Below are 123,147 nucleotides of genomic sequence, written 5' to 3'. Positions count from 1 at the left end.
CCAAGGAGAATTGCTTCTGCCTCAACTTCAAGAGGTCCATTCGAATTAATAGTTCTTGTGTCCGCGGCCTGATATACTCCCATATAAATTCTTTGGACTGCAGCAATTGATCCCGATCCATTTTTATATGACCCATCTACATTTATTTTCATTGTCTCACCATTCGGAGGTTTCCAGGAGATTTGTAGATTAATGTCTGCACCGTCTCGGATAATTTCTTGTTTCTCAAAAGCGTCATACAGTGATTTCGCTTCAAGAATAATCTGATCAATACTCGGAGCCTTGTTTTCGAAAACCTTCTTATTCATTGCTTTCCAGATAAACCACATAATATATATTCCTAGCTTCGTACCCTCAACATCAATGTGATTCTGTACCCAGTCTGCTAAAATTTTCTTGATCGAAGTGTCATTATCAAAACGCATACCAAGAGGGGATTTGAACCATACCTGTTTCGTAAATTGACACTTTATAAATAGGTGTTCTGTGTCTTCTTCCTCTTCTTCACATAATGGGCATAGCTTTGAAACACCTTGAGTAAATCGCAGTGCCTTAACCTTCGTGGGGAGTGCATTTTGAAGCAATCGCCAAATAAAGTAGTGAACCCTTGGCAGTAGATGCAATTTCTTCCAAAATCTGCTCAACTTCACAGATTCAAGATCCTCATTAATAGCCGATTCTGACGGACGAGTGTTTTTCAAAGACCGGTATAGTGATTTCGATGTAAATTTCCCTTTCTCTGAATGGATCAATATAATTTCATCCTGCATGTGAGGTCTTCCTAATCCTAATTGGATTTTAAGTATCTCTCTTGCCGAAATATCATCAAATAAGGATCGGATTAAGTTCTCTCTCCACCGATGTTCATCATCTATCAATTCACACACCATTCTAACATTTGTTGTGTTGCATGGAAACTCAGATTTACTAGGTTTAAAACCTCGTAATGTTGCTACCCATGGGTCCTCCCATATATTTATAGATCTGCCATCACCAACTGTATAACACAACCCACTTGCCACTAAATCTCTTACTTCTAACATGCTCTTCCAGGTAGATGTTACTGAAGTTTTATTGATATGAGTCCAAAAGCTGTTTTGTTTTAGATATTTTGCCTTAAGAAGCCTTACCCAAAGTGCAGTAGGTTCATTATGAAACCTCTAGACCAGTTTTCCCACAAGAGCTTTATTTACTAATTCCATATCACGGATTCCTAATCCACCTTGCTTAATGCTTTTCTGCAACTTTTTCCAACTCAAATAATATTGTTTTCTTGTACTAGTATCATGTCCCCACCAAAAGTTTCTCTGATATTTCTCTACATCAGATAATACTTTTTTTGGAGCTATATTAGTAGATAAGAAATAAATGGGAAGTGATGCCAATTAATTTTTCAACAATATGGTGCGCCCGGCATATGATAGTGTACTCCTCTTCCACCCCGCTAATTTATTTGATATTTTCTGAGTAAGAAAATCATATGACGAACATCTATATTTGGATTTCAATAGAAAATTTCCTAGATATTTGTCTTCAATATCCATTTCCTTAACACCCAGTTCTTCCATTATATTCACTTTTCTAATCAATGGGCAGCTTTTGCTGAACAGTATAGAAGATTTATTAAAATTTATTAACTTACCTGAAAAGTTTGCATAATCTTCTAATAGCACTTTGAGTTGTTCTATGTTTCTTTCTGAAGCATTCCCAAAGAAGAAAAGATCATATGCGAACATTAAGTGGCTTACACTTGGTGCAGATCTGTTTACCGCCAATCCACTATACAACCCTGCATTTTCGGCTTGAACTACCAATCTTGTTAGGCATTCCGAACATAATATGAATAAATACGGACTAAGCGGACATCCTTGCCGAAGTCCCCTTTCACTGTTAAAATTCCCCTTAGGGACTCCATTTCGTAAAATTGAGTACGACGTAGTTGTAATGCAGTTCATAATTAAAGAATGAGTATTTCCTGCAAACCCGAATCTACGCAACACCTCACTTAGAAAATTCCAATTAACTCTATCATAAGCTTTAGACATATCCACTTTCAAAGCAAATGCACTAAACTTAATAGAAGTATGTTTAAGAAAGTGAATCATCTCTTGGGCTACTATTATGTTATCTGTGATTTGCCTACCTGGCACAAAGGCATTCTGGACCCGTGAAACCAAATTCTCTAGAAGTGGATTGAGTCTCTTAGTAATGATTTTTGCTATGATTCTGTATAGTACGTTACACAGAGCTATTGGTCGGAAATGCACTGGATTTTGTGGTGCTGAAATCTTTGGAATAAGAGCTATATGAGTATGATTCAATTTAGTGGGTAATACGCCAGTTTGAAAGATTTTACCGATCTGCTCCGTGACTTCATCTCCAATAAATTCCCAACATCTTTTATAGAACATTGCCGAAAATCCATCTGGTCCAGGAGCTTTACATGATTTCATCCCCTTCAAAATACTCTAAATCTCCTCTTTTGATGGTGTTACACTTAATAACCGATTTTGTTCTTCTGAAAGTGGAGATGCCGTTAACTCTAAGCTTTGAGGAATTTCCACAATTTGCTCCTCTCGCGAAGCCCTGAAAAAATGGTCAATAAAGCGGTTAGTAATTTCACCTGGGTCAGCCGTCCAGGTATGATCCTCCTTTCTTATAGCAAGAATGGTATTCTTTTTCCTCTTGTTTAATACCGAGAGATGGAAGAATTTTGTGTTTCTGTCATTGTCCTGAATCCAGTGTTTCTTAGCTCTCTGACTCCAGAATAATTCTTCCATTCTGCGAAGTTCAGTCAGATTGGATCTGATTTGGTGTTCTTGATTCATTGAGTCAGCAGATGGGTTGATTTTGACAAATCAATAATTTTTCTTCCAATTCTTGTATGCGAAGAAATAAATTGCCAATAGAATTTTTGCTCCAGTTCTTCAAACTTTTGGCTACTTGAGGTAGTTTTTCAAAAAAACTCTCCTAGCTCTAGCCGATTCCCAACTATTCTTCATAGTGTCATTGAATTCTGCATGTGTAGTCCAGTGGGCTTCATATCTAAATGGAATTTTACCTCGAAATTTCTTTTTAGTTAGACTCAATATAATTGGGGCATGATCGCTATTAATTCGAGGTAAGTGTTTTACTTGAGCTTCAAGAAAACTGATCCGCCAATCTGTGCTTACTAGGGCTCTATCAAGTCGTTCTCTGATGTGGCTAGTTTCTTCTCTTCCATTAGCCCAAGTATATGCTGGCCAGAGTACCCGATATCTATAAGGTTGCAATCTGATATCATATCTCGAAACGATCTTGCTGCTTTCTGATTAAAACCTTGTCCTCCTAATTTTTCTGAATTTGATTTTATCGCATTAAAATCTCCTATTGCACACCATGGTTCCGTTATTTGATAACTAAAGCTTCTCATATAATCCCAAAATTTATCTCTATCATGTGTAATAGGTGGACCATAAACTCCAAGTAGACTCCACATTTGGGGGTTTCCCAATTCTTCTATTCTTGCATGAATATGATTTTGACTTGATGTCACTATCTCTAGTTTTATCATGTCATCCCATAGTAGCCATAATCCTCCACTCAGACCTGTAGAAGGAACAACAAAATAATTTTTATAAATTAATTTCTTTATCCAGATTTCTGAAGAAGTCTGATAATTTTGTTTCAGACAAAAATACAACAGAAGGTTTAATTGCCCGGAGGAATGAATTCACGGACAGAATTGTCGGAGCATTCCCCACTCCCCGACAATTCCAACTTTGTATGATCATTTATCTAGCGGCCTTCCTGGGCTGGCCGCCAAAACCCCTGTTACTTCTGAATTGTTTTTTGTTGTTTTACTCTTCTTCTGTTCTCTTTCTTGATTGATTGCATCTTCTTGAGAACTTGGATTTCTGTATCTCTTATTTGAATCATTATTAATTTTCAATTGATCGTGATTTTCTAGCCTGGCTTGTACTGTTGATCTAGCAATTTTCTTCCACGAGCCAATTTTTTTCTCATGTATGATCCGTCCAGTTTGTTCTTGATCAATTGGGTTACTGCTCTCACATAATCCATTCCTATCTTCCAACGGCATCAAAACCTTCAACCTATGTTGATGTTGGGTCTTCTTCTTCTCGTGATCATGCGGAATCACCACATCACGAGAGACTTCCTTGATCATCAACTCCCCACCAGTTTTCAACTCAGTTTGCAGTTGGGACTTCTGCCCATTCGGTCTAACCCGTAGGTCCATTTTCGGTTCGGATAACCCGTTTACCAAATTCTTTGTTGAAACCCGAGAAATATTAAGGTTTGTATCAATTTGAGTCCCTAAATTTTCTTCCTCCAGTTCGATAAAGTCTGCCGCACTTTCATGAAGATTAATTTTATTTATGGGAATGTCGTTAATTTTGCTAATCTCCAAAGATTTTGAATCCTTATCAATCTGTTTCTTCTCGGTTTTGGCAGGAATAGAAGATTCGATTTCCATCGAATGTTTCCTCTCATCTATTCTCGGAAACTTTCCTGAATTCAGATTTTGACTCGATTCACCCACGTCATCATCGACGCTCTTCCCTGACGAATGCCCTTTCGTCTCTTCTCCGGTTGGTATTTTTTTTTTTTGAATTGTTCAGCGTGTGCCTCGAACCCTTGACCTCTAAGGTGGAAGATTATACCTCTTACCACTCCAACCAAGGGTTGTTGGCAAAAGGGTTTTAAGTAAAACTCCGGTTGGTATGTTCCTGTTCTTAAAATTTATTTTTGGTCTGAATTCAGCTCTTATAGAGTCATCTAATCTGGGGTTCAAGAGATTTTTTGCTTTTTCTTGAAGTTTAATTGCCCAATTGTCAGAAATGGCTTCTCTTAATTTTGCCCTAGTGTCACAGCTCTTCAACAAATGCCCAATTTTACCACAAAAATAGCAGAAATTATTGAGCTTTTCATATTTAAGTTGGATTGTGGCTTCTCTATCATCAGTGAGTTTGACTTGGATGTCTGATTTCAACTCTTTTGTAATGTCAATTGTGACTTTGATTCTTGCATACTTACCCCATTTCTCAATATCCTATTCGTTTACTGCTTTGATTTCACTGATAGTTGCCCCGATTTTTGCAATTGCAGATTTTGTTAAGTACTCTATTGGGAGTCCATGAATTTGGATATTAAAATCTACTTTGTTAAATCTGTAGTCAGTCGGTAGTTTATTCTTTTCACTTCTTTCAACAATTACCAAATCGTAGTCAATATACCAAGGTGTTCCTGCTAAAACTGTTTCCAAGTCTGAAGTATTTTTCAAAATGAATTAAATACGAACTTGCATGAAAAACTTTGATTTCTATTTTGCCTATGATCTTCCATATTGCCCGTAGCATCTTTGTGAGTACGTTTGTACTAACCATTCTACCAGAGATAAACTTAAGAGCTAAGGTTTTCCTCCATTCATCTCTGCTTTTAGTATCTTTTTCTTCAAACTTAATTTCTTTTACTTGGTGATTCCCCATGAGGGAACCCATTAGAGTAACCATTAATTCATATTCCTTCTCATCTTCTTCTTGTTGTTTTTGTTGTAGGTGTCGATCTTCCATGGCTAAGACCAAGGTTTCCGGCGAGAAACCAATATTTCTCAGAGAGATCGCCTCTAAGTGGCGAGAAAGAAAGAGGTCACATGTAGTATTGGTAGCTGCCGTCTAGTTGTATTTTTGTGAGCCCATTGCACCATGAGCTCAGGGTTTGGTGTCGAGTCAACGGGCTTCTACTCACCCTAAGATCTGTCCATTCCCATTAGAATCTCAAACGTTGGTTAGGTTTTATAGAATCATACACATTACTATAAGAGAACATCAATAATGTTAGAATATATGAGTGTTAATATTTAGTACCACATTGCCCAATAGATAAAACTTCTCTCTTATGTAACTCCTTATCAAGACTTATGTAATAGCTTAAGAAATCAATACAAATCAATACAATTTCTCTTTTCTTACATGGTATAAGAGCTTCTAGGTTTCTTTCTTGGGTTAGTCGTTATAGTCTTCCGCTAGCCGGCGGCGGTAGTCCCATTAATGGCTACCGTCCGCCGGACTTTTATCGGTTTTTAGTTCAAGTTTAGTGTTTTTTTTTCTTTTCTTTCCAATAAGAGTAGTTCTCTTCTATTGTTAGATCTAATCATTCTTCAATACTTTTCTCAATAGTATTTGAAGATGATGAAGATTAACAAGAAGATGAAAGATCCAAACAAGAGTGATTTGTTGAAGAAATCACATGATATACTCTTCAATGATCTCAAACATTTCAAATGTATAGTTCTCCACAACATCAAATCTATGTGTATCCATGGTCCATGAAGCTATATTTTGAGAGAAATTGGAAAGCTATTAGTGAGGGGGAAAAGAATTCATGGATTTCTTTCTTAGAATAGTTATATACTCCATGTTTATCTTGAAGCTATACTTATAGTTGTCCAAAATCTTGATTTACAATATGATGCACATGAAGTGTTTGATAGAATGTATCAAAGGAATCATTCTTATTCTCAAAGATGGTTTTCTTTTTTATGTTTTGAAAACATGTTTGTGGGTTCTTTTTGGTAAAAGAGTACATTCTCTTAGTTGATTTGCTCATACTTCTTGTATACAAGATCAAAGAGTACATTCTCAAGCTATTGTTCCTTAGCTTTCATAAGATCAAATGAAAAGGTGCTAAAAGAAGATTATAGAGAAGAATTGAAGTGGGCAAACTCAAGAATGGTGATTGCTAGTGTTTGAAAGAGGATAAAATCACAAGATTAAAGGATTGTTTTTATATGGTGTAATATCCATGTGTGGAGCTATTACAACCACCATGGACCACTTTCTCTTTAAATAAGAGATAATACCTGGCAATGGTGCCTTTAGCTACCTCACATGACTCCTCCATGTTCAAATCAAGTCCAACATCTACAACTTGTCTAGCAAACTCATGAATTTTTCACTAGCAAAAGTCATTAGTTTGAGGGGGAATGTTAGAATATATGAGTGTTAATATTTAGTACCACATTGCTCAATAGATAAAACTTCTCTCTTATGTAACTCCTTATCAAGACTTATGTAATAGCTTAAGAAATCAATACAAATCAATACAATTTCTCTTTTCTTACAAATAACTCTGTACATATAAAAGTACTAAGCTGGATTTGAAGTTTATTAGGGGTTAATTTTTTGCGGTAGGAACTTATGACCACTAGACTGTTTTGGTCTTAAAAATATCTTGTTTGTTGTTGAAGCAGGCAATCGAGCCATAAAAGACGGTACCTTTATGTTTTGAGAGTGACACGTTTGGCTTTTCAGAGTCTAAGGCTTTAAGCTGAAAAACTTGCCTATGGAAATTTCGAAAGAAAACATGAGAGCTAGAACCTTGAAATTTTGGGAGAATTTATGACTAATGCCGTAAGAAAAACTTCCAAAGAGTTGTGGTTTTGCATTCCTTTTTCAAGTCTCCTCCTATCTACAAACTTCAACACCAAACATCCTTCTTATTAGCAGGGACGGATCCACGATTTTCATTTAGGGGGTGCGAATTTATATCTTAAATAATTTATTTTTTTGGAAACAAAGTAATCAACAAAATATTTATATTCATGAATCATATTAATACATCAAAGATTACAAACACAATTGACCTTTACGAGAGTTTATATTTTAAAATGTTCGCATAATCGGCCCATTGTTAATTTCACTAAGACATTTTTTTCTCAATAAAGACTACTAAGCTATCATTCAGTCGCAGATCACTCATCTTGTTTCTTAAGCGTGTTTTAACTAGTTTCATAACTGAAAAAACTTTTTCAACGGAGACTGTTGCAATAAGTTAGTCCTGCAGTGATATGCAAAAACAGAAACACTCAAAACCAATAATGACCACTCATGATCGCGTACATATTGGATTTATGTACGAGACCATGAGTGGCAAATAAATTGAATATTATAGAATTTATAGCATATAAATTGAAGTTTATAGATAAATGAAGTTTTTTTTTTGTTGAACGATAGATAAATGAAGTTTATAGGATTTAGGATAAATGAATTGAATTTTATAGGATTTGTAGTAGATAAATTGAAGTTTATAGAGAGTTATGGTAGATGAATTGAAGTTAATAGGATTTAGGGTAGATAAATTATTCTTTATAAGATTTGTGGTAGATGAATTGAAGTTTATAGAAATTTATGTTGGATGAATTGAATTTTATATGATTTTGTGTAATTGAGTTAAATTTTATAGGAATTTGGGATAGTTGAATCGTATAATTTCAATATAGAAAAGTTGAAATACTGACACTCGAATTTCAATATAAAAAAGTTACAACACTTCAAATTAGTTAACGTGGGATCCCAACTTTAAATGCTTGTACTGAAGCTCAAACCCATGTTCTCAAGTTCGATACAACATGTTGTCCGCTATTGAACCACTGAGCTGCTGCCTTCTTATGTTTCCATTATACATCAGAAGATATATACGCCCTATATATAAATAACAAACTAATTACTACTATTATTTTTCTTTTTCGGGATGATCCAGGGGGTGCGGCCGCACCCCCTCGCACCCCCATGGATCCGTCCCTGCTTATTAGCATTAGCTCACATTGCTTGAGCATTAAAACAGCAAAGTAGATAAATCTTCGACCATCTCGTATTTGCAAGTCAGTTTTCACGGAAAGTTGGGCCCAATGAGCTCTAACATAGTGTTAGACATAGTATTTTAGAGATGGATCGGAACTTGGTAACCTCAATCCTATGTTAAGGAGGAGTCGGGTGACTCTAGCCCTGGCATTGAGGTAAGTATTAGCATTACCTCGCATCTCCTAGGTACTAGAATTTGTAAAATAGATTAGTCTTGAACTATCCTTTTCTTGCAAGCCAGAGTTAGGCCCAATGGGAACTTCTAATCATACTAAATGAAGGTGCCTATAAAGTTCCCCTGCTAAACTTTTCAAGAACTGTCCCCTAATTAATTGAAGTTTAAGATACCAGTTCTGACAAGCATCAGTTACACAACTTTGACCTAGGTGAGAGTTAAATACCATAATTGATGAATTTGAGAACAAATTGCTTTTTAACACAATTCTGGTCAACTTTATAAACCTCACCTATTGTTTTTGAAATCTGAAAAAAAAAAAAAAAAAAAATTCAAATTTCTAGTCAAAATTGGTTATCCTATTCCTACACGAGTTTAAACAATTTGAACTTCGACTCAAACTATGATGTTTGACTTTGATTTTCTAACTGTGTAGATATTCTCTACGTGATTCAAATAAATGTCAGAGCATTTTACATTTATTATATGAATAACTTATTGAAACCATATTGAACTTGAATGTAATGTTTAATCCGACTAATCTAATTGAAACTTTCTTATTTGGATTTAATGGAAACAAACTTATTTCTCAAACAAGCTAAATAATCTTGCGATGTATTACTTCCTTGAGCAAAGAACTTTACTCTTCCAAACAAAAATCATCTCTAATACCTAGGCGGCTAGGCCCAACAAAAATTATGTTCGACAACTAAAAGTACTGAACAATAATTTTAAAGCAATGTTGACAAACTAAAATAATAATGCAGCCTATTATAAATATGTATATCTAATATGGAAATGAGCTGATTTTACATGAAGAAGGAAAAAAAATACTATACTATATTAAAAGAATGGGTCCCAAAAATAGAAAATAAAGCCCTTACAATCTAGAAAATAAACAAAGTTTTGGCCACCGCCAACGAGACCATGAAAAATACAAAATTGACTATTCCTTTTCATTCTTCTTTCCGAGATTGTGTTTCTTGATAATTGGACATTAACTTCTTCTTTTAATCAGGTTGATGGTATCTATTGTTCTAATTAAACAAAGTTCGATAAAATTTGATAATGTCTATTCTTGATAATCCGAAAAAATGGGTTAAACCCCATTTCTTAGAGAAAGAACCCTCCACCCACCAAAACTACAAATAAATAAATATGTTAAAAATTAAAATAAATTTATGTTTTTAGAATAATTGCATCTCCAAATTGTTCAAAATAGCTACAACTTGAACAATAGAAGGCCTATTTTTCCTAATATTTGTAACACAAGTAGAGGCAAGTTTAGCTAATCTAATAAGAGGGTTTATATCTAAAGGAACTTGAATTCTAGGATCTAAAATCTCAACAATCTTCATTTCTTTGATCAAAGGCAAAGCCCAATCAAGAAGTCCCCCATCTTCTACACTTCTCCCACTTAAAATCTCTAACAAAACCACCCCAAATCCATAAACATCATTTTCTTTAGAAACACCCTTTTTCTCAATCAAACACTCCTTATCTACATACCCTATAATTCCTCTCATATCTTGTGGTGCCAAAAAAGTAAGTCCATAATCACAAACCCTAGCACAAAAATTCATATCTATCAATATATTAGAAGGTTTAATACACCCATGAATTATAGAAGGTGCCATATTTTCATGCAAATATTCAATACCTCTTGCAGCTCCTGCCATAATCTTCAACCTTCTTGTCCAATCCAAAAAAGTTTCAGAATTAGACTCTTGATGATATAAATAAAAATCCAAACTTTTCATGGGCATGAAGTCCATGACTATAATTCTTTCTCCTGGTGCCTCAGAAAAACCTATAATGGGTACAATATTTGGGTGATGAGCTAACGAAAGAGACTTAATTTTCGACGAAAACCCAAACCCAACATTACTTAATACAAGACGGGGATCGATTCGTTTCACTGCAACTAAGTGATTTGTACTTGAAGATGATGAAGAAGTGGCAGTATAGACAGTTCCAAGACGACCCGTACCGACAATTCTTCGAAAATTGAATCCATCTGTGGCTATATCAATATGAGCTAAGGGATATGATTGGGCATATGGTTTAACAAAAGGAAGATTGTCTTCAACTTGGACTGATTTTTTTCTGCAAGTTATTAAGATGATGAGAAGGATGCAGAGAATGAGAAGAAGGGTAGACAGAAGAGAGATGATGATGGTGAAGGAGACGACTGACATGTTTAATGTACGGAAGAATTCTTCACCACAGACAGAGAAATGAGGAAGAGAGAGAGAGAGAGAATGGAGTAATGAAGATCATGACGTAGAGGGGAGGTTTTAAAGTTGAAAAAAAGGGAAAGAGTTGAATTGGTTGAGTTTGATGAAAAGTTGGGTGAAAAAGGAAAGAAAAACGAGATAAGAGAAAAAAGGGTTATTTCCCAAATGGCCCCTATTCTATGACCAACTTCCCGCGTAGCCCCCTACTTTATCAAAAATACTCAAATGACCTCCTTTTTCCGTTACCGTCAAATACCCGTTAATTCTCTCTCCTCCGTCTCATCACCTTTCTCGCCACCTCATCATCTTCTCCGATAAGGTCGCTCGCCGATTTAGAGTTTGGGTTTCCCAAACCCTAGTGGAGAGAGAGAAAAAAATTAAGTATGAAAGTCGTCAGTCGCCAGAATTTTGAGCGATCGACGTCCTTATCGGAGAAGATGATGAGGTGGCGACAGAGATGACATGTCAGAGAGAGGTGATGAGATGGAGGAGAGAGAGTTAACGGACATTTGACATTAAAGGAAAAAGAGACCATCTACATATTTTCGATAAAGTAGGAGGCTATACGGGAAGCTGGTCATAAAATAGGGGGCCGTTTGGGAAATAGCCCAAAAAGAGATTTTTTTTTTTTTTGTTGAAATCCTATCAAAGAGATGGGTATCTATGATTAATTATTGTATACGTTTTTTCAACATTAAGATGGTCAATTTGTTGAGCAAAAAGTTACCATTAGATTTCATTATGGCCTTATGGGGTTTTCTTCATTTAACAACTTATTAGATTATCCAATGGGTAGATCATCCAATGGGTAGGTCTATAGTGGCACCGTCTTTTTTTAATCGAAGGGCCCCATTTGAGTTATTAATTCTAGTCAATGACGTTTGATAAGTCCGCTCTCTAAGTGCCCCACTCTCCGACTGGGCCAGTTCAGGAGTATTTCGAATTTTTTCAGATCTAGAAAATGTCGTTACTATACAAATCTATCTAAAACTATTCGAAGTAATCACAAGAGAGATGATAAACATCTTTTATGATTTGAGCATTTAGAAAATCTTTGGAACACCGGAGTTAAAGGGAAAGATCATCAAATAAATTAAGATCGGGTTTTTAGAATCGCAATGTAAAAAAAATGAGGCCTTTTGAGGTCTTCTCCGAGCTCTTTCTTAAAGATCAAATTACAAATAAAACACGTAAAAATCTAAAGGTTTTGATGAAGATTTAGGAAGAAAATCCAAAATGAAAGAGAAGGAGTTCTGTGGGTGTTTTCAAACAAAAACGTGTGAAAAGGTGGGGCGCCTAAAGAATAGAGGGTGTAGTTAGACCCTCAATGGTTGTATTCTCTGTCCGTATCTCTCTAAACTAGTATGAATAATGGGTCGGGCTTAGAGTCATGGGGGCAACCTAGAGGAACTTCTAAGCCACCACATTATTCTTCTAGAAAACCTACTAAAAGCATTCTTTCCCAAGCCACTAGTATCTTTAACCCAACAAGCATACTAGCTAGTTGAGGACTTCCCTTATCATATAAGAAGGAAAGGTTAAAGGAAGATTTACAAAAAAGAAGAGAAAATCATGGACAATGGGGGTATGCTTCTGCAAATGTACTTACAAATAAAGAGTGAACAGTCAACCTACACGAGAGCTTATTAAGTCAACATTGACCAAGCCAACCCACTCTCGGTTGGAATGCTAAGAGGTTCAATCTTCCATCCTAGAGGTCAAGCTTTCGAGGCATTGTCCTTCCACCCATTGATTCGTAAAACGCAATCTGAAATCTTTTGGGAATCCCTTAGATTTTTAGCACTTGGATATGATCCGAATAAAGGGTATATAGATTATATTTGCACCTAGAAATTTCTTCTCAAGTCATGAAACATTTATAGATTAAATCAAAGATACAAGAAATTTAGATAGAACCAAGTTCATACAACTCTGATGGGGTATGGATCATAAAGAACAAAAATCCAAAAGTAGACAAAATAACAGATGAACACTTATTATGCCAGTTGTGAGAGAAGAAAAATATATATTTGAATTTCCAACAACTTGTAATTTTTTAGATTCATGATTGGTTTACTATGTAACTTACTAGTTCAAAGCTCAAACTAGTTTTTCTTGTTAAGACTCTGAAAAAATAATACAAAAAGAAGAGCAAATAAGCAGAGAAGCTTCTCTCTCTCCTCTCCTCTCCTCTCATCTTCCCTTCTTTTTCTCTCTCTCCTAGATATATCATACTATTTACAGTCCTTAGACTGAGGTTCCTTGATCACATATGTCTTCATAGTAATAAGGAGATAACTTCCCATCCTTATTTTTCTTGGGTCTGTTCTCAATGCTTAGTTCTTGAAGCATTGTCACTACCCGTCTCATCGAAGGTCGATTAATGGGTAGGGGACTAGTACAGAGTAATCCAATCTTCAGAACTTCACATATATCTTCCTTGAAACAAGAATCAAGTTTGGGGTCGATTATATAATCAACTTCTTTTGATTCTAATGTAGTGTAGACCCATTTCACCAAATCCTTCTCTCCGAATTCGGGATCAAGTGGAAGTCTTCCAGTTACTAGTTCAAGAATTACAACTCCGAAGCTGTATATATCACTCTTCTCGTTGACTCTAAGAGTGTAAGCATATTCTGCATAATCAAAATGAAGCAAATCGAACCAAATTCAGAGTCACCGCCAAAAATATAAATCAAACAACCATCATATCATGTTTGCTAATGAAAAGCAAGATTGTAAGTAAGATATAGGAATGATACTAACTTTTTTAGCCACGCCAAAACCGATCGTCCTCTCCAAGACCCCACATTTTTAGCCAGAATACTAACTTTTAAGTTTGTGGTCATCCAACTTAAAACTAACTGACAGTAAGTAGCGAAACCCTACGTAGTATTATATGCTTGGTCTTCAGAGTACTTCTTATCCATGTGGGACTATTCCTACTAACAGTTACTATGGTATCTAATACAACTCTTAGGCCTTAAAGCTAGTGCTGCAAATAGAGTATTCATGGATAAGCCCTTAGGTCCTTGATATGCTAGATGAATGTGATCCACAAAAAAAAATTGTGATATATACTTGATATCTATCTAACAATTCAAGTTTGTGATTTTCGAGGATAATGGTTATTCAGTAAAAAAACACTATCTAATTGACAATTATATTATGGATACTAAAACTCGAAGATAAGTACTATATTGGAAGTATATCATGTAATATTTTGGGACTAACCTGGAGCAATATAACCACATGAACCAGCAATTACAGACATTGATTTTGGTCCCTCGTTCATGACATCGACAGCCTTAGCAACACCGAAATCAGCAACCCGTGCCCCAAATTCTCCATCCAACAAGATATTATTCGACTTAACATCACGATGAACAATAGGCGGAACACAATCATGATGTAAATACGATAATCCTTCAGCAGAATCCATTGCTATTTTATACCTCATTGGCCAGTCCAATAATCCTCCTTTAGTACTATGTAATAAATCACCCAAACTTCCATTCGGCATATACTCGTAAATAAGTAATTTACAATCTCTTGTTGAGCAACAACACCATAATCTAACAATGTTTTTATGCCTGATTTTACCTAATGTCTCAACTTCAGCTTCAAATCCATCATCTTGAATCTCACCCTTCTCAGTATCACCATTTTCATTAACTCTCTTTGTTAATCCCCAAAGTTTTTTAACTGCCACTATCTCACCATTACTAAGAACTGCCTTGTAAACTTTCCCGGAACCCCCAGTTCCAATCACATTATCTTCATCAAGACAATCTAAAATCTCATATTCACTAAAACCCAATTTGTGAAATGAAGTTAAAATCCATTTAGATTTGTCTATACTCTTCTTTACTTTCTTAAAATTTCGATATTTCAAGTAAAACAGAACAAGTCCAGTGACTAATACTAGAGCTGAAAATAGAAATATCGATCGATGTAACCATATAGAACCTCGAATTTTAGTATTAGTATGACTAGAACAAAGATCACTTAAATCTCCACATAAACCAGGATTTCCCAAGAAACTATCTTTGTAACTTTCTTTTGCATATAAAGGTGGAAGCTCACCAGATAGACGATTATTCGATAAATTAAACTCATTAAGCTTCAAATTTTGCAATTCAAGTGGGATTTTTCCGGTAAGAAGATTACCTGATAAATCAAGATAGTTAAGCACTTCTAAGCTTCCAATTTCAGCTGGAATTTCACCTGAAATCTTGTTGTCAGCTAGGTTGAGTTCATTAAGCTTCTTCCAAGATTTGATTCCAATAGGAAGCTCCCCAGAGATTTGATTACTATGAAGATCAAGTTTCCCAAGTTGGGTAAGATCTACCATTGTTGAAGGAATTGAACCTGTTAGAGCATTCCCACTACCAGAAAATTCATCAAGATTTTTCAACAACCCAACCTCATTTGGTATACCTCCACTAAACCCATTATTTGAAATGAGCAAAGAAGAAAGATTTGAAGCTTTCGAAATGGATTTGGAAATCCCACCAGAAAATGAATTCTCCATAAGTTCTAATAAAGATAAATGAGGAAGTCCCCAGAAATCATCAGGAACTTCACCAGAAAACTGATTATTCCTTAATCTAACTCTTCTTAAACTAGTACATTTAGCTAGATTTTCAGGGATTTCCCCAGAAAAGGAATTGTAAATCAAAAGAATCTCTTCTAATACTCCTTTCTCACACAAACTTGCCGGAATTTCCCCTGAAAATTTGTTCTCAGAAAGATCAATCACCTGTAAAGGTGAGTTTTTTCCTAAATCACTTGGAAGTTCCCCACTGAGTCGATTACTAAACAATTTCAACTCATAAAGATTTGGGGATTTAGAAATACTCTTGGGTAAACTACCCATGAATTGATTTTCATACAGATTGAGTGATTCTAATGGTAACTCACATAAATCGTCTGGAATCGGTCCTCCCAATTGATTCATCGCCGCGTCGAATCGTCTTAATGAAGTGAGTTTTGAAAACCCAGTTGGGATTTCCCCTGTTAACGAGTTATTATAAAGCTCAATCTGAACGATGCTTGAAAGTTCAGTAATTGATTGTGGAATCGGGCCATTGAGATTATTAATAGCTAAATCCAAATCTGTGAGATTTTTAAGCTTACCCAGAGTGATCGGAATCTGACCCACAAGATTACAATCAGTCAACCAGAGTATTTCCAGACTCGTTAACTTACTGAGTTCCGGTGGGATATGACTCGGTGAGAACGGATTGTATGAGAGATTGAGCTGTTTGAGAGTTGAAATGTTACCCAGAAACGGAGGTAAAGAGATACCATCAAGGAGGTTTTCGACGAGTGAAAGTACTTCAAGGCGGCGGAACCGGCCAAAACTGGTGGGGATATCACCGGAGAAATTATTTCCGGCAAGATCGAGATGGATGAGGTTTGGGATATCAGGGAGAGTGGTCGGAATGGAACCTACAAATAGATTCTCGGAAAGAATCAGATGGTTGAGATTTTGACAAGTGGAGATATCAACGGGTAGAGATGAGTTGAAACCGTTGTTAGAGAGAGAGAGGTAAGAGAGATTTCGAAGACGGCAGAGATGGGTAGGGAAAGGACCGCCGAGATTGGCGTTGGAAAGGTCAACTGAGTTCACAGACTGAGTTACTGAGTCACAACCGATTCCATTCCATGAACATGGAGTGTCGTCTCTGTCATTCCAGTTGGAGAGAAATGAATCGGGATCGTCGAGTCCGAGTTTAACTCGTTGGAGATAGAGACCTTCTTGGTTTAAAGATAGAATAGAAAGAGCCTGTGAGAGAAAAAGGATGAGTAGGAGAAGCATGTTGGGCTAGAGAGAGAAAGAGGATAGAGAGAGAGAGGAGAGTTTTAGCTCTTCTTCTTCTTATTCTCTTGTGAACTAATCTACTACTAGTAATATGTTGTAGTCATGAAATTTCTTTCATGGAGAGAGGAAGGTGAGAGATTCAAAAATTGAGTTTTTGTATGTGTGGGTAGAGAGAGAAAAGAGAGAGAAGAAGGGTGAGCTCTCTTCATTATTGGGCTCAACATACTTAGAGAGCATGTGTGGAAAAGAAATGATTTTTTTAACCCAACAAACAAAAATGTATGAAAGTCTAATGTGAGTTTTTTTTTTGTTTTGGATTGCATAAATTTTATTTTTCATCCAAATGCGAAGGCACAGTTTGTCTTGCCACTATTATCACTCCCTCCTCTAGAGATCCGACATTAGTTGAGAGAGGAAGATCAACCAACAATGCATTCTCCTCTAATATTATACACAATCAAGACAGTTGCAACTACCAGAAATCCCTGGAGGTCCCAGGTTCGAATCTGAGAGAAGGTGGAATCTTTGGTTATTTGAATTGGGGTTATTAGGGTGTAAATAATGTTGTTGGGCTTTAGGCCATGTCTTGTTGGGCAATAGGCCCGGTTCTGTTAGTGTTTGAGTGGGCGGTTATCGAGCTTATCACATCTATGATGTATCAAGTGCCAAATGTAACGACATACGTAGTCGACTTCCCAAAAAAAAAAAGACAGTTGCAACTATACTAGTAACATCTTGTCAAATTTATTTTGACAAAAAAGGGTGGGATGAAAGTTGTAGGATGCTACGCTTTACCAATATTCTCATATTTGGTGAAATATCTAGCGATAAACTCTTATCTTCCTTTCATTATGGTATTTCCGAACAAGTTCCTGGATGGCAAGCCTAAAGGTTATCTTATTGATAATAGTAAGAATATCGATATTGATAATAGTGACCTTGATACAGAACTGCTAACTGTGACGAATGACCTAACTATGTATATGACGCCGAAAGTAGACCGATTTGATATCACCCTTCAATTGCTTATAATTTGTCCGTAAGCCATTGTGTTTGTTGTATAACTTTTTTTTTAGCAAAAATTGTATAACTTCGGTAGCAAGTATTTTTGTTGGAATATACCTGAACATTTTCCTTTCCCCATATACCCTAGGGCAGTGGGCTTGAAAATTTTTTTGTCCTCCAAGCATATACAAAGTTGAGTGGATTTATTTTGGAGAGATTAGTTAAAAACAACTTTAACATTTTCTATAAAATTAAGTTATCCTAACTGTTTTAGTGGCTAGGTTTAGGTTAAAGTTGTTTTTCTTTCTTGCTTTTGAGAAAGAAACTTTCATTTCATTAATTAGAATCCAAACATCTTACATGACTTTGATACATCATGAGAATACAAAATCAAATTACATCATGACGATTGAGAGAACACTTAGCTGTCATAAATACAGATACTTGATCTTTAAAGGTCATGACAAAACTCTAGAAGGTATATCGGACCTTTAAAGGCCATTAAATCACATTTTTTTTGCATATGAGTAATGAAGATTATCCTTATGAATCGAACCCAGTAACCTCTTGAATTTCAGAGTAATATACATCTAACACAACAATTAGTGGAGAGATTTGAGATTTGAAGAGTGTGTGGAATAAAGTTGTTGATTGAATACAATTGTTATAAAGATCACCAAAACCATTCCAAATCACTCTCATCATACTTTTCTAACATTAATGTCTGTTAAAAATTGGTTCTTGAGGACGACAACGGTAATCAACACGATCATGTGTGACAACTTAAATGCCAACTAATGGACAAGACTGGTTGACAAACTGCCCATCTAACCTACTAATGTAGAGAGATAGTAGCTTAACTAGACCATCTACTAAGGGGATCTTGGATTGTCGATTGAGGGTTTCATTGCCCCGGGCTATGAAGGCGAACAATAATGAAAGTACAGTCAAATTGGAGGGCGTGATAGAACTCATGGGTAACAAAATAATCAAAACAAAAGAAAACTCAATGATCAATATTTTGCATTATGGCTATTTATGGGCCTTGTCTTTGAGTTTTCATATGATTATGAACCAAAATTGTTTTGTTGGTTAGTAACCCTATACTTTAAGACATGTAATTTCATTGTGTTTTTTTTTTATTTAGGATTTTTTTTATTAGGGAAAAATAGTTTACAAAGTCGCAAGTTTTAATTCATTGTCGTAAAAAAGAGAAAGGAACTGAATCAAAACCATCTCTTTTTGTTTTTCAATGTCCCGATACTAAAAGAACTCGTAACGAAGTTCTTAAAGTTTAATGAGAAATCATTTCCATAAAACTCATTGAGGCAATTTTTTTTATAAAGACTAGTATAGAGTTTAAAGAAGACCAATTACATCACCATTAAAAATGGTATCCGGCTCTCCCCAAGAGAAAGCAACTCATTTTACCACGGAGGCAAACTAGACTTTTCAAATCGAAAGATAGTTAGAAGTCCCAATTTATTTTCGTTTAAAGTTTTTATTTTTACGATTTATCGTTAATCAACTAGGATATAAAATGATAAAAACACAGTTTTTGTAAAGGAGGACTTTTCCCCTTAATATTATTGTAGATCAAATACTTAAAAGTTATCGAAAAATCAAGTAAATTTTGAAAGGTGAGCACTTTTTAGCATAAAAAAATCTCCAGACATAAACACTTAGTGAGTCAATATTGACTTATGGGACATATTTATTTTTAAGTCCAAAAATTTATTTTGTTAAAATTTGCCCCCTAATCTTCAACTCCAATGTTTTCCTTTCTCCTTCCGTCTTTCTCTCTTTCCTGCTACTCTCACTGGCTCTCACTCTCTGATTTAGCTCTCTCTCACAATCTCTCAAGCTCTCTCTCCGATCTCTTTCTTTTCTCGCCTTTCCTTACTGTATCTTTCTTATTGTCTTTTCCATCTCTCACCCCCTATTTCTCTCTCACATATACAATTCCAACAAATGGAAGTGTTTCCTTCACCGGAACAAGACCTCGAGGATAATTTCGCGATTGATCTGTCACGAAATATTTTGTGGCCGCCCACCATGGTTAGTGCTCGTGGTCAGTCGGACATGAACCATTTCATGGTCGGCTGACCATGAAATATGAAACCCTCGAGGAGGGTTTTGGTCCCTCCTCGAGGTCTAGGGTTCCTGGAGGGAGGCAGCTAGAGAGATCTGGAGAGAAAGAGAGATCTACAAGAGAAATAGATCTAGAAAAATAGATCCAACTAAAGAGAGAGAGAAATAGATCTAGCGAACGAGAGACAGAATTAGAGCTAGCGAGAGAGAGAGAGAGAGAGAGAGAGAGAGAGAGAGAAAGAGAAATAGATCTGGAGAAAGAGAGAGAGAAATCGTGAGAATTAAACAACAAAAGAGAGATACAGAGAGTGTGTGAAGTGGTCGGTAGTCGAAAAAGATGGTGATGTTGGTCGAAAATAGTGGTGGTGATCGGAAGTTGCGGAGATGGAGAGAGAAAATATAAAGATTAGAGGACAATTTTTAATCAGGTAAATTTTTGGGGCTAAAAGATAAATGTGTCCCCTAAGTAAATATTGATTAAGTGTGCCCCAATTTTTTTTCTGTATATCCCAAAACCGCGAGCCTTTTGAAAAACTAAAAGATCTAAGGGTAATAAAACATGACCAACATATAGAATATAGAGTAGAGGTAGTAAAACCATAAAAGAATGAAAAAAATAAAGAAGAGTATTCAGTATGTATTAACAATTTAAAACACCAGCGCCGACAATGTATGGCACGACAAATAGGGTCGACCACAAGCCGAACATCGTGTGGCCGACTCCATTGGACAAGCCCAATCAAGAGAGAAATGGCCCGTCCAATGGGAACCGACTACATAGACGTCCAGTCTGTGGTTGGCTCCATTTCCGAAGCGATTTAGAATTATGCATATTCCTCCTATATTGAATGGGGAAATTTAGCCAAAACTCTTTAAATAAATTGGATTCCGGTTAAAAAGGACCAGTCAACTTTTTTTAGCCTGCAGCTCCCTGAATATTTTTTTTAATTTGCGACAGCTTTGCAGCGTCTTGCGACAACTTAATTTGCAGCGCCTTGCGACAACTTTACGACTGTTTTGCAATAGCTTTGGAGCGCCTTGCAACAACTTTGCAATGCCTTGCAACACCTTTGTAAAAAATACTATTAGGTTTTTAACCAAACAAAACACAAATACTTAGGTGTTTAACAAAAAAAATACAAAATTTGGACTTTTAATAAAAAAATTAATTGTCTCTTTAACTAAAAAAGTTTAAAATTAAGTTTTCGACCAATTTCATGTTTTATATGTCTGGAGTGCTACATACAATAAAAAGAATTGACTTAATTTTTTTGTGCCCATCTTGTTTTTTTTTTTTTGATGAAAGGGGGCAAATGCCTCAATTTATTAGCTACTCGAGCTTAAATTATTGATGGCTACATCCATTGCCAACTGACTTACAACACAACTAGGAGTTTGTAGGATCTCCATAGTTTGATTTAAGTTTAAATTGAAAGCATGTTGTGCTAATTGACGTGCTACATGATTTGCCTTTCGAGGACCAAAAGAAAAGGAACAATTTTGGAGTGAAAGAGACGACATATCAATCCACAATCAATTATTTCCAAAATTATGAAAAAGCAATACCATGGATTAATTGTCAAACACAATATAATGTTATAATTAATCTCCTAACCCCTCTTTCACGTTCTTAGGATTAAGAGGACACACAAATGATTGAACTTGCTTTTAATCAAATGTATTCATTCACACTTCCTTATTTTCATTAAAGGTGTCGAATTTGAGTAGTGTTTTGTATAGAATGTAAACGACTGTTAATATACGACGATCCCTGCAGAGATAACCAAATGAGTTCAATTGTCATTGATTTACTCAATGCCTAACAAAATATTTGTGATCGAACATAAATCAGATTAATAACTTGTTATAAATTTCAAATATGTTTGTGTACAATCAAAGATATTTACTTCTAAAGTTAATTCCTTTTTTTTTTCCAAATGGTTAAATAGGTATGGTAAGAGAGAATGTGACATTTCACAATTCATTTGATTGCAAAAAAGACAGATTTCTATCACAACCTAAATATTTTAGGACACCTATTGAGGTACACCTGATTGGAATATGGTGGGTCTCACCTTATTACCATGAAAGATAGATGGTCCTTTTGCTAGTTTTTGGATGGATGGCCACACCCTTGTTTATATCTTGGTGGGACTATTTAAGATACATTTTGTACTCTTTTTTTTCACTACATTTTATACTCTTGGAGTCTTGGTGTTGACATTGTGAGAATAGTCTCACATTGATAAAAAGAATCTCTATCATAATTTAAGTATGAACTATAAGGTTTATACATTTACATATTTTCACATCATTTGAGTTGAATGTTCATAAACTCAACATAGTAATAGAGCTATGCATACACGTCATAAACTTATCAATCGTACATATACTTTACGCTATCCAACTAAAAGAACAAATGTTAGACTCAAAAGGACACCACCTGTATCACGTTACAAAGTATGTTAGGATAATTTGACTTGAACAAATAGTACTCTTTTAACCAAGAATATGATGTATGTAGTATTTTCATTCATAACCGTATAATATTAAGGTAGGTATTTACAAGCTTAACATCAGGCCCGTGTGGTGGGGGGTGCGGGCAGGGCGCCCGCACTGGGCCCCCCACCCCTAAGGGCCTACTTCCAATAAATGTCTAAGTTACACGATATATTTTTGGGCATGGGAAAATAAACTTAAATTTGCAATTAGCTCCGCTGGTAAGGTGTTTAAATTTTGGTCAAGTGGCGCAGGTTCGAAACCCATGGCGGGCTCCTCCTCTTATTTTTGGATCAAGGCCATGAGTCATGACTTCTCTGGTTTTGAGATCTTCATGTACAATTGTTAATTACATTTTCTTTTTCTTTTTTTTTTGAAACCATTGAAACCTTTTTCATTCATGAGTGATTAAATCACTAGTTATATGGATATAATTGTTTATTTCTCTCGGTTCAGCAGCATGAGAGTTACATAAGTAAATTCTCAGAATTTCGAATGTAAAGTGCCTCATGAAGTGAGAGAAATTGGACTAGACACTGACGAAAATAAGAAAGAAGAAAGATGAAAGGATCCTAAAGATCACGAATGAAAAACCCTAAAGGTCAACAAAATAACTGATAATACAAAATAAATAAAATACTAATTGACATCCCCGTCGCTTTTGTTGGAAAACCTTCATTGTCGCCGGAAAACCGTTGCCGGAAAACCACCATTTTCGCCGGAAAGCCGCCATTTTCGCCGGAAAGCTGCCATCACCTTTCTTGTTATGGAGTGGATCAGGGCAACTGGGCATATTTCTTTTGATATCTTCAATCCATTTTTACTTTCGTTGAAATCACAATGAGTTTTTAGGTTTCCGATATAAAAGAATCTCTTGAACATTTCTTCACTACTACGATGATTTGTGTTTGGAGCAGTTAATAGTATCCAAATTGCTTCTACTTGAAAAGCAGAACAAAACCAGATCCTATTATAAATCTCCATTTTCTGGAACCAAAAGAAATCTTGATAATGTTGTTCAAACCCATCCAAAATCCTCCACTGATGAAACTCAAAAAAACCAATTTCTTCAATCCAAACCCTACATACCCAAACTGTTCAAATAGAATAAAAATTACAAATCCCAATTTTAATTGATAACTCCTCAACTGTTGAATTTCTTCTTGATAAAGAGAAGTAGAAATGAGACAAGAAGATGATGAAGAAGAAGGGAATAGGGATGTGATCTCTCCATTGGTGATTGGGTGGTGAAAGAAAATAGAATTTCGGTGAAAGGGGACAAGAAGATGTGGAAGTGGAAGAGGAAGAAGATGAGAATAAAGGGTGATAATGAACCATTCTCAACATAGAAGTCCCTCGAAACTATTAATCGATAAAAACAAACTACAAGGGAAAGATAAACTGTTCCGGCGAAGGGATGACCCTTCGCCGGAGAAAAAAACTTAGATCTGAACCTGGAAAAGAAGGGAGAGAGAGAGAGAAATTTAAGAAAGAGAAATTTAAAATAATTCTAAAAACTTGTAAAATATATATGCCTGAATCACCATATGAAACATACCAAATATCGCTTTCGGAATCTAAATTATGCTCACTAAAAAATCTTCTATCATTTTGGGTTTGTCATGCCCACTAAATTCGTTCCGCACCTTATCATGTTAATTTGATAAGATGCAGAGTGAATATTCAATATGGTATTATATAGGTCCAGATTGCATGGATTTATTTGTATTTATAAACTTATAATTTAAAGATATAATAAATGAATTTTTTTTGCTCACAAGTGACTTGGATTCTTCGACTATGTTTTCTATCAAAATGAAATTTGAATGTTCTTCCGTATGATCATTACTATCTTCAAAATACATTTGGGTTCATCTATGGTTTTCAAATTTTCATCTAACAACTGATAAATTATCTTGCATTTTTTTTAACTTTTACTTTTAATTTTATTTTATCGTACGAAAGGTCTAGATTCAACTTCGCACGGGCCCCCCGAATTCTCAGGCACGGCCCTGCTTAACATCACTCTTGCTTTCTAAAGTTTCTTCAGTTTAGCTTAGATGGTGGATAGACAAGGTTTCAATATACAAAGGACATGACATAAGATCGACCGTCGTCCAATTCACTCCATAAATTTACTTCAATTACATACAGTGATAATAAAACTAGTGCGACAAAAGCAAGAACATTAACCACGGTTTTGGCATAATTATGACTTTTATAGCAAGGCAAAGAGCCCTAGTCAAATGCCATGAACCCTTATTCTTAACTTTTACTTTTTAGAATTATTAAGAACACAATATTTATAGGAACATTATACTACAAGGATTATAATGAACCAAACTTAATCAAGAATTAAATAAGACCAACTTATAAATACTATGAGGTCATTTTAGAATTAAAATTAGTAGCAGGTTACCTAATTTATCACTACCGATGGCTAACCAACAATTACGTATCGTTTTTGCTATTATATGTGATATGCCACAAAATAAAATGGATGAATAATCTTAACAACTAAAATGATAATGTTATTTTAAATTTTACCCACCTTTCATTCTCGTAATCTAAGATATTTGCACGACTCTATTTTAATGTTACGTAAGTTGATATTCAAGTAATTTACCTCATTATGTGAAATAATAGCATCAAAATAATAATAACTCATGAATTAATAAAATTTTACCAAAAAAAAATTAACACAATAGAAGAAACAAAAATAAAAACTTATTTACAAATAGAAGAATGTAATATTTATATTTACAAATAAAGACTAATTAAAGAAGATATTCTTTTCATATTTACTTCAATACATAAAGTAAGAATTACTAGATTGGTAGAAAAATAAATAAGAATTAGTCAATGTCATTATTATAAAGGTCACTAAATATGAGAAAACATGTCAATATCAATAAAGTATCCAACTTTACTTTCATCATAAAATAGAATAGACCAGGAACATTAGGGAGTAGTGTCAATTGATAATGACAATTTCTAACTTATTGTTGTTTGGAATTCAAAACATTGCATTGATGCCCATCCTAAGAGAGAGAGAAAGAGAGAGAGAAAGTTAGAGTGAGACAACAAGAGAACATCATCAATCCCCTCAAAAGAGACCTCTCTTGATTACAAGTTGCTAAAATATCTCATGAGGAACGATGGAAATAATTGAGTAAAAGGAAATGGAAGTTCCAAAAAATTAAAACAAGAAAGAAGAATTAGGGCAAAAAGACGCCGCTGCCGGGGATCGAACCCGGGTCACCCGCGTGACAGGCGGGAATACTTACCACTATACTACAACGACTTGGTTGTACACTGTACCAATTCTTTCGTAATTATTCTCTAAAGTCGCAAGTAATAGGGTCACTCGTTTAGGTCAACTTGTTCAGCAATTTTGGTATCCAGTCTTTATATAAGTTCAACTACTTTACTCTAATCTACCAGAATCCGTTAATTGCTTGTCCAATCGAGTAGTTTATGCTAATTTCTTGAAAAACATTGCCAAACAAATGTGGACTTTGTAAGTCGTTTCAACAACAAACTACCATATCCAAAATCTTAAAAATGTAAAAAATAGTAAATATTTGGTGGTGTAGTGGTGAATTTTTTCTAAACTATGTTTAGAGGTAATGAGCTTCCTCAACTACGCTAAAAAAACACTAACTTTTTGGTGTTTTCTAATTTCAACCAATTCTCAACGAACTAAAAAACACCAACCTTTTCCAATTTTTCGAACAGTGTCAGGCTAAAATCTGATACGTTGTGTTCATCCCCCAAATGACTGGTTATTTTTTTTTAAAATGTTTAGGTCTTTTTTATTCTTTTCGTATCATGCTAGGTCTCACTTTTTATAAATATTTTTCATCTTAGGTCCTTATATCGTTTAAATCAACATCGATCTTTTAGTTAATACATACATAAACTAATAAAATAATTTAATAAATTATGATAAAAATAAAAATTGAATATTACAATGCATTGGGGCTCATCGCCTATATTAAAAATGTATTAGTCTCAATTAATACATTGAGCTAGTGACGTGAATTTAATTTACTTCCTAATGAATTAAACACGGTAATATATAGTCTGATTTATTTTAGAAATTAAGAATTAAGAATGATAAAAGTGAGATGAATAGTGATTTGGTATATTTGTAAAACCAATTATTTTATAACACTAGAAAATTTGGTGAAGGTTCATATTTTTGTGAAACTTTTGGAGTTAATAATTGGGATGCTCCTATAATTGTCCATGGTAAATTAAATGCTTTCTGGCTCTCTAGAATAACCAAATGTTTTTTTTTTTGTTGAAATGAATAACCAAACACCTTTCAACAAAAAAAAAAAAAAAAAGAATAACCAAACACTAGAAATATCAAAAGATCCTCTCCTCCATACATTACTAATGACAGGTTGTCCGTACAATTAAGCAACAATCAATATTTGATTAAAAGACTTTAATTAAACAAAAACAAATTAAAGTGTTTTACTAACTTAGATATCAATTGTATTTTGTTGTATGTCCCAATTGTAAGAATGATAAGACCAGCTAAGCTCAATTATACAATTGTTAGATCCTCCCCCAGTCCTCTTTGCCCATCATCAAACAATCTTTATAATAGTTTATTGAAACTTTAGCTTGGTCTTAGAAAAACAGTCGATACGAAACTGTTCTATAGTAACCCATTTTTTATGACTTGGTAACGCTCGATACTCTAAAGAAACCGAGTACAAAATTTGGTATCAGTATTTCAAGCCAAAGAAATAATTTTAGTATGAGTAAGAATAAAAAAAAGTACCCTCGTCTTTTTATTTTTAGCCTGCTTTTTTTTTTGTTACACTTTCTGCAAGCCTCAGATTGGATAGTTCGGGGATATTGAGACTAGTCCGAGTCTTTGTTGTTTAAACCTAATGTAGATTGGGCTCAGTTCGAGGCAGACTGCGCAGTTCGTAGTGCAGACGAAAGAGCAATATTTCGGGGCACCGCCTATAAACCCTCCCTATATGGCTATATATAATATATAATATATATATATATATATTTCATTCATTCCCAAAAGTTGGCATATAATAGAAATAATAACTAAGAAGACGTAGCAACCTGTGGAAGTCCTTCATAAAAAAAAAAAAAGCAACCTGTGGAAGACCACCCAATAGGAAGCATGTTTATCAAGAATTAAAGTAAAGCTCATGAAGGGACAACCGGACAAATGATGAAGTTAAAGTTGCCCACCAAACTAAATCAGTATGAAAATCCTTTTAAAGATCTTCCCTTTGAATCACCACCATCCTCCTCCCCTTTCTCTTTCTCTCTCTAAACCCTCTATAGAGAGATTTGACATATTTTAATGTATCAAGGTTAGGGGTGGGAAAAAGATCCGGAAAACCGCTATCCGATCCGCTCGACCGAGATAAAAAGTGTCCATGGACACCCGATGGTCATAACGGTCAGTGTCCGACCGGCCCGAAAGAATTGGCGGACGGTCACGGTCAAAATTCTATGTCGAAGGACCGACCGCTAACCGACCGGTACGAGTGACCGAATAGGTTGACCGACTAAACTGTCCTCATTTTTAGAAGTTGACCGTTGAATTTTATAGACATATGAATGAATATATGATGATCGTTGGCTATAGTCATATAGTCCTCTAGAAGACCAAACATTAGTGCATGGCTTAATTATATCTTGTCAAATGATGATCAACTGTGTTTTTTCTTTTTTATATTTACTTTTGATTTCTTGGCTAAACATCTTCTTTTGTAAGTAATTTTGTTTGTGGTAATAAAAATAAAGTTCTGAATTAAGTAAATTTATTGGAAAGTTCGGACCGAGACCGTCCGGTGTCCTACTGGACCGGTAAAATAAGCGGTCTTGGACGGTCAATGGACAAAGAATTCTTGAGAGTGACCGTCCGAGTCCGCCCGAGTAAATTGGTGGTCACCAACAATTTATGTCCGAGTCGACCGGTTCGATGAAGTTAGAGTCCGGTACCGACCGGTCCGAACCGATTCCCACCCCTAATCAAGGTTGTCTAGTAAACAAAGGCAAAAGGACATAGATAATTTCATCATTCATTCCTATTTTATATGCAAAAATAAATTCAAAGTTGGCATATTATATATAGTGGAGTAATATATATTAGATATCTAGAAGAAACCATAAACTTGTATTTTGGGAACCTATCAATTCAACAAAAACTCAATCACTTGTCTCCATATTTAGGTGCCATTCCTCACACTTTAACTATGAAGGATTGATTTGATCAATTCTGCCTGCACAATTTACTAGAGGAGAATAAAATGCTTTATGTACAATCTTTTGCTTTATGTACAAAGTGGTTCACATTTTAGAATCTCATATAAGGCTTTCACTATTGCCACAACAAAGTGCTCAAATGTACACAATATCCTTCAAGGCTTTAAAGATAGATTTAGCAACGAAGCTTTGGTTTTTGTTTTTTTGTCCGGCCGTGTAATCTACAAAAGTTATCAGTTAAAAAAAGAAACAGAGTAACGTGTTTGTTTTTTCAGACGCGGCATGTACAATAGTTTTGCAATTTCAAAACCTCGTAGGTTGTAAAATGTCGAGTGAGTCTGCCTGGTTGGCTTCCCTAGCTCGTCATAAGAAAGTATCAAGTTGTAATTGGCCTTGAGCTTGGACAAAGAACTTATACCATTAGCATTTCAATCACTCCTAATTGGCTATAGGCACCTTTGAGTGATCATGACTTGGGCCATGACGCACTAGAAGGATGGGACCCAAACTATGTTCAAGTTAACAAATGGAGAACAAAGGAAATGTTATATACTCTCACCGTTTTTACCTTATACACTTACCGTTATCTACCCTCACACCTTATACCCGTTTTTACCCAACTACACCCACCTTATCACTTACACTTACATTTTGGTCAAAACCTTTGACCAACTTGTTATGCTTCCCTCTCTTCTTCTCCGTCCGAATTCGGGTGAGGATTCGTCGGTGAGTTCAGAGAGAAGTTAAAATAAGATCATAGGTACCTAAACTAAGAAACTCTCTTACATCAAGTTTGATTTTACGATTTTTTTTCTCCTCATCCAAGTAACTTCTTTAACTTCTCTCAATCTGAATAAGTTTTACAATGTTATTAATTTTACCATTTTAATGCTTATATCTTTTATGGGTATCTCCATTTTGTTCTAATCAGGTTCATAAAGGTTTGAATTTTCTCTTCAAGAATAACACCACTTTGTCATATTACACAACACATCGATCGACATTGTCAAACCGAGTAGTTCTATAACATGTCGGTGGCTTCGTGTCGACTTGTAGTGCAATGTTTCAGTCTAATACCTCCGATAGGTTACCTTCATTGTTTTTTGCTGTTCAAGAATAACACCACTTTCACTCAAGAAAAACTTAAAACGAAGATTCATGGGTGTTTACATACCTTTTTAGCGAGTGATTCTTCAGTCTTTATAGTTTTATTTGGATCAATTGTTTTCACCATTAAAACACCTTTAATAATTTGAATATGACCTTAAAGGAAGATAATTGTTTAATTTTTGGATGTTTCTACCGACAAAAAAACTTAAAGTGGTGGAATATAGATGTCGTTATGTGGTTAATGAAAGAATTAATGGAGGAATTCCTAAGTTTGGAAGTTAGTAAACATTTTAGGTTTTTTTACCGAGCTTGCCCAATATTGACTTGGTGAGTGTGAGAGAAATTTTGCCCGGTCAAATCAAATTAACCAAGTCAACCGTAATGTGAGTGCGGTGATGTGGTGTGAATTCACCACATTTATGTCACTTAATTTAAATGAGTTAGTCTATTTTGTACGTTTATTTTGATTAGTTGTAAACTTCTCTTGATTAGGTACCATATGAGGATCAAAGGAGGAAACAATAAAGGAGAGGATGTGATGGAGAGTTGGAAAACAATTTAGAGAGCCAAGACATTTTGATTGTTGGGTCACATGGAGAGAGGTCATGAGGTAAATGAGTTAAGATGGGCCATGTTAGATTACTTGGGCCAAAAAAGGAATGCAAAATCGTGAAGCCCAAGGGTAATTTTGTCATTGGGCTATTTTTTTTTTTTTGGAGAAAAGAGGGGAAAACCCTCATTTTTTTGGATCATCTTCTCAAGTGCTGGCTTCTAGTGAGAGAAAGGAGTGGAAGGAGGCTAGGGTTTTGGAAATCTTGGGTTTGGGAAGAAGAAAAAGCAAGGGAAGGAAGGAAGATCACTTATAGTTGCCCAGAATCAACTTGTTTTGGGTGGAGAAGCTCCATTTTCGTGTGGACAGCAGCTCCATTTCTTGGACAGCAGCTCCAGCAGGTTTTGGACAACAACTTCACTTTTGGACAGCAGCTTTTGAAGTCCCAATTGTTGGTTTTGCTTGGAGCTTCATTCCCTTGACTCTCATAAGGCTTTCCTTCACTCATTTCTCTTGTATTTCTTCTTTGTCATGATTATTTGACTATCTATCTTAGCCTTGTATGGTATTAAGGTTGTTAGGTACTATTGTGATTCATTTGAGAGATAGAAAGTGATTATAGAGAGAGACTTGTCATAACATTTATCATGAACTATTAGCTACTCATAGATTTATTCACTCCAAAAGCATATTAGTTTGTGTTAAGTTACTCATATCAATTTAATGAGATTTTCTAGTGTTTCAAAATTAAGAAATCATGCGTGTGGTTTACTCTTTAACTTGAATCTCAATATTTGCTTTAACATGAGTAGCTAATCAATTTGTTGAGGTCTAGGGATGAAATCTTGATGAATTTGTGATTGTGTTTGTGATAATTTAATGTGTTTGATAATAAATTGATGTTCTCTTATTTCGATTACTTGTTTCAATCGTTTTTCATGTGTCTTATCAAGTACTTCGCATAGTTAATCAATTAGGCAATGTGATCGATGATTCGGTTTTACCCGTTTAGGAAGTTTGTTTGACTAAGTATTATCTCCGGACATACGTAGTGCTTATGAACATCCACCTTAGGAATCGAGACTAGGTTTGTATCAATCCATTCGATTAGACCGTACATAGTTGTAGGTTCACCACATCGGATTCCCGGACCTCGACACTTCTCTCACTTGTTGTTCCCGACTCTTGTTCCTCCGAACTCTTCTCTCAAATCTCTCTCGCCCTCTTACATTGATATTTTCGTTTGTTTTACTTACTTTATTTTCTTATTGCTTATTCGATTATAAACCTCACATTATCTTCGTTTATTTCTGCTTTTGTCTAAGTAAGCCTTTGATATCTAAACTGACGAATAAGACCATTCGATATCCAAGCTACATTCCTATCCTTGGATCGAACCCGGCTTTGCCGGATTACTACTTGATACCTCCGCTTGGGTTATCAACCTTTTCGGGTGCATCATGCGGCAGGTAAAAACGGTGAATGTATATAAAAGTTTCCGGAGAATAATGACGGCAAAATCAAAGGAGTTTGGGGTGCCTATATTCTTAAACCCTCACCCTAAACCTTATAGGAATATCAGGGGTGCCCGAACCCCATAATCTGTGTCGTCCACCATTGGGGATCCATCTACCACCCACGTTCTCATATACCTTTGGGATATGGGTGTCAAAAGAAGAGACAATATCGATTACTGTTAAAATTTAGGGTGTTATGGTTATCCCAACTTTTTTCGTACAAATAGAGTTTATTTGTCCCTGATATTTGGCTCTTGCGACATTGTTCATAAGATGGGTTTTTTGTATATTTCTTTACCCTTTACTTTTCTTTTAGAAGAATCAACAATGACTTGACCAAACTTCCACAAGAAAATAGCTCAAAATGATATCTAACAAACACAAAAGTAATACTTCCCTCCCTCATCATCATCCAACTCAACTCTTCATTCATGTGTAAGCAACCCAACAATAAAAAACAATAAGTTAAGAACAAAGTGAAAGAAAAAAAACCTCATGGAGTATACCTTATATAAGGTCATAACTCTCAACTACTAAGGCTTCGAGGTTCATTTGAGAATTACCGAAAGAACAATCTCTTAGACACGACAAATGTTATATGACATATTCTATTAGGTCTAATTTGTAACAATTATAGAAGAAACCTGAATGTTTGTGATAAAAAGTAAATAGTATACATCGATTACTCAATGGGTTTATCGAATTCCATTGATTAATATGCAGAAAGAGGAAACCCGATTCCATGTCGTTCGGTAGGAAATACAACAAACATCATACTACAAATTACACCGATACCGACTGGTAACATTGTAAGAAGCTCCTTGATCTCTTCCGAAGGCGTTGGACAAAAGCAATTCACAACATTCTCATCAAACAGAGCAACTGCCCCAAATACCAAAATAGAAAGAAAAGCATGTACAAAATCAATGAACTTCATTCGATATAAAGCTGCGAACTCTGGCATAATACAACAAGAACCATCAATAACCCACAAACCTCGAAAAGTAGCAACCCCATAAAAGACCTTACCATTATCAACTCGAAAGCTATCGGTGAAGCACAAAACAAGACACGAAAGTCCACAGAGGATGAGAAGGCCGGAAGTCATAGCACGACTAACAATATCACACTTGCCTTGGTTAGTAAAGATTGGTGCTAGAAGTTGAAAAGCAAGAACCGATCCGGTAGGTAGAAGATTTGCTAAATTAGCAGTGCTCTTAAACGTTTGGTTTATCGCCTTTTGTATCGGAGTTTGCTCTTCCATAAAGAGTATATGTTTGTTATGGATTAAGAATGGTTGTCTTTGTTCATCGGAATGACTAATTAGTGCCTGATCAGATTCTGCATCAATCTCCATTAAACTTATGTTGTTTTCTGTTTATTATTTCATGTTTTTGGGTAATGGATTGATGTTTATATAAGTAGGAGAAGAAGAAGAGATGAGATTGAGTGGAAGTCAAGAGAGACTTTAAGAAGGCTAGTAGTAGTAGTAGTAATGGCTTGCAAGAAAGAAAAAGAGTAGAAATTGAAACTGAAAGTGATGAAATTGAGGAGAAAGTGATGTTTCACAAGAATTAAGGAGTTTTTATTTTGGTTTTATACTTCAAGTATTGTTGGGTTAGTTGTTACTAAAGGTAATAAAAAAAGGTGGCTTCTTTATATGATCCGTTATGAACCAAAACTTTTATGTCTTACTTTTCTACTTTTTGCAATTTTAAGGTTTAGAATCTATTAAAAGAGTTGGGTGTTCATGTAAAATATGTTGTGTGTTTGGAAAGTTGGATGTTTTTTTTTATTCACTTTTTTCTTCTTGCTTCTTGTCGTTGGTTCGCTGAGACGTAAATGAAGAGTTAAGTTGGATAAGGATGAGTAGGAGGAGTGTTCGTTTTGTGTTGGTTAGATGTCATTTTCGAATATTTTCTTGTGGAAATTTTGTTATCATTGTGGATTCTTCAATAAAGAAAAGTAAAGGGTAAAGTGAAGTATGAAGAAACATCTTATGAACAATTGTGGCGAGATCCAAATATCACTTGGGAATAAATTATTTTGTAATGAAAGAGATTGGGGCAATTGTAATTCCCAAACATGAACAATGATATTTTTTGCGCTTCTGACAACGGGAGATTTGCTGTTTGGACCCCTTTGTTATAATTGACTTGCTGTTTGGACTCCCTTTTTTCAGTGTTGCACTTTAGACTCCCTTTAAAAAAAAAAGTTAAATATAACAGATTTAAAATACTTTAGACTATTTCACCCTCCTTCTTCATGGTGTTATTACCCAACTCCATTATCAACTTCAACAAGTTTGAAAGGAATTCGAATTTATTATTACCCACCGCCTCCTCCTTCTGAATTACAATTAACCACCACCACCTCCAACTCCACCCGGAAAACCACCCCACCACCCAAAACCACGCCCACCTCCAATGATACGACAACAATGTTAGGCTTCACGGAACTGTTAAAATTTATTGGCCGCGGCTTTGGGGAATAAAAAAAATTCTCCGGGGCATAAAGACTTAGAGGGTGTTTGATTTTTTAGCACTTGTAAGTGCTACCACTTACTAAGTGATAATCACTCAGTAAGTGATATCACTTGTAAGTGCTGTGGCGTTTGTTTTCCATTAATTCTAAGTGCTTGATTTTTGTTTTTATATTAATTCTAAATGTCATAAAAATGAGAAATTGACTATTTTGACCTTAAAGTATTTACATATTAGTATTTCATACTAATTCATTGTGCTCCCGAGTTTAGGTACAAGAGAATTACGGTTTATGAATACTTTGTGTTGAAAATATTAACCTCAAATAATTAAAAAGTAGGGAGGAGAAAGAACTTACGTTGCATAATGGAGTTTGGGTGGTTTCATGACTAATGAAGGAAGAGACGTGAAAAAAATTTAAGAGAAGAGCTTAAGTGAAGGATGAGTGAGAAGGAAAAGTGTCATCGCTAAAGTCATAAAAAGATTTTTTTACTTATCAATTGTTTGAGATTTTCTTTTGGGTTATAATCATATTGGTAATTATTATATTCGGAGAAGGATAAAAATGTCTTTTTTAGCACTTAGAAAGTAAGTGCAAAAAAATAAGCTCCAAGTTGGAGCTTACTTTTTTGCACTTACTTTGACCCCACTTACAAGTGATATTCACTTATTAAGTGAAAAAACAAACGGCCTAAAATTGCCGGCCCACACTTATTAAGTGAAAATCACTTAATAAGTGCAAAAATCAAACACCCTCTTAGTCAACCTTGGTTGACTTAGAGGGCATATTGATTTTTTGCCCCAAATTTTTTACTAACTTGTAGATTACCCCCTAATCTTTATCTTCATATCACCTCCTTTCTCTCTCTCTTCCTCTTTTTTTCCTGATTTTTTCTGTCTTCTTCAACTCATATTAATGTGAATGGAAGATGAATGATTATCTTTATTTCCCAAAATTTTATCTGTCTTCTTCAAATCAGATTAGAGGGAATAAAGAAAAGCTACTACCTGCTGCAATGGAAGACAAAAGAGAAAGCTCCCTCATCCTCCATGAATGGGAGACCAAGGGGCTTTCCCCTTCGTCATGGCTGCAACAGGGCAATAGATTTGCTGCCTTGTTGCAATGGAAGACGAAGAGGAAAGCCCCTTCGTCCTCCATGAATGGAAGACGAAGGGGTTTTCCCCTTCGTTATGGGTGGGATAGGGCAGCAAATCTGTTGCCCTATTGCTTCATGACTAGGGTGAAACCCTTCATCTCCCATTAATAGAAGAGATGAAGGGTTTCCCATCATCTTCTTCAACTCAGATTATTCTGAGTTGAAGAAGATAGTCTTTAGAGAGAAAAAGACAGAGGAAGAGAGAAAGGAGGTGGGAGGAAGATGAAGATTAAGGGTCAATTTACAAGTTAGTAAATTTTTGGGCCAAAAAATTAATATGCCCTCTAAGTCAATCTAAGTTGACAAAGTCTTTATTCTCCGGAGAATTTTTTTTATTCCCCAAAGCCGCGGCCAATTTATTTAGGTTGGCTTTAGGTGGAATTAGTTAGGCACTTAACATAAGGTGAAGATAGGAACTTGTGTACTCCTCTCTGAAGTAACAGGTGAAAGGGATAGTGAGAAAAAATTTGAAGTTTTTTATTTGAGCCCGCCATTAACTTGATATAATTTGGGAGGATGTTTTGCCAAAGGTATGAGGTTGTTCTGAGAAAAAAAAAATTGTTGGATTTGGGACTTGTTGAGGGTGAGATATCTGAGGTATACAACAATCTTTCTCTTCCTCCCATCTCAAAAAACAATCTCAAGATTCAATCGAGAAATTGTAGTTTGGATAGAGAAAGAGAGATTATAAGCTAAAACCTACAAAAATTTAGAGAGAGGAAGAGAGATTATAAGCAATCAATCAACTTTTCAACATGGATTATCAACTTCTCAACATGGATTGAAGAACTTTTTTCTAAGAGATTCAAGCCATTGACGAAGATGAGAACAAAGCCCACGTGATAAATACAAAAAAAAGGTTAAGGAATTCAATTAATTTCCATTGATGCAAAACCCACCATTACGTTTTCCACCCTTAGAGTGAGAAAAAGCTGATTATGGTAGAGAGAAAGAGAGTGATGATCAAACTTTTTGTATGGAGCAACAAGCTTAAACATTGATTATGTAAGGGTAAATTAGAAATTTTTCTAAGTATAACTTTAGACATGAAATATTCTTGAAATATTCTGTCAAAAAGGAGTCCAAAGTGCAACTCTGGAAAAAGGGAGTCCAAACAGCAAGTCAATTATAGGAAAAGGGGGTCCAAACAGCAAATCTCTCTCTGACAACCATTCCCTTTGGATGAGAAAAAACGGATGGTACCGGACTACCGGTGGATCTCCGTTGGTGGATGAAACATAGTTTACATGTTTAGCCACTCCGATATTGCTACAGGCACTCCGCGCTTTTGATTTTGCAATTTTATGTTCCTCATTTGTTAATTTGGACCTAGTTTGGTCCTGTTCTTTGGGTGCGCCATGAACCCAAGTCGAAAGGGCTCATGGGTACCTATTGCCAAATTAGGATTTGGTATAGAATTCCCCCGAGTGTAATTCAATCTCCTCATGTTACAAGATCTTTGTCCAAGCCCACGCCCACGCCCACGCCCAAGCCCAAGCCCACACCCAATTACAACTTGGTACTTTCCTATGAGGAGCTAGAGAAGCTAATTAGGCAAGTTTGCTCAACATTTTGACATACTCATTTTATAACATAGAAGCGAGAAGATGGTATACACTCCCAGTGTATTAGAGCACCAATTGTTGAAGCTAAAAGAAAGGATGGTCGTAAAGGTAAACATTAACGACCCAATGGAGTTTCTTAAAGAAATTGAATGATGGAAGAGAGAAACAATAATGTTAAAACTAGAGTTGGTTGTACAAGGAAAGATAAGATAAGGAGAAAAATGACAAGGAGAAACATGAGGTGGTAGTTGAGAGAGAGGAGATTGGTGAAGAAGGTAGCAAAGCCAATATGAAAGAGAGAAAATGAGGAAGATGTTAAAGAGAAGGAGGTTCTTGAAGATGTTCAAGTTCAGGAAGAAAAAGATGAGGAAAAGGGTAACGAGAGTGAAAAGAGCCCCGTATAGTAAGTGAAGAAACTATAAAATTGTAATTTGTTCATCTTTCTCTATATATACTAGTGTATAGCACGTGCCTCTGGCAAAGAGAATATAAGTAAATATGAAGAAATTCTTATCAATTGAAATTCAAATCGGTTCAAATTTATAGATAAAAATTCTATAGTAGACTAACAGTTATGAAAATAAAAATTTTTAAGGAAAAAACATGAAATATGTAATGCTTTTATTTTATTTTTTGCAATAAGAAAGTTTTCTATCAACTACAAAGCTCTCTCATGAGAGTGTTCCTAATACTTGACGAAATTCATGCTTCCGGCCAGGTTCAAGTTACATTCTGGACGCAAGAAAATTAGTCTAATTGATGAGCCGCTTCATTACAAAAAATACAGATGTTCATAACTCCCCTCACACTTTTGTGTCACCCTCACTCGGCCCCATCTCAGTAGTCGACTTTATGCATGAGTGTGGTTGGTAGTTATGTCAAAGTGATAATGAGAGTTTTGTGAAAATGGTAATATATCATATTCCTAAATCATGAACAACTCTCCATTCAAATTGAAGACAAATATAATCTAATCCTATAAATTCTCCGCTCTTCTAATATCATTTTTACTCGTAACATTTATCCAACAATAGAAGAAAAAATACAAAATTATAAACAAATAAAAAGCATGATAACAAAATTAACAGTTCGAATGTTAATGTGAATTTTTGATTCTGAATTTACAAAACTTTTCGAAGTTTAAGGTGAGTTGTTTGTCTGTTCATAGCTCGGTGCTAATTCTTCATCAGTTTCATAATACTCCCATAATCTTCGTTTCTTATACAAATGATCAACGTGAACATGGTTTTTAATCTTGTTTTTCTTTGATAATCTCTCTTTCCAACTTGCGTTCTCCGAAACAGATGCAACTAACTGAAGTGCACTCTTTGCAGCAACAATTTCCTCCGCTGCCACAATTGCCTTTTCATCAACCCGAGCTCTTGATGAAGATGTGACTTTTGCTGCAGGTAAAGCGGTCGATCTCGAAGCATCCACAACCTCTTCGGACAAAAGTCAGAACCTTTGGTATTGAAATTTATGAGATATATAGACCTATCAACAACGGTACCAAAAAATTTCCTTCACTAACTAATGCAAGCTAGTCGGAGTAACAAAATATGCACAACACACATCTGTACCTGAGAGAGAGACGAGACTGATAAGTAGGCCGAGTAAAAATGTTAGTGATATATTGTGGTAGTTTTACAAATGAAGTTAGTCTAAGTACATGAAAAGAACAAACTCCAAGAAGCTGTAAATTCTCTCCTTTCATTCATCTACAATTTAGAGATGGGGATTTCTGTTTAACGGTGAGAGGTTGGAAAAAACATAACAGACTCCTTACAAACACAAAATGACAATGGTAAACCGCCAAAAGGAAACTACGAGATTCAAGATATTTTTCAGAAGGCAGAACCAACACATAAACTACTCCACGTATGTATGTTTATTTTTGGGCTTCCTTTCCCTTCAAATGGGAACTGATAAGATTTCAACCGAGAGCATCATATCTTGCACCAACTTGCCCTATAATGTTGCCATTTTTCGCTGGAAAAGATTAGAAATATAGATACCGAACAAGTCAAGTTCCAGACGTTCAACATGAATTCGTACTTGAATTTCTAGGTTAACAAACTTGATTTTTATACCTCCATACTTTAACCATGTTTCAGAAAAATAACATTGAAAATATCTAAACAACGATTAAATCCAGTCAATCAAACCAAACTTTAATATATCCTTCAAAACTGAACTTTCAATTGATCATAATTCGAACTCAACGACAAACAATTAACTCATGGGACCTGAATGTCACAGTTTCTCTGCAAACAAAGAGTTCTCAATCTTAATTTGATGAAGCATCTTCAAAATCTAATCAATTTTCTAGAGTAAACTTGATGAATTAACATTCAGAGAGTGACAAATTATAAAAGAAACACCAATCGAGAATGAAGAAAATGGGTACCTGCTTAAATCTTTAAAATTTAATGGAGAAATTGATTAAAAACTTGACCGATTAATCTTCAGATAGTAACAAAATGAGAATGAAGGGTTGGATACCTGCTTATCTGAAAAGAGATTATAGATGTAAGTGAGATGATTAGGGTTTGTAGTACGCGGGGAAGAGATGGGAATTCGTTTTAGCATTCACCTCTCTATAAAAAAAACAGTCAGAATTCATTCGATTTATTACTCCCTTCCGTTGATGATGGTGTATAGGCTTTTAATTTGATTCAATGTCTAGGAAAAGATTACAGACAATTCATTATCGCCTATAGATAATACAAAACCAACAATTAAGTTTCCGGAACTTAGATTAAAACTAGTTCACCATGAACACCGACTAAAAGCTCAAGAATCTCATGAAAAATCAACCTACTTTGTCAAGAAAATAAATCCAAAATAACAATACACCAACACAATATAACCAAAGAAGAATCGAATACCAAACATTAATATGAAACACCAAGAATAAACTGAAATTCAAATCAGATTAAGATTTTCGGATGAAGAAAAAAAAGATTTCAAAAAGAATCACATATCTTCTCTGAATTTGGATGATTGATTGAGGGGTTTTCAAGCTCTAACCATCAATTTAAGGTTTTGATTTTGATCTCTTTAAACACAACCCTAGAAATCTGTTTCTTTTAGCAGAAAAAACTGTCCACCTCTATCTGACAAAAATGAAGGAAAAGATGAAGCAAATGAGGGAGAAGTCACGGTTTCACGAAGGATGGGAAATGAGAAGATACGTCTAGTGGAAATGAGAAGATATATCCATTCGTTGTCTAGAGGCGCCCGAAGCCAACTTAATAGATTTGCTCAATCCAATGGTTGATGATAGTGCTGATGTAGGTCGGACGACTGGATTTATCCGGAGGTTTATCCCAATCAGCACCCATTCACCTCTTTTATTGTATAGATTCTAAATTGGTTTGTAATCTCAAATTGTTTTCTTAATGAGATACTTGAATAACGAGATGAATTGAGAAGACGAAGACCCAACTATTAAGAAGAATCTAAGATACTTGAAGAACTAGAAGATTGAATTAAATTCACGTATAAAAGATATCTCTCATAACCATCAAATATGATTTCTATTATGATAAGCAAACAAGTTACACAAGAGATTCGTGAGATTTCTTCTTCACATATCCCTAAGTTTTTAGTTTATCCACTAAAACACTAATCCCACCAACATACCGCTTCGCCGACTCTCTCTGTTTCTAATTCGTGAAATACACATGAATACCGCTAACTTTAATAACCGGCCTAACATAAGTCATGCTTCACATACCAACTCTGTCTTGGAGCCCTGCCCTGCATACTCCAGTGTTGCCTCGGTGATCAACCTTGTCAACGGGTCTAAAATTTCCTATCGAGGTCGTGCAAGCGGGTCGGGGGGTCGCAAACCGGGTTAGATATCAACCCATATTCAAGATAGTTTCAACAGTAACGAATCCAACTCACGATTGTGGTGACTATTAATGAACTCATTATTTGTTCTCCGTGGATGTAAGTGTCGATTATTTCAATTTATCCTAAATGCATGAAACTTAGTCTCTTGGATATTCAAATATCCTAGAATATCTTCAAATATCTTGAACTTTTCTAGATTGCCGGGTCTCTTATTCTCAGTTCGTCTACTATTATTCACGCATCTCATTATCGGGGGCAATGAGATACGTGAATAACATGATGGATCGATAAGACGAAGATCTAAATAACAACAAGAGGTCAAGATATTTGAAGATATTCCAAGATACTTGAAAATCCATAAGAATGAGTTTCATGTATTTAGAATATCTCTTGTAATCATCTATTATTATTAGTTAGATATTATCTACTTTGCTAGATTAGTTAGGACACTTGGAAACCAAAAATCCCTCATTCACTCAATAAATATGAGTTAAGTTCTAGAATCAAATCCATTCGGTCTGACCAAATTAAGAATCAAACACATGATTGTGGTGACTATTAATAAATCTATTATTAATTTCTTCGCGGATGTAAGTCGAGATAGTGGAGGAAAATCGCCGACTGAACTACGTAAAATTATCGTGTCGACTATTTCAATTTTACTCTCTAATTATCGCATAATCGTGAATCTGACGTTTTCTTCTTCTTCTTGAGTTAATAAACGCTAAAATTTAAACAATCACATTTTCTATAAAAAGAATATTATCTTCATAGTGAAAAATACATATTTAACCATCCAATTAATCAAAAAGGACTTCACAAATTTGTGTCTATACTGTTTCTCTTTAAGTTAGCTAGGGTTTGCTATCCAACGGAAGTGTAAGCTACTTACGACAAAAGCTAAATTGATCTATGTCAAGCAAAAATAACATAAGAAAAAAAATACTTTTGAATTTTATTTCAATCAAAGAAGCCTCTATATCCACTTGAGAAAAGTTGAATAAAAATCTTCAAAATAACATGGGTGTTGTGAAAAATAAAGGAGGCAAGAAGAAAGACAATGGAAATATATTAACCAAGAGATTGTACACAAGAAGAACTAGAATTGCATTCATATGTTTGTATAGGAGAATTTCTCTACTTTGGTGCATTGGTATATTGAGTACTATGATACATTGGTTTGATCCATCTTCTTCATTAGCAAGTAACCTCTTTATATAGGCATTTAGCTAGATGAGTTACACATCCAATAGGCACACAATAATGGAGCTTGAATACAAAATAATGGTGGAAAACCTATGGTGGTGGGAGTTACAATTGGTGGTGGTCATCCACCATAAATCTAATATTTATAACACTCCCCCTGGATGTCCACCACATCAGAAATTGTCTCATTAAAACCTTACTAGGAAAACTCAATGGGACAAAACCATAGTGAAGGAAAAAGAGTACAAATTCTTTGTTCATGTACATCTTTGATGAACACATAACCTGCCTCATTAACATCTTGTTAGGAAAAACCCCGTGGAAAAAAATCTTAACGAAAGAAAAAATACAGTTTGAAAATGCAGTATACAGTGTCTTCATAAACTTGCTCCCTCTCATTAAGGTTTAGGGCATTGTTCAACTTTGTACTGTCGGCTTCCTCTTGGTATATACACAAATGCACAATAAATAGCATTTGACATTTCAAGCTGCATTCATATAATGCTTTAAAGTTTATGCATACTTTATATTGAAGCTTGTTAAATCCTTCTGGGATTTCAGTTGAACTCACTTTCTAGTGATTCATATTTGTCATATACATCGATAAAATAATTATATTGTTTTGTGAAATCAATGTACTAATCACATTTCAACGTGCATTATAAATTTCATGCTTAATCCACCTCACACACATAATAGGTGTTAAACACTTCATTCGATGACTAGTTGTCTCGCCAAAACCTTGTCAGGAAAATCCAACGGGACAAAACCTGAACGAAGGAAAAAAGACTACAACATTATAACAATTTTCAATACGCATAGTTGTCTCATTAAAACCTTGACAAGGAAAACCCGATGGGACAAAACCTTGACGAAGGAAAAAGAGTACAACGCGATTGACATTTTATATATGAATGATGATTGTTTTCTAAAACCACATTACAACACACATAATGTATTGTCTGTACTATATTAGGTACTTCAAGACCTGAATTTTCATGACATATGATAAGTTAAGACAATATGAGTTGCTTTGAAGCTTATAGCCGTTTAGTATTTCAGAATATGTTCATTTTCAAGATTTTCTTTACTCGAATAATCTTTTTCAATATTCTACTGTTAAACTTTGATAAACTCTGCAGGAGTCACAATAGGATTTATAAATACTTCATAGTATAATTCGGAGATTTGTAATTCATATTGAAATTTTATAAGTGGACGTCAAATCCTTTATAGACTAAAGGACATTTCTTACACATGTCTACTTTATTACCTTCGGGGTAATTCTTAATTGGTGCTTCGACTTCATGTCTGAAGACTTAATTATTTTGTAAGAAAATCCACAAGTAATGAAGTATCTCGTCAAAAGTTGACCAATATTACTTAGAGTAATTCCGGATCAATATGCTCCCATTAGCTATTATATTCAGAAATACATCGTCTGAAATGATTTATTTGATTTTTCAAATTTTCACAGCATACATAGTTCAGTGATCTCATATATGTGCCTTTGTAAAAGGTCGGTGCCTCCTTTTACACATATCCTCTTCAGGAGATTTTATTAGGAATATGAATCACATTCATTTCTAATTTGATAGCCTCTTTAGGAGGAAAAATTATTCCTTCAGTGTCAAAGAGTATATGTCACTTTGATCAACTCTGATCATTTTCCATTACCTTTATCTGGATATAAGCATATTAAGCTCTGAAAAATATTAATATCTCGAGGTAGCAAGTTTTCCGTATATTGATTTCAAATGAGAGAAACTCGATCATTTTCAAGTATTTTACGACATTGAATATAGGACTTCCTCCCCCTAATGTCGATAGATTTCCGTCTTATTTATGAGCACATACTTCAAGGATGTGACAAAGACGAAGGAAAAATCAATTGCTTTAGGCAAATTTGATTTTTATTTTCATATCATATTTTCCGTTAGACAAAAATTACTATCTGATCACAACTTCAGGTGTGAGCAATTTGTTATAATATCACAACTTCGGGTGTGATTAATTACATGTGAGATATATCATCTTCATATGATTTTATTTTATTTATTAAATCCATCATCACTTTCTCTTTGGTTATTACAACTTCAGGTGTAATATGAAAGCGGATATTCAACAAATTCTATTTTTTCAAGAATTTACAATTCATCACCTGAAAGAAGATATTATCACCTCTTGAATAGATATTCTGAATTTCTGTAGTATTTTCATACCACAAATTCAGTTGTAATCTCTTAAGAATCAATGGATATTTTCAATACTAAAACATCAATATTTCTCATTCTTCAGGAATGAGCAAACAAATTTTGTTTTGCAAGGGTTTATCTTTTTTTTTTCGTGATAATTAACCAACTTATAGTGGTATATAATTTCACCCTTTAGAGATTTGATTTATTATCATCTCGTAGAAATTTTATACTTCAAACTCTTGTAGAAACTTTGAGATTTGAAGACTTGTTTCAGACACACCAAACTTCAGGTTTGATTATCTCATATACAATATATGTTTCAATTTGATCTTAATCAAATTCTGGTGGTTAAGTTTCCTCTTTGGAGAAATCTTTTTTAACAAATCAAAATATGCACTTATAATGTATTCATACAAAAATAAACATTAGTTAACTAATACCATTTTTTTTTTAAGCATAACTTACCTTGACCTTACCATAGAATAGATTGCACTACATTCATATTAGTTTGAAATACCAACCATTTTTCATTATCAGCTATGTAACTCTAATATCCTTTTGATATGATTCACTATGCCTCAACAATCACAAAATCAATGGTTAGAGATAAATAAGAATAATAAGTTTGTAAATTCAACAAAGAAAAGTCCAAATACCTTTTAACTTACCAATCATAATTGACCAACTTTGCCAATCTTTTATTTGCTTGTATCTTAATCAAGGAGTTGATAATTTCTTCTTCCCTTTAATGATAGAGCAATTCGTGCTGATAACGTGTTGTGAAAAATAAAGGAGGGAAGAAGAAAGACAATGGAAATATATTAACCAAGAGATTGTAGACAAGAAGAACTAGAATTGCATTCATAAGTTTGTAGAGAATTTCTCTACTTTGGTACATTGGTATATTGAGTACTATGATACATTGGTTTGATCCATCTTCTTCATTAGCAAGTAACCTCTTTATATAGGCATTTAGCTAGATGAGTTACACATCCAATAGGCACACAATAACGGAGCTTGAATACAAAGTAATGGTGGAAAACCTATGGTGGTGGGAGTTACAATTGGTGGTGGTCATCCACCATAAATCTAATATTTTTAACAATGGAATATATATTACGAATTATTGGGGTCAATTATGCTCTAAACCATGCATCAAGTAAGATGGGAAATCTCCATAGATTTTTTTTTTTTTTTGGAAATTGACTACGACCAACGATAGTCGTTAAATATGACATTGATACATCAAAGATGTGATAAGCTCGATAACCACCCATTCAAACTCTAACGAGACCGGACCTATAGGCTATAGCCCAACTAAACGATGACCTAAAGCCCAACTACATTAGTTATATCCTAATAATCCCAACTCAAAATATACAAGGGAACAAGATTTACATAAACTCAAAAATATTCTAATGTTCCTACAATATAATATGTAGGATCACTGGGATGCTATTGAATTATTCAACCCGCTTGAGCTCAAAGATCGAATTTCAAAGAATCACTCATGATTATCATAAAAAAAAAAAAAAAAAAAGAATCACTCATGATTACACAAGGGCAAAATGACAAATCTTCTCCTTCCATATACATGAAAAAGAAAAAAATATATGTACATGAATCTCTATATTATACTTACACGGGGCATTATACAATGTACAATATCCTTGTCATTAAATTTTTATCATTTGTTACAATAGAATATAATATAAGCTAAATAATCAAATCATGATTGCACTATATTTGGAGTTCCATAGAGATTACATCTTGTCCTACACTGATAATTAACCACTCTATATAAGTAAGTTATGATGGGACATGCAAAATACCTGCAATTTGTTTCAAGTAATACCTCATTACAATGGTAAGAGTTTTGGTGTTCCTACACCTCTGTATTCTTTGTCTCTCTTTCTCTGACATTCTTTCTTGTGCAAATCCTAGTATGGAACTATGCTGTTTTTACTAATGTTTTACTCAAAACTTTGTTTCAATCTTTTTCTTAATTTTTTTTTAGAAAGGTACTATAGTATGTGTTTTCGGACTCAGAGTCCCGAGAGGATGGGGACAAAAGAGTTGACCTCTTTGATTTTTGTGTTTTCGTCACAAATTAACTTCAATTTTTTTTCGCTTCCCTAAATTTTGTATGTCTGGCTGTAGTAACCAGAAAATTTAATTGTAAAATAATAAAATAAGTAATTGTATTGCACAAAAAATGTCACCATCTTTCAAAAGTAGTAATACCTTCAAATTTCATACACAAAAATTTACTGAAGTCCAGCCCTGCCTAAAACGAAATCCCGACTCCGGCCCTGCAAATACATATTACTTTAAAAAAAAGATACCTTGAGATTATAAAACATTTCCCTCAATAGAATTATTCAGCATGTTCAATAAAATTATTCCAAATCTTGATCAAATTTTCTGAAGTGACTAGTCTAACCAGTACGTTAAATTGACGTGTGATTACCATTTAACTTGATATTTAGTTAGTTGATTTCTTTCCCATTTGGCATAATATTTTATTAAATGATTCTTGACCTGTTTTTTGTAGGATTTGTTGCGTAAAGTTTTCGTGATATTGTTATTGTGTATCGCTAGAAGAGGAGAATGTAGACGTCTATTTGATTTGGCAGCATCATCTGGGGATACCTTTGATGTCGTGGCCTCCGGAGCAGTTGGAGATGGCACAACTGATGATTCCAAAGTAAGCTCTCGTTAGTAAATAATGTTTTCTATAATTAATTTATAATGAAGTAACTATAAACAGCCAAAAATAAATTTTAGTTGCTTTCAGTAAAACTTGCATATTCAGGTTTATAAGTTGTTATTACAAAAATAGTCATTGTTAACCGTTACAAAAATAGGCATATAGTTTTCACTGCCTCAACTTTTATGTTAAATAATCCAAATATTCACAAAACCCGTCGTAAAAACTACTTGTAACTGTCATTTTTCCTTTAGAATTTGTATGTCAAAATTATGTTTATATTTTAAGTTAAAAGAAAGCCACCCTCCTTTCGAAATAAGTTGAAGGTGCAAAAAAATATTAATGCTATACATCACTTGTCATATTAATATTCTTACTGGTAATTACCTTTTCGATCATAGTTAATACAAATATTTTTTCTTTCTTCCGAAAATAACTTTCTCCTTATCAATATTTGATTCTTAGTCTTCCCCACTCCCTCCCTGTCTCTTTCTTCCAAGAAACTCATTTTTTCCCTAATTTTCTATCTTTAGAAACTAGTTAGAGAACTTCTCTCCGTTCTCTTCCTCTCAATCATCTTGTTCTCACTCCAACAAATGACGAATAAAATGGTGATAAATCGATATTTTTTTCGAAGGTGTGTCTGAGATTTTTTTAATCTATAGTCAATTCTTATGGAGAACCCTAGCAGAGATGAACACGATGAAGAGCACAAACTGTTAGCAAGTTTTGGAAACTCGAGTTTGCAAAAACAAATGTAGAAAAAATACGATAATAAACGAAAAAAATTGATTTTTGGAAAATATATTGAAGGCTTTGCAAACAACCACTTGTGAAATTTTCAGATGTAATAATTTCTTACGGATTTAACAAAATACTGAAAGTATCTTATTTTAAAGATGTAATGTTAAATATATAAATTTCATCAAGATCAGGACATCTAATCAAAGAATAAACCAATTGGCAATGAGTGGAGAGGGCCTAGACCTTATATTCTTGGTAGCGAGATACCCATTGTTCAATGTGAGACTATTCTCACACGCCCTCTTTGACCCTAACACGTGCATTTCTTTGGGCGACGTGAAGCACGTGTGGCTTTTTACCTATCACGTGTAGGCCTAGCTTTGATACCATGTTAAGTTTGTGGTCATCCAACTCAAAACCCATTGGCAATGAGTGGAGAGGACCTAAACCTTATATTCTTAGTTACTAGAGTCCCATTGTCCAATTTGGGACTATTTTCACAGAATTACATATATTTAAAGTTATTTTTATGAAATAATTAGTTACAATAAAAAATTAGTTATACAAAAAAAAAGTATTGTTTTGACTCATTTGTTTTTTTTTGTTGAACTGTTTTGACTCATTTGTTGATAAACCCTTTGTGCAGGCATTTTTACAAGCTTGGGCAAGTGCATGTGCAGCAACTACAACTTCTCCAACTCTTTTAATCCCTTCTGGGAAGACATTTTTATTGAATCCTCTTTCCTTTAGTGGCCCCTGCAAGGCCTCTAAGGTTAATGTTCAGGTATATCAAAAATACTCATTTAACATTTAGACGAATAATTTTCATTTCGTTTTTGTCTAATTAAAATATACTGTTGTTGTGTGACATTTATCTAAAGATTATTGAAAGATAATTTTCGTTATCTTGTAACTAGTTTTCATAGCTCTTCGGTGATGACCCTTTATTAATGTGAATTTTTGTCTTTTACAAAATTAGCAGTTTGATGTACGATCGTAGTATAGCTGATAATTCATTAGTCGGGGTATTTAATTTCGGTTGTCAATGTGGGACTATTCTAAGAATAGATGATCCAACTCTAGCTTATACTCATGTGGTGTACATACAGGTATTAGGGAATCTAATAGCACCTGACTTCTCAGCCTGGAAAGGGTTGAATGCAGAAAGTTGGATTGAATTTGCAAAAGTGGATGGACTTACAATTAGTGGTTCAGGTCAAATTGATGCCAAAGGGTCTACTTGGTGGACCTCATGCTCAGGGGTAGAAATAGATGTTTTTTATTTAATCCAAATTTTTCCATTGCCCAATTCTTTTTTTTTTCTACTTAATTATTTTTTGATATTTTTATTTTTTATATTTGCAGGGTTGTAATCGTCCGGTGGTAAGAAGACTTACTGAACTCTAGTTTTTATACTTTACTTTCTTTTCTAACTTTTTTTTCGTTTTTACTAGTGATTATAATATCCCAATAATTACATATTATTTATTATGGAGTGCTTCATGCAACTATATAGATAAAAACAATGGTTGAACTATCATAACTAGGATGTTTTTTAGGTCAAATTATATAGACTAAGGATTCTATGCTAAAGGCAACAACACAACCCGAAATTGAGTTTGCTCTTTAGGAGATAAACGTGGCCCTCGACCGAGCAAGGATGACATGCACAAAGAGGAACCAAGGCGGAGCTAGGTTTTTCAGTCAGGACTAACCTATGAGAGAGCAAAAATTTTATTCATTATATACGCAATCATAAGTAATATTTCAAAAGCAAACTTTTGCAAAACACAATCTTTTTTCGGTCATTTTTCTCGTGTGAATATATATTTATCTTAACTTTTTGATCCAAAACATATATACAATGGGGTGTGTGTTGGAATAGTGAGCCAACCACCCCCAGCTAGCACTCAAACCCTTGGGAGGGAGTACATTCTACGCAAATATTGCATGTACTATATTTTAGTTGGCCGCGAATGAGTTAAATGAATAATTTCATGTTGCATATACACAATCTTTCTAAGTCTCGGAGTGTATTAAAATAATTTCTTCACAGGCTCTGAGCTTAGAAGCATGCAATGGGCTTGAATTAAGTGGGTTAACACATATAAACAGTGCAAGAAACCACATCTCACTGGACAATAGCAACAAAGTAACCATCTCTTCCATAAAAATAACTGCACCTGAAACTAGTCCCAACACTGATGGAATTGACATTAGTCATTCAACAAATGTTATCATCAAAGACTCTTCCATTCAGACAGGTATTAATTTTCAAAATGCTACGTTTACTTGGAGTTCGTTTTTATTTTTATTAAAAGTATTTCTCACGGGTGATATACGTAATTATAGGTGATGATTGTGTTGCTATTAACGGAGGAAGCTCTTTCATTAACATTACCAATGTCCAATGTGGCCCGGGCCATGGTATAAGGTTAGTTATAACATCGCTTAAATTTCTTCTATCGAATGGGTACTTAGTTTGTTACATTATTTGTTTACCTTGAGACATTTTTATGCTGCTTTTTGATTTTTTGGTTTTGATTAGTTTGTTTTGCTCTATATTTGAGTTATGATTCAATGAAATCGAATATGAATGAATAATGTTAGAAGAGGCTACAAGTCAAAACCTACTCTAAATTACACGAAATTAACCGTCTTTGTTTTCGAGTCAATTGTTTTTCTCTCTTAATGGATTTTTTCGTTCGAGATAGACAATTGATTCCTGTTTATTTAGATCTGAGGTAGGTCTATATAGTATAATTTGATACACTTTCACTGGATCCAATTGTACCACATAAAAATGTAAGTCGATATCGTCTGAGGGGAACATGAAGTGATTTGGAGTCGATGTTGTTCTTAATGTTTTTTTACATTATTTGTTTCTAAGAACAAAAGTAAATGTTCTTTTTAAGAATAGAATTTATAAAAGTACATAACAAATTTTGCATTTTTAGTGTGGGAAGTTTAGGAGCAAATGGAATTCATGAAACAGTTGAAGAGATACACGTCCATGGATGTAATCTTACCAAGACTACCATCAGTGGAGTCAGGATCAAGACATGGCAGGTTTGCTCTTACTTTCTCAATTTAGGGTTTGCCTTCAAACCCTAAAAAATTTAACCCACAAAGACACTTTTCAAGTTCTGTCCTTGCTTAGTGGGTAGCTAAAGTTAATTAATATTATTTGTCTGTTAATCTATTTATAGGGTGGATCTGGATATGCCAGAAAAATATCGTTCGATCAGATTACAATGCAGGAAGTACAGAATCCCATCGTCATTGACCAATTTTATTGTAACGGAAAACCAGGTACATGCAAGAATCAGGTAAGAATTCTATCTATTTCTATCCAAATTCTCTCTTATTTTTCAAGCAAAAATTTACATATATATGTGCACATATGTATGTACACGCGCGCACACACACATATATATACATAATTTGTCACAGAATAATAAAAACTCAGCAAACCAAGAAGAATTGTTTTGCTTTTCTCTTAAACTGATTAAAACGAGTTGGTGTAATGTCTAACTTGTTGTTATTTATAATATAAATTGCAGACTTCGGCTGTGGAAATAAGCGACGTTACATTTAGTAACATTCATGGGACATCAGTGACTGAGGAAGCAATAAAGTTAAGTTGCAGTCAATCAGTCCCTTGTAAAAACATCGTAATGAAAGACGTGGGTATAACATCAACAACTGGAACCGCTCGTTCCACCTGCAATGATATCAATGGGAGTTCTTCTCAAACGTCTCCGCCTGTGCCATGTCTTTCGTAATAGTTAGCTTCTAATTTATTCACATGTTTTTGTAACAAAATTTGCAAGAGTGGAAGTTAATCCATCAACTTGTATTGTCCTAGAAATATTAAAGATTAATCATTCATTTCTCACCCGAAGGACTAATTCGCTGATGTTTAACATTTCCTGTTAGAACTGAAAGTCGCGGAAGCTATCGAACCTATCCTAGAAATTGATCCGATTATGAAGATTAATCGAAAAGCTAAGTCAAAATCAAATATGCGAACAGAATTTAACGAGGTTCGGCTTTAAAGCCTACGTCCTCGGGCGAACAAGAAATCTTTATTGAAGGATAGATGAAGACGACTAACACAACCCGCAAGTTCGTCCCAAGATGGTACCGTATAGTAATAACCTTCTATACTAAATCTTCGACGACCGAGAAATTTAACACCGCTCAAAAACTATGAAAAATTTCTCTCACTCTTGCTCTCTCTCTTTAGCTCTCTCTAAAGAAGAGTTGTTGTTGCTTGTGTTGGTGTGTTTTCAATAGGCTCTCAAACCCCATATATATACATCCAAAGGTTTCCCAAAAATTGGAGTCGGTGGAACCGACCTCACCAATTGATGCCAATTGAGAGGAAACTGCTTATTTTTTTTTAGAAACCATCAATTGATGCCAATTTTGAAAACCGCCTATACCTATTTTGAAAACCGCCTCTCCTATTTTAAACTGCCTCTCACAATTCTCCACCTCGTACACAATTTGATATACTTCAAATTTTGGACGAACACCAGGATACTCCTTGTAAGATATATCTACTTCTTGTAACTTCATCCGACTGCACCATATGACCATGGCTGCCTACGTACCCTTTTATAGGATCAAGCCTACCGTAGTTCTACCAACCCTTCACATAAAGTTTACATTGTCGCCATTACGCCCTTTTGGGCAACTTAACACGAGTCGATTTGTAGCCATTCCAGGCAATGCTGAAACTTGCTACATGTCACCACTTTAGTCAACATGTCCGCGGGATTCTCATCTGTGTGTACCTTCATGAGAGAAACATCACCTTCCTCTATGACATCTCGTACAAAGTGATACCTGACATCGATATGCTTAGTACGAGCATGATGAACCTGATTCTTCGCCAAGTGGATTGCACTTTGACTATCACACCATACATCCACGCACTCCTGCTTAATCCCTAGATCATCCAGAAGACCCCACAACCACAATGCTTCCTTCACACCCTCGGCCATAGCCATATACTCGGCCTCCGTAGTAGATAACGCAACTGTAGATTGTAACATCGATCGCCAACTAACTGGAGCACCATGTACCCTAAATACATAACCAGTAGTAGATCGTCTTCTATCTAGATCGCCAGCATAATCCGAGTCAACATAACCGCTTACCTGACATGTGTCTCCACCAAAGCACAAACCCGTATCAACGGTACCCTTCAAGTACCTCAAGACCCACTTCACAGCTTCCCAATGTGTCTTCCCCGGGTTTGCCATAAACCTACTAACCACACTGACCGCTTGTGAAATATCCGGACGAGTACACACCATAGCGTACATCAAACTGCCAACTGCACTAGCATACGGTACACGATCCATATGATCCTTCTCCACCGTAGTAGTGGGAGATTGTTTTCCCGAGAGCCTGAAGTGTGGTGCCAAAGGTGTTGACACCGCCTTCGCATCCTGCATCCCGAACCGAGAAACTACTCGTTCGATGTAACCTTTCTGATTCAAGTACAGTTTCTTACTTGACCGCTCTCTTTTAATCTCCATTCCCAGTATCTTCTTTGCAGCGCCTATGTCTTTCATCTCAAATTCTTGACTGAGTTGAGATTTCAACTTATCTATCTCCACCATGCTTCGAGAAGCAATAAGCATGTCATCCACATACAAAAGGAGATAAATAAAGTCACCTTCGCGAAGTTTCTTGATGTATACACAACAATCATAGTCACTTCTGCGAAAACCATGTTTTAGCATGAAAAAATCAAATCGTTTGTACCATTGGCGAGGGGATTGTTTCAATCCGTAAAGAGATTTCCTCAAACGACATACTTGATTTTCTTTGCCCTCAACCTTGTATCCCTCTGGTTGAGCCATATAAATTTCTTCTTCCAAATCACCGTGCAAGAAGGCGGTTTTAACATCGAGTTGTTCCAGCTCAAGATCCCTGTGAGCAACAATACTCAATAGCACCCGAATAGAAGTATGTTTCACGACCGGTGAGAAAATCTCATTGTAGTCGACCCCTTCTTTCTGTGCATAACCCTTGGCCACTAGTCTTGCCTTATACCTTGTACCCTTGATTTCGGAAGAATCCTCTTTCTTCTTGTACACCCATTTACAACCAATAACAGACTTACCTTCGGGCAATGGGACAACTTCCCATGTCTGGTTCTTGTGAAGAGACTCCATCTCTTCTTGCATAGCAACCAACCAACTCTCTCTTTCCGCCGCGGTGATAGCTTGTTTGAAGGTGACCGGCTCGTCGTCTTCCACCGAGAGTGCATATTCAACCACATTTGCCTGCCCGTAATGCCTAAGAGGTTTGTCTGACCCTAACCTCTGTACCGGCTTATATAACCGTTTCGGCCTAGTGTGTACCGAAACATCCTGCTGTTGTTGTTGTAAAACTTGTGTACCTTCCCCTTGAACCTCCTCATGATCGGGTTCATCAATTTCCTCATCCTGAGTATCATCCTGATGCTCCACCTGATCATGATTCCTAGAAACCCGTTGGTCTTCGATTTCTACTTCCACTACTTGAGCTTTAGTAGACCCAACATCACCACAACTAGGCACCGTAGCTTTCGCCATAGCTACAATAGATGACTCATCAAACACCACATCTCTGCTGATTACAAACTTCTTGTCTTCCGTACACCATAGCCGATAACCCTTGACTCCTGTAGCATATCCTAAGAAAATTGCCTTCTTTGCTCTATTGTCAAGTTTGTTACCTTTAACATGGTAATAGGCCGTACAACCGAAAACCTTAAGTCTCCCGTAATCTGCATGTTCACCTGACCACACCTCGTAAGGTATGCCGCCATCTAAAGAAGAATGTGGAGACCTGTTCACAATATAACAAGCTGTAGCAACAGATTCTGCCCACCATTCTACGCCTAATCCCGAATTGGAGCGCATACATCTAGCCTTCTCAAGTAGTGTACGGTTCAATCTCTCTGCGACTCCATTCTGCTGAGGTGTGTTTACTACTGTCCAGTGCCTCACAATGCCTTCCTGATTACAAAACTCCTTGAATGCCCCATCCGTGTACTCGGTCCCATTATCCGACCTTAACGTCTTCAGCTTTCGACCAGTTTTGTTCTCAACCATTGCTTTCCACACCAGGAATGTGTTGAATACCTCATTCTTATGCTTCAGAAAATAAAGCCAGACAAATCTCGAATGATCATCAACGAATGTAACAAAATACCTGGAACCACCCTTGGAAGGTAACTTTGCCGGTCCCCAGACATCGGTGTGTACGTAGTCTAACACCTCTTTGCTCCTGTGCTTGCTTGTAGAGAACGTCACCCTGTGTGCCTTCCCGAACACACAATGCTCACAAAACTCCATGCAAGGCTTCTTCATGTCCTTCAACAAGCCTTTCCCGCACATCAGAGATAGACCCTTTTCTGACATATGCCCAAGGCGCATATGCCAAAGCCTCGTACTAGCCGTTGGATCCCTTCCACTGATTCCTACTGCTACATCTCCCGTAATTGTTGTCCCCAAAAGTTTGTATAAATTTCCGTAACGAGTACCTCTCATTACCACCAAAGAACCCTTAACGACTTTTATGGAGCCATTCTCTATAATTATCTTACAGCCGTTCCGCTCCAACACACCAAGGGAAATTAGATTTTTCTGCAAATCGGGTATGTGTCTTACGTCCGTCAATGTTCTCACCACTCCATCGTGCATCTTGATCCGTATTGTTCCGAGTCCCACAGTTTTACATATACTATCATCACCCAGTATAACTGTACCACCATCTATACTCCTATAGGTAGTAAACAACTCCCTATTTGGGCACATATGGTGTGACGCCCCTGAATCAAGCATCCACTTATCGAAGATCTTCTCAGACACCTCTGTCACCGAGAAACATTCGTCCGCCTCTTCTGACACATATCCCGCCTTTTGCATCTCTTGTTTCTCCTTGTAGCCTTCGTTCTTTTGCTTCAACTTTCTCTTTGGACAAGCCGCTTTAAAGTGGCCAAGCTCACCACAACTAAAGCACGTTTTCTTGAAAGAGCCTCTAGATTTGGATCTAGATTTCCCGCCCTTTCCCTTTCCTCTTTCATTACTCCTCCCCCTTGTTACAAACAACCCTTGTGCTTGTTCCTTGTCTACTCCACCCGACGCCATACTGCTAGTAGCAACCTTACGAAGGTCATCCGCTAATAGCGAATTTCTCGTCTCTTCCATGGTTAGACTATCACCAACAAGCATCAAAGTTTGAACAAGGTTCTCATAGGATTTAGGTAATGAAAGTAACAATATGAGGGCTTGGTCCTCATCCTCAACCTTAACATCAATATCCTTCAAATCTGAGATAATCCTGTCAAACCTATTCACATATTCCTGAATAGAAGAACCCTCTTCCATTCTACATGTGAATAATTTGGATTTTAAGTAGACCCGATTCGTTAAAGTTTTCGTCATGAAACTGCTTTCTAGCTTTAACCACACACCCGCCGCCGTTGCTTCTCCGTCTACTAGGAACGCCACGTCCCTCTCAAGACACAACATAATGGTGGCCCGTGCTTCGAGATCTAACTCCTCCCAATCCTCATCTGACATATCTCCTGGTTTCTTTCCCGTCAACGTCTTGTGTAATTTCTGCGAGATTAACAGATTCTTCATCTGCATCCGCCAATAAGAAAAATCGTTTTTCCCATTGAACTTCTCTATCTCATATTTCCCTGATTTGACCGTACCACTTCTCGATCCCATCTTCTCTTCGTTCAATCTCAACAAGGCTCTGGTACCAATTGTTATAACTAAAAGTCGCGGAAGCTATCGAACCTATCCTAGAAATTGATCCGATTATGAAGATTAATCGAAAAGCTAAGTCAAAATCAAATATGCGAACAGAATTTAACGAGGTTCGGCTTTAAAGCCTACGTCCTCGGGCGAACAAGAAATCTTTATTGAAGGATAGATGAAGACGACTAACACAACCCGCAAGTTCGTCCCAAGATGGTACCGTATAGTAATAACCTTCTATACTAAATCTTCGACGACCGAGAAATTTAACACTGCTCAAAAACTATGAAAAATTTCTCTCACTCTTGCTCTCTCTCTTTAGCTCTCTCTAAAGAAGAGTTGTTGTTGCTTGTGTTGGTGTGTTTTCAATAGGCTCTCAAACCCCATATATATACATCCAAAGGTTTCCCAAAAATTGGAGTCGGTGGAACCGACCTCACCAATTGATGCCAATTGAGAGGAAACTGCTTATTTTTTTTTAGAAACCATCAATTGATGCCAATTTTGAAAACCGCCTATACCTATTTTGAAAACCGCCTCTCCTATTTTAAACTGCCTCTCACATTTCCTTTCCATTATCTGCTCCATTAGCATCTCGCGAATTAAATGTTGTCTTGTTCGAAGGTTCGATTTCAGGTGTAGTTCTCGAAAAATTAGACTGAAGACAGTTTGATTGAAAAATCTCTTAGCTGATGGGACATAGTGAATACGAAGTAAAGAACGAGAATTTTTTTGATTGACAAATTGATAGTCTAGTTAGATGTGTTTAGAACAACCATGAAATGCAAGATTTGCAATGATGGAGTTGACGCTTTTGTTGTCACGCCAAATCTAAGTTGGATGAGCCAATTTCACACCGAAGAACAAACCTAACACAAATAACATCCACTGCCACACAGGCAATTACCCTATACTTCGTCTCTAAATTGGATCTAAAACTGTAGGTTTTCTCCTCGCACTCCAAGCAATAAGATTAGAACCTACGAAAGTAGATTACCCTATTGTAGACGGTCGAATATCAATACAATTTGCCAAATGAACAGCTAAATAAGCTAATAAAGCATATTGCAAACAAATGTTATGAATCTATTAAATGATGTAGACGCAGCGGAATAATTAAAGAACAATAAAATAAACTACGAATAATTAAAGAAAACTGTAAGAAACAATAAAATAAACTTAAATTCTTAATAACTTCAATGGTTTTTCTCTTCAAGGTGAATAATAACATAGACTAGATCTCCTTTTATAAGATAATAAACCTTCCTAGATAGACTCAAACTAGGATTCCTAAAATAATAAACTACTCAAACATAGAAACTTTAAAAATAAAGAAATATCAAATTAAAGTAACTTCTCCTATACTAAATAAACTACTATTATAACCAAATAGGATGTGGGCACGCGTGGACGTGGGCCCACACGTTTATGCGCCTGCAGCAACACCCTGTTCCCCAGACGGTTCGTCCCGAACCGATTTCGATGAAGAAAACAAGTTGATGCACCCGCAGACGATGAACCTTGTCATGGCGATCCGTAATTCCCACTTCGAACGAAGTTTGCACTGGAATGGAAGGATACTAATGTGCAAGTAATCGTCAACCTCGTACCCAAACTCATATGCCAATGAGTCTCGCAAAAGTAACCTTAGTGAATAAATAATGTTCATCTCGCCATCTTCCCACGGTAGGCACAACCACTTAATCTTCAAGAAAGTGTGAAGTACTGTGAGCAAGTGTGAAGTAAGAGTAATTGTAACAAATTTCCAAAATACTTCATCAATAACCAAAGTATAAGCATAACCATCGCTAACTAAGATATCGATATGGAACCATGTAGTGTAGATATGCCACGCAAAATTGACTTTTCCAAGTTCATCTTCATGTAGTTTATGTACTCTAACGTGATCAATACCTGGAGCCCACTGTTTGTTTTCTTCAATTGATATGTGAAACCTAGATGGAAGTTGTTCAATTGGTATGTGATCTTTGACCATTGAGTATAGGTTCATTGTAAGAATTGGGAAATTGATCCTCTTTTTCTCAATTGTTTGGAGAAAATTTGGTAGGAAGAGATTTGATAGAGAAAGCGGCGATGTGGGACATAATTGATTCGGAAAATTCTGGGTTGTTCTTCTTGTTCCTCTTTTTCTTAATTGTTTCTCTTGTTGTTCTTCTTCTTGGTTGTGATGGGTTTTGATAATTGCTTTTTGTTCTTCTTTTCCTTCACTAAATTCTGGGTTTTGATTACTTGGGTGTGTTGATAACTGAGTTTCAACTTGAGGAGAAGATTCAAAATTTTCTGACAGAAGTGTTGGGGATATGGAAGATTCAAAATTGTCTGGTAGAAGTGTTGGGGATATGGAATAGTAAGGAGAGGTTTGTTGTGTTGGTGATGGTGTTTGACACCAAAAGATTGGGAGGGAAACAGGAACATGTTGGTGATATTGGGGTAGGGTTATTTGGGTGGTGGCTATAGATGGGATTTGAATATTATGTATAGGGAAACTAGGGGTGCCTATAGAATCCGGATTGTAGCCTACATAAATAGGGTTTGTATATGTGTGGTGGAATGTTTGGTTGGAGAAGGATTCTTGTAGAGAATGAGGAGAAAGATGATGTGGAGGTGCTTGTAGTTGTTGTTCCTCATTGTAAACTTGTGGGTGGTTATAAGAGTTGAATTGGGAGAAGCTGAGTTGGTTATGGGTTGAGTGGCCCAGGGTGGTTAATGGTGTTGTAGGGTATGTGGCAGTGGGTAGTGGGTTTTCGAAAAAAGTAGGGTTTGGGGGTTGATGGTCGGGTATGTGATGGTATATTAGCATGGGTTGGCCAATTGTGTTTGCGGAAGATTCGAGAAAGAGTGGGTTTGAGAATGGAGGGTAGGGTGCGGTTATGTGGGGGCTAGTAATGTTGTGTGGAGTTCTATTGGTGGTCTGAATTGGTGTAGAAGATGTGGGTGGTATACTGTTATAGGTAAAGTGGAATGGTGGGGGGTGTTGTGGGACATGGGTTGTATATTGTAAAACCAAAGAGTGTGTGTGTAGTTGGATTAGTGGCATAAGTGTTGGAACTTCCTGGGATGTTGAAAGTGTTGGTGGGTACTGTTGGTGGACTAATGGAAGTCGGGTAAGAAGTGGGTTGTTGGGCGGTGGATGGTGGTGGTGTCGGTAGAGATGAGGGTTCGGGGTTAATAGTAGATTGGTGGTCGTTGAAGGAAAAAGGTGGTGTGGGTGGAGTGGTTGTAGGGTTTATGTATGTTAATGGGAAAACCGGTGAGAGTGGTGATGTAGGGTTGATGTGAATCGGTGGGAGGAAAGTGGTCGGGCATGGGTTAGTGATAGGTTGACCAAGTAGGGAAATTGAAATTGGTGTGGTGGTTGCAACGGTTGAGTTTGTGGTGGTTGGAAGTGGTTGTGGTGATGATGTTTGAATGGAAGTAGTAGATGAAGGAGTGGTGGTAAAAGAGGGAGACTTACATATGCCTTCGAGTTGTTTAGATAACTTCATGATGGAATCATTGACTTGATCGAATTTTTCCATATTTTCCTTCTTGTAATTTTCGAAAGCTTCTTCCAATTTTGTAACCGAGGATAACTTCTTGTTGATGTTGTCCCATTCGGAGGCAAAAGTTGGTGTCTTCTCTTTGATTGTTGGAGTAGGAACGGTAGGATTAACCATTGTGATTGGTTAAAAAAAATTGGCTCTGAATACCACTTGATGTAGACGCAGCGGAATAATTAAAGAACAATAAAATAAACTACGAATAATTAAAGAAAACTGTAAGAAACAATAAAATAAACTTAAATTCTTAATAACTTCAATGGTTTTTCTCTTCAAGGTGAATAATAACATAGACTAGATCTCCTTTTATAAGATAATAAACCTTCCTAGATAGACTCAAACTAGGATTCCTAAAATAATAAACTACTCAAACATAGAAACTTTAAAAATAAAGAAATATCAAATTAAAGTAACTTCTCCTATACTAAATAAACTACTATTATAACCAAATAGGATGTGGGCACGCGTGGACGTGGGCCCACACGTTTATGCGCCTGCATCATTAAAGCTAAGATAATGTGCCTTTTATGCAACAAGAATGCGCTCGATCGCCTCAAAATAGCCAACTTTCGGAGCACGCTTGAAGCAGCATTAACCGAATATACCAAATCAGGTCGAGTCATACTGTAGTAGTGAAGCACTGTTTTTTTTAATATAGAGTAGTGTATTGGCAAAAAACAGCATTGGGCCTTCCTTATGCGCCCACCCGCGTGTAACATAAGAGGGGTGCCTTCAGTAGCCTCTATGGTCTAGCAAGGAAGCCCACCGAAAGCCCAACACGCCTCGCAAGCCCAGAAATTCTAAGCAAGCCCACGCTCCTGGCATGCCAAGATAAAGTCTGCCATGACGATCCACCCACACTCCAGCTAGTTGTGCGTACACGTGGCCAAGTTGCTAGAGATTGGGTCAGCCCAATCCTAGCATTCTGCTACACGTTGGGGTCATGGTAGAAGACCGAGTCTTGCGCTACTTTAAAGGAGTGGTGGACTATTTCTACTGGCAACGAACAGGCTAGGGCGACGGGTATCGTAAGGCTACCTTTCTCTCTCAAGAGATCAACGGCCACGGAAGCAGTCTAGCGTGATCCTACTATTGCGGATCCAACAACCCTGTGCCCCCAAGAGCGGTTACTATCCTCTACACCCTATAAATAGAGGAAGCCTCACTCTTGGAAAGGGTTCAGACTCTCACTCGAAAACTACTTACTTATTCTCTACTTAGCACTCTAGAAGCTCTACTCCGATCACCTCACTCACTCTATACTAAGCTCCGGCTACGAATCACCTACCCCGACGATCTCTGGTCTAAGCTAGCCTAAGGCAGAGATTCCGGCTAGAAGCTTCCACGAAACCACATCGGAACTTGCTAGAGGCTTCTTGTTTCTCTCGTTCCCCGTTAATCTATCCTTCTGTAAGCAGGAGTCTACCCTTCTATAAGCAGAGATCTACCCTTCCGCAAGCAGAATCCTACTCTTCCATAACCAGAAGTCTACTCTGCTGTTTAAGTAGTCCAGAAGCTACCACAACTCACCATTCCGTAGAACCGAGCTCCGGCCACTCTACGAGTCGTGCCACCCCGACGCTACAACGATTCTACCATCAATAGTAACTCTACCTTCGGTTATTCCCTTTATTACATCGAACTAAGTTACTGACTTGACCGTCGGAGGGTCCTTGGCCGACACCATCTCCGGTGTCCCCTTGGACTTCACGGTTGTGTTTCCCTTGTGCAGGTTTACAAGCTACTGGTACCCGTTTTCTACCCTGACGTTGGCCCGACAGTAGCTGTTCCCTTCTCTGACGTTTGCCTACCCGTCTACCCGGCTACCAGAACCGACCTTCTGCCCGTCAACCCGTCTATTTGAAGGCCCGAAGCCTAGTTGCTGGTGCCCACCCGACGATCCTTCTAACCGTGTGACTTTCTACCCGTCCACAGTTTGGCGCCCACCGTGGGGCCTCAGCAACAACTATCAAAGACGACCTTTGCAATGGCAGATGACATGGTAGCCACTCCGATCGATGTTTCAGCCCAGATAGCTGCTCTCACAGCCCAAGTACAGGAGAATGCCCAGAAGTTCAAAGCTCTGGAAGAAGAGAATTCTCTGGTGAGAGCAGAAAACCAGCTACTTCAAGAGAAGATCACCGAGCTCTCTGTACCAAGATCAACAGGGCTAAGGTTTCGAGCTCCTGTTACTTCGATGCAACCTTTCACTCCAGAGCCAGGAAGTTCTTCCAGCCAACCACCTATGCAATCGACTACTGTCAGTGGTTCTACAACACTACCTGCAACTCAAGCTGGCTCTACAACACCCTTCATAATGCCTCTGCCTTCATTCCAGAGCTCTGCTCTGCCCCTACACTCTACTCTGCCCTTACACTCTACTGCTGCTCCTCTTTTCTCCTCTTCAATGTTTACTGCTCCCCCCTCACACACTGTGGCAGGTGGGACAAACCTTAACTCACAAGATGACATCCTAAACTTGTCTTTTACAGGTACTCCTCTAGAGCAGATCATGGCTAGGAAACTCGCAGAGATGGAGGCAATGATCACCAGGATCCCTGGAGTTCCTGCTCCGCTAAGGAAGAGTCTGCCCCAGAGCTACGCAGACTCACCTTTCGTTGATGCTATTGCCTTAGTAGAAATGCCTAAGAAGTTTTCGTTCCCTAACATGAGGATGTACGATGGAACTTCCGATCCAGACGATCACATCGCATCATATAAGCAGAGGATGTTCACCGCTGCAATACCCAGAGATCTCAGGGAGGCATGTATGTGCAAGAGCTTCGGTTCAAGCCTCGTCGGACCAGCTTTGCAGTGGTACACGAACCTGCCCAACAATTCGATCGCCTCCTTTGCCCAGCTCACAGACACATTTGTAGAGCAGTTTGCCAGTAGCAAAAAGCTAGAAAAGCTATCTGGCGACCTCTACCGAGTCCACCAGAGAAGGGGTGAGCCACTCAGAGACTACGTGGGGAGGTTCAACCGAGAGAAAGTGTCGATTCCCTACTGCAACCAAGAGACTGCCGTTGATGCGTTCAGAAAAGGCTTACTGCCAGAAGGAGAGTTGTACAAGGAGCTTACCAAATTCAATTGCACTACCATGGAGGATGCCCTGGCTCGCGCTTGGGTAGAAATTCGGTGGGAGGAAGACGAAGCCCACCGAAACAAATATTATTCTTATGATGACAGGAACAGGGACCGTCGCTCTAGACGACCAGATCGGAGAACAGATAGCAGACCAGGGGAACCCTACCCAACTTCCAGACGTGGCCCTCCTAGGGAGAACAGAAGGCCACTTGACCCTCCATCAGGTCGCCCAGCAGAGAAGCCTCAAGGACCCGTTCGTACCAGGATTCCAGAGTACAACCTGAGCATTGAACCAGTCGAACTAGTAGCGGTTATGAAGGGCATGGGCAGTACTGTAAGATGGCCAGGAAAGACAAAGACTCCTAGCGAGAAGAGAGACACAACCAAGTGGTGCGAATTCCACGGAGATCACGGCCACAACACTACAGATTGCATAGCCCTCAGGCTAGAAGTTGCAGAGTTGCTGAAAAGAGGCCACCTTACCGACTTGTTGACAGAGAAAGGGAAGAGTACCCTGGCACAACGAGACACCCAAGTCAAGGAACCAGAGCAGCCGATTCCTACGAAGACGTGTCTAGTAATCTCAGGAGGTTCAGAAGTGAGTGGAGTTAGCCACTCTGCAGCCAAGAGGAGTGCTAGAATTGCAGCCAACCCTCTAGCCCACTCTACAGAAGCTACTCCTCATGCCTACACCAACCAGACAATAAGCTTCATAGACAATGAAGCCACAGGGCTCGTCAACCCTCATCATGACGCTCTTGTTATCTCTCTTAATATTGCAAACGTTCTAGTTAAGCGTATTTTGATAGATAATGGTTCATCCACTAATGTGCTTTTCTTGAATGCTTTGCAAGGTATGGGCTTAGATGAATCTTGCATATGTCGACGCTCTACTGTTCTGGTAGGCTTTAGTGGAGAACAGAAACACACATTGGGAGAAGTCACGCTTCCCGTCTTCGCAGGAGGAGTCAACCTTAGCACTGTGTTCGTCGTACTGGACTGCCCTTCTGCCTACAATATCATACTCGGTAGGCCATGGATCCACAGCATGAGGGCAGTACCATCTACGTTCCACCAAGTGCTCAGGTTCCCAACTCCCTGGGGTGTCCGAGAGATCAGAGGGGAGCAGAGTACCTCAAGGAATTGCTACAAAAACGCAATGAAATCCCCGAAGTCAGCCTTGTAGCAATTACAGAAGGAGAAACTCAGTAGCACCGATCCAGACTGCCCAAGTATGGAAGAGCTAGATGAAGTCCAGATCCACCCAGACTTCCCGGATCATAAAGTACAGATTGGTTCTAAGCTCAATCCTACCCTACGGAGCAAGCTCGTCGAGTTCCTCACAACCCACCACGATTGCTTTGCCTGGTCTCATGCTGACATGACCGGAATCGACCCTGAGGTAATGGTACATAAATTGCAGGTAGACCCTAGCCATCCTCCAGTAAGACAGAAGCGTAGAAAATTCGCTCCAGAACGAAACAGGGTAATAAATGAGGAAGTTAAGAAGCTGATCGAAGCTGGGTCTGTCCGAGAAGTCAACTACCCCGACTGGTTGGCTAACGTAGTCGTGGTAAAGAAGAAAAATGGGAAGTGGAGAGTCTGTATCGACTTCACAGACTTAAACAAAGCTTGTCCCAAGGATTCATTCCCGCTACCTCACATCGACATGCTTGTCGATGCCACTGCAGGCCACCAACTACTCAGCTTTATGGACGCGTTCTCTGGGTACAACCAGATACTGATGCACCCTGCAGACCAGGAAAAGACTGCCTTCATCACAGAAAGAGGCATCTTCTGCTACAAAGTCATGCCGTTCGGGTTGAAGAACGCAGGGGCAACCTACCAGAGACTGGTAAACAAAATGTTTGCAGGCATGCTGGGGGACACCATGGAAGTCTACATCGACGACATGCTAGTCAAGTCTCTGATGGCTGAAGAACATCTCAAACATCTCCAACAGGCTTTCGACGTACTAGAAAGGTACAATATGAAACTTAATCCTACTAAGTGTTCCTTCGGTGTTTCTTCAGGGAAGTTCTTGGGGTACATGGTGACCCACAGAGGAGTAGAAGCCAACCCAGACCAGATCCAGTCTGTGATGAACATCCCTTCTCCCACATGCATCAAAGATGTGCAGAAACTAGCTGGTCGAGTGGCAGCACTCAGCCGTTTTATCTCACGTTCCTCTGAAAAATGCCACCATTTCTTCTCTACCTTACGAAAGGCCAAAGAATTTGCATGGACTCCAGCATGCGAAGAGGCACTCCAGCAACTGAAGGAGTACCTGACCTCTCCACCCTTGCTATCCAAGCCCCAGGAGGGAGAAAAATTGTATGTCTACCTAGCAGTCTCCGAAACAGCAGTAAGTGCAGTGTTAGTACGGGAAGAACAAGGTAAGCAACTACCCGTCTATTACGTTAGCAAGTCCCTGCTTGATGCAGAGACCCGTTATAGCCAGCTAGAAAAGCTTGCACTAGCCTTAGTAATGGCTGCCAGGAAGCTAAGACCATATTTTCAGTGCCACCCGATAGTCGTAGTTACTACATTCCCGTTAAAGAATGTGCTTCACAAACCAGAACTATCTGGTAGACTGACCAAGTGGGCTGTCGAATTAAGCGAGCATGATATTTCCTACCAACCTCGTACTGCGATTAAGTCCCAAGTATTGGCTGACTTTATAGCCGACTTTACACCTAGTACTCTAATTCAAGCCGAGAAGGAGTTACTGTGTCTTGCAGAGCAGAAAAAGCTGAAATGGACCCTGTCGGTTGATGGCTCCAGTAACATGAATGGGGTCGGGCTAGGGCTAGTCCTCCAATCCCCTGAGGGAGACCAAATCCAGCGTGCCGTCAGATGTGAGTTCAAAGCCACAAATAACGAAGCCGAGTACGAATCATTGATCGCCGGGCTAGCTCTCGCCAAAGAAATGGGTGTTCGAAGGCTAGAGATAAAGTCAGACTCCCAACTGATAGTCAACCAAACGCAAGGAGCATACCAGACCAGAGATGCCAGGATGACCGCTTACCTAGCCAAGGTAAAAGGTATGTTAGCTGACTTCGAAGAGGCCAACATAACACAGGTACCCAGGCTGGAGAATGGCCATGCTGATGCCCTAGCCAATCTAGGCTCATCGATCCCAGCCAAGTCAGAGCAGTCAATCCCACTAGTTACCCTCCAGTGGCCAACCACATGGAAAAATCCTGCCCTGGAGGTAGCAAGTGTAGACTCCAACAACAATTGGATGACACCAATAATAAGTTATTTGACCACCGACGAGCTACCAGAAGACAAGAATGAGGCTCGTAGACTAAGAGCAAAAGCAGCTAGGTTCACCATGCTGGAAGGTCAACTACTTAAAAGATCCTACTCTGGACCCTATCTCAAATGTGTTACTCCAGAGGAAGCCAAATACGTGCTAGCCGAACTTCATGAAGGAGAATGTGGCAACCACTCAGGAAGCCGTAGTCTGGCCAGCCGAGTCCTCACAGCCGGCTACTACTGGCCTACCATGCAAGCAGATTCTATAAGTCACGTCAGGAATTGCGACAGTTGCCAGAGGTTTGCCAACTCCTCCCATTTACCTCCAGAAAAACTCAACTCCATACTCTCACCGTGGCCATTCATGAAGTGGGGTATGGACATCGTGGGAAAACTACCCACTGCTCCAGGGCAGAGAGTTTACATGCTAGCCGTGACAGACTACTTCACCAAGTGGATCGAGGCTGAGGCATTCCACCAGGTCAGAGACCGCGAGGTAAAGAATTTTATTTGGAAAAATGTTATTTGCAGGTTCGGGGTACCCAAGGAGATCGTTACCGACAACGGTTCCCAGTTTATTAGTTTCGACTTCCAGGACTTCTGCAAGGGATGGGGAATCAAGCTTAGCTTCTCTACCCCACGCTACCCTCAATCTAATGGACAAGCAGAGTCTTCTAATAAGACCATCATGAAAACTATGAAGAAGAGGCTCAAAAAAGCTAAAGGGGCTTGGGAAGACGAGTTGCCAGGGGTTCTCTGGTCGTATCGAACTACTGCTAGAACCCCAACTGGCGAAACTCCTTTCTCCCTAGCCTACGGTTCTGAAGCGGTCATACCAGTGGAAGCTGGAGTACCATCAGTACGTTGTCAATGGACTACAGAAGAGTCAAATTGGGATCAACTCAACCACAACCTCGACACGGTCGACGAGCTTCGAGATATGGCAGTAATAAGGAATGCAGCATACCAGCAAAAGGTAGCCCGTCATTACAACCGGAACATCAGGGCTCGTACCTTCAAAGTAGGCGACTGGGTGCTCCGAAAGGTTTTCCAGAATACCAGAGAGGCTGGAGCAGGTAAACTAGCCCCCAACTGGGAAGGCCCTTACCTAATCACCAGGGTGATAGGCCAGGGAGCATACAAGCTCCAAGCAAAAGATGGGCTCAACATTAACAACAGTTGGAACGCCACTCACCTAAAGTTGTACCACTTCTAACCCTACCTCTTTACTTTACTTACCGCTTCTAATAAACACTTGTTCTGACTTAAGCATCGGAGAGTCGGTGGCCATGCCACCGACTACCTCTCTCACCCATTTTGTGACAGGATTCTTGACAATAAAATGGGACACACCACATTAGACCTGCTGATCTACCAGCGTAGACATACACACCTGGTAAAGTTGGTTCAACCCCCAGACCAAGGAGCATAAGGGCAGTTGCGGCTCCAGTATAACTCGGTAGCATACGACATGCCCACACCGAACCCCTCAGAGGGGAACAGGGAGTACCACATATTCTTATTTCCTCTGTCCATTTTCTATTCTCTCCTCAGAACATTACTGACTTGGGCGTCGGAGGGTCGATGGCAATGCCATCGACCACCTTTCCTTCTTTTCTGTACAGGTTGATTATCCTACGGTGAACATGGGCAAGCTGGAAACAGAACACTCTTCTCCCACCCTGCAACATCAACAAGGATGACGACCTAAGCCCGGAACAAGCCTAGTCCGACCTTTAACCTGAGGGAGAGTAACACATGCCCTTACCTCCTTTGTATAATTTTTTCTTTGTCATCTCAGGACGTTCCTAACTCGAGTTTCTGAAGGTCGATGGCATTGCCATCGACCACCCATCATTCCAGTGTGCAGGCTGGCTATCTAACGGCAGACTTGGACAAGCTGAGGAAGGACGCCCTTCTTCCATCCTACGATGTCGACAAGGATAACAACGTAAAACCAGGACAAGCATGGTCCAACACTTTGTCTAAGGGAGAGTAACACATACCTCTACCTCCTCTAGTTATCTTTTTTAACATGTAAAAAACTCACTAACTCGAGTTTCCGAAGGTCGATGGCATTTGCCATCGACCACCCCTCTTGCAGCGTGCATGGTCGGCAATCTAATGGCAAATTTGGACAAGCTGGAAAAGGACAACCTTCTCCCATCCTACGACGCCAACGAAAATGACAGCCTAAGTCCAGAGCAAACTAACTCTACACTTAGGCTGGGGGGACAATAGATGGCAAGACAGTGTTCACACGGACAATTCGACACCTCTGCCCAGATGACGCTTCCCCGCCGTTGGCATGCATATCCCTGCCCGGGTCGGAGTAGTACAAAGAAAAATGCAGGGCACAACCTACCCTCTACTCAACAAGACATACAACGTCGATCAACGAGTCCACCAAAGACTAACAAAGTGCGCGCAGCCGACGACTCAGGCTACCCTGATGAGTGCCTCTCCTTACCCCAGCCCTAGGCTGCCCTGGAGCACCACTCCTTGTCCTAGGGCTGCCCCAGAACACCACCGTTTGTCCTACTACATACTTGTTACACTTTTTATTGAATTACTGTACTCAATGCTTACTAAATTCGCAAGTTATCAATAAAGCATAGTTAAAGCAATTCTAGCTTCATTTTTAAGCAGAAAGTTAAACCCAGAAGTTAGAGTAACAAGGGGAGTAACCCCACAAAAGTTTAGCACGCCCCATGGGCAACAAGGGATACTACAGCCCTCCGAAAGTCTAAGTTTAACACAAACTAACGACACAGTATTCCTGACATAGCCCCATGGGCAAGCAAAAGAAAGAAAGTCTAACTACCACTCAGTAGAAGAAGCTAGCCCAAGGGTAGCACAACTCAACGGGCACGACTACCCGACGCTCTAGCCCTAGCTTGAGCCTGCTCTGCCTCTTCGATCGCCCTATCCTCCGCCTCCTGTTGGTCAAGAAGCGCAATCGTGCCAGCCGGATCCCAGTCGGTAAGGTGCGTCCCTGCCACGTACTCCCGCATAAGCATGCCCCTTGCATGTATCTGTACCCGCGCCCCGTGATCCTCCACCGCCTCATCGAACTCGTCTGTTTTCACCTTCAACTTGCCTTTGAACTCTTCGGCAAGGCGCCTCTGTTCCTCGACAAGACGAGCCTGCTCCTCGACAAGACGAGTCTGCTCCTCAGCAAGGCGAGATTTCTCCTCAACGAGAAGATGCTCTGCATGGTATCTCTGCTTCCACTCGTTAATCTGCTCCTCTTGAAGATCTCTAGCATGACCCATGCCAGACAAAGCCTGCGACGAAAGCACATAAAAACACAGCGTTAGATGACAAATCGATACGAGGAATGCTGAACACACCTAAGTAAGAAAGAAGGAATACAAACCCGATAAGCCTGGGTCATAGACCACTCCATGGTCCCGCCATACCCCATCTCCCTAAAACCTGGCCTGTCCCACTCCATGAGCAAGTGAGGGACCACCTGTGGCACGAAAGAAGAATCGTGAAGCGCTGACGATGGGGGTGACACCTCGAAATGTACCACGCTGCCACTGCTACCCGCCGAGGGAGCCACGGTCATAGGCAGCGGCTCAGCACTTGCAACAGAAGGGGAAGGAGCGGCAGAAGGCCTGAGACGGATGCGCAGAGGATGAGGAGGTGACGCTGCCGTACTCGCAGCAGCTGCTTTTCTAGCACCAGGAACCTCGGGCATACGATACCTCTTCTTCGGCATAACGTCCTCTGGAGGAAAGTAAGCACATACTACTTTAAAAGCACCAAAAGCAAGAAAACGGAACAACGAGATGCAAAAAGGATAAAGCGCATACCAAGGGTCACTTCGTCAACTCTCTTATGGCCAAGTATGGCCTCCCAATGCCTCTCGATGGGGCTAAGAGCCAGGCAGAAGTCGAAACGCCTAACAGCGTCCCGTGCTACAAAGTCAATTTCGTTGCCCTGCCCGCTATCTTCATGAACCAACACGGTTAGACCAGGTAAGGCAGGAAACGACAAAACTCGCGTCAACATCGACAAACAAACAATAAATATCACTCACTAGCAAGTCTCCACCCCGGAGGCATCCACGACACGTCACGCCCGACAAACAAGCTAGGCCCCTGCGCGAAGAAGTACCGGTCGTATCGTCGCCTCTCGCTGGTAGGCAAGCCTGTCACCACATGGGTCCTACCATCTCGAATGCGAAACCGATACCGACCCTTGTCGAGTTTCAGGAGGTAAAATGCAGACACATCCTCTCCATGCAATACCCTACCAGGCCCAGCCAACTGGTCGAGACACAGCAGAACCCTCCAAGCATTGGGCATCAGCTGGGACGGGTGAATCTCGAATCGCCTAATGATGTCATACACCAGGGTAGGGATTGGAAGCCGGAGGCCAGTTTCGAAGCAATGCTCGTATAGAGCAACCCAACCTGGCGTATCACCGTCTACCAATTCAGACGGCCCCGGAGCCCTAAGCTTCACATCCTTAGGTATCTTATATTTCTTCCTGATTCTCTTCAAACATGTGTTGGTAATAGCAGATGGAGGGTTTATCAACACCACAGGTCGCCCGGCAGGAACACGCGAACTAACCCCATCTTGTGTCGAAGCCCCAGCGTACTCACTAGAAGAGTCGCCTACCCGTTCGTCCATCCTACGGAGCACACGTTCGAGTAAGAATAAGGTACTCCCACCAAGGACCTAGCCTAGCCCCCGCAGTGGTGGCAACAAGGACCTACCCTAGATAACTTGGCAACTACAAGACCAGCATGGCTCTGCCCCGTTGTTACACGTTTTCTGCCTAGCGTGATCCTACCCCGTCACCACACATATTCTCTTATGGATATGTTAAGTTCGCTACACTAACGAAGCACGCAGAGAACACAATTTGGCCGAATTCTACTATAAGAGTAAAGCAAGGCAAACATATGGCTACCCTAGCCCACATAGTCATGGTAAGAAATCTCTACCCTAGCTTGCACGGCTACCACAAGCCTAGCGTGATTCTACCCCGCCATTACACATTTTCTAGCATGCATGTGTCAAGTTCACTATACTAACATGGCAAGCAAGAAACATGATTTGGTGGAATCCTAAACTAGCTTGCACGGCTACCACAAGCCTAGCGTGATTCTACCCCGCCGTTACACATTTTCTAGCATGCATGTGCCAAGTTCACTATACTAACATGGCAAGCAAGAAACATGATTTGGTGGAACCCTACGCTACCATAAGATCAAAATACGGAAAACATGCTACAAATTGTTGTTAAGGAGATCAAAATATAAGTTTTTCTACCAACATAAGAAGAACACGAAGAACGCTGAAGAAGAATTCGAAGATTACCTCAAGATCTTCAAGTTTTTCTCTCTCCTAGCTTTTTCTCCAAACTCCACTCCAAAAATGACTCCAACAAACCACAAGGGTCCAAGACCCCTCATCCCCTTATATATGAGTGGAAAAGTAAGTTAAGCGGACCACGTCGTCCGACACATCTCATTGCTACACGGCTCGTCTACAACCTTCAAAGGCGTTCTGGACGAGATGCCGCCAATAAGAGCAGAACTTGGCGGAGTAATTTTCCGAAGACTTAAGGTCGAATGAACGACACTGGTCGTCACGTGCCGAACCGGCTTACTTGTCGAACCGAACCAAAGATCCGGGAACAAAACCTTCAGGTACCTTTCTCCAGTATATACTTATCATATATATTATATACATAAATAAAATAAAAAAAAAAAAAAAAAGAGGTTTGTTGTGTTGGTGATGGTGTTTGACACCAAAAGATTGGGAGGGAAACAGGAACATGTTGGTGATATTGGGGTAGGGTTATTTGGGTGGTGGCTATAGATGGGATTTGAATATTATGTATAGGGAAACTAGGGGTGCCTATAGAATCCGGATTGTAGCCTACATAAATAGGGTTTGTATATGTGTGGTGGAATGTTTGGTTGGAGAAGGATTCTTGTAGAGAATGAGGAGAAAGATGATGTGGAGGTGCTTGTAGTTGTTGTTCCTCATTGTAAACTTGTGGGTGGTTATAAGAGTTGAATTGGGAGAAGCTGAGTTGGTTATGGGTTGAGTGGCCCAGGGTGGTTAATGGTGTTGTAGGGTATGTGGCAGTGGGTAGTGGGTTTTCGAAAAAAGTAGGGTTTGGGGGTTGATGGTCGGGTATGTGATGGTATATTAGCATGGGTTGGCCAATTGTGTTTGCGGAAGATTCGAGAAAGAGTGGGTTTGAGAATGGAGGGTAGGGTGCGGTTATGTGGGGGCTAGTAATGTTGTGTGGAGTTCTATTGGTGGTCTGAATTGGTGTAGAAGATGTGGGTGGTATACTGTTATAGGTAAAGTGGAATGGTGGGGGGTGTTGTGGGACATGGGTTGTATATTGTAAAACCAAAGAGTGTGTGTGTAGTTGGATTAGTGGCATAAGTGTTGGAACTTCCTGGGATGTTGAAAGTGTTGGTGGGTACTGTTGGTGGACTAATGGAAGTCGGGTAAAAAGTGGGTTGTTGGGCGGTGGATGGTGGTGGTGTCGGTAGAGATGAGGGTTCGGGGTTAATAGTAGATTGGTGGTCGTTGAAGGAAAAAGGTGGTGTGGGTGGAGTGGTTGTAGGGTTTATGTATGTTAATGGGAAAACCGGTGAGAGTGGTGATGTAGGGTTGATGTGAATCGGTGGGAGGAAAGTGGTCGGGCATGGGTTAGTGATAGGTTGACCAAGTAGGGAAATTGAAATTGGTGTGGTGGTTGCAACGGTTGAGTTTGTGGTGGTTGGAAGTGGTTGTGGTGATGATGTTTGAATGGAAGTAGTAGATGAAGGAGTGGTGGTAAAAGAGGGAGACTTACATATGCCTTCGAGTTGTTTAGATAACTTCATGATGGAATCATTGACTTGATCGAATTTTTCCATATTTTCCTTCTTGTAATTTTCGAAAGCTTCTTCCAATTTTGTAACCGAGGATAACTTCTTGTTGATGTTGTCCCATTCGGAGGCAAAAGTTGGTGTCTTCTCTTTGATTGTTGGAGTAGGAACGGTAGGATTAACCATTGTGATTGGTTAAAAAAAATTGGCTCTGAATACCACTTGATGTAGACGCAGCGGAATAATTAAAGAACAATAAAATAAACTACGAATAATTAAAGAAAACTGTAAGAAACAATAAAATAAACTTAAATTCTTAATAACTTCAATGGTTTTTCTCTTCAAGGTGAATAATAACATAGACTAGATCTCCTTTTATAAGATAATAAACCTTCCTAGATAGACTCAAACTAGGATTCCTAAAATAATAAACTACTCAAACATAGAAACTTTAAAAATAAAGAAATATCAAATTAAAGTAACTTCTCCTATACTAAATAAACTACTATTATAACCAAATAGGATGTGGGCACGCGTGGACGTGGGCCCACACGTTTATGCGCCTGCATCATTAAAGCTAAGATAATGTGCCTTTTATGCAACAAGAATGCGCTCGATCGCCTCAAAATAGCCAACTTTCGGAGCACGCTTGAAGCAGCATTAACCGAATATACCAAATCAGGTCGAGTCATACTGTAGTAGTGAAGCACTGTTTTTTTTAATATAGAGTAGTGTATTGGCAAAAAACAGCATTGGGCCTTCCTTATGCGCCCACCCGCGTGTAACATAAGAGGGGTGCCTTCAGTAGCCTCTATGGTCTAGCAAGGAAGCCCACCGAAAGCCCAACACGCCTCGCAAGCCCAGAAATTCTAAGCAAGCCCACGCTCCTGGCATGCCAAGATAAAGTCTGCCATGACGATCCACCCACACTCCAGCTAGTTGTGCGTACACGTGGCCAAGTTGCTAGAGATTGGGTCAGCCCAATCCTAGCATTCTGCTACACGTTGGGGTCATGGTAGAAGACCGAGTCTTGCGCTACTTTAAAGGAGTGGTGGACTATTTCTACTGGCAACGAACAGGCTAGGGCGACGGGTATCGTAAGGCTACCTTTCTCTCTCAAGAGATCAACGGCCACGGAAGCAGTCTAGCGTGATCCTACTATTGCGGATCCAACAACCCTGCGCCCCCAAGAGCGGTTACTATCCTCTACACCCTATAAATAGAGGAAGCCTCACTCTTGGAAAGGGTTCAGACTCTCACTCGAAAACTACTTACTTATTCTCTACTTAGCACTCTAGAAGCTCTACTCCGATCACCTCACTCACTCTATACTAAGCTCCGGCTACGAATCACCTACCCCGACGATCTCTGGTCTAAGCTAGCCTAAGGCAGAGATTCCGGCTAGAAGCTTCCACGAAACCACATCGGAACTTGCTAGAGGCTTCTTGTTTCTCTCGTTCCCCGTTAATCTATCCTTCTGTAAGCAGGAGTCTACCCTTCTATAAGCAGAGATCTACCCTTCCGCAAGCAGAATCCTACTCTTCCATAACCAGAAGTCTACTCTGCTGTTTAAGTAGTCCAGAAGCTACCACAACTCACCATTCCGTAGAACCGAGCTCCGGCCACTCTACGAGTCGTGCCACCCCGACGCTACAACGATTCTACCATCAATAGTAACTCTACCTTCGGTTATTCCCTTTATTACATCGAACTAAGTTACTGACTTGACCGTCGGAGGGTCCTTGGCCGACACCATCTCCGGTGCCCCCTTGGACTTCACGGTTGTGTTTCCCTTGTGCAGGTTTACAAGCTACTGGTACCCGTTTTCTACCCTGACGTTGGCCCGACAGTAGCTGTTCCCTTCTCTGACGTTTGCCTACCCGTCTACCCGGCTACCAGAACCGACCTTCTGCCCGTCAACCCGTCTATTTGAAGGCCCGAAGCCTAGTTGCTGGTGCCCACCCGACGATCCTTCTAACCGTGTGACTTTCTACCCGTCCACAAGTAGGATTACAGAATTGAGTGCCTTCAGCTGATGACCAAAGTACACCTGCCGACACTGGAATGCCAGATGATCTGCATATTTAGAATTTGTTGAGAGCCTATCATGATCATTACATGTCTTCACAGCCTAAAAAACAATAATGGAGATGACCTATATTTTTCATTGAAAGAGTGTAAGTCTCTGTGCCTTTCAAGGGCAAACCAGAGTTGTTCTTATATAGATATAGGATGAACTTTACAAGGTAACAATATCTATACATGAATACAAAAGATGTCGCCAAGAATTAGAAAATTCTATCTTATCTAATATATATTTAAATATTTTGTCTTATCTATAATATACCTAAATATTCCTAGAGTATATTCTGGATTTAGTCTTATTATACCCCCTCAAGCCGAACTGCTGAATCCGAAAGTGAGAGCTTGGAACAGAGGAACTGGTGACGGGACTTCACAAGACCTTTAGTAAACACATCTGCCACTTGTTGTAGTGCTGGAACATAATGAACTTGAAGAGAACTACGAGAGACACGTTCACGAACAAAGTAGTAATCCAATTCCATGTGTTTAGTCGTTGAGTGCAAAACAGGGTTGTGAGCAAGATACGTGGCACTGATATTATCACAATGCAGAACTGAAATTGAAGTGCTATATACTCCCAAATCACGAAGTAAGTGTTGAATTCAAGTAATTTCAGTTGTAGTGATAGCCATGGAGCGATACTCAGCCTCTGTACTAGAGCGGGAGACTGTGAGTTGTTTCTTTGAAAACCAAGAAATAAGATGAGAACCCAAATAAACACATCCACCTGAAATAGAGCGGCGAGTATCAGGGTCACCTGCCCAATCCGCATCAGAAAATGCATGTAAGTGAGAGGTGAAGGCCTCCAACTAGCGATCAGATTGAAAAGAGAAGAAGATACCACGACCAAGTGCCCCTTTAAGATACCTGAATATTCGTTTTACTACAGAGAAGTGAACATTCGTCAGAGATTGCATAAATTGGCAAACCTGATTTACTGAATAAGTAATATCAGGACGGGTCAACGATAAATATTAAAGCCCGCACACAAAAAATCGATATAAGGTTACATCAGATAATGGAGTACCATCAGAAACAAACATTTTCTTACCACATGGGGTTGGTGTAGAGACGGGCTCCGATTGAGTTAAATCCAATTTGTTCAATAAGTCAAGTGAATAACGGGTTTGAGTTAGAGAAATACTAGAAGTAGAACGTATAACCTCCATTCCCAAAAAATTATGATTTCACCTAAATCAGTGATAGAGAACCCAATCAATATGGTGCAAATCAGAACCTGTAATGTATATCATCGACATAAAGAAGTAAAATATTCATCGTAGATGAAGTTCGACAAATAAACAAAGAGGTATCTGCATAGAAGTCTGAACTCCCATTTCACCTAAAAAGGTGGCAAATCGCTGAAACCATGCACGTGGTGCCTGTTTTAATCCATACAACGCCTTTTGAAGCCGACAAACATGATCTGGAAAGAGAGGGTGCACAAAACCTGTTGGTTGCAACATAAAGACATCCTTATCAAGAAAACCATGCAAAATGCATTTTTAACATCGAGTTGTTTCACCTTCCAGTGAGAAGAGATAACAATACTCAAAATCAATCGAATCGTGACTGGTTTCACAATGGGTGAGAAAGTTTCTTCATAATCCGGACCATGTTGTTGTGAAAATCCCTTAGCTACTATTCGAGCTTTGAACCGGTCAATAGATCCATCACTTTTAGTTTTTGCCCTATAAACTCATTTGTTGGCAATGATATTCATCGAAGGGTGTCTAGGTACTAAGGTCCACGTATCATTACGAAGGAGATCAGTGAACTCATCAGACATAGCATCACACCATTTAGGGTTTTTACTAGCTTCAGTATAGGAAGTTGGTTCTGTAGGTAAAGAAGGTAAAGAGTCCAACAAAGCAGAAGAAATAAGATATTTTGTAACACATAAAGAAGGAAGAATTTTAGGTTTAGATATACATTGTTTTGAGCGTGTAATCATGTTATGTGTGGATTGAATCAGCGATGGGGAACCGGGTTCTTCAGATCTCTCGATAGGTAAGGTATCATCAGTCTCTGGCAGCAGTAGGTCTGCAGAAGCGGAAGGAGAGGGCAGCGTAAATGATGAATTAGAGGGACTAGAGACTAAGGAAGAGGAGGGAACACGAGATGGAGAGGCAACAACAGTTGGAGAAGGAGACAACGATGAGGAAGGAGAAGGTACGAGTGAAGATATTAATGTTGGAGAAGAAGAAGATGGTGTGTCTAAAAATATCCATTGAGATGCATCAGAAACCTTGATTTCATTGTGTACATTGTGAAGTTTATCAAGAGCAAAAGGGAATAAATGTTCATCGAACAAAATATCACGAGAAATGTAAACACGGGAAGATTTAGGGTCGAGGCAAAGATATCCTTTATGAGAATCACTATAACTAATGAAAAAACATGGTTGGCTTTTATATTCAAGTTTATTTTTGCGATATGGAGTAAGTAGGGGGTAACACTTACACCCAAAAACATGTAAGAAACCATAGTCGGGTTCACGATTAAATAAAACAGAGAAAGGATAAACATTTTTCAGAATAGGTGTAGGTGAGCGATTGATTAAATATGTGGCAGTGGCGAAGGCATCTGCCAAAAAAGTTTTAGGAAGATGACTCTGGTGTAAGAGAGCTAGGCCCGTTTCAACCACGTGTCGAGTTTTACGCTTGGCAAGTCCATTTTGTTGAGGTGTGTGAGGGCAAGAAAACTGTTTAGAGATACCACAATTCATTAAAAAGTTTTTAAAAACGGAAGAAATAAATTCACCGCCACCATCATTTTGCAAAGTAACAATTTTGGAGGAAAGACGGTTTTCAATTAAAGATTTAATTTTTTTGAAAACTGTAGGTATTTGAGACTTGTTTTGAAGAAAGAATAACCAAGTAAAACGGGAAAAAACATCCACAATGATAAAAAAAAAATAGCGAAATCCTAATCGAGTGGTAGTGCGCGGTGAGTTGACGGGGAATAAGGTAAACGATGATGTTTACTTAATACACAACTCTGACACATAGATGATAATTTTGAAGAGAATGAGGCAACTTTATTAGTAATTTCAGTAAAAATACCATAGTGCAGATGTCCAAGGCGCATGTGCCATACACTTGAATTAACTTTAGTCCCTACGAAACTATAATGCATTTTATTAAGAGAATCTAAAAAGGAGCGAGCCGCAGTTGCCGAGCATTGATATAGCCCTCCTTTCATAAGACCTTGAAGGACCCGCTTCCCCATTAGCAGATCATGAAAAAAGAACATGTGACGATCAAACACTACGAAACAATCCATATCAGAAGTGAGTTGAGAAACAGAAAGAAGATTTTTAGTGATCGATGGAACATGAAAAACATTATTTAAGGTTAGGGAAGATGAAGGGGAGTTAAGAATAAGGTTACCCGTGTGATGAACAGGTAAGAGTGAACCATTTCCTGCTGAAACTTGATCAGACCCATAATATGGACTTATGTTAGTCATCATCGAGGCATCTCCAACCATGTGATTCGAAGCACCAGAGTCTGCATAACACTAGGATCATAATAAGGTTGATGTTGGTAGGCTGAAAATTTTGAGGCACGTCATTGGGCTGAAAGTTCTGATTAGTTCGCTTGTAACAATAAAGAGCCGAATGACCCGAACGACCACAAATTTGGCAAAAAATAAGGCCCTGCAATGAACCTGAAGGTGATCCAAGATTTGATTTTTGTGAGGACTGATTAATTGGGCCAGATGCATTTGAGTTCCAATATGAACGGCCAGGACCTCTACCACGGCTATTACGCCCACCACGATAACCTGCACGAGAGGAAGATGAAGATTGACGAGACTGATGACTCTCACGATAACTGAACCAAGGGAGTGTTAGTTTGTTGAGCTAATCACATTTCTTGATAAAAAAAAAGTAATTGTAATAGTTGAGTAAAGGTTGGAAGGGTCTCACGAGTTTCAATTGCTGTAGTGAAGGATGTGTATTCATAACCTAATCCTCAGAGAGCATGAAGGACGAGTTCGACATCAGGAATAAGGGCATTTGAATCAGCAACAACATCAACAATTTCTTTAATCTTACCAACATATTCAGTCATTGTCATGGTGTTTTTTTGAATTGTCTGAAGATGAAGGAGGAGTTATGACTTCCTTGCAATATTTTGGGCGATTTCTTGATTGCTTGTAGGACAGTGGATAAATCGTGGTGGAGGATTGACGGTATCCATAATATGATCAAATAAGTCTTGAGACTTCATGATGGGTATGATCAGCTTCTTCCAAGTGAGAAAGTTTGTATGATCTAGTTTAATAGAAACAAGAAGAATGAGATTGGTGAGAGATGGCAGTGGTAATAATGAGTTAGGAGATGACCCCATTGGAATTTGGTCGACAGAATCAGAGGAGGTGATGGTGGGAGGAGTAGTCAACAATGAAAAAAAACCCTAGTGCTCGGATACCATGAAAGAATGTAAGTCTTTGTGCCTTTCAAGGGCACACCAGAGTTGTTCTTATATAGATATAGGATGATGAACTTTACAAGGTAGCAATATATCTATACATGAATACAAAAGATGTTACCAAGAATTAGAAAATTCTATCTTATCTAATATATGTTTAAATATTCTGTCTTATCTATAACTAGCGTATAACCCGTGCCTCCGGCACAGACACTTTCATTAAGCATCTTACGTATGTAGATTACGTGTGTGATAAAGTTAAAAAAAATCAAGGATGCGAAAGAAAACGAAAAAAAGCAACTCAACTTGTGTCTGAAATAAATAAAAAAGAGTAAAAGGAACAAAAGCTTTTTACGTCTAAGATAATAATAATCAACTTGATCATTTCTCTGGTCCTCTACCCCACAATTTTTCGATCCATGGTTGGTGCACTCCAATACCTTACTTGGACAAGGCCTGATATAGCCTTCTCAGTAAATCAGGTATGCCAATTTATGCATAGCCCAAGGGTTCCTCATCTAACTGCAGCTAAGAGGATTCTTAGGTACTTAAAAGGAACAATAACTCATGGAATTCAATTTACTAAAGGTCCATTTTCACTTAGTTCATACAGTGATGCTGATTGGGTTGGTGATTACAATGATAGAAGATCCACAGGAGGTTGTGTAATTTATTTGGGTTCCAATCCAATTTCATGGAGTGCCAAGAAGCAATCTACAGTGGCTCGATCCTCTACTGAATCTGAGTATAGATCCTTGGCACATACGGCTGCTGAGATCACTTGGCTTACTTATCTTCTTAAGGATCTTCGGATCTTTCTTCATGATGTTCCATCTATTTTGTGTGATAATATTTCAGCTATCTCACTGGCCTCAAATCCTGTTTTTCATGCTCGAACAAAGCACGTTGAGATAGATTATCATTATGTTCGAGAGTTGGTTACTTCTAAGCTTCTTCAGATTCTCTATGTGTGCACACAAGATCAGGTTGCTGATGTGTTTACTAAGGGACTCTCTTCTGTTCGATTTAGTATTCTTCGAGCTAAGCTTTCAGTTCGGTCTTCTCCCTTCAGCTTAAGGGAGGGTATTGGGAAAACAAACACAGTCTAAAGCTTAGTCATAACTGAATTTCAAATATCAACCAATTCTCAACAAACTTCACAACAACCTTAAACTAATTTTGTTTTGTAACTAACTTGTAACAACTCTTTTCTGTTTTTGTAACAACTCTGCTATGACTCTATAAATAGCCGAGTTCTCTTCATTTTAAGTTAAGAAATGAAATAATAGCAAAGCTTCCATTAATGGATTCCTTCAAATTCTATTACTTATTACCAAGGATGAACCCATACCTATTTTCTAGATTTTGGCAAGACTCCTATGATAAGATACACGGTAAAAATGAACTAAATCTCATGTATATCAATCACAAACCTAATATAATGAAAAGTGTATTGCCGAGGTATTACTCTTGTACTAAATGTGAACAATCAAAAATTCGCACAAGAGGTTTTAAAAAAGAACTAAATCTCCATGTGTATCAATCACAATTCACAAACATTATTCAGTGAAAAGGTCAAAAATACGTACAAGGTTTTAAAAATGAACTAAACCTCCATGTGTATCAATCACAAACATAATTTCACTTTGGCATTGGATAAATCTAAATCGAATTTAGACATAAGAAACAGACCACAAGATATGGATCTCCAATAGTGCAAACATTGATGTCCGCTCTCAGGTTGATCCCTTCATGAGTAAACTTTGTGGACTCCACCCAATAGCATAAGAAGGATAGTCGCTTTGTGCTACATTATCGACAAGTTTATTGAAGAAATCAGGGGTGTTCCTCATTGTCTGAATTTCATCCAGCTCCTTCTGCCACAAGATACAATACATAATAATACGAACTATATATCTTTCCGACAATTTTGGTAAAAGATGATAGATGACTGATCGGACAGACTACCTCCAGTTCTACATTGTAGGATAAATGTGTCCATTTATTGTAGCCTATCGAAAGACATGTTCAGTTACCACACCATACTAAGCAGAAATTAATTTCATTCTTAAGGTAGGGTATGATATAAATAAGTGGACCAATAGTTTATGCACTGTCAAAGATACGTCCAACTCTAACAGATGATGATGCACGTATCACAGTTCTTTATTTCTTCTCATTATCTTCTAGTATCTTGGCCCAAATTAATAGATTGCAGAAGTACATAAATGATACAACTACTGGCACAGATTATGAGTAAAGAATTCTAAATTAGTGAATTACAAAACTTTCGCCAACTGATTAAGCAGAGAAACTGTTAACAATAAGAAACTCAATACGTAAAGTAAATATTTTATAAGTTCGATCCGAAGGGTCCAAAATTGTGACTAAGAGAAAGAGAGGAAATAGAATTTTCAGTCTGGATTATTGCGGTAGACCAATTATCTCACCATAAATTGTTGTTTCTTTTCACCATCAACATCTTTCTTCCTATTCCTAATGGCGTCATATTTTTTCGGTCCATCACAAACCTGAAAATAAAATATCGTTACAAAGTAGAAAAGCTGAAAGACCCATCAATACCAACAGAAAGCAGAAGAACAATGGAACACGAGCATGGGCCTGTATAGAATTGGCAATGAAGGCAAGTCGATAGAAGAGATCCTCACTTCTAATGCCTTAAGACCCCTGACACCTTCATGACCATTAACAGAGGGTTGTGGAGCTTCTGATTAGCATTCTGCTCTCTCCCCTTGTGAAGCTAGAGCCGATATCTTGTAATACAACCAAAATACCGGTGAAAATGACCCTGGAGTAGAAATAACAATAAATCTGGTGTTCAGATATTGAGTAAAAAATATGAAATTTTCCATAAAAAGGCAGCTGAAAATATAAGACTCCAACAATGTAAAACTTTTGTATCCCAAATTTGGGCTAAAAACATAATACGGTAAACTTCTCCTAAAGAGATACTTATTTTCAATACTTCGAGGTAAAGAAATAAAAACTGAAACAACAATAAATGGAGATGAAGACAGAATATTCTGGAAACAACCTTAATTCAATAAGCTATTGCGATCAACAACCTGTAACAATATATTACATAAAACTTTAATCAAAGTCACCTGAAAATAACCTAAAAAAATTTGATTACCAATACTCCAAGAAAGCAAGAAGGATAACAAAATGAACAGGAACTAAAAAAACCTAATATCAAATCACAATTTTGAATTGAATTGTTACCTTATAAAATTTGATTACCAACACCAAATGAACATGAACTAAGAAAGAAACCTATTGTGAAAACTACAAAAGAAGTTTTCACTTTATATCAGAAAAAGATCTTTCGTTGATAAAAAAAAGTTTTCTATTTATATATTTAGAATTGTTATAATCGATTAGTCATACCTATACAATGCCATAATGCTTTTCAAATCCCCCTAGCCATTATCCTACTGCAATAATTCTTGCTAAGAAGAACGCCCATGTTGTGGCAATTCCACCCAGAAGGTAATGGGTTACTCCTACACATATGAACATTGTATTCAATTTCACTATTTCTGATGATAATGAGATTGTTTAGTTGTAAATTATTGGAATAAAGATTGATTTTTTTTTGTTATATTTAGAAGTACAACTAAATATACTATTGTAACAGTAAGTCTCTTCACTAAGAAAATCACTTTCAGTGAGACCTAGAGAGAGTGAGAGCAAACATGTTAAAGATAATAGACCAAAGTACTTACCAGACATGTGACTCCCATCTTCATATCCTTCCAAGTTTTGTTCGAGAAGAGGGAGAGAGAGACGGACAGAAACTGGAGAAAATGAGGGGAGAGAGACAGACGAAATTTGTTAGAGAATAGGGAGGGAGAGGGATAGCCAAACGGAAGATGAGTTAGATGAGGGGAGAGAAAGAGACTTGACTGTTTGAAAAAATAGTTATGATTGGGAAAAGATGTGTCCTTTCAGTTACGATTGTCGAATCCAACGACCTAGACCACTGCTGATGTGGGTACGGTATAATACAGGTAACGGGGACTATAAATGTTATCTTCTTTCGTCTGAGAAAAGACACACATAAGAATGAAGCCCTTTGACATGTCCAGTGCATCTCCATTATCATTTCGTTGCAATTCCAGCCTGAACTAATAATCATTAATCAAACACAAAGTAGTAGGACTCCAGTTCAGATTTCTAAATCGTTAACACCTCACACCCAAAAGAAGGAAATCCGAAACTGATCTAAATTACACTTTCTAAGGCAAGACAAAATCAATTCAGTTTCACATTGACATTTAATCGAACACTTCTAAGCAAGAGAAAAAACATGATGAAACTTTCTAAGCAAAGATTAAAGTACTTAAACTATTTAACAATAAAATTGGAAGGAAACTCTGTAAGTAATAAACATTGAAACGTAGACGATTAAAGATAAGAAAAAATGAATGTACCTTCGAGATGACAACCTAAGTGGTGAGACAAAAAATAAGCCGAATGATGATATACCTGCAGCCAATAAAAGAAGGTTAATCGCAAGTTGAAAATAGAGTTCTGAAAGTTTAAAACCTTAATCAGAGTAGAGTAAATCTTAAATACAAATAAGTGTGTAGATGATCACCTAAAATCTAAACACAAAATCAAAATTATAAAACTTTTCTTTGCTGATTTTTAAGTACAAATTGGCAAAGTTGCAACAACCTACATGAAGCAAACAGATAATTCCGAAGATCAAATAAAAAACCCAAGATAGAAATGAAACCCTAATTGATAAAAGGGAAAACATAGAGTGGTAACTTATAGGCATCATCATGTCGTTCCGAGTGTTCTGATTTTGGTAACCATCTAGGAACGACCACAGTTCAAAATTGGGAATGGATTAAAATTCTATACCTTTAATGGAGGGGGATAGAAACTAACAGAAGATGATTAGAATGAGGGGTGAGAATAAACCTTTGGAAACAACAAAGTTAGTTACATTTCAAATCCACATACAACTAAACAATATTTAACACGATAAACTACAAAACTAAATTGATTATGTAAATTTTGTAAGAATTGAAACTATAAAAATAAGATGCAGAAATCATTAGGCAAAGTAGAAGTAAACAGAAGACAGAAAGGGAAAAATAGATAGTTACACAAATTTACCTGGAAGAAGAAGTAGAAAAGAAAGAGACAAATTCACCTGTGAGAAATTAAACAAAATTAGTATGGAACTAACAAAATTCCCCTCACAGACATTTCAATGAACACCTTATTTGCAGAAATTGAAACTACAAAATAAAATGACTAACCTCAGAGACATTTCACTATAGTAGATTGATTTTCAGAGATAGAGATATTCGGTGTTACCAAGAGAGAAAGATAGAGGGGGAAACAGAAACTGAACTAAAGAGCAGGGAAACTGAAAGTTGAGAGAGATGGTTTTTAGAGGGAGAGAGGAAGAAGACGTGGGTGAAGAGATGTGTCCTCTTGTCCGCTGAAGTGAGAAGATATGTCCCGTGAAGTGAGCGCAGAGAAGGGAAAGGAAAGAGTCATTTTGGCTAAAGGCACCCGAGTGCTCAATCCAACGGTCTAGACCAATGGTCCAATGTTGATGTGGGTCAGAAGGCCGGATTTATCCAGGGCTTTGTCCCAGTCAGCACTCATCCACCTATTTTATTATATAGATATTCTTAGAGTATATTCTGGATTTAGTCTTATTATTCATATCAAACTTAACATCTAACAATCGAAGAACACTATTTGAAATTTTGAACCATGAAGTTAACTCTCAAATAACACTATTTGAACCATGAAGTTAACATCCACCAAATGATATTATCACACTTAAAACAAAAAATATCTTGTGCGACTGGGTAGAATAAATAGAGTTATCCAGTTTGCTGACGTGAAACACCAACTTAAACAAAAAATTATTGAACCGCTCATACCATCTGGAAGAGTTTCTTTGAGACCATACAAGGCTTTATGGAGGCGATAGAATTTGGTGTAGTATGATCAGTAGACCTCTTTTTACCATGGCCTTAGATGTAGCTAAAAACAAAATGTGTAGCAAAATATCAATAATTATAGAGTACATTGTGTACCAAAAATTGTCATAGCAAATAGTTTTAGCTAGGACCTTTTCACTATGGAGTAATGACCATAGGTAAAAGGTACCCTTACTCATTGATTTGTCCTTTCTGCAAAATTCTTACATAAATTAAGACACTATCAACCTACAAAATTTCCTCAAGAAATGGAACAATCCCCTTTCAAAACTCAATGCACTTACGAATTTTCATAATAGAAGTTTTATGCTCTGTGATAGAAGATATTTATCGAACACTTGAGGATACTGGGATGTCTATTCCCACCATACTATGCTTGAGATCATGATAATTACCCAACTTGAAAGTCTACTCAAGTTTAGTAAAATTGTCTCTTCTGCCATAATCCATCCACTGCTGTCGATCTACTCTTCATACTGTGGAAGAGAACAACTCTGCAATCACAAGTTGTTACAAAAACAATATGAGATTCTAATAAGGGTAAAAGTGGTACTCAAGTCCACAATTTCTACCCAAGACATAAATCGGGAAAATATTCCCATATATATCTCAAAGATATGGATACACTAGAATTAGAATTATTTCTGTATTTATGTTATTTACTTCCAACCATTGTAATTCTCTTCTATTATAAATAAACATGGAGGTATATGGTTTTCCTCACCTAAAACCTAAATCTTTCATGGTATCAGAACTACAAAACTCTAAAGAGTATAGTTTTGATCCAATTTTGCTTCCGCTGAACCGGCGGCAGTAGCCGCCTCCATGACTACCGTCCGCCGGCATCATAATTTTTTTTTCTTCCTTTATTTTCTTTTCTAATTTTTTTAATTAGTTTCGTTCATACTTCTCAATAAATTTGTAAAGGTTTACCGTCAAAGTTTTTTTTGATATCTTTCAATAAGGTGTCAATGGTGGAGATTCTAGTTATCAAAATTATTGGGTATGGGTTTGGGAGATTTTCTGTTATCAATGATGAACGATCTATCTATAACGGGAAGGAGATCTTAATGAGTTTCGTTGATGGAGTTAAATTGGTGTTCAAGAAAGTTTAAAGTTACTTCATTATTGGTGCAGGAACAGTAAAAAAAAAAGTGGTAATTTTGGTTTTTCTTTTTCGCCGATCGATAATATCAGCCGTCATTGTTTGTCGTCATTTGAAGTGCAAGGTTGCTGCCTCTTCGTCATTGTTTTTTGTCAGTTTGTCCTCACAAGGCAGGCGTCTCATGTGGTTTCCATGAGCCTCTGAACTCAGAGTGGTTATGCTCACTAAGTGCAACATTTTTCGTTGTTACTATGTCATGTTTGTTCGTTATTACTGTCGTAATATTTCTATCCATCTACACCAAGAATAAAAGCTTCTTCATCAATCAATTCCATGGTTGCCTTAATGAAGAATGTGTCAATGAATCGTCTCATCAAGTTATTTCTCAAATTGAACTTTCGGGTTGATCCTCCGTTCAATTTGCGGGAGGGTAATAAGGGTAAAAGTGGTATTCAAGTCAATAATTCCTACCCAAGCCATAAATCAGAAAAATATTCTCATATATATCTCAAAGATATGGATACACTAGAATTAGAGTTATTTCTATATTAACGTTATTTATTTCCAACCATTGTAATTCTCTTCTATTATAAATAAACATGGAGGTATATGATTTTCCTCACCTAAAACCTAAATCTTTCATGGCATCAGAACTACAAAACTCTAAAGAGTATAGTTTCGATCCTATTTTGCTTCCGCTAAACCGGCGGCAATAGCCGCCTCCATGACTACCATCTGTCGGAATCATAGTTTTTTTTCCTCATTTACTTTCTTTTCTAGTTGTTTAATTAGTTTCATTCATACTTCCCAATAAATTTGTAAAGGTTTACTGTCAAAGTTTTTTTGATATCTTTCATTAAGGTGTCAATGGTGGAGATTCTAGTTATCAATATTATTGGTTATGGGTTTGGGAGGTTTTTTGTTATCAATGATGAACGATCTATTTATAAGGGGAAGGAGATCTTAATGAGTTTCGTTGATGGAGTTAAATTGGTGTCAAGAAAGTTTAAAGTTACTTCATTATTGGTGCAAGACCAGTAAAAAAAAGGTGATAATTTTGGGTTTTTTTTTTCGCCGATCGATAATATCAGCCGTCGTTGTTTGTCGTCATTTGAAGTGCAAGGTTGTTGCCTCTTCGTCGTTGTTTTTTATTAGTTTGTCCTCACAAGGCAGACGTCTCATGTTGTTGCCATGAGCCTCTGAACTCAGAGTGGTTATGCTCACTAAGTGCAACCTTTTTCGTTGTAACTATGTCATGTTTGTTCGTTATTATTATCGTAATATTTCTATCGATCTACACCAACAATAAAAGGGTTATTTCCCTAATGGCCCCCAACTTTGTGACCAGCTTCCTGCCTAGCCCCCTACTTTACGAGAAATGCCCATATGGTCCCCTCCCGTTATAACACCGTTACTCTCTCTCTTCCATTTCATTTCTCTCTCCTCCAACATGTTTTCTCTCTCCTCCAACATGTTTTCTCTCTCTGGCACCTCGTTAAAACCTGCCAACTCATCATCTTCTCCGGGAAGGTCGTCGACCGACCAATTTTCCGGCCGGCGACCTTTAAACCTAAAAAAAAAAAAAAAATTCATCTTTCCTCTCTCTGTCAAAAAAAAAAAAAAAAATTTCACCTCCCTCTCTCTCTCTAAACTCCGGCGAAGGGGGTTACCCTTCGCCGGAGGACCTTTAAGGTCTGCCGGAACAGACCATGAAGGTCTGCCGGAACAGACCATGAAGGTCTGTTCCGGCAGACCTTGATCTGCTCGAGCAGACCTTCAAGGTCTGCTCGAACAAACCTTCCAGATCTGCTCGGGCAGACCTTTAAGGTCTGCCGGCGAAGGGTAACCCCCTTCGCCGGAGTTTAGAGAGAGAGAGGGAGGTGAAATTTTTTTTTTTTTTTTGAGAGAGAGAGAGGAGAGATGAAATTTTTTTTGGTTTAAAGGTCGCCGGCCGGAAAATTGGTCGGCCGGCGACCTTCCCGGAGAAGATGATGAGTTGGCAGGTTTTAACGAGGTAGCAGAGAGAGAAAACATGTTGGAGGAGAGAGAAAAGAAATGAAAGAGAGAGAGTAACGGTGTTATAACGGGAGGGGGCCATATGGGCATTTCTCGTAAAGTAGGGGGCTAGGCAGGAAGCTGGTCACAAAGTTGGGGGCCATTAGGGAAATAACCCACAATAAAAGCTTCTTCATCAATCAATTCCATGGTTGCCTTAATGAAGAATGTGTCAACGAAAAGTCTCATCAAGTTATTACCCAAATTAAACTTTTGGTTTGATCCTTCGTTCAATTTGCGGGAGGGTAATAAGGGTAAAAGTGGTATTCAAGTCAACAATTCCTACCCAAGACATAAATTAGGAAAATATTCTCATATATATCTCAAAGATATGGATACACTAGAATTTGGATTATGTTTATCCAACCATTGTAATTCTCTTCTATTATAAATAAACATGGAGGTATATGGTTTTCCTCACCCAAAACCTAAATCTTTAAGATTCAATAAAAAATTGATATGTCAATGAAAATGCTTCAAAGTTCAATTTTGTCGGCAACATTAAAAAGATCACATCATGACATTGGTGCAGACTTCAAATTTTTGACACAGTTAGCAGGACGGTGGACTTGTTGTTTTAAGTTGCTACTAGTGACATGATGAGGTCTTGTAAGACATGTTAAACGTCCAATGACGTACAACCGTCCCTGTTCTTCAAAGACTGTCCTTGAAGTCAGATAAGCATAATACTTCAATCGAGGTGTGCTCGTTAGCAGAAACGGGGATTTTGAGATTTTTCGTCACGCTAGGGATTCTAGATACCCTAAACTCTAAACCCAAACCATAAAAATTTACCAGAACCAAGAATACTTAGTTCCTCGCCTTTCAAGGGACGATCCTTGAAACTAGGTATAACCGGAATAGCAAGATACCAACAATCTTCTAGTGGGTCAGACAAAATTAGTTTTTCTGGTGCTTATTACCAGGGAGATTTGTTGTTTGGACCCGCTTTCTTATAATTGACTTGCTGTTTGGACTCTCTTTTTCCAGTTTTGCATTTTTAGTTTTCAGGGGTAAAGTTAGAATTTTTTTAATTGTAACTTTAGAGACGGAATATTTCTAAAATATTCCATCAAAAGGGAGTCCAAAGTGCAACACTGGAAAAAATATCTCCAAACAAGAAAGGGGGTTCAAACAACAAATCTCCCTTACTACCGCCTTTTTTTTCTTGGAAATATGGATGGCAAGTAGGAAACAAGAAGATTCGGCAAAAGAAGAAACGGGAACAAAAACAAGATTAGTCAAAAAGTGTAAGAGTTAATCAGTTCTAACAAACTCTTCCTATGCGACATATAATGATTTTGTGATTAAAAACGTAAGCTTATTTTGTTGAAAAATCCAACATATGTGGGCTCACATATGTAAAAGTGTGTGTATAGCTATCTTAAGGTATAGTCAAGTCAAATGGTGATCTAATACGGTTAACTATTGACCAAACGTATCAAAGTGTCATGGAATAAACGTGTAGAGACCATTAAGTGATTTCTAATTTGATGAAGGGCTAAATTAGAAATAAAAGTCTATAAGTAGGGATTATGGTCCCCATTTGGATTTTTTTCTCGAACTCTCTGACTTGTGTGATATCCCTTCATCACAAAGAGAAATTCCAAAGGAGTTTATGCTATATGTGTATGGTTATGGATCAAAAGGTACGCTTCCGCTTATGTTTTCTGTAATCTCTTTGAATATAATGGAGTTTATGTTATATGTGTATGGGTGTTCTTTTGTTTGATCATAATCGTCTTTAGATGCATGTTAGATTATGATTTTAAGGATAAATTCACTAACAAGTGGTATCAGAGCCACTCCATTGTAGGTTCATTGAGATAATGTTATGATTTCTCAAGTATTTCATTTGTTCTTTTGAACAATATTAAAATTGAATTTTGGAGTTTTAAGGTTATATTGATTTCCATGACAATTTGGTTCGGTAAAGCCTACCATATGATGAATGGTGATCTTATATGACAATATATTAAGATATCATAATTTTATGCGGTTCAATTCGGTAATTTTGGTTATGCATGACCAGATTAATAAAATTTGATATGATCGATTATAATTTGGTTAAATGAAGATTGATATTTGGATTTGGAACAATGCAATTTGGGTTGACAAATTTTTTAATTGAAAATCAAAATTGTTTTGATGACGTTTCGGATAATTTTGTCGGGTGTCTAATATTATGTTTATTCGAGATGAAAATAAAATTCGATCATACTAATAAGGTTGATTGATTAGTTTCGATTTAATAGTCTAACTTTATTTTGTCAAAATTCACCGAATTTTTCGGCCCACCCAAAGACCGAACCGAAACTCTCGGTTATTGCAAAATGGTGGCCGAGCCAAACCGGTTCTGATTCGGTTCTGTTATCCAACCGAACCCTACATGACCGGTTTGGTTCGGTTGGATAACCGAACCGCCTGTTGTACTTTTTTATACCCGATTTCCATTTTCGACATATAACCTGCTGCAATTATATATTTAGCAGTTCAAAACGTAGCCTTTCAACATTTGAAATCGCCATGTCAAATTGGAATAATATCATTTTGATATAGACAAGCTGGTTATATTTGAACTTCAGGGGCGGCCCGAGCCCAAAGCAGCTGCTTTGGGCCTCATTTTCAGAGGGTCCTAAAATACTAGTTAATAAAGGCACTTAAAAGAAAAGAATTTAAGCCCACTCAAACTCTTAAACCCACTTGAATTGCAGCCCAAGCGTCTTTCCGTCTTTTATTTTGGTTACAAACTACTGTTTATTTGGGAAGTGAGAAGCAAAAAAAAGGGTGGGGCCCACAGAAATCCACAAAGAAACCTCTTCTAAACCCACATGCCTTTCAACAAAAAAAACCTACACGCCTTAATATTTCCATTTTCTCCCTATATAAATTGTTGTTTTTATGATATTTGTTATTTTCTTTTCTACTTCTTTTAGTTTATAGTATATTCGATGTTTTCTCTTTAGAAAGAATTACTCCTTAGGTCCCAAGTTGAATGATCTAATTTTCTTTTTGGGTTATCTCATTTTAATGTTCCATTTCTGAAAATAAAGAAAATAACTTTTTGTTCTTTCGAATAATACTCATTAATGTAAATAAGACAACTTTATTTAAAAGTAAGTTAATCATTTTCATTGTATATTTGTATTATAAAAAAGTAAATGAGAGCACAATTGAAAAAATCATGTTGTTTTTTAAATTTAAACTCTAACTAATGATGTTTTCTTAAAAAAATGGGTTTTCCAAATAGGTCATTCATTTTGCGGGAAGGAGTAATTAATATCATATAGTTGGAGAATATTAAGTTTATAATTAGCTCTCAACGATCAACAATTACATTATCTGGTTCTCTCATATTGGTATTTCCTCCACTCATTATAAGGCGTGTGTTCAAAAAACTTTCAAAGCTAACTATTTCTTATATATCGTTGATCAAGGTCATATTTCATCGAAACTAGGTTTGAGCAGTTTCAAGTTTATGAAGAAAAATTTAGTTTTTTATTTGATCTAAAAAGATTTGATCACTACTGCGGATGATGAAAGCTTAGAAGAATTTTGTCTTAAATTCGAAGGTTATTTGAATAATGATATGCAATCTATATCGATGGAGCTTAATTGTTTCCGAAACTCAAAGTTCTAAAGTGATTTTACCAAGTGACATAAGAAAAGCAATTGATTGAAATGTTTGATTTTATTAATTCTAATTATAGAGAATTAAATTTCTAAAATTTGGATTTCTTACAATTACCAGTCATTGTAGCCTCTACTGAGAGAAATTTTTCTAAGCTAAAATTGATCAAGTCTTATCTCCGCTCTACCATGTCACAAGAGAAATTTCATGGGTTAGCTAAGTTAGTAGTTGACAAGATATGATGGAAGATCTGGACTATAGTACATAGTTCAGGTTTACGCGTTTTAGTTATGTTTTGCATACTAATTTACCTGTTACATTAAAAAGTGAACTTTTTTGTAACGAATATGAGAAGTGTCCCAGAATTTTCTTCGCTTTAGGCCCTCAACTACTTAGGCCGGCCCTGTTGAACCTGATTGAACTCTTAACATTTAATGGGTTTCGTTATGTAACTCCGACTTATATTTCATATTTGTACTCGCCCAAATACAATTACTAATTCAAAACAAGAACAATATGATTTCAATATCTTCAAGCTTGAGTCGGATATCAATATTTCCAGTAGCCTAACTTGTTGAGTAACTATAAAACAACATCCTTAGTTTACAACTAAATTATTAGTATTCAACTAAAACTTTGAAGAAAACATCCCAAATATTACTTGTAAACGGTCGATTTGGAGAAATAAACTTCTCTTTCAAGCAATCAGGTTAGAACTATAGTGGCTAACAGTATAGTGACAAACCCCCAAATACCAAATACAAAGTTCCAAAATTTCATGTTCATATATATAGTAATGTCATTAAAGGGTACTTGATTTGGGAAGTTCATAAAGATAATAACATTAACATATGATAATTGAGTTCTTGATAGCTCTTTTCCTATTGAGTAATCTGATGAGAACAACAATAAGCCAATAACCACCTGAGCTTGAGAGAGGGCGAGAGGAAGAGAGATGATCGAATGGGAGGTCTGTTCGGTGGTAGCTTGAGAGAGGTGGTGGTGGAGATGACCGACAGGCGACAGTGACGAGAGCAAGAGACATGATCGAATGGGAATTGGGAAATTTGGGAGGTCTGTTCGTGACTTCGTGTTAGTGTGTTACTGTTCGGTGGTAGCTTTACTAGCTTAGGGTTTGTTTGTTTGTTTATTTGTTTTGATGGGTTAAAACTGGGTTCGGTTACCTCGATCATCCGTAACACTCATCCATACACCGATCTGAAACCTTCGGTTTTTGAGTTTTAAATAGCCGAGCCAATCACCTTTTGGATCGGTATCCGAACCGGCTAAAACGGTTTGGATTGATCGGTTCTATATTCTATTTAACCTATAAAAAAATATATTTATTTATACGAGTATATATTTAATGTCTCACTAAAAGGGGGACATCAACAGACGTCTTTAAGTGGACGTTTCCCCGCATAACTCCACTTTAAAGTGGGAGTTACCGGCCCGTGGGAAAATGGCCATTAATTCATCCAGTGGGGCATTAAATGGGATTCATAGACCATTAATAAGGGGAGGTTAGAAAATTTTAGCAAATCTTAATTTGGTTAATAGTATTTGACTAAGTTTGAAAAGCCTATTTTTAGTCAGATTTGGTCAAACTTATTTAGTATATATAAGTAAGTCATGTTGGGACATGCAACATACCCACAATTTGTTTTACCTACCTCATTACAATGGTAAGAGTTTTGGTGTTCCTATACCTCTGTATTCTTTGTCTCCCTCTCTTTTATTCTTTCTTGTCCAAATTCAAGTATCCTATCATGCTTTTACTAATACTTCACTCAATACTCAAAACTTTGTTTCAATCTTTTTCTTATTTACAAAGGTAATGTAGATCTGTCTCAACTCTCGAACTCGAGATCCAAAGAATGGAAACAAACTCGCTAGCTAACCACTCCAACCAAGAGTTGTTGGCATAAATTTTTCAATGTTTTGTTTATTCGAATTTGATAACCACTCTAAGCAACTTACTAACCACTCAAAACTTTGTTTCAATCTTCTTTTCTATTTGAATTTTATTATTAACTATACATGTACTTTTCTAACTTTGAGATTATAACCAAGTTGGTCGTCACCTCTAGTTGGAGCAGTCACCGAGCTGGTTTCCACTTTCTAGGCATAGGTTCTAGACACAAATATATATATTACATTTCCAGAAAAAGAAAAGGAACTTTGAGATTATAGAACATTTCCTTGGATAGGATTATTAAGCATGTTCAATAAAACTATTCCACATCTCGATCAAATTTTCTTAAGTGATTTGTCTAACTAGTAGGTTAAATTGATGGGTGACTTGCCATTTCGCTTGATATTTAGTTAGTTAATTACTTTCCCATCTAGCATAGTATTCTATTAAATGATTCTTGACCTTTCTTTTGTAGGATTCTTTGCGTAAGGTTTTAGTGATATTGTTATTATGTATCGCTAGAAGAGTAGAATGTAGTCGCACATTTGATTTGGCACCATCATCTGGGGATACCTTTGATGTTGTGGCCTCCGGAGCAGTTGGAGATGGCAGAACTGATGATTCCAAAGTAAGCTCTCGCTAGTAAATAATATTTTCTGATTAATTTATAATGAAGTAAATATAAACGACCAAAAATAAATTTTAGTTCCATTCTAAAAAAATGTTTCTTACATATTGATGTTTATAAGTTGGTATTACAAAAATAGTTATAGTTAACGGTTACAATTTTATGCTATGTTTAAACTTAAAGTGTGAGATGATTATGAATAGACCCTACTAAAAATTAGGCATAAAAACTACTTGTAAATGTCATTTTTCGTTTAGAAAATGGTTTTGTAGGTTATTATTGTGTTTATATTTTAAGTAAAATGAAAGCCACTCCTCTTTCGAAATAAGTTAAAGGTGCAAAAAAGTATTAATGCTATACATCACTTGTCATATTAATATTATTGGTTATTACCTTTTCGATCATTATTAATACAAATATTTTTCTTTGGTCTCGAAATAATTTTCTCCTTATCAATATTTGATTCTTCGTCTTCCCCACTCCGTCCCCTGTCTCTTTCTCCCAAGAAACTAATTTTTTTCTCTAATTTTCTATTTTTCAAAAACTAGCTAGAGAACTTCTTTATAAACTAATATTTGATTCTTCACGTTACGAATTTGACAAAATACTGAAACTATCTTATTTTAAAGATGTCTTGATAAATATATAAATTTCATCAAGATCCGACCTCTAATTACAGAATATATATATATATATATATATATATATATATATATATATATATATATATATAAAAAGTTACTTTTTGTGAAATAGTTAGTTACAATAAAAGAATTAGTTATGCAAAAAAAATATTGTTTCGACTCATTTATTGGTAAACCCTTAATTTGTGTAGGCATTTTTACAAGCTTGGACAAGTGTTTGTGCAGCAACTACAACTTCTCCAACCCTTTTAATCCCTTCTGGGAAGACATTTTTGTTGAATCCTCTTTCCTTTAGTGGCCCATGCAAGGCCTCTAAGGTTAATGTACAGGTATATCAAAAATACTCGTTTAACATTTAATCGAACGATTTTCATTTTTTTCGTCTAATTAGAATGCAATATGTTGTTGTGTGACATTTACCTAAAGGTTACTCAAAGGTAATTTTTGTTATTTTGTAACTTGTTTTTATAGCTCTTCGGTGATGGCCCTTTATTACTAGTTTGATATACGATCGTAGTATAGCTGATAATTCATCGGCACTCCATCTTATGTGGTGTAAATACAGGTGTTAGGGAATCTAGTAGCACCTAAATTAGCATCCTGGAAAGAATTAAATGCAGAAAGTTGGATTGAATTTACAGAAGTAGATGGTCTTACAATTAGTGGTTCAGGTCAAATTGATGCCAAAGGGTCTGATTGGTGGACCTCATGCCCAGATTTAGAGGTAGAACTATGATCGGTTTTTTTAATCCAAACTTTTCCATTGTCCGATTGCTTTTTCTACTAATTACTACTTATTTTTTGACATTTTTATTTTCTATATTTGCAGGGTTGTAATCGCCCAGCGGTAAGAACATTTGTCGAATTCTCACTTTTATACTTTACTTTCTTTTCCAACTTTTTTTTCCTTTTTAGTAGTGATTGTGATCTCCCAATAATTACATATTATTTACAATATAAAGTGAAAAATGATTACTAAATTGGTTTTTACCTTTTTTTTCTTTTTGGAAGTCGACAAAGATCTACGTCAGTCGTTATATTTGACATTGATACATCATAAATGTGATAAGCTCGATAATCGCCAACTCAAACTCAAACAAGACCGGGCCTATAACCCAACTAGACAATGACTTAAAACCCAACTACATTATTTATACCCTAATAATCCCAATTCAAATAAGGGGTTTTATCACTTTGCACCGGGTTTTAGAAATCGATTTTCACTTTACACCATGTTTTTTTTGAACTTTCATTCTCCACCAGGTTCCGTCATATTTAACACCACAAACAGTTAAACTTTTTTAAATTACTATAGTAGCCATATTTAGCCTCGTCGATTAATCACATAGAAACGAAGTTAGAGAGATCACATAAAAAATAAGTGACTGTAATTCTGGTTTTACCTAAAAAAAAGAATCGGAAAATGAAACGAAAATAGAAGAATGAAATATCAATTGAGGAGTGCTTGATTACACCTAAAGTTTTGATTGAAAACAGATCGCCATGGCGATAGGGTTTGTAGATGAACTGAAACCCTTCTCTTCATCGTTTTGATTTGATCTAATTAATCACTTTCTCTTTCTAAACTTCAGTCTTCTTATTTCTCTCTCTATTGTCCTCTTTTTTGCCGTCTCAATCTTCTTACCCTCATTTTTGCATCTCGGGTGAAGATGGGAAGAATTCACTGAATTGATCTAGCCATCAACCCGACGTTTACACTCAGTGCTCACTTGAGCAAGAACATTTGATTAGATTTGTCATTGACTTTTATTTGATCCAGCAACTTGTAAATTGGGTGAAGGCATCTTCTTGGTAGCACCTCTTTGACGTAAATCTTATAAAAGGAATTTTGAATTAGTTAATTGATATTTTGAACTAGATCTGTGGTACTTTGAGGTTTTGTGATTTGTTAATTTTGTTTTGATGAGGAGGTAGAGAAACTTCTAAAGGAATTACCTAGTGAGCCGACTGATAGGTCATATAAAGGAGGAACTTCATTTCAACAAAAAAAAAAAAAAGGAGGAACTTCAATCGAGAGTAGTTCCCTTAGTGACGAAACTTATTTACAACATTATGGGAACGAGAGGAATCTTAGAAAGACGCAAAGTGTGGTTTTGGAACAGATATATAGTGAGATGAAATGAAGAGATTGAAGTTCTACATTGCGGACGAAGATAAGTATGGGTAATATAGTCATTTAGAAAAATTCAAGTATTTGTGGTGTTAAATATGATGGAACCTGGTGGAGAATGAAAGTTCAAAAAAAACATGGTGTAAAGTGAAAATCGATTTCTAAAACATGGTGTAAAATGATAAAACCCCTTCAAATAACCAAAGATTCCACCTTCTCTGGGATTCGAACCTGGGACTTCCAAGTCTTTCAGTTTATGTCACCTTCTACCTCTTGAGTATATATAGTACTTTGAGAGATGCTAGAATCACAAAAGATTTTGACAAAAAAAGTTCCCAGCTGATGTGGCTGTTGTGATTTTCATCTCTCAACGGCCTAGATTTGGTCAAAGTTTGAAACCACACCCGCCACATCAGCTGGGAACTTTTTTTTGTCAAAATCTTTTGTAACTTTATCATTTCCCTAGTACTTTTGTAGATTAAAATAAGTAATTTTGGTATATTTTGTGATAAGAATATGTAAATTTGTTTTGGTTCTTGACAGGCTCTAAATTTTGATGGATGCAATGGGCTTGAGTTAAGTGGGTTAACACATATAAACAGTGCAAAAAATCATATCTCAGTGGAGAATAGCAACAAAGTAATCATCTCTTCCCTAAAAATAATTGCACCTGAAACTAGTCCCAACACTGATGGAATTGAAATTAGTCAAGCAACAAATGTTATCATCAAAGACTCTTCCATTCAGACTGGTATTATCCCTATTTCACTTTTGTTCTTATTTCATTCACCCAAGAATATAAAACTATGTATTTTAATTTCCGTCATTCGAATCCTAACATATAAGAAGAAAAGTATGTTATTTTTTCTTTGACGACGAAGTGTTTTACTTATTAAAAGTATTTGTCGCGCATAGGTGATGATTGCGTTGCTATTAAGGGAGGCAGCTCTTTCATTAACATTACCAATGTCCAATGTGGCCCGGGCCATGGTATAAGGTTAGTTTTAACATCCCATAAATTTCTTCTATCTAATGGGTACTTTAGTTTGTTACATTGTTTGCTTACCTTTAGACATTCTTATGCTTCTTTTGGTTTTTTGGTTTTGATTCACTTGTTTTGATTTTTATTTGAATAATTGAATTATGTTTTAATGAAAGCGAATATAAACGAATAACGCTAGAAGATGTTACAAGTCAAAAGGTTATTATCCCAGACCAACACGAAGTTATCCGTCTCTATTTTCGAGTCAATTGTTTCTCTCTATCTCTCTCTCTTGATGAATTTTTCCGTTCGTTTTAGATAGACAGTTGACCAGTTTAAATCACAGTTAGGTCTCTATAGTATAATTCAATAGACTTTTACTGGATCCAGTTGTATGGCACAAAAATGTGAGTCGTTATCTCCGATGGAGACATGAAGTGATTTCAATTATTTTATTTTATTTTTGTTTCCGAAAACAGAAGTAGACTTTTTGTTTTTTTGAGGATAAAATTTATAAAAAAAGATACTTAACAAATTTTGCATTTTGTAGTGTGGGAAGTTTAGGAGCAGATAGAGATCATGAAACAGTTGAAGAGATACACGTTCGTGGATGTAATCTCACCAAGACTACCATCAGTGGACTCAGGATCAAGACATGGCAGGTTTGCTCTTACTTTCTCAATTTAGGGTTTGCCTTCAAACCCTAAAAATTAAACCCATTTTCAAGTTCAATCCTTGCTTAGTGGGTAACCAAAGTTAATTTTTTTTTTTTTTGTTGAAATGGGTAACCAAAGTTAATTAATATTTCTCTTTTTTTTTTGATAATTTATTTATAGGGTGGATCTGGATATGCAAGAAAAATATCGTTCGATCAAATTACAATGCAGGAAGTAACGTATCCCATCCTCATTGACCAATTCTACTGTAATGGAAAACGAGATACATGCAACAATCATGTACGAATTCTATCTATTTCTAAACAAATTCTCTCTTACTTTCAAGCAAAAACTCAGCAAACCAAGTAGAATTGTATTGTTTTTTTCTCTTAAACTGACTAAAGAGAAGTCGGTGTAAATTGCAGACTTGTATTGTCCTAACTTGTTATTACTTATGATATAAACTGTAGACTTCGGCTGTGCAAATAAGCGACGTTACATTTAGTAACATTCATGGGACATCAGCGACTGAGGAAGCAATAAAGTTAAGTTGCAGTCCATCAGTCCCTTGTAAAAACATCGTAGTGAAAGACGTGGGTATAACATCAACAACTGGAAGCACTCGTTCCACCTGCAATCATGTCAATGGAAGTTCTTCTCAAACGTCTCCTCCTGTGCCATGTCTTTCGTAATATATATATATATATTTAGCTTCTAATTTATTCTCATACTTTTGTAACAAAGTTTGCAAGAGTGGAAGTTAATCCATCTACTTGTACTGTCCTAGAAATATTAAAGGTTACTCATTCATTTCTCGTCGAAGGACTAATGTTTAGCATTTCCTTTCCATATATCTGCTCCATTAGACTTCCGCAAATCAAATGTTGTTTTGTTTGAAGGTTCGATTTCAGGTGTAGTTCTCGAAAAATTTGACTGAAGACACTTTTGGTTTGAAAACTTACATAATGAATACGAAGTAAACGACGATGAAATTCTTGATTGACAAATTGATAGTCTAGTTAGGTGTGTTCAGAACCATGAAATGCAAGATTTGCAATCATGGTGTTGGAGCTTTTGTCGTCACGCAAAATCTAAGTTGGATGAACCAATTTCGCGCTTAATCCGTGAAAAACAAACCCGACACGAATAACATCCACTGCAGCACAAGCAATTACCCTATACTTCGTCTCTAAATTGGATCCGAGACTGTAGGTTTTTTTCTCGCACTCGCACTCTAAGCAACAAGATTTGAACCTACAAAAGTAAATTACCCTATTTTAGACTGTTGAATATCAATTCAATTTGCCAGATTATAAATAAGCTAAGGAAGTACATTGCAAACAAATGTTATGAATCTATTAAAGCTAAGATAAATGTGGCTTTTATGCAACAAGAATCCTATTGATTGCCTCAAAATAGCCAACTTTGGGAGCATGCTTAAAACAAAATTAACCGAATATTCCAAATCAGGTCTGAGTCGGTCTGAGTCATAGTTAAGCGCCGTAGTTTTCAATAGTCTGATTACAGAATTGAGTGCCTTTAGCTGATGACCAATGTACAACGGCCGACACTGGAATGCCAGATTTTCTTCTGGATTCAAGATCCTCAAAATATCGAAAGCATACTTAGATTTTGTTGAGAGCATATCATGATAATTACATGTCTTCACAGTCTAAAAAAATAATGGAGATAACCAATATTAATCGAATAGCCATTCATAACATCTCGAACAGTCTATTTGAGACCATACAAGGCTTTATGAAGGCGACAGAATCTGGTGTAGTATGATCAGTAGACCTTTTACCATGGCCTTAGATGTAGATAAAAACAAAATGTGTAGCAAAAGATCAATAACTGAAGTACATTGTGTAACAAAAATTGTCATGGCAAATAGTTTTAGGTAGGACTTTTTCCCAATGGAGTAATGACCATAGTTAAAAGGTATCCTTACTCCTTGATTTATCGTTTCCGCAAAATTCTTACATAGATTAAGATACACTATCAACCTACAAAACTTCCTCAAGAATGGACCAACCCCCTTTCAAAACTCCAAAACTTCAAAATTTAGGTTTTAAGTTCTATAATACATAATATTTGTCGAACACTTGAGGATACTCGGATGCCTATTCCCACCATACTATGCTTGAGATCATGATAATTACCCAACTTGAACTGATCCTTGCAAGTCTACTCAAGTTGTAGCAAAACAGTCTCTTCTGCCACAGTCCATCCACTGCTGCTGGTCTGCTCTTCATACAGTGGAAGAGAACAACTCTGCAATCACAAGTTGTAACAAAAACCATAAGAGATCTTGAAGAAAAGGCAGACTTTTTGCAATGATCAATTGATATGTAAAATCAAATGCTTCAAAGTTCAATTTTGTTGGCAAATGTTAAAACGATCACTTCATGACTGACACAGTTAGCAGGACGGTGAACTTGTTCTAAGTTGCTACTCGTGACATGATCAGGTCTAGTAAGACATGTTAAACGTGCAATGATAACACAGCAGTCCCTGCTCTTCCAAAGACTGACCTTGAAGTCAGATAAGCATAATACTACAATCGAGGTGTGCTCGTTGGCAGAATTGAGGGTTTTGAGTTTTTCCGGCACACTAGGATTCTAGATACCCTAAACCCAAACCATAAAAACCTTTAGCAGAACCAAGAATTATTAGTTTTTTGCCTTCCCAGGGGTGATCCTTGAAACTGGGTTTAGGCGGTGTAGCAAGTTGCCAAGAACACAAAAAAAAAAGAGCAAGCCGAAACCCACTAAAGAAGTTAATGAAATAATTGACAAAACACAAAGGTATAGGTAGATTTTGTAGCAATAAACAGGTTTCTGAACCAACAAATAGGAGTTTAAAATTTTACCTTTGAACAAGTATACACAATGAGTGTCATCCAGTTCCAATCCTCTAGAGACTGCTTAGACCAATCCTCACTAGCTTGTTGTAGAAAAAACAACAATGGAGGCATCAGCTGCATTTCATAATGTCGGGGCCCATTACAAAGCCCACAGGTCCGAGGTTCTTCCAACCCAACTTTAGCCAAAAGTGGTCTTCCCCCATAGGAATACCTGATCGGAAAATACATACAGTTCATGAGAAGAAGAAAATACAAAATTTGAGGAAAGACGAGTTGAGGTGCAAAAACAAGAGAGATTCGACAATTGAGATGTAACCAGGGAATAGCTTATTGTATATTGAACTTCAAGACTAACTGATTCCACATCTTTATGCAATCCACTAATTACAATTTTTTAGCCTGTTTCTTTAGAAACTTATCATCAAGGCCAGCAATCTTCTACTAGTTCAGACAAAATTAATTGGTCTGCGGCTTATTACCTAAACTGTGTTTTTCTTAAAATTATGGAATGGCAAGCAGGCAACAAGAAGATTCAGCGAAGGATGACACAGAAATAAAGAAGGGCAGTCGAAAAGTATAAGCGTTAATCAGTTCTAGCAAGTGTTTCCTCCTATGTGATATATAATGATTTTGTGATTAGAAGTGTAAGATATTTCTCTAATCAAGTAATGCTAGATCTAGTTACTTCTTTCAAGCTGAAATCCCCAAGTGATATACCTAAAGCACTGCTCGGGATATGCATCCATTCGTTTCTTGAACTTTAAATAAGTCCTATCAACAAATAAAGCTCTATCGTACTCATAGCTTTCTTGCTCCCATACTTCTTCCTCTTTTTGATCATCGGGATCAGTTTGGTTATCCTTCATAGTAAGTGAGGCCAAATTAGTTCCAACAGAACCAACAGGTCCTGATGATAATGACTCTTCCTGGGAATATACGTAGAAGCAAGGTAGAACTGCAATCAAACATCCAAAAATAACAGTTACATCCAAATATTTTATTTAAACCTCTAGTCAACTGAAGAATTCAGATGGTCAAGAATTGCCGGTGGTTATAAATCATATATGACAGTTTAGAGCAAAGAGAGAGCAAAGGGTCATGTTAGAACGAAAAACTAACAAGTTAGTCTTAGAGGTACTACGGTGCAAGCTAAGATTTCTATAGAAGGATTAGTACAACTTCGTTACACGGCATTAACTTCAACGAAGTATTTGTAGAATTTGTACAAAAAAGACTTCACAACTACCAAGACTCCGACGGAATCAAGTGAAGTCAAATGTTTTTCGTTTTCTGAAACAAGTCAAATATTTTATAGGTGTCTTTAATTAGACCTAGGGTGCTCCACGACTTTCTTCAGGTGCGATGATTTTGTTACCAGAAGAGCTGCCACTGTTTATATATAAAACCTACACTTCAAAACGATGCCATTTATAATCCAGCTCGGCGAAATAGCATAAAATTTTCCAAAGGTGTAAAGGTAAACTATATAAACCTATAATAGCTTATACTTTACTTTTGATGCAAGTTCAATTATAAAGAATGATTTTGTATAAAAAGTTAAAAACTAAAAGAAACATTAACCACTGGAAAGTCCGATAGATGGTCTAGATTTGATATAGGTATGGCCCCAACAGGGTTCAGTTGTTATTTTGTTTTGCACATTAGGAATTTTTACTGCTATTCACTAAAATTTAATAGTGACCTGGTCTGGTATGGCATTTTTCACTATAAATAAAGAAACTCGAGTAAAGCTATTTGCATTTTTATACTGGTTGGGCAAGTCATAAGTTATTGCATGAGAAGGGGCGAAGAATTGGATTTGGGTCAAAGGTTCCCGGAGAGATTCCAATGCACCTGAGTCAATCATCTGCAGTTCACCAATCACACTCTGTTCTTCCTTTCCCCCGCGGAAGAAATTGATGGAAGTTCAATTATAATGCATGATTCTGTATAAAAACTAAAAGAAAAATTAACCATTGGAAATTCCGATAGATATGGTCTAGAATTGATATGGGGGAATGGTGCCAACAAGATCCAGCTGCTCATTTGTTTTGTACATTCAGAATTTTTACTGTATTCACCTACAAGCGATCTGCTCTGGTTTGGCATTTTTTCACAATAAATAAAGAAATTCACGTCTAGCTATTTGTATTCCTACTGGTTCTGGAAGTCCTAAGCTATTGCATGACAAGGGCGGAAGAATTGGACTTCAGAGGTTACTACGGGTGAGATTCCAAGGCACCTCTGTGAATCAACTGTAGTTTGCCGACAATACGCTGCTCTTCCTTTCCGCCTTGGAATAGCGCCTTAGAAAACTTAAACTGTGCACTTATATGGTTTGAATTGAGTCAATTGATATTGACGCTCAAAGATGACTCTGATTAAAGCGGTCTTGACAGCCTTGTCAATTTACTACCGCTCTTTATTCTCCACACAAGGACAGCTCAAACTGCTTCATTTATTCTTACTTTTTCCGGTACTTTGTGTGGGCTACTCCTCTGACCTCATACTCTCCAAAAACCTGATTTACGAGAAAAAATCCATTGGGTAGCTTGGCAGCATATATGTAAGGATACCCCTGATAGGGGTTGGAGATTAAGAATCTAAGGAACATGAACAATACATTGTTGACGTTTGTAGAGATTTACTGAGGAAAAGGTACCCCGTGGGTAGAATTATTGAGGAAAAATCAATGCAACCAGAGGGGATAATGAACGCAAGGAATCCGAACAACCATACAGGTGTAGGATTTGGAGGAGAATTCCCAACAGACTCAAACACTTCAACAGAATTACTAAATGGAAGGCGAGTGATGGCAGATCGGTGATGTTCTAGAAGGATAAGTGGTGCACACACTCTCATAGCAGAGTTCCTAACTCTGTTGCATTAGTGACAGAAAAGAACCAGTTTAAAATTATTTCGAACTCTAGCAATGTAACAGACTGGAATTTGCATTTTAGCAGGAAACCGAAGGATTGGGAGATTCCACTTGCAGCAGAGCTTCTAAGCCTACTCCAGAACGTGAATCTCAACTAAGATGAGCGCACTAGAGTGTGGACAGATAAAGAAGAGGACCTTCCGCTGAGCAGGTGCTATGCTGCTAAACGACCCAGAAGAGGAAAACCAAGCACATCCGTTCAGAGAATTGTGGAAGAAACCTATTCCGACCAGAGTGAGTTTCACTGTCTGGGCTGCAACACTACAGAAACTCCCAATAATAGACTAATTGAGGAAGAGAGGTAGCATAATCATCAGCAGGTGTACGCGCTGAAGGAGGGAAGCGGAGAACGGAAACCATCTATTTATACATTATGAATTCCCCAAGTAGTGTGGAACTACTTATCTAAATAAATGGTGATAGGTGGGTGCCATCTAATATCAGTCATAGAAGTCCTAGAACAATGGAAACGTCTGTGGATGCCGAAGAGGGGAAGAGAGACATTGGATCTGATTCTCATGGCGATCTTTTGGGCTTTCTGGAAGGAGAGAAACAATCGAAGTTTCATGCATAACATGTATTTACGTTCTTTTTTAATACAAATAATTCAGAGTTTCAAAAATAATGTTTGCCCTTTAAAAAATTAAAGGTTTTGTCATTAACTAAGAAAAGGAGATTCAAAGTTACCTGGTCTGCTGGCATCACCAAGTCGTCTGACTTCCTTGACAAGTGACTTCTTCTCAATATCCCTAGACTGTCGATGACCATATTTTGTATTCGACTGAGAGGCTTGGCTTGCAGCTTCAGAAAGTGCCCGACCCAAGTCCTCCAGATTGACATCACTCTCTTCATCAGAGTCATCTGTTGAGAGATCCAAATCCAACCAGTTTTTCTTTGAAACAGGTGGGGAGGTTTCCGTTGAAGGAGAAACATCCTGGACGGAAGAAATCAATTCCTTCTCAGATGAAGACTTTTGGACTCGGACAGCACGCCAGCTGCACATTTTTACCAATGATGAAATTAATGAAACATCAAAGGAACGCCTACGAGTTTTATGAACTTCGTAAAAGTTTTAACAACATTTTCACTTCAGAAAAATAATAAGATCTTCAGACAGAAATTCATAAACCTCATTACAAAAAATCAACAAATAATAAACTAATAGTTTTCTGTTGTAGTTATAGTCTATAGTTATATAGTGAAATTCATTCCTAGTCCCTATTACGTTCTAATAACTCGTCCTAGCAGAGAAAGGAAACCTAAAGCAAAAGGGTAAGTAATTCTTAACGTGTATCTTAAACTCGAACAATAGGAAATACAGTAAATAACAATAACAAAGTAATGTATAATTGTAATTAGTAATTAAACCACAGGTACTATGATTCGGCTAGGTTATCCGAACAGATTTGGTTTGCGCTCCATTCTTATAAAGTTTACCTAACTGAAAAATCAACCGAGTCCAATATAATTGAAACGGAAAATACCTAAGAGGGTCATTTGCACACTTTGGCTTTGCGCAACCAAATACATAGATTATACGTTCTTCAATCTTCAGACTGCCATGTGAAATAGGAGCATAGAGCTGCAAACCACAATAACACTTTTATTTTTCTTTACCTGTGAATGCATGATATCATATCATTTTGAAACAGAAATGAACATATAAAAAGAATTAAGAATGCAAAATAAATTTCGTCGATTAAAAAATGAACCCCTAAAATGAAAGAATTGAAATCTAATTAGAGTTTCTTGAAGACCCAATTCCACCAAGACATGAATGATTTCTACGCAATTCTATAAATACAAAATTCAATAATTTGGACCTGGGTAACAAGAGAAAGACTACTTCCACATAAACGGCACTTGAGCAAATTATCATTGATATGAATTTCTTGAATTGGCCAGTCCTGCCATGAAAAAAAACTTCAAACTTATAACCCAAAAATGATATCATCTCATTAAATACAAATATGTTTTCAGACATGTCACAACTAACCGGTAGTCCTCCAATTTTTGTGGTGTAATGATCAGCTAATTCATAATAATTCTCAGCCCAGGGACCTGGCATCCCTAAAATGACTTCACCCATCTCTCAATATTCTACACGAAATCGAAAAAACTAATAAATAAGAACAGTTGATGATGAACATGAAGTGTTTGCAACTAGTAAACATAGTGAGAGAGAGAGAGAGAGAGAGAGAGAGAGAGAGAGAGAGAGACCTGCAGATATGGTGAAGTAGAGTAATGGTAGGTATTAAGCTCGTGCTTACTATTGAATTACTGAAATCAGCAAGCTCCAAGGTTGGACAAGGAATAAGAAGTGAAATCGCGCAAAGGTGAGGAATGGTTTTCTAGTGAAGAAGAAGAAGGGGGGACGATTATGTGAAGTTTAGAAAAACCTAATTTTGGGAGATTTTTTTGTGAGAAAAAAAAAATTGATTGGGCCCAAAAAAAAGTTACCGCCAAAATTTGTTACCGAAATTTTATACACACTCTATTTTGACCGGCCACACAAGCCGCATTGAGGAGTTGGAATATGTAAGTTTTTTTTTTTTTTTTTAAGGAATTGACTGCCATCAAACAAGACCGGGCCTACAGCCCAACTAAACAATGGCTAAAGTCCAACTACATTATTTATGCCCTAATAATCCCAATTCAAATAACCAAAGATTTCATCTTCTCTGGATTCGAACCTGAGACCTCCAGGGCTTCCTGGAGTTTATGTCAACACCTTGGAACCACTGGAGCTACCAACTGTTGACTGAAATATGTAAGTCCTGAATAGATATTTAAATCATTGATTTTTTTTTGTTGGAGAAACAGGGGTTTGACATCCTGCTTCTGTAGAGGAGGGAGAAATAGTCGGTTGTTTCTTGGACTTCTGGGATAACGTGCTTGCACTTAAAATAGTGAAGTAGCTGGTGGTAGAGCATCGAGTAATAGGATAACTAACCCAATCAGAGTCAGTGAAACTTGAAATGGTGAGAGATTGGAGGAGAATCCCATGGTCCTGCGTACCTTTCAGGTATTGTAGAACCCGATTTGTTGCATCCATATGGGTAGTGTGGGGGCGTTGCATGAATTAACTAAGGTAGTTGACCAAAAACGCAATGTCAGGACGTCTAACAGTGACATAAAAGAGTCGACCAATCAGACGACAAAATTGTGTTAGGTCATCTAAAGGTGTACCGTTTGTTGATAATAGTTTCAGATGTTGTTCAGCTGGGAATGAAATAAGTTCGGCTCCGATGAGGCCAGAATCTCTAAGAATGTCTAAGGTGTACTTTCGTTGACAGAGAAAGATATCTTTAGAAGAGAGAGGAACTTCAATTCCAAGAAAGCATTGGAGTCGTCCTAGGTTTTTAAGAGAAAATCTGTGTTCGAGACCGTTGTCGATGAAAAAGTATAGCCTTGTCATCGTTGCCTCTGAGGATGATATCATACAAAGACGTAAATTACAGTCAAACCATGAAAAAAAAAGAATGCTCGGAGGAAGATTGGTTGAAGCCATAGAGCGATTTGTCTAGAGGCTTGTTACAATCCATAAAGGGATTTGTTCAAGCGTCAGATTTGATCAGTACATGGTTTGTTAAAGTCAGGTGGGATGGTCATAACCTCCTCATCTAAGTCTCCTTCAAGAAAGACACTGTTGACATGTAACTGGTGGAGTGACCAGCCTCGAATTACGACGATAGATAATAAGACACGAACTTTGACCAACTTGGCGACTGCGACGAATGTGTCATGTTAATTGATGCCCTCAACTTGGGTGTTGTAACCTTTGGCAACAAGTCGCGCTTTATGTCGTTCGATCGAACTGTCAGAGTGGTATTTTATTTTGTAAATCCATTTGCAACAAATATGTTTTTCTTGCTAAATGACAACGAAGTGAGATAACAAGTGGTGTTCTAGGGGTGAGATTTCTTTAGCCATAACTTCACGCCATTCCGGAAATTCCTTGGCAGATGTATAGGATTTCTGTTCTTCTGTATTGATGATAGAAGTGAGAAATGTCTTATGGGGAGGACTAAAACTATCGATACCAATATAGTTAGATAACGGATATGTTATACGAGAAGTCGGTGTAATAGTACACAACAAAAGTAATCAGCCAAGTAAGGTGGAGGATTTCGTGAACGAAGTGGTTGAGAAGGAAGTCGTTGTTCACTTTTAGTTCTGCCACTGGCGATGAGACAATGTCAGAGTGCGGAAGCGGTGAAGCAGATGCGAGGTCGAGATTTTGATTGGTCGAAGAAGTCTCCATCAAAGAGGGAGATGAAGATAGTCAAGGGTCGTTCCCATCTGTGAGTGTTAAGTTCGGGTTAGTCGGGGGCTGAGAAGTCGGAGAAATAATGGAAGGGAAAGTGTCGGTAGGTGGAACTAGGGGCTCCATCCAAGATGGTGATTGATATTTGTCTTGATGCGGTGAAGGTATGGTTGTCGGTAAAGGGAGGGTATAATCATTCAATCATAGAGGGGGGGATAATTTGAGAGTCAGTAGACCAATGAAAATTGTCTCTTGTCATAAAGGGAAACTTGTCCTAAAAGAAGGTAGCCTTCCGGGAGTCGTAGAGTAAATGAAACTATAAATAGTAGACGATGTATCCTTTCTTACCTAGAGGATAACCGACGAAAACAAATTACTTTTGCTCTGTGATCAAACTTATTTTTGTATGTTGGCTTCGTGGAAAAAGCAAAGGCGACCAAAAACGCGGAGGTTCTTGTAATCTAGAGTTTTGTGATATAAAATCTCATGAGGTGACTTATTTGAGAAAATGGGATTTAGCATTTTGTTGATCAAATAAGTTGTTGTTTGTAAACACTCACTACCCAAAATGTGAATAAAAGATGTGCTTCAAAACAGGGGCACGTTTGACATCAAGTAACTGCCAGTGCTTGCCTTCAACTACCCAATTTTGTTGAGTTGAGACACAACTACAATGGTGGATAATACTATTTGAGTGAAACCAGGACTGTAAATCCTTAGTTAGGAACTCGGTTCCATTATCGGAACGAAAAATTTCAATGGGACATGAAGACGTGGTAGTCTGATTGCAAGTAATAGATTTGATAGTCTTGTGATATTGTTCGGTACTGAAGTTAAATAAGAAATCTAAATATTTTTAGTTTCAGATTTAGACTCCATCTAAAATGTCAAAGTATATCTGGAGAAATCGCCAGCAAGATAATAATCGTTTGTTTGTTAAAGATGGGGCAGAAAAAGAACCCCGAATATGGGCATGAATGAATTGAAAAGAAAATTTAGTAAATGAAGTATTTTTATAAAAGCTAATTTGGGTTTGTTTTGCCATAGGAAATACATAACATTCATGCAATTTGTCAAAAGAAATAAAATAAATTTGTTTAACTATAAATCTAATGTGTCATAAACTGGGGTTTGCAAGTCGACGATGACAAATGTCGAGCGACTTTTTGAAAGTGAGTGTTGAGAAATTTCTACGAAGGATGTATAATCCATCAATTTCATCAGCCAGAACAATCTGTGGAGTCGTGAAATGTTGCTGAAAAACACGAGTTAAGAGAAATTAACATCCAATGTAAAGATTTACCGATTTTGCTAACTAAAATCCAGTTAAATTTAAAACTTAAAATGTAGTAAACCTTATCGATCGTGAGAGTGTCAGAAAAGACCATTCGGCTAGTGTGTTTTACCAAATAGGTGGTTCCATCAGATATTCGTACATAACATGACGTGGGGGAAGGGGTAAGTTGCAAGTGTTGAAGGCACGAAAAGAAAAACAAGTTGGAGGAACCACTATTTACAACCCAAGAGGAAGGGTGAGACATTTAAATTGTACCTTTCACTAAAGTTACCTTAGAACCAGGGCCAACACAGGCTTCCAAAAGTGTGATAACCGACCATAATCCTCTTGACTTAGGATCGAGGTTGCAGCAGTATTGTTAGTAGATGAACTAGAAACAGCTAAAGTGCGGTTACCGTTGTGGTGACGCTTAGAATAACCGTGTAACTGGAAGCATCGTTCTATTGTATGCCCTGGTTTATGACAATGGTCGTCGAGTACACCTTTGCTGTAATTTTCATTAGCGTTGTGCATTGGTTCAGTATTGGACTTTTGGGCCTTATCCACAAACCAATATGAAGGGTACGGTTTTTGGAAAACTCTATCCAAACAAATCCGCTCATGATAACCGAACCAAACCGTTATACTTCAACAAGAACAAAATTTCGACATTAAATCCTGCTACAATCATACTTATAACCTGTTGAAAATTAGTTTGTGAAATGATAGGGAAAAGTTAAAGAATAAGAAGATTAGATGAAGAAGAAGAAGATTAGATGAGGAAGAAGAAGAGGGGCAACCATCCATGAGGAAGAAGAATCAGAAGAATTGAATTAAAATTAGAGGGCAAATATTAGGGTTTGCTCGAGTCTCCACCATCCATCATGCTCATCATATATTTTCTTTTCATATCTTATATATTAAAACATGTAAGTCTGTTATATGAGGGATAAGTATGGTCGTCTATTTTTATTGGGAGTTTGACAGAATCACATCCGACGGTTGGTATAAAATCCTCTTCATGTAAATTAAATCAAAATAGAAGGGTATTAGTGTAAATCAACCAAGATCAGTTAGGATATCCCTACAATAACTACTACCCACGACCCACGTATTTCTCTCCTTACCTACGATTTTCTATCACGATTTACAACTTATTTATGAGTTTGGTTAATATCCCTTTCCTATTTCTTCTGCCTCATCTACTTTATTTTCTTTACAAAATCGACATCATCATTATTACTGATTGTTCGTTGTTTTTTGCATCTCAAGAGGGTTCTTCTTACGAATTTTTATTTAAATGTCATCTCTGGCGTTAGTTAAGAGGGATCTGTCGCGTCCATATGACTCGACGGAAACCTAGTATAATATATAAAACGCTTCAATAAATGAGTTGGTTCGGTTTGTTCGGTGATCCATTAAATAAATACATGTACCAAACCAAACCCCTTGTTTACGACCATTTAATATCCGAACCAATCGGGTAACTCCTGGTTGGGTCCCCCAAACCGCCCAAATCCCTTTGGATCGGACTGATTTGGTCAATTTGGATACTAAAAGTTTACCCCTGATTTTCATGGGAGTAGTCATGCATTTTGCAAGTACTACAATCAATACGAGGTTGCTTACCTCTCTGGGTATTCTGGGAATGTTGTTTAGCAGTAGCTTTTATCTTGGTACTCGGAACATAATAGTCAAAAGGTGAAGCAGCAGCAATGTACTGTCGTTGCTCATCTTGAATCACCATATTGTAAATTTTGTCTAAAGAGGGCAAGGGGCTCATAATTAAGTTAACTACGAATGGTGAGAATCTATCATATAGTCTCATAAGGATTTTCATCGTACGGATAAAATGATTGTAGTCAATGGTTGTCTTCCCAGCAATACAAACATATGACTGGTGAGGGAGGAGAAAATCCAACTCGTACCAATAAGTTTTCAGTTGTGAAAAGTAAGCAGAAACAATCAAGATTCCTTGACGAAGGGAATCAATTGATTTTCGGAGCTGCCACATGTAAGGAGAGTTAGATTTGATATGCCTTTCTTTTAAACCAGTCCAAACCTCAAATGTTAAAGTCGAACGCATAGTGCTATTACATGTGTGAAGGCCAACAAAGTTGAGGAGGATCCAATTCGAAACCATTGTGTCGCAACTAATCTAAATATAGAGTTGGGTAGGATCTGTGGGTTTGGGCAAAGAGCCATCAGTGAATCCTTGTTTGTCTTTTATGACAAGGGCATTGTACATGTCATGAGCCTAAGTCGCATAGTCATGTCCAGTGAAAGTCAGAGACTGGATAACAAAAGTAACGATATCCGAAGGATGCACATAATATTCATTGCAAACTAGGTGAACAGTGTGTGATGTGTCAGATGTGTTCAGAGGACTCTGGGTAGTTGTGCAAAGACATTGTCATTCACCATTGTTAGGAAACACCTAAAGGTTGGTTACTAGTGCGTTTTTGGTAAGAAAAGGAACTAAAAATTGGTCGGAGTGGAGTGACTCGTCTGAGAACAAGAGTTAGTTCGTGCATGAGGTCAGGAGTCAATTTTTGGTCTTGGTCCGGTCAGTGTAGGACGCGATAGGTGGATCCTTGTCTTGAAAGAAATCGGGACAGATTTGTTCTACTCTTGGAAAAAGTCTGGATAAGTCAGAACAAGTTACGAATTCTGGTTCTTTAATTTAAACTAGGTTTAAAAAAAAGGGTCTTAGGTCATTTCTGGTTTGGGTTCAATTAATTTAAAAACAATGCGACTTTAATTTTCTGATTTAATAAAGGGTTAAAAAATTTGAAAAAAATGCAATTTTTTTTCTGAGAAATCAGATAAAGATTTATAAAATTTATTAGTGGCCTTTGAATGGGAATAAGTGAGTACGATATCAATAATTCTTCGGTTGATCGTATGAGAATCGAACCAAACCACGATAAACCTCCTTATAACTTGAAAAAAAAAATCTCACAAATAATCAAAGTTCAATTTTGTTGTTGATATTCTATATCAAAGTTCAATCGTTCAATTTTTTGGCGTTTCAAAATTTTGGATGATTACAAATGAAATTGTACACTACAATCTATGGTTATGGATGATTTTGATGTTCATGATACGAAAATTGTGTGTTTATTGAGTGAGAATCTTTGACTATTTGCAATAAGAATAACAACTCTCGGTTTTTTGTCGTCATTTAAACAAAATCGAAAAAATGTCTCTAATTGTAATGTTTTGCAGTCAATACTCATCCTATTAAGAGTAATAATATTTTATAAGGATAGTTTTCGATTTTCTGCTTATAAGACGATTAGTACCAACGCCAAGATGTCTACGATTGTAGTGATGCTGGTCATACCTATCGTCCATACAAAAATCCAAAAATTGTATTTTGGTAGCTCTTGATATTTCATAGACAAAGCGATTTTTCATTCGTAAGATGATTACGAATAAGTTTGAACAAAATCAGTAGCTTCAAGTTAATTGATGATGCAACATCTCAGACTAGTATATCCTATAGGCTATGTTAATAAATATTTTGGTTTTCCAATTGGATGCCACGCATGAAAAAACTTGAAATCAAGATTCAGGAAATACTTGCATATCTTTTGGTTTTGACCCATGCTTTGGAGAAACAAAATTATTTTTCGGGATGCAAAGACATTCGTAGTTGACCCATTTATTTTCTAGTTATAATAGAGAAACAATTTTGAGTGAATCTATTTTGGTTTTTTCTTTTTGTTTGGGCCAACTAAACTACCATTTTTTCTCCACTCTCGTAATGGTTGCCATCGAACTACCATTGCGACAACTTTTGGTTTTTTCAAATCTTTCTTCACCTTCGTCCACCACCACCACCACACCATTATTTCTTTTCCGTCTCCCTCTTCCATCCTCTCCCTCTTTCCCCCTTACCATCACTCTCTCTTCTCCTCCCTCTTTCTCTCCCCTCCTCTCTCTCTCCCCCATCCTCTTGCAACAAGGCGGTTGTAACCTACTTTTTCATCATTATTTTTCTTATCGATTTTTACTTCTGTATTTGCAATCCAATCCCGTCTCTGATAGAGGTAGGTTTCAATGCCCATAGGGGGCCAGTCGTCGTTCCTGGTGATGTTGTGCGACTTGTTCTTTGCAGCAAAGATGAAAGACCATTAGAGCATTTTGCAAGTGCTCGTGCAATTCTAAGAGTTATTGGCTATTTGTTTTGTGGCTATAAACGATGTAATAGTTTTCAAATTAACTTGCTCTCATTGACATTCCAATGCGGTTTTTAGATAGAGAGTGGATTGAGGAGAGAGATGAGAGGGAGGATGAGACAGACAAGAAGGAGTAGGAGAGAGAGGAGAAAACTAAATGGAGATGGTGGTGGTGAAAAGAGAGATGAAGAACAAAAAATTGGTGGCGACGGGCCGAGTTGGTAGTAGGAGATGAGGAGGAAGAAGAATAAGATGCAATGTTTCTAAAAACTTGTCAAAATTCATATATTCCCTTTAAAATTTTGTATCTTTGAAAATCTTCTTATTTCCCCAAAGTACCGCCTTCTTTATCTTCATAGTTTTCGTGGTCTTTTTAGTGTAATAATTTTTGTAATACTTTATAACTTTGTTGGTAAATTTCTTCTCCGTCTTCACACTTTATTTTTTTCAACTTAGCAGTTATGACGCATTTAACTTGATTACGAAATAAAAATTTAGGACATGTTTAAAATGCACATTTTTTTAATTACTTAGCATTCATGAATGGAACATGTACTATTTTGGTGATTATTTGGTACGAAAATAAACCCACCCCGCCAATCATGGTTTTTATTTGTAATTGGAAGTAATTATTTTGGAAATAGAAAGAAAATGAAACAGAGAAGAACAACTTACAAACAAACCTCACTTTTTACCCCAAACTTCATTTTAATTTCTTAAAATAAGACAAAAGATTTTGAAGTCATCCAACCAAACACCACCTAAAGGGTTCATATTGGATTAATCCTTAATCTATCGTTGGATCTTAAAAAGAATCAATCTTATCAGAACACCAAACAAACAAAAAAAAAAGTTGAAATTTTTATTATTCATCGAGATAGTAGTAGTAGTGTGTCTTAAAAATTAATAATCAAAATGAAAACAAGTTTTTGTTTCTCGCTCTACTTGTTGTATTATGATCATCAATTCTTCTTCTACTACTATCTTACTAGTACTAATTTCTATTTTCTCTCTCTCTATTACTTTCTTCTCTCTCTAGATTATACTACTACTACTACTTTCAATTTCATCAATCAATTTCTTCTTCTCTCACCCCAACAATTTTATTATTTATTCTTTACCAACAAATCTCACCGCACATCTTTAATCAACTTTTTAGGTTTTCCTTTGTTGTCAATATACTCAATTTTCACAAATCCCTTTCTGTTTTTCTTTTTGTTTTTCAATTTGTCCAAATATATCTCTTCCTATCTTTAACCTAATAATAACTCAGCTATTATTTAGAACCAGATTCCTTCTTACCTTGATTTCTCTCATCTTTTTTCGATCTCTGCCGCTTTTGATTTCTAGGGTTTTTGATCGTCTTCTGTTTGTTGATCTATATCGATAATGATGGAGTCTACGCCGGAAGGAGAGAAGAAAAAGCCGCCTGAAGGTAGTAGTGGTGGTGGAGAAAATAAGACGAAGAGAAAGATGAAGACTGCTGCTCAGTTAGAACTTCTTGAGAAAACTTATGCCTGTAAGTTGTTTAGTTCTTCTTAAAAATCTTCTCTTTTTGATTAAATTCGTTTTGTCTGCTTTGTGTTTTGTTTAAGTGTTTGATGTTTTTGGTTTTGATTGATTTGAACTGTCATTAGTGGAGGCATATCCATCTGAGTCTGTGCGTCAAGAGCTTTCTGTGAAGCTAGGGCTTACAGATCGGCAACTACAGATGTGGTTTTGTCACAGGAGGTTAAAGGATAGGAAAGTGACGCCGACGACAACAACAACGACGAAGAGGGCGAGAAAGGAAGTGCCTTTGGTGGCAGCACCATCTGGACAGGGCTCGGACGAGATGATGGTCGGAGAACGTGGGAATGAGCCTGGGTCTGGGTCGGGTTCAGGGTCAAGCCCATTTGAGCAGCGGAGGGTCGTTGGTCGTCAGACAGCGGGAGCCGTTTCTAGGGCAGGACCTGATGTACCCATGGTTAAGAGGTACTATGAGCCGCCTCAGTTGTCATTGGAGTCGAGAGCAATTGCCTTTGTGGAGGCACAGTTGGGGGAGCCGTTGAGAGAGAACGGGCCGGATCTCGGAATGGAGTTTGATCCATTGCCTCCTGGTGCCTTTGGTGCCCCAACAGGTAGTATTAAATGCTTCATATCTGATCCAGTTTGTTGTTGATTGAATTTCCTATTACTATATTTTCCTCATTGATTGTAAAATTGCATAAATGAGATTTAAATCTAACATGACCATATTACTGACACAAAAAATTGGAAGATATGAACATGACTACATTCAACAAGTTAAGCATGCAAACGTATACAAAGTGTTTTATAAGTTCAGGTTGTCAGATTGCGGTGAATTGCATGTGTCTCGCACACTCCCTAGACCACGACTCATCAATTGATTCACCTTTAAACGGGCCTGGCTTGGACCCGTTGTTGTTCAGGACCTACATTTACCTGTTGCGGCCTAGGTAGGACTTAGGAGCGAGCAACTAAAGTGCTATATGAGTTCATAGCAATGCTTTTATAGGTTTAGAACATCCAAAGTTCAGTTGTCTGTAAAGTTGATTTGAGTTGGGATTGTTACATTTATAGTTGACAAGCGCCTTTTAATTTTATGTGTTGCAGCAATTACAGGGATGCAAAAGCAAGCTGGGCGACCTCAAGATGGCAAAATGTACGAACGCCCTGGTCCTAAATCTAGCAAGGTTGGTTCTCGATCTTCTTCTTACGTGTTCACCTCAATTTATTCTCATCTCACAAACGAGGTTCTTATGCAGGGTGTTTCATAAGTTCATAATATGATTTTCTATATGATTTTGCCTGCATACTGTTCATGCCTGTGAGAACTTGAGCGATTCCATAATCAATAAGCTAATAATTAAGAGGGTAACAACCATATGCTAATTCCGATGCACAGTTGTACTTCTACTCCTTAATGCCCTTACCGATGAAAGCAGATTCAGTTAAAAGTTAAGGTTACATTTTTTTATGTTTTACATCACGCTGAATTCACATAGCAATGTACAGTCGGGCCCTTTTGAACATGCGCTGAGGATTTGACACTTCAAGTTCAATAAAATGAAAACATGAAGAGCAAAATTTATGCAACAGAAGATGAATAATAAAATTTTCCACATTAAAGTTTTGATAAAATGGAAGAATGAAGGAAAGTGAAACTGTGAGTAAGAACATATGAATATTAGGAATTAGGAAGATGGGGAAAGAGATTTTGTTACCCTATCTTATTATTATGTTCTTGAGTTCATCATTGCATCATTATAATTTAAGATTATGCTAATTATAATTATCTCATCATTGTTTTATTTTCTTAGGAATCACAGAGCTTACCCATATCATGTTCCTTGACCTGTTTTTGCAGATGACGTCAGTCTTACCTAGTTTGGAACACTCTTTTTTACCTATTTCATCTAACGGCAAAAGAAAACTTACAGCAGGAGATATTCATGTTGGTCATCCTCAGGTTTCTTCTAGGGCAAAGCACGAATACCAGTTTCTTCCTGAGAAGCCGAGTGTTAGATCTTGCACATATGAAAGACTTGACCCATCACACTTCTACAGTTCTCCTTTGGATGGTCCTACTGCCAGAGGTTCATCATTATCGGCTGGAGGATCGTATCCCCATGGAAAAGAACAGGTGCCAACAGGTTATGTTTTCCAAGGTCAGGGGTCAAGTAGTCTTTCTTCTCATCAAGGAAGGCAAGGCCATGTTATTAAGGCAGCTGCAGGTGACTATGATGGTGTTTCACACCGAAACTTCACAGACAATGAAATGGATGTACAGGTTGGTTCTCATCCACTGATTGGACTAGAAAATCCACTTGAATCGTTGGAGATGCGGATTTCTCACGAGGAGGATGCTTTGCGTCTTGAGCGGAAACGCAAGGTAATCTATATTAGCACAACCTACCAGCATATAGTATTTCTCGTTAAAAAAATATAAACAGTTACGTAAGTGCTCATTGTTGTATAGAGTGATGAAGCAAGAATAGCAAGGGAAGTTGAAGCTCATGAAAAGCGAATAAGAAAAGAGCTTGAGAAACAAGATATTATGAGGCGAAAGGTTCTGTTCTTAACTTGCACGTTTTTATACTTCTTCAAGCTAGTTTAGGGTAGCGCATAAGCTAACGCTCTTTACTTTTTTTATGAAGAGAGAAGAACAAATGCGTAGAGAAATGGAAAGACATGACCGTGAAAGACGAAAGGAAGAAGAGAGGTTGATGCGTGAAAAGCAGCGAGAAGAGGAGAGATTCCAACGTGAGCAGAGGCGTGAACTCGAGAGAAGGGAGAGGTTTTTACAGAAGGAAAATCTTAGAGTAAGTGACCTTTTCAACCTGCAACTTTGAAGTGGTTGTCCTAGAAAGTAAAAAAGGTTCTTTTTCAATAGGACAAAGTTGAAAGTATGACACAATTCTTTTCTTCTTCACTCAGGCTGAGAAAATGAGGCAGAAAGAAGAACTACGTAGAGAGAAGGAAGCAGCAAGGGCTAAAGCTGCAAACGAGAGGGCCACTGCTCGTCGAATAGCTAAAGAATCGATGGAGCTCATTGAAGATGAACGCTTGGAACTTATGGAGTTAGCTGCCTCAAGCAAAGGGCTGCCTTCTATAATTGCTCTTGACAGTGAAACTCTGGAAAACCTAGATCTGTTTAGAGGTAGATATTGTTCTAATCCTGTGGTTGATTATTCTGTCGAAGCCCAGGTGCTGTAATAGAATTAATTCGTGTTGAAGCAAATATCTAGTACTATTTATACAAGATAGTGCCCAAAATGCTTTTTCTTGTCTTGAATCAGCCAGCAGGGTTTTTGTTGTCGATGAAATATTGACCAGGTTAACATTTTTCCGCATCGAACTAGTTTGTAAGAAGTTTCTGAACTGATGACCTTAACCTTAAGGTAAAGTCTCCATTGTTGTTTTATGGTAGTGCTGTGAAGGGCATGATTAGGACAATTCAAAGACCTAAGCTCCTAGGCATCCAAAGATTTTAGTTTCCTAAAGTATCACAGTTTCACCACCAACATTTTGTAAGAGATACGGCTCAAATCTAGACACCACACAGAATCTAGTGTAGATGGAGGATCGTATACAATAGGTGCATATATAATAGTGATATGCTATTGATTTTATGGATTTTACTTGTTTCGGAGATGTGAAAGAGTTGCTTATTTAAATAAGGTCTAGTTGAGTGAATGATTAATTTGATAACACTACAACTGTAATTGTATCTTTTGAAGATTTATATGATATTGTTTTTGCTTCAGATATGCTGTGTGAATTCCCTCCCGGGTCCGTGCAACTTAGAAGACCTTTTGTAATTCAACCGTGGACAGATTCAGAGAACACTGGGAACCTTTTCATGGTACTTTCTGCCACCACAGATCATTGATTTGCACTTTCTGTTCATTTGCTTCCAAGAATGTTTGTATAAATTTTACACGAGGATGCTACATCTGTTCCCTTTGAGTTGCCATGCAACTTCAGTTTGTACTACCTATTCTAGCAGAAATGAGTTGTGTGATGACTCTCTAAACTTTAAGCATATTGTCGGTGTCTTATTCTGCAAAAAAAGATTAGTTTGGTTATGTTCTTTGAAGTTCAAAATTCCATGGATGAATTGTCCGTATAAGCTTTCTGACTTTTAAATTCAATTATGGTTGCCTCTATAACAAACCAAGTGCCATTGAGCTTGGTAGTAAAAATTGTTTCTTCAAGGTTGTGAGGGTAATGTGCAGGTTTGGAGATTTTTGATTACTTTCACAGACGTTCTTGACCTTTGGCCATTTACTCTTGATGAGTTTGTTCAAGCTTTTCATGACTACGTAAGTTTTTATTGTCAACTCCTGACATTAGTTATTTTTTCCTCAATTCCATTATTGTTTTCCCGCTCTCCACCTTTTAACTGCCTCATGCAATTTCAGGATCCAAGATTGTTGGGTGAGATACATGTTGCTCTACTAAGGTTGATCATAAAAGATATTGAAGATGTCGCAAGGACACCCTCCTTTGGACTAGGGGCAAATCAAATTGGTTCTGCAAATCCTGGAGGTGGACACCCTCAGATTGTCGAGGGGGTAATTAATATTCCTTATCTGCTTGGTCCACCATTTTTTTTTTTGCTTCCTAGTAGTTTTATATCGATTCAAGTGGATATTACACATTTCAGTTTGCTAACTACTTTATACTGCAGGCATATGCATGGGGGTTTGACATACGGAGCTGGCAACGCCACTTGAATCCATTGACGTGGCCTGAAATATTGCGCCAATTTGCACTTTCTGCGGGGTTTGGACCACAATTGAAGAAAAGGACTATTGAACAAGGATTTTTCCGTGATGACAACGAGGTATCTCTTTGTTTTGTCAGCATTCAGTTTCTGTTTGTGCTACACTTGTGAAAATTCAGTCGGGCTGCTCCAGTTATATATATATATATATATATATATATATATATATATATATACTTAATCATGTTTTTCAATTGTGCAGGGTCATGATTGTGAAGATATAGTTTCTACGTTACGTAATGGTGCAGCTGCTGTAAGTGCCGCTGCAGTGATGCAAGAGAAGGGGTTATCAAATCCTCGCAGGTCCAGGCACCGATTAACACCGGGAACCGTAAAATTCGCAGCATTCCATGTCCTATCTCTTGAGGGAAGCAAGGGCCTGACCATACTGGAAGTAGCAGATAGAATTCAGGTAACTGTTTTCTAATGCTGTGGATACTGTTAGTCATATGTTGATTATCCCTTAGCTGTTCCCTTTTAGCTAATCATATATTTATTTGTTCCAAGAAATCTGGACTTCGGGATCTTACGACAAGCAAGACACCCGAGGCATCAATTGCAGCTGCATTATCACGGGATTCCAACCTATTTGAAAGAACAGCTCCTTCTACATATTGTGTACGGGCTGCATACAGGAAGGATCCAAATGACGCTGAGGCAATACTATCCACGGCCAGGGTAAAGATACAGATATTTGAAAATGGTTTTTCCGATTCTGAAGAAGCTGAAAAGGCAGAAGATGCTGAGGATGTTGAAAGAGATGATTCTGAATGTGATGTTGAGGATCCTGAGGTCGATGACATAGGTGTTGCTGTCAATCAAACAATTGAAGGCCACCAGTCTGCTGATATTAAGACTTCTAAACGTGCTTGTTCAGAAAATGGAAAAAGGGAAAATATATCCAATGAAGTTGACCAAATTCTACGCAGTGGCCCTGAGAATGCTGGGAATAGCAGCCCTTCTTTTCTTTCCAAAGTAAAGAAAGAAATAAACAGTTTAGGTGATACCAATGACCACCATTCTGTTGATGTTGCTAGTAACAGCTACGAACCAACTGATACTGACCTTGAAGATGCAGAGATTGACGAAAGCAATTCTGGTGCACCGTGGGTCCAGGGGTTGATGGAAGGAGAATATTCAGATCTAACTGTTGAGGAGCGTCTTAATGCCCTCGTTGCGTTAATTGGTGTTGCCATTGAAGGGAATTCAATTCGTGTTGTTTTAGAGGTATTAATTTATGTACCAACAATTGAATTTAATCTCTCTCTCTCTCACTCACTCACACACACACACCCACACACACACACACCCACACACACACACACCCACACAAACACACACCCACACAAACACACACACCCACATTCTTTGTAATTTGATGTGGACATTGTTGCAGGAACGGTTAGAAGCCGCAAATGCTCTTAAAAAGCAAATGTGGGCAGAGGCGCAACTAGATAAGAGGCGCATGAAAGAAGAGTACACATCAAAGCCTCAGAATCCATCTTTTGTGGGAATTAAGAATGAGCTAAATGTTATGAGTTCTGCATTAGAAGGCAGCCAAAGTCCATTTGGAGATAACAGGCACAGTGAGCCATCTCTCAATGGCAAACAAGAACCCCTTCTTGATCCTAACAGTGCTCAAAATGATCCTAATAGCATGTCAACAGAACGGAATTTGTTGGGA

General features: G+C 37.4%; 7 protein-coding genes, 2 long non-coding RNA genes and 1 other non-coding gene across 28 annotated transcripts in view; 3 read left to right on the top strand and 7 right to left on the bottom strand.

Annotated features, from left to right (window-relative positions):
• Positions 1-9,916: 9,916 nt before the first annotated feature.
• On the bottom strand, positions 9,917-11,110 carry LOC147550793 (Protein kinase superfamily protein). The gene has a single exon (XM_086670514.1). The coding sequence runs from the start codon at positions 11,013-11,015 to the stop codon at positions 10,005-10,007; it is 1,011 nt and encodes a 336-aa protein (XP_086526640.1). The 5' UTR covers positions 11,016-11,110; the 3' UTR covers positions 9,917-10,004.
• A 1,953-nt stretch (positions 11,111-13,063) lies between these two features.
• On the bottom strand, positions 13,064-17,225 carry LOC147550792 (uncharacterized). The gene is made up of 2 exons (XM_086666811.1): positions 14,289-17,225; positions 13,064-13,690 (listed from the first exon to the last, which is right to left on the bottom strand). Exons 1-2 carry the CDS (start codon positions 16,876-16,878, stop codon positions 13,302-13,304), a joined length of 2,979 nt encoding a protein of 992 aa, XP_086522937.1. The 5' UTR covers positions 16,879-17,225; the 3' UTR covers positions 13,064-13,301.
• An 8,483-nt stretch (positions 17,226-25,708) lies between these two features.
• TRNAD-GUC (transfer RNA aspartic acid (anticodon GUC)) lies at positions 25,709-25,780 on the bottom strand. The gene has a single exon. It is a non-coding gene; the product is annotated as a tRNA-Asp (tRNA).
• A 6,720-nt stretch (positions 25,781-32,500) lies between these two features.
• Positions 32,501-33,353, bottom strand: LOC147550790 (transmembrane protein, putative (DUF679)). Its single transcript, XM_086670681.1, has one exon. It carries the CDS (start codon positions 33,263-33,265, stop codon positions 32,621-32,623), a length of 645 nt encoding a protein of 214 aa, XP_086526807.1. The 5' UTR covers positions 33,266-33,353; the 3' UTR covers positions 32,501-32,620.
• A 4,716-nt stretch (positions 33,354-38,069) lies between these two features.
• On the bottom strand, positions 38,070-40,297 carry LOC147550789 (uncharacterized). Its single transcript, XR_015238133.1, has 3 exons — positions 39,707-40,297; positions 39,521-39,623; positions 38,070-38,693 (listed from the first exon to the last, which is right to left on the bottom strand). It is a non-coding gene; the product is annotated as an uncharacterized LOC147550789 (long non-coding RNA).
• A 5,231-nt stretch (positions 40,298-45,528) lies between these two features.
• Positions 45,529-51,617, top strand: LOC147550788 (putative polygalacturonase At3g15720). The gene is made up of 9 exons (XM_086668496.1): positions 45,529-45,537; positions 46,933-47,085; positions 48,479-48,616; positions 48,942-49,094; positions 49,889-50,096; positions 50,185-50,266; positions 50,790-50,901; positions 51,042-51,161; positions 51,396-51,617. Exons 1-9 carry the CDS (start codon positions 45,529-45,531, stop codon positions 51,615-51,617), a joined length of 1,197 nt encoding a protein of 398 aa, XP_086524622.1.
• Positions 51,618-81,406: 29,789 nt separating this feature from the next.
• LOC147550787 (uncharacterized) lies at positions 81,407-85,536 on the bottom strand. Of its 17 annotated transcripts, none has more exons than XR_015238889.1 (10): positions 85,195-85,536; positions 85,049-85,085; positions 84,352-84,406; positions 83,825-84,040; positions 83,644-83,715; positions 83,306-83,421; positions 82,953-82,983; positions 82,520-82,706; positions 82,348-82,428; positions 81,407-81,774 (listed from the first exon to the last, which is right to left on the bottom strand). It is a non-coding gene; the product is annotated as an uncharacterized LOC147550787 (long non-coding RNA). The 17 variants fall into 17 exon arrangements; XR_015238887.1 differs by adding exons at positions 83,141-83,203; positions 84,519-84,850 and having other exon boundaries at positions 82,520-82,983; positions 83,644-84,045; positions 85,195-85,437; XR_015238879.1 differs by adding exons at positions 83,141-83,203; positions 84,519-84,850 and having other exon boundaries at positions 82,520-82,983; positions 83,644-84,040; positions 85,195-85,437.
• A 790-nt stretch (positions 85,537-86,326) lies between these two features.
• On the bottom strand, positions 86,327-107,898 carry LOC147550785 (programmed cell death 2 C-terminal domain-containing protein). 2 transcript variants are annotated; one of them, XM_086670969.1, is made up of 8 exons: positions 107,665-107,898; positions 107,441-107,544; positions 107,268-107,351; positions 106,929-107,026; positions 106,132-106,439; positions 103,224-103,461; positions 102,513-102,717; positions 86,327-86,387 (listed from the first exon to the last, which is right to left on the bottom strand). In XM_086670969.1, the coding sequence occupies exons 2-8, from the start codon at positions 107,531-107,533 to the stop codon at positions 86,358-86,360; spliced, it is 1,056 nt and encodes a 351-aa protein (XP_086527095.1). In that variant the 5' UTR covers positions 107,534-107,544; positions 107,665-107,898; the 3' UTR covers positions 86,327-86,357. The 2 variants fall into 2 exon arrangements, with proteins under 2 accessions (XP_086527095.1, XP_086527094.1); XM_086670968.1 differs by lacking the exon at positions 86,327-86,387 and adding an exon at positions 101,476-101,914.
• On the top strand, positions 87,598-100,491 carry LOC147550786 (putative polygalacturonase At3g15720). The gene is made up of 9 exons (XM_086665318.1): positions 87,598-87,603; positions 95,075-95,227; positions 96,063-96,200; positions 96,437-96,595; positions 98,546-98,753; positions 98,918-98,999; positions 99,535-99,646; positions 99,821-99,940; positions 100,111-100,491. Exons 1-9 carry the CDS (start codon positions 87,598-87,600, stop codon positions 100,330-100,332), a joined length of 1,200 nt encoding a protein of 399 aa, XP_086521444.1. The 3' UTR covers positions 100,333-100,491.
• A 7,888-nt stretch (positions 107,899-115,786) lies between the features above and the next one.
• RLT2 (Homeodomain-like transcriptional regulator) overlaps positions 115,787-123,147 on the top strand; it is a 10,916-nt gene continuing 3,555 nt past the window's right edge. Inside the window, exons 1-14 of one of the 2 annotated variants that reach the window (XM_086670428.1) lie at positions 115,787-116,690; positions 116,809-117,291; positions 117,788-117,867; positions 118,542-119,066; positions 119,154-119,243; positions 119,332-119,496; positions 119,612-119,834; positions 120,442-120,539; positions 120,913-120,999; positions 121,099-121,251; positions 121,368-121,523; positions 121,666-121,875; positions 121,971-122,690; positions 122,860-123,147. The exon at positions 122,860-123,147 is cut by the window's right edge and continues 261 nt beyond it. In XM_086670428.1, the coding sequence (XP_086526554.1) occupies positions 116,561-116,690; positions 116,809-117,291; positions 117,788-117,867; positions 118,542-119,066; positions 119,154-119,243; positions 119,332-119,496; positions 119,612-119,834; positions 120,442-120,539; positions 120,913-120,999; positions 121,099-121,251; positions 121,368-121,523; positions 121,666-121,875; positions 121,971-122,690; positions 122,860-123,147 (3,408 nt within the window). In that variant the 5' untranslated portion in view covers positions 115,787-116,560. The remainder of the gene's footprint in view (positions 116,691-116,808; positions 117,292-117,787; positions 117,868-118,541; positions 119,067-119,153; positions 119,244-119,331; positions 119,497-119,611; positions 119,835-120,441; positions 120,540-120,912; positions 121,000-121,098; positions 121,252-121,367; positions 121,524-121,665; positions 121,876-121,970; positions 122,691-122,859) is intronic. The other variant, XM_086670429.1, reaches the window with a different exon arrangement.

This window comes from Eschscholzia californica, unplaced genomic scaffold (assembly GCF_041429995.1).
Source record: "Eschscholzia californica isolate CP2 unplaced genomic scaffold, dmEscCali1.0.p SCAF_3, whole genome shotgun sequence".
Classification (NCBI taxonomy): domain Eukaryota; kingdom Viridiplantae; phylum Streptophyta; class Magnoliopsida; order Ranunculales; family Papaveraceae; genus Eschscholzia; species Eschscholzia californica.
Note: the sequence above shows the minus strand (reverse complement) of the source record. Positions and strands in the feature narration are given on the sequence as shown.

What these genes read in the sequence shown, in the direction of transcription:
- LOC147550793 (XM_086670514.1), bottom strand. Translation starts at nt 11,015, where the DNA reads ATGTCAGTCGTCTCCTTCACCATCATCATCTCTCTTCTGTCTACCCTT.
- LOC147550792 (XM_086666811.1), bottom strand. Translation starts at nt 16,878, where the DNA reads ATGCTTCTCCTACTCATCCTTTTTCTCTCACAGGCTCTTTCTATTCTA. An exon ending in ATGTGGTTATATTGCTCCAG is followed by an intron (nt 13,691 to 14,288) that starts GTTAGTCCCAAA and finishes TTGATTATGCAG; the next exon opens with AATATGCTTACACTCTTAGA.
- LOC147550790 (XM_086670681.1), bottom strand. Translation starts at nt 33,265, where the DNA reads ATGGAGATTGATGCAGAATCTGATCAGGCACTAATTAGTCATTCCGAT.
- LOC147550788 (XM_086668496.1), top strand. An exon ending in CCTCTAAGGTTAATGTTCAG is followed by an intron (nt 48,617 to 48,941) that starts GTATATCAAAAA and finishes GTGTACATACAG; the next exon opens with GTATTAGGGAATCTAATAGC. An exon ending in GGCCCGGGCCATGGTATAAG is followed by an intron (nt 50,267 to 50,789) that starts GTTAGTTATAAC and finishes TTGCATTTTTAG; the next exon opens with TGTGGGAAGTTTAGGAGCAA.
- LOC147550786 (XM_086665318.1), top strand. An exon ending in CCTCTAAGGTTAATGTACAG is followed by an intron (nt 96,201 to 96,436) that starts GTATATCAAAAA and finishes GTGTAAATACAG; the next exon opens with GTGTTAGGGAATCTAGTAGC. An exon ending in AGACTCTTCCATTCAGACTG is followed by an intron (nt 98,754 to 98,917) that starts GTATTATCCCTA and finishes TGTCGCGCATAG; the next exon opens with GTGATGATTGCGTTGCTATT.
- LOC147550785 (XM_086670968.1), bottom strand. Translation starts at nt 107,533, where the DNA reads ATGGGTGAAGTCATTTTAGGGATGCCAGGTCCCTGGGCTGAGAATTAT. An exon ending in TGGTGATGCCAGCAGACCAG is followed by an intron (nt 103,462 to 106,131) that starts GTAACTTTGAAT and finishes GTTTGATTGCAG; the next exon opens with TTCTACCTTGCTTCTACGTA. An exon ending in TTGTGTATACTTGTTCAAAG is followed by an intron (nt 101,915 to 102,512) that starts GTAAAATTTTAA and finishes TTGTGATTGCAG; the next exon opens with AGTTGTTCTCTTCCACTGTA.